The sequence below is a fragment of the Siniperca chuatsi genome, linkage group LG7, assembly GCF_020085105.1.
Source record: "Siniperca chuatsi isolate FFG_IHB_CAS linkage group LG7, ASM2008510v1, whole genome shotgun sequence".
In the NCBI taxonomy this organism is placed as follows: Eukaryota; Metazoa; Chordata; class Actinopteri; order Centrarchiformes; family Sinipercidae; genus Siniperca; species Siniperca chuatsi.
Genome location: NC_058048.1, coordinates 25,922,316 through 26,064,241, shown reverse-complemented (window position 1 = coordinate 26,064,241; position 141,926 = coordinate 25,922,316). Strand labels below are relative to the sequence as shown.

General features: G+C 38.1%; 1 protein-coding gene across 9 annotated transcripts; it reads left to right on the top strand.

The window, feature by feature from the left end:
• The first annotated feature begins 44,869 nt into the window (after positions 1-44,869).
• On the top strand, positions 44,870-140,314 carry cntn5 (contactin 5). Of its 9 annotated transcripts, none has more exons than XM_044203142.1 (25): positions 44,870-44,993; positions 45,698-45,828; positions 72,353-72,471; positions 86,587-86,796; positions 92,192-92,315; positions 92,426-92,601; positions 101,257-101,352; positions 105,187-105,390; positions 109,388-109,490; positions 113,955-114,136; positions 115,885-116,021; positions 116,182-116,311; positions 118,963-119,107; positions 123,491-123,618; positions 124,014-124,213; positions 126,130-126,250; positions 127,975-128,133; positions 130,042-130,191; positions 131,142-131,212; positions 136,857-137,091; positions 137,188-137,297; positions 137,438-137,624; positions 137,774-137,886; positions 138,639-138,807; positions 139,400-140,314. In XM_044203142.1, exons 2-25 carry the CDS (start codon positions 45,713-45,715, stop codon positions 139,501-139,503), a joined length of 3,489 nt encoding a protein of 1,162 aa, XP_044059077.1. In that variant the 5' UTR covers positions 44,870-44,993; positions 45,698-45,712; the 3' UTR covers positions 139,504-140,314. The 9 variants fall into 9 exon arrangements, with proteins under 9 accessions (XP_044059077.1, XP_044059080.1, XP_044059079.1 ...); XM_044203145.1 differs by lacking the exon at positions 44,870-44,993 and adding an exon at positions 45,030-45,150 and having other exon boundaries at positions 124,014-124,189; XM_044203144.1 differs by lacking the exon at positions 44,870-44,993 and adding an exon at positions 45,030-45,150 and having other exon boundaries at positions 124,014-124,201.
• The last annotated feature ends 1,612 nt before the right edge of the window (positions 140,315-141,926 follow it).

Sequence of the window (141,926 nt, the reverse complement as noted above, 5' to 3'; positions counted from 1 at the left end):
AATCCTTTATGTTCCATTACCAGTAATTGTATGTGTTTACATTTCCTTCCAAAATTATAGCAACCCTTGAAAAAAGAAAAAGTAAAAAGTAATTGCATTAAAAAAGCATTAAACTGATTTTACAGATGGGTTTCTCTGATTACCAAATGTGTTTTTAGAGGTATGAAATGATTAATTATAGGGGATTATTTCTTTAATCAAAAATGTGTGCAGTATAGTAGAATACGGTACGCTTATTTGTCTTGATCCATGTCCTCCACTAGATGTCAGTCACACACTTTCAAAAACTCAAGTAACAATTCTCCAGCAGCTGTTTCCTGCTGTGAGATAAAATTCATAACATGGATTAGTTAAATTCTTTGCAATAAAGGTATTTTTCATGATTTTTTTTTTTTTTAAATGTTGGTTTTAATACAGGTTCATTGAAATTCATCTCAAGTCTTTGCACATGATTATGTCCAAGTTTGAAGTGAAAATTGAGGCAGTTTTAGGACCCATGTGTAATTTTTTAAGGGAATTAGCTGAAGGGAAACTTATCTTCATCAAGTGATGTTTTGGTTCAATATAGAAACTGATGCATTCTCAACACCTTGTATCATTCATGGAATATGCCCAAATAACTGCCTCTTTTAATTCAATCACCATTTAGTGGTGTCATATCATAAACCTGTGCTGCTCTACAACAGCAGTAGTTTGACTGTCCACATACAGTAGCTCATTGTTTGTCGACTCCTACAATGTATGACACTGATTTCAAACTACAAATAAAAAGGTGCACACTTGTCATTCTCTGTTGTTTGTCATTCATGCCATCTCTTTCATTCACTTGCAGAAACACTGTGTTGCCACATTATGTTGTGCAACATAATGTGGCATTGATCCAGAATAACTAGCTTTAACTAATTACACTCATTTATATTAAGGCTGGCTGAACTATCATCCTGTTCACTCCCCCACATCACCCTGCAAACATCTCCTGACACCCTGTGTAAAATGTGTTGGATCCATAATCTGCATCTGGAAGTCTTCATGCAACTTTTTTTTTTTCACCTGGCACAGATTACAATGAGCAGCTTATCAGAGGCAGCTGCTTTGCTGTATATAGGCTCTGCAATCAGCATACATTTCATCAAGATAGAGACAGAGAAAGAGAGAGAGAGAGACTTTAGTGTAGAAAAAGTATGCGCTATTTTAGTGTCTTGTTGCTATACAACAGCCGCACAATGGAAAGACTGCAAAGTTCTGTTTTTGAGGTAAGATTAGTCAAGTTTTATAAGTGCTTTAAAGTAGGTGTAAGAAGTAATGGATTAGTTCTGTATAATTGCTGCTAAATGTACTAATACCATTTTCAATAAACTGGTTTGATTCAAAGTAGAAACTGTTTTAATGCGCGTTGTTGTTCTTGAATGCTTTTTGCATTGATTCACTTGATTGTTGTTGGTGATTAGCCTTTATCAGACTACAATGTCATAGATTGATCAGGTACTGGTCAGGTACTTTGAAGGTTAAAATTCTATTTACATAATTGGTATTGTCAGCCAGGACTGGTAAAACCTGAAATCCGGATCAACATTGCTGAGTAGCAGAATGTAGTGTTTAAGCCACACAAATGTGCTAGTTTTAAAGGAATAGTTCGACAATTTGGGAAATATGCTACTTTACTTTCTGGCAGAGAGTTAGATGAGAAGCTCAATACAAATCTCATATCTAAAAATAAGAATACAACCTGCAGCTGGTTAGCTTAGCTTAGCATAACAACTAGAGATAGGGGGGAAAAGTTAGCCTGGCTCTGTCCAAAGGTAACACAATCCACCTACCAGCACCTTTAAAGCTTACCAATTAAAGCGTTATCTCGTTCTGGTTTGTTTAATGCGTACAAAGACCAAAGTGTAAAAACAATAATTTGCAGTGTTGAGGGTGTTATGTGCTGCACTATATTTTGGTCTGGACTGGATCAGTTGCCAGGCAACCAGCAGAGACTCCAGGAAGTTACTGCTGCCAGCTACAAAATAGACTGCACATAACCCCCCTGTGGAACAGCAAATTGTAATTTTTACGCTTTGGTATTTGTGCAGATTAAACAAACAAGATAAAACATGTTAGTGACCTTTGTGCTGGTAGGTCAATCTTGTTACTTCTGGACAGGCTAGTTTCCCCCTGTTTCTACTCTTATGTTAAGCTAAGCTAACCAAATTCTTGTGGTAGCTTCATATTTAATGGACAGAGGTATCAATCTTCTCATATACCTCTCCTCCAGAAAGGGAATAAGCATAATTCCCAAAATGTCGAACTTTTCCTCCAATTTTTTATCACACTCCACCACGCACATAAAAGAAGAACAATACACATTTCACATTTTGAAAAACATTATAGACTGCAGCTTTAATTGGCAGGTAGTGTTTTTTGGTTTATTCCAAATTTACATATATTTTGTCCTGTGCAACAGAACAAAACAGAACAAACTACAAATTGTTTACTTCTAAATTAATTTGGAATATTGATAATGACATTCACCAATATGCAGACTTTGTGATAAATAATTGTTTCATGAATAAAAATCGAAATTCTGACTATTTCCTACACTGAAAAAGACTCCATTTCAAGTTTTACTAACAGATTGCAAAGTAACAAGATGTTTAACAGAACATAAAAGTCTCATTTAATAAATTTCTTTTGAACGCTCAGCTTGAGCTCTTATGCAACCTGGCAGCTCAAAAAGGGGATAATTACAGCTTGTCCATTTTCTGTAGTGCAGATTTGAGCAATTCTGAGGCTACGGGTTAATGATTCATGCAAGCTCCATGTCATTTAACTCTAATTTAATGTTCTGAAATGTTACTGGACAGCTTTAGATGGCAGAGGAAAAAAAGTCTAACTTTATTAATATTCAAGGGATTCAAAAGCTGTCAGCACACAGCAGGACTAAATGAAAGCATCACTGGTTTCAAGTTTTATATCGAGGGTTTGCCTACTTCTACCAACACACCAAGTACAGTGCATCCTTTTATGGTGTGCAGAACTTCCTATAAATCTCACCCAATTCTCTGAGATTTTCCTTCTTACTGTCATTCCTCTTAAAGATTGTCCCCATTTGGAGATTTCCATCTAGTTTATTATACCTGGCAAAACATATTAATAAGGCCAAACCATTGGGACAACATAGAGAAAAATGTGCTACTGCTGAATTTTCAAAGACCCAGGAAGCTGTGTTGGTACCGTGTTTATTACTGAGCTTGGCCCAGCAGAGGCCTATAAATAAGCTGTAGACTGCTATAGAAATGTGTATTGAACATGTACCAACTCAAAGCTGAGCTCAAATGCTGTATGAGTTTAAACATTTAGGCTGAGAAACCACAGACTGCTTAGAACTGATTGCATGTTTTGGGCAGCATGAAACACACGTGAATTTAAATCAACAAATAAACAAACACATTTGAAAAAAAAGCAAATGTGAAATTCACATTTTCACATATGATGTATTAAATTTCACATGTGAACTGTTTGAAAACCACATGTACTCATACAATGAGATTTTATCACATGTGAAAAACAATTTTTGTAAGAGGTGTTCTCCTTCTTGGAACATGGCCGGGAATGTATGGCCGGGAATGTATTACATTAGTCAATGCTTTTTTTTTTTACTAAGTGAAAAAGGGTCTATTCAACTCATTAAAACTATATATATATATATATATATATATATATACTATCTCCATCATCTAAAGCACTAAAGTTTCTTAAACCTGACACTGCAAATTACCGCACAGCTGTAGGATACATTTAATAGTATATGCCTTTGGGCGAGTATTATCTTACGAGCCCCTTCTGGACAACATATTGTAGCATATGGTCAGCCAAAAATAGGAGAGCAAATGAAGATACCCAACATCACACCTAGTTTTCACTTTCTCATTATACAGCCCTCCTCCCTTCCCATTTAGTTAAGAGGGTGTCATACATGTTTTCCTTTAAATCCCTCTGCAGTTCAACTCTCCAGCCTCTTGTCAGACCTGACTGAGTAATAACGAGACCGTTTGCTAACCCTGACCAATGAACATGGAAATGTTTATGGGCATATCAATTTAGCTTCCAGCCTTTCTGCACCCAATATTCTGCTTTTAATTACAAAGACTAATTAAAAGTACCTTGTAATGAAGTCTGTGTAGGTTCCCCCCAGGGCAGCGTACTTTGTGTCATTGTGCATCATTAATGGAGAATACGCTGAAGAATGACAAAATCTCAAAAATTATAAACGAGACATTTCACTCCACTTGTTTTTGTAATGTCAGGTGCTAATAACTGCTAAGAGAAGGAGGACACAGTGTGGGGGACGTTTTCAGCACCAAGTCATTTCATGCCCAATATACAGCCACAATAAATGATAGATCATATAAAATTCATGAAAGTAGTAAAAAAGCTTGTTGTTGACAAGTTAAATAATAAAGTGCACTGAAGCCATTTATCAGCTCTGTCCTGTCCCTGCCGGAAGAACTTTTATATGTATAATGTGCCCATTCATAGTCCTTTTCCTTTATCCCTTACTAACACCAAAACAATGAGATAAAAGAGGCTAAAAATCTCCATAGAACTGCAGAATTTGGTGATAATTCTCTCTAGGGTTGTCACTATGAGCAACCCTTACATGTTGTCATTTGATTCACTGTTAATATAAAAATGTTTATTAATGAAGCTTTAAATTTAAATGCCCAAAAAGTTTTTTTTTACCATATAAATTCCTGTACCACAGTTGTTGTCAGTAGTCAGCATTCACATTTTTATTATTTAACCATAACCAGGATTTTTGGTCAACTTGAACCAAATAGCGGGCAATGTTTAATCATGTTAGTAAGATGACATGACATGTGCAGTTGTTGTAGGAATAACCAACTGAAAATATGGCAGGGAATGTTCAAAAACTTTTTCATTAGACTTAAATCTGAGGTTTGCAGAAATGTCCAATTTCAAAGTTCTGTTTGGTGAGTGCATTGGGTTTGGCACTATTTGTGCCACACATCCCATTATGACCACAGGGGCATCATTACTGAGCAGAAGATCAGTAATGCAGCACAAAAATAATGTCTAACTACTGTATATGACAGCCAGACAGAAGAGGAGAGATGCAAAAATATGCTGAGGGTGACTGAGGTTACTCAGTCAACGATCTCCTGTACTTTGGTGCTGTATGTAAAAGTATCTGTACAAAAATCATTTTTCACTTATTTTCTCTCAGTTAGTTTCTGCTGCTTCTCTGCAATGCATAATTTCATCTGGGATCCACACAAAAAAACACAGCAGAATGTCATGCAACAGACATTGATAAAGAACATTTATTCTCATGTAGTGCAGCTAAAATAGTCTCTGTGTGTTTCTGCTGTTATGGGGCTGAGTGATAAGGAGCAGACACTGATAAGAGACCTCGCAGAACCACAGGATGTCATTCCCACAGCTAACCTTGTACTTTCCCAACAAGTTTAGAAATGCACCTTATAGGTGTGTGTGTGTGTGTGTATTCACGTATACATGTTTTGATGTTATCATACTGGAAGCACAAATGATATGTATGTTGCGTTTGCAGCATTTTTGTGCCGGTCCCTACCATGACTGCTGCATGCATAGGCATTATATTGTAAGGTTTTTGTGTTATTTTTTCACCCACCCTCAACACAGCATAATACATTACCAAAAAAGATGATAACAGCACAACCTATGCCTTGGAAATTACCATAAAGTAGGCACATCTCTGTGAGTCTCAACAAAAAATTAACATTATGAGCTTATCAAAGGTAGTATTCAGGGATATCTTATGGAATTGTCTTATATTTTAAAGTGGTGCATATTATCTAATTTTTACACAGCTACCTATGCTGCCTTTACAACCCAAACACAAAGAACTAATGCAAAAAGAAGAAAGAAAGGACAGATGAATGGATTGAAAAGGACTTCCTTAAACACCTGTAATGGAAGACTACTGATATTGATTCAATCTAATTACAAATACAGGACTAATAGCTCCACTGGAGCTCCACTAAATCAGAAAAAGTGATGGACAGCAACGGCTCGATGTGTTAGCAGAAAACAAGCTCTTTATCCATGTCTGTATTCACATGTACAACCCCTACATTAAATCTTACTCAGCATCTCAAGCCGAAGAAATTCTTCTGAGCCGGCAAGTTTTGTGCTTATTTAATCAATGAAATCTTGACCTATAAAATATATGCGGACTAGCCTATGTATCATGGGAGTTCAGCAAATCCTGTACAGGACCTTTGTCATACAGACAATCGCTCCTCTTCAACTTAAAAAGTCCACAGTCAGGATATTCTCGACTGAGCCACATGGATCAGAAATGTATGAAATTCCCTGCTGTGTTGTTCTCCAATTATAGCCACCGATGTTTACCCCTGAATTGGCCCAGACTCGCACAGCATGCCCTCTTGGTCTCGGTCTCACACAACTGCTGCCTGCAGCTCCTCTCCAAACGGGGGCGTGACTCAGCTACACAACTCCAGGGGAACTGCCACTCTCATGCTCCATTAGCCCCTGCGTCCCCAGTGGATGAAGAAAAATGTATTCACTACTGGGATGCGGCTGCTACAGACATCTAAATAGCAACCATTCGTCCTTTCTGCTGCGTCCTCTGCGCTTCGTATGACCTCATGACTGGAAATGCGCTCGTGGTTAAATCAGTGGAGGGGAAAGTAAGTTTATAATCACAGCATGTGGAAATCAGGAGGTTGACGGTGATTGTTTTACCCTGAAATTGTGCTGAAAGATGAAGTGCGGGTTATTTCATGCAAATATAAGCGGCTAAAAAGGTGCACCAATTCTACAGCATATCAAGCTGATTTTTACAACAAAGCAGCGCAGTGACTTTGAGACAAGGTTTTCGAGGAAGTACTGCAGGAGGCGGGATGATGGCATTAGGAATCAGTGACTATGTAGATGTAGAAATGGCCACGTAAAGCGGGTGGATTTGCCATGGGTAAATCCAGAGGGAAATCATGGAGTTGTCTCTGTCAGACTGCCAACCTTGTAGCTCTAAATGGGATGAATCACAGAGCAAACGCTCAGGTCACTGCTGCAGTATTGATTACCAATGGAAGATGTCTGATTCTCTTTCTCAGGTCTCATTCTTTCACCCCACCACACACACTCAGACACACACAGGCACACAACAAAATTATACTCTGCTCATAGTATGAACTCATTTGCAGTCGGACAAGCAGCCGTGTTGGAAATGTTTATGCACAAGCTGTAAAACTTATCCAGTCAACAGCACGTACTGTACATGGCGATTGCTTCAAAACCCATTTCCAATTTACAGTGGAAGTGTTTTGCAATGGGCGTTTGTTGAACATACAGTATCATTCATTGGGCAGACATTAAATTTGAAAGCTTGGTGGGGTGTTTATTGAAGTCCTGACCCCGTCCTCCGCTCATTAAATTGATTCATGGATTCAATAAGTGGGGCACAGGCGGCAGGTGTGCATGTCTGCGTGCGCACGAAGCTCACAGGCATCCATCACACTGATCAGGTATCTTCAGCTACTTCTCCATGCAGCACTCTCACAAGACCCCTGCAGATGTTGCTGGCATACAGCCCAGCCTGACCCAAGGCTAGACTGCATGCAACACATATACATGCACACACACAATTACAGATGCTTACAGATAACACAAAGATGCAAAAAAAAAAAAAAAAACAGGCACAAACATCCTCACACGCCCAAAGCTTCAGTTTCATTATACTAACTGTGTGTCATTCAGGCCAAATGCCAAATGAGGTTAAACTGTCTTCTGGAAAGAGATCATTCATGTTCCACTGAACATTAAGAGCCTGATCCAAAGCCTCACAACTAAAAATAGAAATTGCGATTGGAGACATTTTCAGTCTTCAGTTTACTGATGCCTGCGAGTTTTTGATGTTTGGTGAAGCTCTCAAAGGTTAGCTCTCATCTTGTATACAATATGTGTGACCAACAAACAGCCTGAAGTTAAATGCCATCCAGTGTAATCACATTATCTATGGCCAGTTTGTCAGTATTTTTCAAAAATGAAAAGTTGATACTTAGTTTCTTAATTTTAATGTTACTACAAAAGATATGATACTAGAAAACAATTGTTTAGAAAATATCATGATTTTCAAAGAGAAAATTAATAATAATAATGTGGATGCCCTACCTATTTACAGAGCCATGCTGCGGGAAAACACATACAACATAAACTTGCATTACACTGCTACACACAGTGATTGTGATCTTAAAAATCTTTATATAATATAATGCCTGGTCCAGTGTTCATTAGAGAGGACATGTCCTGAGATTTCACACTGAAAACATTCAGTGGTGAGGAATTAAATGACCTGCGGCACTTCTACCTGAGCGTCTAACATTTTCTTGTACTGACATTTCATGCTTGATTTTGGCTCATTAGCTCTTCTTTTTGCTTGTGCATTCTGTTTACTTGACTTTCTGACTCATTCCTATGAAAATCAATCAAATCCCAAAGTTGATATAAGAGTTATGTTATGCAATGGTAACATGACTTAGTGCTGGTAAATATGACGAGCCTTATTATCAGTCTGTCATCCAAGTAATTTTCCAGCCCCCACAGAAAATGATTATTTGAATAGACACTAAGACACTATTTTCAATGCCACTAAGACATTTTAATGTCACAGAATCTGTGAGATCTGACAGTGGCAACTAAGTCTCCTAAAACAAAGCCATTATCATCTCACTTAGCATCATCACCCCATTCCAACAGACTGAGGAAAAGGTGGTGCTAATAAATGCAGATTGAAAAAAGGAGAACTTAGAGATATTAGATACATCAACTTCAGTAAAAATGGCTGCTACTTTCCATTATTGTTATTAATGTTTAGCAACTATTTAGTACTTAGCGCTTTTTTATTAAATTGAAGCTAGATAGACAAAAATGCTGCTGAAGATTAGTTCAAGTTAATCTTTCATCTCATCTTTAAAAAAAGCCAAGGACACCAGCCAGAGCCACTAATCACAATGGCAGTTTTTTATTACCAAACAGCTAATTCATTTCACCATTGCAGATCTCCCTGATGGCTGCAGATTATCTTTGGTTGCACTGTTTTTGATGTTTCTCTCATTCAACATACTTGCTAGGTAGCCAGCAAGCTTTACTTGCTGTAGTTCTGTTGTGTTTACAGTTCAGCTCGTCCTGATGGCTTGTGGGATTGTCCCAAGAACACATATTGTGTGATCTAAGCTTCAGACCTCAAACATAAGGAATAAAAGATTCTCTGGATGTTTTTCATCTCTGGTGACCCAAGTACAAAGACACATTGAGTCAGTTTAAGGTCTCAAAAGTAAAGTTTATTTATAGCAGCAGGAACAATCACATCAAAAGAGAAAAGAGGACGTAATCTCTCTCCTTAACCTCTGAAGGATGATTGAAATCCAGATTAGTCTTCTGTTTGTTGGACCACCGCTGTCACTGCAGGTCACAGTCAATTCTTTGCCATAGGCTCGCCACACTGCTTAGGAAAGGCTGCAGATAGGAAAACCCACTGGTGTCCTCATCAGCATCCCAAACACCTACTGGAACCAAAGCTTTAGGCATGAAACCACAATTAAAGGGAAGTGCACTCTCACTGGTGTCCTTTGAGCATTACATCTCTCTCTTCGCCTCTCTGCTTGTCCTAGCTGGTGCTCAATGGCCAACTGTTGGCATAGAGTTCTGCTTAGAGCTGTGTGCACTCAGCATGACTGGCTCTTTTTACTCCTAGTTAGAGGTAAGGAGCCATGTCGTGCTCCTCACTGTCCCCACATGCACCTTCAATACTGACTCTATGCATGTACGAACAACAACAAAGATGATGGAACATCTGTCAAGTTTTTGTTATTATGTAGTATAAATGTCATTGACCGACTAGGTAAAGTGAAGGCAAATATATTATTTATACTGAAGTGATGAAGTTAGATAGCATTCAAATTATCAGTTGGAACAGTGTGACTCTATGGAGGAGAGCATCTTCAGCCACAGTAATTACGCCATTTTTGTGTGTTTCAGCAAACTCATTTTAGCTTGAAGCAGAATACACCAATTTTCCAACTCATTTTCCATGTCCGTATAGTAAATGCTACTGTATATTTGTTATATTAACTGTGTTTTTAATCCGTTGTGCATTCAGGTTGGAAATGCCAAGATGGATACTAAATTCACTTTATTTCTAAGAAAAGTAAAAATATCTGATGGTGGAACAATGGCTCAGAAAATGAAAACTAATCAACTAATAATTCCTTGGAAATACATATTTTTCTCACATTGTGTGAAATATTCTAATAAAATTTTGAGATAGTTTTCTGACATCAGCACATCAGCACACCAGCACGAGACATCAGCACATGACAATAATGGAGAAGATTCTCAATTTAGAGCACGCATGCGATTTTTGTGTGCAATTTTTCTTTTTCTTCGAGTCTTTGAGTCCCTGGGAGAATGTCTGTGAAGGACTACCATGAGTCCAGGAAGGACACATGGAGATGTGAAAACTACTTGAACCTGATGGTATCCAACTCATGGTACATGACTAATGTCTCTATAAACATATCAAAGTCCTTGAAAACACATATCCTCAGATTATGTATTGTCCATAGTTGTACCATGCTCACATTCATGGTGGCACTCTGAAACAGACTGAGGTACATCAAGAGAAAGCAGCAGAAAATTAAGAAGCAGATTTGCTGAGCTACAGAACTGGCAGTTGTAATTAGGCTTCCAGCCTTGTAGCTAACAGGAGCTCATATCTGTCATAGTTTGGGGTTTTGTCCTGTTTCCTGTCTTATTTTGTAGTGTTCTCCTCTCCTCGTGTGTCTTGTGGTTTTACTTCCTGTCTTTGTTTGCTTTCGCTCCAGTTTAGATCGTTTCCCCCGCCTTGATTAATTGCGCCTGTGTCTCATTGTCTCCCCTACCTAAGTGTATGTAGTCTGTGTTTTTTCCTTTGTTTAGTGTCAGTTTGTTGTCATGATCATTTGCATCAGCAGTGGTATGTGGTCTACAAGTCAGGTGTCTCAGCCTTGTTTCCCGTGCTTCTCCTATGTCTCTTGGATTTATTTCTGAGTTTGCTTGGACCTCATCTGTACTTTTGGATTTTGTTTATTGCCTGCTCCTTATTTGATTTGTTTGTTTGTCTTGGGCTGCCTTCCTGATTTGGACTTCTGCCTGCCTGACTACCCATGTAAGCCTTTCCTGCAAAAAACTGATGAACTGCATCTGCTCTGCCTCTAGTCTGCATTTGGGTCCTATTACTTGTGTTCCTTTCTCTCTCTTGCATGACATTCACTGTGACACATATCCATTCATGCAGGGCTGGTGTGATCATCGTTCCCTAAAGAGGTGATGGCATTACTCCACTTACACACTTGTGGTATTTCAGACACTTCCTATCTCAGCTAATATATGAACTATGCTCCCAGCTTAGAGACAGCCCACAACAAAAGATAAGAGAAATGCATACAAGCTCTACATGTGTTTACACCATTTGCCCAGTATGAGGTTCCCAGCTCCCACTACTGAGGCACTGTGGTCAAAATCTGACAGCTCTGTACCTGCTGAATTATCTGTGGTGGATGCAAAAATGACAGCCCTCATTGTTGGAAGCTCTACTGTTAAAAATGTGGTAATCTCTGTGGAAATCACTGGAAAGCATCCCTTTAAAAATGTAGTTCTTTCTGTTCAGAGCCTCAGAAATCATGAATTCTGTCACAGCCTATGTACATGACCTTTATCATTAAGTATCACTTAATGCTGATAGTCAACTGACTTTCAGAAAACAAGTAGATGCTAAACAAAGTGTCTCTTTGCTGTTTTCTGCATCTCAGTGGAGCAGTTGCTCTAAATTCTGGTCATCTAATCAGAGACAAACTTTGGCAGCAGGTGAAAACATTTAACTGGCAAATAGGACTGTCTGACCACGTGTAACCCTAATACCTGGTGATGAATGCTGAAACATTGTTCAGACCAACAGAAGTTTCTTTTAAATTGCAATGCGCACAAAAATGACTTCACGGTGAATTACAGGGAAACGGCTGTTGAATATGGTAGGCTACTTAAACTGGTATTCTGAAAACCTTTTAACAGGCTCAGTCGCACACAAAATGACTATTCTTAATGTAAGGGGAAGGAAACTTGGAAAAAGGCTACAAGCAACAGTAGTTAGATTATATGGGATTCATCATTTCACCTGTTTTTAGTCATTGTCGTATTGTCAAGAAAAGGTATAGATGAGACATTAAGAAGTTAATTATCATGTAACCCTTTTAAGCCAATCACTTGCCAACTCCTGTAAATAAATGAGATGACTTCCATTTTTCGCCATGCTCTGACGAAGGCCACTAGGCTGAAATGTTGGCATGTTTGTCGACATGGCCAGAATAAATAGGTGAAATTAAGTTTAGTCAACTCTGACCTGAAAATCTATGTGCATGCTACCTTTTTACCATTGGGTATTCATTGTTGGGTGTTCATTGTAACAAGCAACAGGTTTTAAAATAAACGAATGAGAAACAGCACATAGGTGATGTTTACAACTTTATCACACTGTGCATCTTGACAAACAGAAAATAATGTTTCTACCCCTGAATAAGCAGCAACTATTTTTAGTATTTGATTAAAGCTTGTTTGGTGGCTGACTCAAGTCATCTGATTATCTGAACTGTACGTTTTCATTAATTGCAGCATGTTTAGCAGTTGAAATAGGTCTTCATACATTGACGTTTTGAGTTGTTTCCTAATGATCAAAAAAGTATGATGGATTGTAGAAAGATAAAACAGCCAACACACATTAACACTAATGAATCTGCTAAAACTGAAACAGTTTGATGTTAAAAATGACTTGCAGTTTGTGATTAACAAACCTTTTTCATCCACATATATCACATTTTTAACACCATGTTTTATTCAGCACGGTTCTTGAGGAGTAATCAATGACAATGTACATTTTGGTTTCTTAAGTTTATCAATATTCATATGCCACTGTATACTGTTATTCACATTAATTATCTCACAGCCAGAAGAGAGAGACATGCATCTTTGTTGTAAGAACGTTACATTGGCTTGGTAAAATCAATGAACTCTTAGTGACAATTAATAACTGGCTGAACAAATTAGATACAAATTCATTTCCAAATGAGTGCGATGAATATAGAATCTATAATGAGTTGTTTGAAAATTTAAAGTTATAGTATGAATATAACATTAAAAAAAGTTGGGGGGAATGAAAATTTATATCCAAAGCAGCAAGTGATTATTCAAAAGTCCATATCTTAAAACCTGAAAATGCAAAACTCTGCTCTATTTATGTGCATACATATATGATCAAAGATAGAAGATTTATTTTCCTGAGAGGCAGCTGAAATTGAAAGTCAAGCCCAGATACAGTTAGACTGTTTTAGTGTTAAATTCAGAATAATTGCATGATTAAAAATAAGCTTTTTTTGGTTTTCTCTACTAAAGACTGGCAGAAATCTTTCCAATCAGGTTAGTTTGGAGCATTTGAGCCGGAAAGCCTCAAGTCAGAAGGTTTGAAATCAGAGGGGCTGCTGTTGCTAACTACATTAGTACAAATCCAATATTGTGACTGTCAGCCTTTGAGGAATTTGTTTTCAAATGTACTCATTAAATGTCATTTTCACAAAATTGCTGTTATTTGCAAAAGAGCATTACTGTTGTCTTTGGCCATCATTTGGTATTTGATAACAAAATCATGAAAACTACCAGGACCTTTTTAAAATCAGTGTGTACAAAGGTTGCCCTCTGACTTAAATGGCTCATTCCTCATCCCAATAACTGTAACATAAATGTCTGTGTGACCATTATGGTTATTGATGGCTTTGGTGGAGGTCATTATACATGCTGTGGGCTTCAAATGCTCTTCTAGTGCTCTTGAAAATCCTGCAGGGTTTAAAGAACTCCTCGAAGGACGCGTGTCTAGACCTCAGTGTTTACACCAAACCAATTATGTGCCTCAATATAAATGGTGCCTTGCTCATTATGATAGTGTGAAATTCACTCAACTGTGTATGAAGAGGCAAAATATCAATAGAATTACGAAATAAAAGTGAATCAAAAAATGTGTATCATAGACAGTATACAGTCTAATTAAACCATATTATATTGATACTGTCACTGTTAAAGGTTTCTTATTGACTCAATATTAGATATCTACTGAATGTCATTTCTCTCACACAGCAGCAGTAATAAAAGTTCAAAAGTACTCATAGTGCATATTTCCGAGGGTTTCACAATTCCATTAAATATTTGATTTTAAAAACATTCACTAGCGCCACCATGAGGTTGACATTTGGGTATTTTTGGGAAATGTCTCTCCAACTATTGGATAGATTGCCATAAAATGTTCTACAGACATTCATGTTCCCCACAGGATGAATCCTATGACCTGCATGATTGCGCAATGTTTCCTCATCATCAGGTCGAAATTTTATTTTGTTCAATTCTTTCATAAGTAGCTCGACCACGGGGCATGCATGAGTTCTAGACCCACCGTTTTAGACGTATGCATGCGCGGAGAACCAGGGCAACCCACACATGGGAGAAGTTAGCCTTCTGCCAGAAAGGCTTTAGGACGTCAGGTGACTTAGTATAAAGAATGACAAAGCCTGCGTGGAGAGCAGGTTGGGGTAAATGGATGGGTCAAACACAGGACTTTGACCCAGGAGACCGATGTTTGTGTCCCGTGTGAAACCAAAAGTCAATGTTGACTCATTATTTTAATCCAAACCATGATCTTTTCCTAAACCTAACCAAGTACTTTTGGTGCCTAAGTTTGGTTATGTTAGGTTTAGGCACCAAAACTATTTGGCAGAAAGCCTTCAAGGCAAACTTCTCCCATGTGTGGAGAACTCCCACGCCTCTAGACGCAACACTAATCCACCAGCATTTGGAGATTGCTAAACTCCATCAAGTCTGCCAACATTATTAAAATAACAGTCCACTTTTCTAGTATTCTATTAAATAACATTTCTGTGTATTGTATTCAATGAAGGATTTTTCCTTAATATAAACATGTAATAATTTAAAACAGCGGTTTATTTATATATGTATTATCTAATTTTCATCTAAGTTGATTCAGTTCTGTAGTTCATTGAAATGTTTAAAATGCTTTTTAACATGTTAAATAATTATTTTGAAAAATGCTAGATCTGCACCAAAAATTGATGACATCAAAACATAATTTGTCCCTTGACCCATGGCCTGCTGTCCACCAAATTTAATTTAAATCTGTAATTGTTTTGATATATTACACAATCAAAAAACAAAGGTTGCTGAAAACTCCTTGGCACAGGTAAAATCATCATCACTAGACATCAAAACAGAGAATAGAGAGTATTTTACTGGGGAAGAAATCTGTATCGGTCATAAAAAATGCCATTTATGCTATATTGTTTTGAAAGGTGGAAGCAACAATATGTCATGAGTCTGTCAGTCATCACTGGATAATATGTCTGTGTTTACTTTCACGGTTGCTGATTTTCAAACACTTGTTCCATGGGGGGGGGGGAGACATTGCAATTTCAAGCTACATTTATCGCCAGGGACTTAAAAAAGCTGTGATGTTGTCATGAGCGATCACTTTTTAAGCAGGGATTTGCTGACATGCCATGAGCATCTGTTTCACTCTTCTCTCTGAGAAATATCTTCACTTTTAATTGAGACGTCAGAGGTAAGAAATCCACAGCAGACAAATGGATACAGCTGGAGTGAAGATTTGGAGGGGTATTTAAATCTGAAGTCCAATAGGGAAAAGGAAAAGGCAAGCGTGGTCCAAATGTTTTGGGGGTAATGTGCACATAATTACAGTGCAAGCCACACGCACTTGTTGTTTTAGTATACATTTATTCATAGGCCCCCTCACAGAAACATAGGCTTTATGAAAAAAACATTTTGGGGGATTTAATTTACTTTTTTCTTCAACTTTAGAACAGCAACTTGACTTTCTTTGTTTTCCCTTTCAATTTCAATTGTAACATACAATGCTGATCTTTCTCAGAAGTACATAAACTAAATGGAAAATACATTTTTAATTCATCGCAAGAACTTGTCTTAAGGACACTCACTACATCTATACATATGATACAAGGACATTAGGAATTGCATTAAAAATATTGCAGTTAGCATACAATTTTTAGACATTCATTTTAGCATTATTGCAGCTTCTCAGACATGGACATTTGAGGTTGATTCATTCATCCATACATTACAGCGCTCATATCCCCCTTGTCCTTTAAAAAAACAAGATAAAAAAAACACACAATATATGTCGAAGGAGAGAAAATGCAGACAGACACTCAACCAGCCCCAGAACTTGGACAGCTGATCACAGTCTAGCATAGTGGGACACTTTTAACAGTTGAGAACAACTGTCACCGTCAAATTGTCAATGTCAAATGTATTTATATAGCACATTTAAAACAACCACTGTTGACCAAAGTGCTGAACAGGATAAAATACCAAATAAACAAACATAAAAGTTAATAACAAATACATAAAAAGAAAAGCAGCATAATAGAAAATTAAATCAAGGTGTCAAACTCAACTAGAATTAAATGCCAACAAGAAGAGGTTGGTCTTTAGCAGTGAGTTTATAGGGTCTGGGCAGCTCTTATATGAAGAAGTTCCAGAGATTAGGGGCAGTCACCACAAAGGCTCGGCACAGTCACCTCTACTTTTGTGCCTGGATCTCGGAACATCCAAGAGCATCTAGGTGGTCGACCTCAGTGCTCTAACTGGAGCATGATAATGTAACAGTTCTGCCAGGTAAGGTGACGCCAGCCCATTTAGAACCTTAAAAGCAAGCAATAAAATCTTAAAATCAATCCTGAAGTGGACAGGAAGCCAGTGGAGGGAGGCCAAAACTGGTGTTGTGTGATCGCGCTTTCTCTTACCAGTTAAAAGACGAGCAGCTGTATTTTGTACTAACTGCAGACGACGAAGAGATGACTATTTTAAACCCATGTACAAAGAATTGCAGTAATCCAACCAAGAAGTAATAAAAGCATGGTTAATGCTCTCAAAGTCGTTGGGAGAGAGATAGGACTTTACCTTGGCTAAAACTCTTAACTGAAAGAAGCTGGTTTTGACAACTGAACTAATCTGCTTATCGAGTTTAAAGGAGCTGTCAAAAATAACTCCAAGATTCTTAGCAAAAGATCGACTGTAAGATGCTAGAGGCCCAAGAGTACCATGAGGTCATTCAGTAAGTCAGGTCGTCCAAACATAACGATTTCTGTATTATTTTGACTAAGATTGAGACAGTTTAAATTCATCTAAATTTTGATTTCGTTTAAGCAGTCCAACAAAGGCTACATTGAGTCTTTACTTTTAGTTTTCATTGGCAAATAGATTTGTACATCATCAGCAAAACAATGAAAAGGAATATTATGTTTCTTAAAAATTGATCCCAATGCCGGCATATACAATGAAAAGAGGATGTGTGGCACCAGAATAGCAGTTCCCTGAATCAACAGTTAAGAGAAGATCATTAAAAACTCTTAAAAGAGCTGTTTCAGTGCTATGGCGTGGTTTAAACCCAGACTGAAACTTTTCATGAATGCCATGATTATCTAAAAATGTTTTCAGTTAATTAAAAACAACTCTCTCCAAAACTTTAGATAGAAAAGGTAGCTTAGAAATAGGCCTGAAGTTTGAGAGAACAGAAGCATCCAGATTTGTCTTTTTATTAAGAAGTTGCACTACAGCATGTTTAAAAGCAGCTGGAACACACCATGAAATAAGACATTTTTTATCAGAACAATGATAGACTCAACCGTACTAAAAACGTCTTTTAGTAGACAAGAGGAAATACTGTCTAAGTGACTATTTGTAGGCTGCATATTATGAAGTACCTCTGATAGTAAGGAAAGTGATACAGGCTCAAACTGATCAAAGACAGCTGGGCACAGAGCAGGAACAGAAGGGTATTGAAAAGAACCTGAGGCTTATGACTGTTACTAGAGACAAGGTTAAATGTAAATTGTGTTTTTGCAGTTTTAACGGGTTTCTCGTAATTTGCTATGCAGTCCCTTAAGATTCCTAAAGAGACCTGGAGCTTATCCTTCTTCCACTTCCTCTCACATCTACATCTGCATCTGAGAGAGTGGGTAGTATCATTCAGCCACGGCTCTAAAAGTGACTTTAAGCGTTTTGTCCTAAACGGAGCAACAGAGTCCAAGATATCAATGCACGTGTGGGTCAAAGAGGGTAGTAAGCTCCTCAGCACTGAGATCACAGCAGCCATCCAGGGTAAAAAGCAGTAGAAAACTGTGACGTAGTTAGAGGGTTAATCACACGCAGGAGGCATGCAGGAACGCAAGTTGTAACCCTAGAGCAAGGAACTGTAGCTGTAAATAAAACAGGCAGATGATCTAATATACGTGTGTCACAAATTTCACTGATACATGCACATAAACCATAGGACAGCACAAGGTCCAGAGGTCTGGTTTCACAGCATACATGTAAATTAAAATCTCCGACAATTAAAAGACGATCATATTTTAACATAATTGCCGCCAAGATGTCAGCAAAATCCTGTATAAAATCTTTGTTGAACTTTGGTGGACAGTACACCACGGCACACAGCACAGGAAAAGGATAGTTTAACTTGAATAGCTGCAGCTCAAAGCTGGAGTAAATGTCAGATGGAGTTTGCCAGCATTGGAAGGTGGATTTGAATACAATCATCTGCAAACTTGAGCAGTTTGATGGTCTATGATCATTAGTGTCCAGTAAATGGAAATGAGGATACAGTAGACATTTCTGCAATCCACTCGGGATAGTAAAGTTGAACAAATCCTCGAGCAGATTAACGGAACAGTGTTGAGTTGCAGAATAGTCACTACTATGGATAAAAGCGGTATATAAATGCAGTCATTTAACATTTAGTAACTGCTCACGCGACTGACCACTAGTGTCAAGTTTGGAACAATGTTTTTTTTTAGTGGGTTCCTGTTTTGTTTGTTTTCATGCATGCACACAAGGATATATATATATATATATATATATATATATATATATATACACATACATACACACACACAGGAAAGACAATACACATTCCTGCCAATGGTTTCACCCAATTTCCACTTACCTAGAGGTGGTGGTAATGCACCAAGAAATGCAGCAATGCACCAAAGGTAGGGAAGAAAAGACTGCTAGTAAGTGAACAATTTTTTTTTAAATTTTTTTAAATTTTTTTTTAATATTGTCTTTGCAAATGTTTTAGGAAATGCATTCAACACATTTGTTAGGCCTCAAGGATACACACAGTTGTTACGATTTACTTGGAGGCTGGACTCAAATAGGGAGTAGTGAAGGTAAAAGGTTTATTGATGAAGAGGGGAATGAACACCAGAATTGGGAATCCAGAGCAGGCAGAGCAAGTGAGGCGCTAATGGCGGTGGAGATGGCATGGCAGAGGGAAGCGTGGCTGGCAGGCTGGCAAAAGCGAATGTGAGGCAGCCAGACAAGCAGTGGTCCTAAGACACAAAACACAAGTTAGCAGAGGCAGAAAACAGATACAGACAAAAGGTTAAGAATAACAGAACTTAGCCAATAAGTAACTACCACAGAGGTTGAAACAACAATCTGGTGATGAGTGGATGATAAGCCAGAGTAGATATACTGCAAGAGATGAGCTGATAGGAGGCAGGTGTGTAGACTGGGCAGGAGTGATTGGTAGATGGAAGCCAGGTGAGTAGAAGCAGCGGAGCTGAGAGCCAGGAGAGAGAAAGAGGGGAAGGGCAGCCATGCTGACAGACAGACACACATAAAGAGACAGAAAGGGGGAAACAAGAGACACAGGGAAGGGGAAAAACAACTGGAAACACAGACACAGTCACAAACATAACAACAGTATGTTTTGGTGAGTAACACTGAATGTAAACAAAAACTTTGTCTTAATATGAATTCACATCTAATATACAGGCATCAAATGAGGCGTCATCCTGATCAGTCTGTGATGAGGTGACGAACAGTTTCACACAAAGAGACTCACGTGCACTAACATGCACGCGTGGCCGGTGCAGCTGGATAAACAAAGCACCGAGAAGCTCCGATAACAACACAGTCAGAGGGAGTGTGACGCCATCCGCTATCTTTACATAAATATGGTACATACAGTATATACATACACATCCGCCACACACAGTATGTTTTTATATGCTTATTCCAACACTTCATTGATGCTGTATGTTGCTTACACAAAGTGAAATATTTGTCTTTACGAACAATATACTGTATGTTTGCACAATATGTGTTTGCAATAATAGACCCACCAGTTTAATAAGCTAAAAGAACTTATAAGTTGGTTTGGAATTAATTTAACGTTAATGTCAATTTCTTTCTCCAGCAAATGTAACATGCGGGGATGCAGTTGGTAACTCCCGATCTGTCAGTTTAGAAAAAACAAATCTAAGAGAAAACAGCACAAGAACTGAGGTGTGATGGATGTGATTGCTTGTGTTATTGAATTTGATGCTACTTATGTTGGCCATTATTGGTTTACACACATGCATTTGTTTCCTTAATTGCAATATTGAAATAGTGGGAGTCCAGCGTGATTAATTATTTTCTAAAAAAGGACCTACATCACTAGGGAGTCTGTATAGTTTAAATACACTTTGAACCAGAGAGCCACTTTGATGCAGCACCATTGAACATAAGCTGTGAGAGGTCAAAATATTAAGAAGTCCATTAAACTGTACATATTAGCAATCATAACGGTATGTTTTAACAGTTTGCATAATTTCAGAACAGCAATCAGTGAATTCAGAATAAGTGGAAAACATATTTAATTGCAGAACACTTCATCAGCTTTGACCCAATAACACTGCTTAAAACATAATATTTCTGAATTCTTCAAGATGTTTCATAACGGTATGAGAAGGGTTTTTGTTTTTATTATATTTACAGAAGGCATGATTCATCCATTTGTTCACAGTGTAGCAACACTCTTCTCTGTTTTCCAAATCTGCCACTGCTGCTTCAGAGTTCATGCAAAGCAATGATTCTGAAATGAAATATATTTCCAGAAAACAGGTTATCAGGCAATCTTAACAGGTTTACTAAGAAAAATTACAAGTTACAGGCTTGTAAGATCAAAAAACTGTGTTGTTACATCAATTGATAATTTAACATCAAGAAACCGAGCCTCTAAATAACAGAAGATGTATCTTGAATGTTACAAGCATTTATTTAAAGCTACTAATAGCACAGCCACACATAATACTTAATTTCACATAATAGTAAATAATGCCAAAACATTATATATATATATATATATATATATATAAAATGTTCACTTATTATTTGGTCAGCTTGTCCAACGCAAAATTATGTCACAAAGTATAGGCAAAACAAAACAGAACATTCATACATCCAGATGACACCTGAATACTGTAATAATTGAAAAAACTTTGTCAATTGTAAAATTCAAATGTTGTGCTATATTTGTAACATGCTTTTGATGCAGTTAATTTGAGCTTTATAAGCTTTTTTACTATTTTCTTTCTTTTCTAGGTTTACTCTTCCCAACTGTGGTGGTTAATTATATGGTGTCACTGATATTGATTAGCAACAGTAACAAAAAATTCACTTATCAGTCCAGGACATATGAAATACAGCAGCTAAAGACAAAAAATAAAGACAACGAGGATGAAGTTAAAGAGGAGGTTCTTCATGACAAAGCACATACAAAATGACATTCCAGTTTATTCAGGTAGCAACAGTAATTCAGCTGGTAATATTTAGGATGTCCCATTTTATGTGATCTATTGTCCCTGTTGACCAAATCCTGAGTGACATTTTATTGTGGGCACACTGTCGGTACATAAATGTCATGCCTCCTGCGAAGATGATTACAAAATGGTTCATTTGCATGCTCCATGTTTGTGGCATTTTGGACAGAAGTCAGAAGGCAAAACATGTCTACTTATGTTGAATTCAGGAACAATTCTCTTGGCTTTGTTTGGTATGTAAAGTCACTCTGTTCTCGCGCCACTTCATTTTTCTTTAGTGTTTGAAAGCTCTCAGTCTAATAACACACTGTATAATTGGCAGAAGCACCATCTTATTTTTCCGTTCTTTTGACTCCCTTTCCCCTCAGGTAGAGGTTTTGTTATCATTTTATTATAAAATAAATTATTACTGGCTATTACTTATTATTGGCTCGGTCTGGAGTTTTATAAGTTGCTGACCTCCTGTTTGAGCCATGCTTTATTGAGGTTGTAACATATCCCATATAGCCTAGATGTTTTGCACAGGCTTGAAGTATTATTCTTGTTTTGACAACTCAATTTTGGATGTTGGCCCATAGGAGAGGCTCACCTTCCTCAACTGTAGCATGAGCAAAAATGTGTGTCCGTGAACATAAGGTGATATTATGATATTCTTCTTATATATTGTTCTTCCAGCTAACACCCCTTTTTAAAGTAGTTATTAATCATAAAATACTCTTTTGATAAGTGCATGTGTGGTAACATTTGCAGTCCAATAGAGGTATGATGGTTCCCAAGGAGTGGCAGATTCATCCTGCCCTGCCAACATAACTGAGGCCCTATTTTCTTGTTCAGTGAAGTGGAAGTGGGTGGTACAGCACTGTTTGCCAATGTAATACCAAACAGATCTCATACAAATGCAATTAGAGCAGTGTTTGGTTCTGTTGTGCATAAAATTGATTGACAGTCGGAAAGTAGCCTTAGTGAGATGCATTCTGCAATTCTCTGAGCTATTGCTTTCTTTAGAGGAGAAAGGAGAGGTATGCCTACTGCGAAGGTGAAGACTTATCCTCAGAGCTGTGGGTTATTATGCTGAAAAATAATCTGCAAGCCCCCAGGGGTATTAGATTTACAGAGCCCGTCAGGCCAAACCAAATATCCAACTTTTGCTCAACTCCCACCGAATCATTTCACCCAAAAAAAAGCACCAACAGGGAGGAAAATCTTAGAATATGGTGAATTCTGGGTGTCAAAAATATGCACTGTATGTAAAAAAATACACATTCTTACTGACACATACAAACACATGGACATAATGTAGAGCAGTTTTAGAACAATGCTGTCTGTTATTTGCACATCTCCGCTTCATTTCCAGCACTCTTCACTGCACAATTTGCATTGCGTGAGGCTAGAAGCCCCCTACAGTCAGTCTCTTTGATGTCAGTCAGCGATGGAAGTAGCCCACTGATACGTATATTGATTGCTGTGAACCACAAGTATACCTCCTGCTGTTCTGTGTTTCTGTTCCTTTCTTTCTTTTCTGAGCACAATCTCAATATTGATATATTAGATAAAGACAGTCTGGGCTACAAATAGCAGAACAGAAGACATACTTTTAGCAGCTGAATAAAAAGCCGTTTCTGGTGGTGAATTTTTGTTTTCTTTAAGATTTTGAAAGCGCTTTGTTCCCCAAATATAAATGGATGGGAGAGCGAATGTGGTTTTCGGTTTGTTTATAATTTGATATCAATTTACTGTTGACACTTGTTTGATATTTTAGGGCTGTGCTTATTCCACTGAGGGCAGCTTTTTTTTGTCAGGTTATTTTTCATGTCAAATTCATATTAATAAGTTATTAAGCCTTGTCAGAACTTAAACTTCTCTTCCCTGAACAACCTTGGACTTCATTAACATTTTGAACCTTGGGTATGTTTTCTTCTCGCTTCATTGACTCTCTCCTTCGGTGCCGGCTCAAAGTTTTATTTTGTCCCTTTTCAGTGAGATGATCTACTGAGAGTTGGACTGAAGTTTGCAGTGTGCAAATAATATTAAATAATTCTGCCTGAATGATTATTTATGCAGCGTAATAACCTACACTGCAAGAATAAAACTTGTTACATGTTATTAACACAGTCATACACATGGTGTTGAAGTATGTTGCTGTCATTTTTATTCAATTAACTATCATAAGAGACACATTGTAATGAGTTTAATTCACATGCTAACATGGTGATAATGATAATTTTAAAATCAAAAACTGAATCCATCAATCGACTACATTATGTCTTTATTCTTGAAAAAAAATTTCACCACCCAATGTGATGGAAGAGTACATACAAAGACTACAAAAATGAAAACTGATCAGTCAAGTCCCATATCAGCGCATAGCGATCACTTGGCCAATGATGCTTGGATGTTTCAGCTCAATTTCGGCTCCCAAATGAAGAAGGTGGCCGTGCCATTTCCTTCAACAAATTTTGATCCCCTGGTAATGTGAAACTTATCTCAACTCAAATATTTGCCCGTAGATGCTGTCAAGGAGAGTAAAGAGCCAGGGGATGATGAGAGACAGCTCTCTGCAGGCCACTCTGTTTGCGCGATACTCATGGGAAGTCCTGATACACACAAGTCAATAATGGAGGAAGCACTAAAGTAGATGTCTGCTCTGTGGACGAGGCTGGCCTGACCAAATGTCTTTTGAGAAGCAGTAAAAAAGTGAAGTAAAATATATATTTGTGCTTTTATTTGAGAAAACTGTATTTGAGATTCTACTCTGTGTAAAACATTGCAGGACTGAAATGACTTGCACTGATTTCTAGGATCAGTGTAAACACTATGGGTGTGTGGGTCATGCACAATGAGCACAAGAAGGTGATTCATTCATTCATTTGAAATGGTTTGAACAACTCCAACAACTATGATTATGATTAACTGTTTTCTACAGACAAACACCTAATGTATCACCAAAGAAGCTCAGTGTGCTGGTGAGAAGAAAATATGCATGCCTTTACCTTCTTTTATAAGCTGCTAATCAATCAGGCTCACATCCCTGCTGCACATGTATGTTAACTCTCTGTGCCACTCTCCACAACAACCTGATACAATGGAGGTAAATGTAGTTGTGTTTATGATGATCACTGCATTGAAAATGTAAACCTTATGCATAAATCGGTCAAATTTGATACAGCTAGTCTGTTTTCTGCAATGTATTTTTGGCAAAAATATATGTATTTCATTTTCAAGGTATTCTTCACATCAAAATGTTGTTCTTGATCCCCCCCATCAAAAATGTGTTTACCTCTTAAAATTAAAGGATAGATAATTTTGTACTAAAAAGACTTTTGGAACTTTAGAACATATCTACTTGATTTGACGTCACATGAACTTTTCAATACATTTTATACAAAAAGAGGACTGGATTTTGTTCCTCCTCACTTACATTGGAAGTACATTAAGAATAGATCTCTTAATGGCCAGTATGAGCAGGAAGAATGATTACAGCAAACAAAACCGGTTTCAGTATTCATGTGGGCACGTGACTATTTTTAAGACAAAATCTGTGAAGCAGATTTAGCAATGTTTCCTCCTTATCAGTTACTTTGAACCATTTTCAAGTCACCACTCACCTACATGATTTCACACAGACAATTTTACATTTGATGAGAAAAAAATCTTAATATAATCATAATGCTTTATAGCTAGCATTGGCTTGCCAACTAACATTACTGTAAAACTGTTGCCAGTAGCTTAGCTAGCTTAAATTAAAGATGGACAGTAACATTTACACAGACTACTTTAAATAATTCTGTGGAATTCAAATTATGAAGATTGTTTTTGCTAAAATATGCTATTGATTAAAATACAGGTCATATTTGACCCTTTCTTGATTTCTTTTAAGTGTCTTTTTTTTTTTAATCTAGACTGCAAACAAAATTCCATTTACTTCCACTGTATTCAGGTGGAGGATACAGAGGTAAGTGAGAACATGTTTGTTAACTTGTGTGAAGCAGACCTTTAGTAAAACAACTCAATCTTTATTATAGCTACCCAATATAAAGATTTTTATCCTGAAGTAGCCCCTCCAAATAAATGTATATTTGTTGTGGTGTGACGCACAGGAAAGCAGGAGTACAATGGAATAGGACCTAAACGTAGACTAGCAGGTAAAGCTGGCGCAGACCAATAATTTATTAACAAAAAAAGGATTAGACTGATTTGGCAGGCAAAAGCATCTCTCGGCAGGTAAGCAGTCCAAAATAGAAAAACAAGTCCAACGGTGAGCAGGCAAAACCCAAAATCCACAGACAGGCAAGGTGCAAAATACAAGGGAAATAGAGACTCCAGAACTTACAAATACAAGAAAACAGGGTGCTTGGCAGAGCTACAACAATAAACAAGAGGACACAGACTTAAATACACTTAGCTTAGGGAGACAATGAGACACTGGTGAAACTGATCAAGACACAGGTGAAAACAATCAAAGCATCAAAGACAGGAAGGCAAACTAAAAGACACATGAGGGAAGGAGACTATTTCAAAATAAAACAGGAAATAACAGAACACAAACCCAAAACCATGACATATATTATGTTGTATGAATAATGGCAGTCACAAAAGGTGTTTGAGATAGTGTATTTATTCAGCAATATGCTATTGTAAAGAAGAACACTGCATGAGGATAGGATTAATGCTCTCAAGTCTTGGCCCAGGAGACACAACAGTTCTAAAATGAGCTACAAACCATTTGATGAATCATTCATGGAGTCCGACCAATGCATTTAGTGGTAGAGCACTCAGTCCTATAAGACCCCCAGAGGGTGACTTCATTTGTTTAGTTTGCATTTGCTGAAAAGCTATGATATTCTATAGGAAGAGCTATTTAAGGAGTGGAATGGCTAACAGCTGCCTAGAGGTTAAGATCAGGGATATCACTGTGTTAGTTCAGGGTGTTCCTCCATCATCCTTAAAATAAGACTGGACAAGAAGATGTGTATGGGAGTATCCACCTAAAAGAGAGGAGGAAAGGGAGATATTGATTTATGGCCTCCTGCAACTTTCCTCTCTCATTCATCATGCTGTCTCTGTGCGCGCCGCCTTCACTCAGCGGTAGGGAGCTTCACTTCCTCTCTGTGCAGCCGGCCACTCATCCTCATGTCTGAGTAACAAGCTGTGTGCTCCGCTCAGACCCGCAGAATTCCCCTCCAACCCCCTTCCTCCCTGCTTTACTGTCACACTCCTACACCCAGAGACGCACCATGACAGGATTACTCACAACACGCGAGGCTCTGAAATATGGCAGAGCCAGATATGTGCGGACGAATACCTCCTGTCATAGCCCATCAAACAGCTTTTTAATTCCCAATTCATTAACAGAATGCTCTATTTGTCAGCTAATTTGTTTTACTTAATGTTTGTCTTTGATAGGCATAATTAAATGACTGGTTTCAAAAGGGGTCTTGTTATTCCACCTGAAAATTTAGCTCAGAGAAGATTACACATACAACTAATACTTCGACGTAGATCAGGTCTGATTTTCCTGCACATTTCTCGGTACAAGAAGTAACAAGCCCTTGAAACAAGTGTCAGCCCCTTCATTATTCAACACAACAAAGTGACAATTGCACCTGTGTGATACTGGCTCATCTCATCATGCTGAAGTAGTCTGATGCTAATTAGCACCATTTCTCGCTGTGGGAGGTCTAAATAATTTAATTGCTCAACGTCATCGCTACATTCAGAGTGCTATTTCTCTAAAAGGATTTATTAATCCCTCAAATTTTAATGACCTCCTTCAGAAAGTCATGCACTTTAATTGCATTTTTACTGCTGCATTCATTTAAAAAAACATTTTGTGTTTCATTAATGCATTCAAACACAGAGGTCTACAGAATGAGCTGTTTATGAATATTCAAATCAGGCTTTGCCCTTTAATAAGAAAAAAAAGATAGCACAGCCTTTAGTGATATGCTGTCATGGGGAAAAAAAGAAAGACATTTCTCCAGGAATGTTATAACACTGGGCTACTTGCTCTTCTTTGACTTCTTTTCATTGTCAAGCTTCTGTTGTGCTTCTAGAAAAGACAACATGATGACATGAAGCGAGGTCCCGCAAAGTTGTTTTTTCTCTCGGGTTACTGATGAAAATAGGAATGTCGTCTCAGTTTGACGTTGCCATTTGAATAAGATCTTCTTCTTTCACAGCGATGCCAGTGGCTGGGGTCATCTGCCCTTCACCCTTACAAAGGTTTCATGAAGCTTTGCCGCTTCCCTCACCTAACATTACCATTGCGTCTCGTCTTCCATGAATATTATCCTGCAGCATAGCAACAGCACATTCTCATTCCATTCCATTTCCCTTCCTTCAAGGCCCTCACAAAGTCAACCCCAATTTATTCGCGAGGGATGGACTCATCATCGGTCTGGCCTGCCTCTCTCCAAGCCGCACTCTGCATAGGGATAACAGAGCCCTGCTGCTTATTCACATGCAGCTATTCGTACCGTATTTCATATATCTTGACTCTGAGTCACAATGATCCCTGGTCAGTCAGAGTAAATTAAAAACAGCAGCTGCATTCAGATGAATGGGCAATTAATAATTTAAATGATATCAAAGTGCTAAATGCCTCCAATTCAGTGGAATATCACATCCCTTCTGTATCATTCTGTATATTCCTTCCCCAAATAATTCTGCTCTGGGGATGACGTTTTAAGTGTTGCTTCTATCAAACAATCTCAGTTTCCTCTATCTAGCAATGCAGATAGTTTTGGTTCTATTTGCCCTGGCTGAATTTTTTTTTATTATTATCTGCATGGCTACATGAGTAAGTGAGAAAATGTGTTGTTGTTGTTTTGTTTTGTTTTTTTTGTAATTTGCGTGAACTGACCCCTTAAATTGTTTGTTTTGTAGGAAAATCAAAATGTGTTTTCTGTCTACTTTCAGTTTGCAATTTGCAGCTGCAGTGGACTTGACATACAAAGTATAACAACGTGTTTGTGAATATAGTCATGCGGTATATTTCTAACAATAGTCGTACCACAGAAAATACTGTAAATGGCTTTACTCTTCTTGGCTTCTCATCTTTAATTTACTTTTACAACAAGGTGGAGTCGTTTTCATGTGTTATGTGAATAGACGGTTCATAGGGATGGAGAAGAAATGCAATTTTTCTCCAGGATCAACCCCCATGGTTAGCATAAAAAGTTTGTATTTTTTATTTTATTTTGCTATCACTTCGTGTTGAAACAAATCTTACTATCTCCAAAATCTCCTCACGAACATCATCAGAGAACAGAAATAAACATGTCATGTGAACTGTAACAAAGAGTTTCCCTTCGGGGATCAATAAAGTATTTCTGATTCTGATGTCAAACTAATCTTTTCAAAGGAGAAAAATTTACATTGTATTTGAAGACTGAATCCTACCATTTTGTGCCTGCATGGCTCACACACTGTGAACATTGTCAGTTTTTGATATTTCAGTCTGAAGAGTATCAACCTGTGCAGCAGCTGCTGCTTTTGGATTTGCTATGTTGGCTGACTGATTGCAATGCAACATCCAGATCTTCCCCTGGATTTTACTGTAGCCACATCACGCCCGCCTACCGATTCAGTTGGTTTTATGTCCTTCAAGAACAATTCTAGTCTGACTAATGAAGCCAAGCTGATTCAGAGGCACCCAGGCTGCACAAATTAAGCACAGCATCCTTTTTATTCCTGCTCCTTCCAGGAACAATGTTCTTGTTACTTTGAGATTTTCTTTGTGCACCAATGTGTGACTGGATGCTCTTCTTTGACAGGGTCCTGATGCCAAAATGAATATGTTTGCATTTTTAAAATGAAAATCTTCATTACTTTGCCTCTAAAACATGATCAGATGGTTTTGAGCATGTAAAATCCAAGTAGTCTCTTGCAGCTAAATGGATCTTGTTGTGAGCGGATCCATTTCAAAGGTGTGGTTCATCCTTTCCATGCCGCGGTTGTCTCCGGGTGATGGAGAGCATGTGTCTGTGGCCACATGTGCTGTCGAGTGCTCCAGATCAGCCGCTGCAGGCGTGACCTTCCCTCTCTTGCTGCTTAACCTAATCAATTATGGTTCAGAACAGAAGCCAAGACAGAGGGGAGACAGAAAGCCCACGACCTTGTCAGAGCCCTGAGGAGACTGTGAATAATTCCCTTTGAGCCCCATAAAAAAGGTTTCCATGGCAGGAGGAGAAGAGTAAAGGTAGCTTGTTGAGGAGAAGAGAAGGAAGCTGAACAATAACATGTAAGGTACGAAGGTAAGATCAGGAGCCGCTCGATAATCTAAGGAAACCACAAACCTGAATCAAGTCAGCTATTTGCGTCTTGTAGTGTCAGGCGGTTGCAAACATTTAAATTACCTGAAGTATTCTGCTTTGACTGCAACTGACCTCAACCTGCTTCAAAAAGGTGAAAAAGAAATGAGACTATAACACTAATTGTTTCAGCAACATTCTGACCTGATTCACACATAAAATGTTCACAGGTACACATACAGGCTGCTGTGAATTAAAAATGTTAACAAAAAAAATGTTCTTCATGAAATAAGATAATATAGTGCATATTAGTATAGTGCATATTTTATATCTATTGTACAAATTTGAATAACATATTATCAATGTGTTTTTTGTGTGTGTGTTTATTTTTAACTTACGCGACATGACGTGACGTGTATAATTTAGCCTGGCCCAGGCGTGTTCAAATCTGTTGGACCTGAATCTGAAGATGTGTTGGATCTCTGCTCTAATTACTCTCCTTTATTCAGAAAGTGTGATTACCTTATTTGTGACAATTAAAAGCCACCATATGCTGTGCCAAAGATCTGTAGATATTTACTGAGGAGACACGTCCACTCACTGACTCACTGACTTTTTTTAATGTATGTCCCCTCAGGCCAGTGGCTGAGGGTCTCCTCTCATCTCTCCACAGAGGCCTGAAAGTCACCCTTGGCACTTGGCTGCAGATCCATGACTTTGCCTCTCAGACAAGTACAGTAATTAAACAGTCCAAAGGGAGTTGAGTATGTAGTATTGTGGAAGCTTCAGGTTAAAAATCTGAAAATTATCAGTCAATTTTTGTAAGGCAGAGGTGTTTCAACGGAAGAAGGGAAGAACTATTCTACATTATAAGCTCTAGCTACTGATACTATTTTACCTATTAATAAAATCTGTGGGCTTTGCTTCACATTTTTATTATTTTGCTCATTATGTAATCGCAAGTAGGGCTCAGCTGTCAATCATGAAGTGAAATCTCATTTTGGTTGCATCAAATAACTAAATAAAACCAAACTTATCAGAAAAACGAACACTTGAACAGACATCTGTGTTGTAAGAACTACCTAAAATGACAGAAACCTTCTTTGGGAAAAATGTATTTGACGTGTGCTTTGAGTTTTTAGTTTGGCCCATGACTCATCCACCAACATGTAGTTAACGATCTACACTGCAGTCAGCCACCAGGGGGCGATTGAGATGCTTTGGCTTCACTTTTGGGGAGCTGTCCTGTAGTCCATCTTCATATACAGTCCATGGTCTGAAGAGGATCAAGGTCTGTCTATGGTCTGAAGAGGATCTTTAATGTTTTTTTCTTCATGGAAAAGTCCAAATTGTTCCAAATAGGTGTGTAGCGGGAGGGTGTACATTTGAAATTTGTAACATGAAGTGCTTTCCACTAAGAAATTCAAGATTCAAGTTCAAGATAAAGATCTGAAAAATGAATTTCAATATCTCCTTCCTGATTCTTCAGATGTCAAAACAATATTAATATTAGAGAGTTATATGAACATATGCTATATGTGTGTCCTCTTGCCTGTCTTGAAGATCAGTCAGTCATAAATCTATCTATATTTTCTAAATTTTGTTTTAAATAAACCTCAGAAAAGGCTTACTGAACAATTGAACACTTTTTCTATAATACTGATTTCACACTCAACCAGCTCCACAAACAGTTACACCTGGGAGCTGCCCCGTACAACCACAGTCTGTGCTGAGATTAGCATTCAGAGCTCAAGGGAACCATTTTAAAGGACACATCAGAGGTTTGTGTTAAAGGATTTTGTTTGGGTATTTCAACCTTTAAATTCCTTATATTTAGCTTACACCACCCATGTTTAACATAATCATCTGTAATGACTGCAGTGCTCTCCTTCACAAGATTTCTGCATTCTTTTTATAAGGCACTTTAATAGCATGGGTAAATTTATATGAGTTTATGTTTTACACAGCAGTTATTCATTTGAAATTGTTTTGCTGAAGGGTCGGGTGGTAATGCAACTTAGAGCTATTTCAACAGCTTGTCTCTGCATGAATGCTTGTCTTTAGAGCAGCTTATTACCTTCCGCTGCTGTATTACAGCCTGGGGAGGGCAGAATGTTGAGTTTGCATTACTATAAGACATGTTTCTAGAAGGTTTTCAGACCCCCTGCAGTCTAGTGGGTATTTTAAATCACCAAAGAAGCATTTGAGTGGCAATAGCAAATTATGCAGTGACACTGAATACAAAACATATTTTCATACATGCAATATACTGACACAAGAATTGCATCCTGTTTAGCTTCTGTCTTGTGCATTTTTACTTTGTTTGATAATATTCAGTTCAGTGAGGCACAGGAAAAATGACACCTGATCCTCAGTCAGATCTAAACGTTTGAAGTGATGAAGTATGGATGTTCCCCTCACCACCCTGACCTGAAGAGCTGCAAACCCAGCTGAAAGAATTTCATTAGTAAATGTTTCAGGGGAAGGTTGAAGGCTCCCATTGTCAAGTGCTTTTTCTGAGGCTTTTACATGCTGACAAAAATAAAGATACAGAAGGAAACCCTGCTTGTATGCCCTTTAACCAACTGAGCCAGCAGGACAACCTGCTGTGTTTTATATGTTAATTGCTGATAGCAGTAAGGCCTGACTATAAGTAACAAAACACTTTTTCTTTCCATCCGAGCGCTAATCATAACTTCTCAAGTCCAAGTATTTGAGATTCTGGAAATCAAAATATCAACTCTCTGTGAAGGGACACTGAGCTTCACTGCCTCATCCAATGAGAGCTCCCATGAAGGTGTACAAAAGAAAAGCGAGTTTCAAGAGCAAACCACATATGAATAGACTGTCATCAGGAAGACAATGCAGACAATGCACATGGTGGAATGAATGTGCTGTCTGCTTGATTCTGCAGTCGGTTCAACTGCAGTTTGTCTGGCATCCACACTGATTCCAGCAGCAGCCGATGGTAGCTTATTTGTTTCTAACACATCAATCATAGTCACCTACTAATGACTTATTCATTAACTTCTCCAAAACACACATCTTGATGATGAGACTGGAAGGAGCATGTTTCAAGACACACAGTTGCCGAGTTTGCAGTCAGCATTCTGTGGAATTAAAGCCACTATTAATCAATTTTAGCCAAGCTGGAACAGATCCCAGACGCATGATCCTAAGAGCAAAAGACTGAGAAATGTGCTGTGTGTGCGTGTGCATGTGTGTGTGAGGGAGTAGAGGGAAGGCAAATTCAAATACTAATGATGCCTTGTAGACCACAAATAAACCATGATAACAGCAGATAGATCAATAAATACTGTAGAACAATCAGATAGAAGTTTGGCTCGATGTTTGCCTGAAAGATTCCCTGATGCTTGCACTCCTCCATATCTGAAATAATTATTTTCATATTGGTGATCAGGAGCATATTCCACTGTTACATCCACTGGAAATCCCACAAGATGAATACCATCAGTTACACGCCTAAAATGTGAGCTAAATGTGAAGTGATTGGCATCATAAGAAGCATCATGCCTTGCAATTTATATTTTTCCGGCTCTGGAACAGAAATATTGCTGTGATCAAGCATGGATTCAAAGTGTGGCTCTAGGATACAGAAAGCCTTTCCTGAGCTTCCTGCAGGGAAAGGATGACAACATGTGTCCAGCTGTCAGGCGCAGCTGCTGGCCTCTGAAGTGATACACTGGGTGGGTGCAGCCTGCAGTGGGAGGTTGCATCACAACTCCTGAGGTGGCCCCATCAGTTGGGTTATGACGGTGCTGCAACCCTTTTAAACATCAGTGTGTCCTTGGGTTTGTGCTACTATGCTACTATTATTGATCTTACATAATAGAAATATTATGGCTTCAGTATTTTCCTTTTTTGAAGGAATCCATGTCATTTGGTGTAAAATGACATGCAGCTCCAGCAAAACTGAACAAATATATTTGGAGGAGGCAAAAACAGCTCTTTTTGGATAAGGACAAGGGATTTCAAAACAGCAATTATTGTACTTGTTTGTGTGTTTTCCTTCACCCCCGGGATAAATTGGTCAGTTTTCTCAGTGGTAGCCAAGTGGAATATGTCTTTTTGTCTGTTGGGACACAATTTCCATTGTTCAAGCTCTCGACACAGAACCAATTTTGCATTGCCTTCAGCTCTCAAAAACAGAGCTAAGACAACTTGACTGATATACTTGTCTCTGTGAAACACTGCCTATCACACAACTTCAACATTGGCTGTCACATATTCTTTGGAATATGCTTGGTTTATCATCTGTGATTTGGAATGTAGTCACAGGTGGAATGAGCGGTGCTTCTCTCATTAAAGAGGATCTTTGCTGTGCTGTGACACATGGATAATCCAACAAGGAATCAATCATTACATAGTTACTGAGGTAATAGGTGAGCAAATATGTTTCCTGGTGGCTGTCCTTAATATTCTGGGGCTAGCAGGCCCCCAGGAGACAGTAGAGCCAGATGGAATTGAGGTGTTGTCACTACTGAGTGAACAGGTAATGAATTACTCCAGGACAAATGGGCCGCCACATGGGAGATGAAGAATCCTCCCACAAAGAGTAGAGACAGGGTGAATTGCAGCATCCACTAACACTCTTTTGCCTCAGCTTCATTCCTGTATATATGTTATTTTTCCCTAAATTGACTAAGAATCAGTGAAAGGTAGTGGGGTGTGAATGGCTAGGCGAATGAATGAATAAGGTAAGAAACCTGTGAGAAGCAGACAAAGACAACAAAACAAATATCTTCCAACCTATTTTGGCATTATAAACCTAATTTCACATCCAACCAAAGGGATTCTGACACAGCTTTTTCAGAATTGCATGAAATTACATGATACATGATACTGAACCTTTCCAATTAGAGAGTCCAACCTCCCCTCCCACTTCTTCTTCTGGCTCCCGTTCTTGAAACCAGCTGATTTGTTATGACATTAGAGTAATGGTATTTTTCTGGTGACAGTCATTGCTGAGGGATATGATTACGCTGTGGTAATTATGATTGTTATTTCCAATCACAGCTGAACGGAGTCGGAGTGTGTTATTTCAGCAGCATAGACAGCACCAGAGTGACTATCTGCACTAGATGATTCTGATGGGGGCGATTTGAGATACAAGCGTTCTGCTGGCACAAGCACTGACAAATGCATTCTGTATTTCTGCAGGGAGGCAGCAGACAATCTTACATTCTCTGCAGGTGGATTTACTGGTCGCTGAGGCAGCTGGATGACTTCGACAACACTTCAGTGAGGAGAGAGAGGCATGGAGGACAGAGTGGAGTGTGAGCTTATATTCATCATGTACATGAAACTTTGTCTGATTCGTTGATTCTGTGACTAAAATGCATTTGCACTATCAAGAGATGTTACCACTTATTAAACATGTGAAAAATATTTAAAGTTCCTCTCCAGAAATGTTTTAAAGTATGTAAAAATACTCTGCTATGATTAATATTTTGTTTAACATGGTTATCCCAAAAAAAAAGTAAAACAAAACTCTCCCTCATTGAGAAATTCTGTATCTATGAATGCCCCGCCCACCACCACCGCCTGTTAGGTTGACCGGTGCCAGTGAAAGCATAGATGTGGGTCGTATCTAGATGCTAACTCTGGATTTGTGAAACTCTTGCGAGATTTGTATGCATTGTTTCTTCATTGTGCACATTCCTAAACCTAACCAAGTAGATTTGTTGCCTAAACCTAAATCTGCAAAGTTTCTGCGGTTCCTGGGTTACCATCTAGACAAGACCAAGGATGTGGGTTAGAGACATTCATCCATGCGTCAAGATGGCTAGAGTTTGAGGAAACATCGGCAAGATTCAGTCATACATGTTTGAGCCTCAGTCAGACCCAGATGAGGAGTCTAATGTGCACCAAAATCAGCGACTAGCAGACGTATCAGAATGTTAAGTGTAGCTGGCCTCTTTTATTTGTTTATGTTGTTTGTTAGCTTGTTAGTTTGTAACTGGCAGTGGCTGACAGAGCATTAGTAGTTGTGAAACATACAATAATATCTGCTATGATGTTACAATGTTCACATTGTTATTACATAACATTAGTAGATAGTGGAAGGAAGCTCCAGGGTCCGGTTTACATCCAAAAACTGCACAGTCTACAGTGTTTGCTGTCAAAGCATTCACTACGCTAAATTAGTGCAAACTCTGGAGGTTTCAGGTTTCTTTGCTGGTGGCATTGCGATTGGCTTTCAAATTTGTGACATACCAAATCTAGTTTGCCTGGAGTCTGTTTGAATCTCAGATTTGAAGAAAGTACAGACATCTCCCCCTCCAGCAGAAGAATGTGAAAACACCTCTCTAGTGTCAAACTTTACACAGATACAAGTCAGTAAAGTCAATGTCTGACATTTTAGGGGACTTAAACATAAGAAAAACACATTTTTGAGTGGAGGGGTACTTTAAAAATATTTCTTTCACCAAACTATCTGTCTGTTGAATTATTGGGCTGATATTAAACTTTAGTTAAACCTGCAAAAACGGATTTTTTTGTCCACTTGGGGGCACATAAACAAGTTGTGAACACAACATTGACATATTACCTTTGATATGGCCAAAACATTAGCACCTATTCACACATTCAGCAGACACAGAGCAACGTTAGGGTTATGTGGAAATATATGGAAAACCAAGAATTATGTGATGTATAGAAGAGAAGTTAGATTAAGTTGATTTATATAGTTGAGTTAATTTACTGAGTTAGTATACTAAGTATTAACATTTATGTTTACGCAGTTAAAGGTTCTAAATGTAACTTTCAGAAAACCTGTGTTAATAAAGACACCTTTGGCCATTGGAATGAAGGTCTTCTTCATTACTAGCATTCGTAGCACAAGTGGTATACAGCACTGGTAAAAGAAATAAGACACAAACTTGAAGGGTTGAATATTTTTAGTGGAATTGTTACATGTACAGGTATTAATGATGTGTGTTTGTGGATGTTGTACCTGCCACCCAGCTGGAATTGATTGAAGGACGGCCCTGTAAAGACGACATATACACTCAGTTAGGCTAGTTTGGTTACCTTAACACATGTGCTCATTATGGTACAACCTTCGCTAAAATAATGATGGATTGAATGTAGTGCTAACTGTTACTTGAGTGTGCAATAATATAATGTGTAATGTTCAGGTCACTCACCTCCATTGTCTCCTCTCCGGAGTGTTTAGGCTAAGAGAGTCCCCATGCTAGCTGAGCACCAAGTTAAAGGTTCCGTGAGATACCATATGGTAAATAGTGTAGGGGTATTAGCTTGCTTTAATGTGCTGTTCAGGTTTATGATTATATTGTAATGTGTAACATTAATTAAGATCATGCTAATGTCCAATATTGGACAATACAGGTGAGGGGCAGAGGTCGTTGCCAGTGGCAGGCTATATAAGGCTACTAGTTTCCATCAAGCGTTGCTGCTGTCAGGACTACATGTTGCCAGTGGTCCATGGTATTTTATGTGGAGAAGTATGACTGTTTGTTGTGACTGTTCATTGTGGGTGAAATAAACGCCTGGTTGGTCTGCACTTAACCTCTGCCTCAAGCATCCTGCTTTTAAAGTCTAGCTGCTACACGGTCATCCTAACAGCCGTTAAGTGAACTGCAGTCAGGATCTTGTTGCTCGCACTCCGTATGCGCAAGTGAGCAGCATCCTAGGCATCTGCCAAAATTAACTGACGCTATTCACACAAGACAGTATTTTGCTACGTTAGCTAGCTAGCAATTCGTCCGCATTAGCAAGCAAGCTAACGTTTTCCAGCTAAAACCACAATATCATAATATATTTCACATGCTTTGCAGTCATGTTAGCTTTGACTCATTGTTGTAACGTTAGTGGGTGCCAGTCATTTGTTGATGTTAGCAGACTCCATTTCTAAGCTATCGTTAGCTTTTGTCACAGTCACACACTGTTGACACTGTGTGGAAGTGAGAGAGAAGGCACTTGGGAGCGCTCATAAACGTCACATCTTTTGCATTGTTTAGGAAAAAACGACCCGAGTCCTTCACATAGAAATCGGTCCACAGGCTGTTATAGGCAACCGAAAAAGTTGGGGAATGGCTAATTTTTTAAGTTACATTACAACTCATTGACAAATTGGCAATAACAAGTGATTAATACATAAAATTAATACATAAAAGGCTTCAGAATCTTACATATGGCACCTTTAATTGTTTTTGTATTTATAAGTTTAAATATTATAACAGCAACTTAACAGCTTAACAGCTTAACAGCAAATGGAGGCAATACTGTAACAAAACAGTTCCAGGAATCTACCTTTTTGGTTTTCCTCACATTTACCATTGCAGTTTATGATTGGTTAGATCAGTCACATGTGAGATAGGAAAAAGGAAGCATTGTTGTTGTGAAGCTGATGAAGTGTGGAGAACAGTAAAAGTTGCATCTCTGTCCTACAGTATCTTCTCATCAAGAGTGATCCAGCCACCCACAGTTAACATTAGTAATATTGTTTTCCATCCTACGAGACGACAATATAGTTCTTGTTACCTTTTCATGAAAAGAAATATACTGTATTATATGACAAAATAATTTTAAACTCAAGATCCACTTACCAGCTTTCAGAATTCTTTTGGTCAGATGGAGCCGGCTCAGTTGTCATTGTGTGACATAAATATATGTCAGCCAGATAAAGGAGTCCCATTTGACCATGAAGACTGTGAGAAGCAGTTAAATGCTCAGAAAAAGCAAGCAAGTAGAGATGAGATTATTTTGATCACAAGGTCAAGAATGGACTTCCATGCTCAAATATTGTATTATTTATTGTTTTAATATGCTGTTAAAGAGTTTCCCCTCAGGGATCAATAAAGTATATCTGATATACTGTGTTCTAAATATTGGTACAAAATATATCCATGCTATGTGGCGTTGGTGCAAAACCGGCTTTCAACACATACTGGTTGTACCCAACAAAGTTCAATGTTTTCAAGCTTTAGGTGCTAATGAGTTTCTTTTAGTTTTTAAGCTACTGTTAATGTGTTTTCAACTCCCTGACAGGTTTGATATCTTTAATTACTCCAGACTATGCTCTGATTTCTGTCGTTCTGGTTTTTTTTTACTTGCTTTAAATAGACTTTAAATCTTTCATCCCTCAGTGTGACTTTATGCAGCCACTTGCATGCATAAGCACTCTACCCAGCAGATGTTGGTGCTACCAGTAATGAAAAGAATCAGTCTACCAACCAAATTATAATTTACCACCTCTATCTAGTCAGCATCTGCTGAGCAATAAATATAAATTGCTTAAATTTGCTAAGCATGTTAATGTAACTCACCATCTGTACTAGTATACCTTTATACTTTCCTGACGTTTATATGGCAGGAGACTATGTAAGCCAGACATATGCAAGACTTACACTCTGCAAATTAATCACACATGCATTTGTGCAGACATACATGTATAAACATGAAAATAATTAACCCTCCTTACTCCAGCTTTTTTTCAAACATAGAAATATCATCGCCATATTTGTCCAGCAGAAATATCATATATGTATAAATACATTTCATTAGATTGTACCAGAAATATATGCCATCTTCTACGTCTGAATCAGAAGCTGGTGCAGCAGTCTGAGCAGTAGTGAAGTGGAAAGCAGTGTAGCACAACACAGGGTGTGTAATGAAGATAAATTAAGACGTTTTGTTTGTGGATAGTGCTGTGTTAGCTCAAATGCTGAGGATTGCCATCTCCTTAGCCTTTTCTTGGGAAATTAGGATTCAGTCAGCTACAACATCACACACCACCTTGCAAACCGCAGATACTGTCAGATACTTGCGTCGTTAGAAGTGTGAAAGTGTTCATTCCCACACTGACAGAAAAAGAGACAGACTTGAGTGAAGGAAGATTATGTAAAGAACAGGTTCTGCCAAGCAATATGACTGATCAGACAGGTGTTCCAGCCAGGGGTGCAGCACAAAAATCTGGGCCCTAGACATAAGTAGTCTCTGTGGGCCCCCTTCCTCTCTTGATCCATCCACGCATCTTTTGAAATTTTTTCCAAATTATCAAGCCAACTAAAAACATGAATCTGTAGTGGTTATTAGAGTAGTCACTAATTAACTGTTCATACCACATTTAAACAAGTTGAGAGGGACCCAGGTGGAATGGTGAGGTTACAGGGAGCAGAGGTGAAGAAGGTGCAGGACTTTAAGTACTTAGGGTCAACGGTTCAGAGCAATGGAGACTGTGGAAAAGAGGTGAAGAGGCGAGTGCAAGCAGGTTGGAACGGGTGGAGAAAAGTGTCAGGTGTGTTGTGTGATAAAAGAGTATCAGCAAGAATGAAAGGAAAGGTGTTCAAGACGGTGGTGAGACCAGCGATGTTGTACAGCTTAGAGACAGTGGCATTGTAGAAAAGACAAGAGGCAGAGCTGGAGGTAGCAGAGCTTAAGATGTTGAGGTTCTCTTTGGGAGTGACGAGGATGGACAGGATCAGGAATGAGGACATCAGAGGGACAGCTCATGTTAGACGTTTCGGAGATAAAGTCAGAGAGGCCAGATTGAGGTGGTTTGGACATGTTCAGAGGAGAGACTGTGAATATATTGGTGGAAGGATGCTGAGGTTGGAGCTGCCAGGCAGGAGGGCTAGAGGAAGACCAAAGAGGAGATTTATGGATGCAGAGGACAGGGTTAGATGGAGGCACATGATTCGCTGTGGCGACCCCTGAAAGGGAACAGCCAAAAGGAAAAGAAGACCACATTTAAACAAGTAATAACAATCTGTGATATGTGCATACATGTGCACAGTGTGAAATCTCACCACTTTTGAACCCTCTTTTCTCTACATATGGTATAATTACTGTTTGATATTTTTCTATGGTTAAATTCACTAGAGTCATGTTTTATTTGCAGAAACAAGAAGACAAAAAGAATCATCTTTCCAATAAGTGCTAGCCTATATATACATTGCAGTATGTACAATTTCAGTACATTTAATTTATCTTAGTATCCAAGCCCAGAGTGTAGTGGTTCAAAAGCATGTAGGCCTAAAAGCAAAACAGTTAAAACTTTGGAAAGCTGAAAAAAATTAACATGATCAATCTTGCTGTGATTGAAAAAATGTTAAGTTAGTCTCACTTCAAATGCACTTTGATGCATTTTAGGGTACTGAATGCTGACACACATGGCATAAACATTACTGTCTTTTGAAGGTCGTGGCAGTAGCTTTTTAATCCAGTGCAAAGCCAGTGGTATCATATGAATTTTGAGATGGCAATGAATCCATTGATACCAAACATGTCATGCTATAATGCTGGGAAAGGGGCTAAATATCGCTCAAAGGTTAGATTCCTGGCTGACTGCCTTCAAGCTAAACAACTGCTGATATTACAGAGTATACAGAGTTCAGTCTCTCAACCGATTTATTCAGGCAATTTTAATTTTGTTATGACACTAATTCCAAACAAAAACAGACTTTTCATTCCAGGATTTTCGAGGGCCCTCCCCCCAATGGGGTCCTGGGTAGCAGTGTTAATTTTGGCAGCTATTTTAGATTTAGTCTTAGTCTTTAGACGACAATGGTTATTAGAGGCTCATTGAGCCGACTCATCACTAATGCTTAGTTAATATTAGGACGTACAGTTAGCGACTTCAAGTGTCTCTTCAGGTTGGTTGTAGCCACAAGGCGTCGCTCTGTCTCCCGTTACTATAATCCATTGTGTTTTCCTTTCTGCCGAATTATAAATAAAGTATGTCCATAGATCTTTTATTCCGGGACAGCATCTGCACACGTCACGTCGATCTGCACCACACGCCAATCAATGACAGGGATGCACTGTTTATATTTTGACTAGACACACAATTAAAAGAAAACATCATGCATTTTGTGAATGTCGGGTAGCCTACCACTAACAGTTTAGTCCCGTCTCGTCTTGCCAGCCAAAACAAAACATACAGTACATTTCATCATGTTTGTTGAAATTGTTTTGTTTTTGTTTGTTAACAAAATTAACACTGCTGCCCCCCCCCCCCAGACGCCCCTGACACAGGGAGGAAATTGCTGATCGTTTCCTACATTCTGCCAGTATCATATGAAGTTTGGCTCAACAGCTCAGAAACTCCTGCATCCTGCCATACAACTAATGTCACCGTTTACCATTTGTTGTCAGGCCCTAATTTCTAATCCTTTTCTTGCTGCAAAGCACCACCTCTCTTATATGTGACTGCTGTTTCTTACCACCACCAACATGTTGGCATTTTCTACATCTCAGAGCATCAAGGGTAGACTTCACTAAACTATAACAGGAAAGTTGAAGCTTTCCTGTTTATCATCATCCTTAGCTGTAATTATGCTTCATATGAAAATTATGTGTTTGTAGTTGGTTGTAAGTCTGAGTGTCGGAGAAATGTTCAAGAGAAGAAAGAAAAGCTATATCAGACAAAGGTTAACAAGGGAGAAAATTGTTAAATCAGCATGGGAGCTTCATAAAGGTTGGCTAAATGTGTACTTTACTCCAGTTTGTACTACTATTGTGTATCTGCCATATAGCCATGTTTAAGGTGGTGTGTTGGGCACAGTGGTACAGCAACTAACTGCAAATGAGTTGCAGCGACATCTACAGACAATTCAGATTTTGTTCCTTGTGCTAACCGTATCACTTTTGTTCCCAATATTTCATGCTCTCAGATATTAGTGTCAAAATGACTGTCTAAAGCCCACAGTATACTCCAAACAAAACCAAAGTTGGCGTGTTCTCACAGACAATATCACAGGTTTGCATCTAAAAAGAGTTGCTGCATTGGGCTTTGAAGTGTGCACATGCCTGCCATTTTGTTCCTCTTCCTCTTAACAAAGCCATATAATTAGTGGTGCTTTTATCATGTGGCTTCGGGGGACATGTTTCTGGTTTATCTTTAGTTTAATTACAACTTCCTTATCTTATTTGCACCATAGGTAGATCGACCACAAAGATGAATCAAGTGCAGGAATCTCAGAAAGAAATTCATCCACTGAATCTGGTCCCTGGATGTGCAAAGACTGCACCAAGTTGTTTTTTCCACATTGTAAAGCTTCACATTAATGTACACCACCCCAAAAATATTACCGTAGATTCAAAACATAGTGTTTGAGACAGAACAGGCTGTGTTCATGATTGAGGTTGACTATTAGTATTTTGACTTCATGATCTTATTTGTCATTTTTGCACATGTAAGGCAACTTCTCTGCTAAGTGGATGCCACTGCATTAGAGATAATATTACAGTATATATTCACTGTGTTGAAACAATAATACTGAACAGTTCACTGCCATGTAGTTTTAAAGTACAAGACAAATCATATCCTTTGACTCTAAAACATTATTCAGCACTGGGAATACACTACTACACTACTAAGCTGAGGGTAACAGACATAAGAAATAATATACCTGTCCTGAAATATATTTCACAGTGTATACTATAAGCAAAACTCTCCAAACAATGTCAATGCCAACAAGCAAATCTGTAAAAAGGACCCTTAAAATGCTGCTTTTGATGATGGCAAGAGCTGATAAGAGCTACAAGCTTTGGAATGGATCAATTGTGCAATAGGAAGAGCACTCAGTCATGGGTACTGTTTAATTAATGATGGGGGATAGAGATAGGCTGTTAGCTCCATATTGTCAGTCAAACACTCACAGTAGACAGTGGCAATATGAGCTATGTAACTGATACATGAAACAGAAGGAACTAATCTATACTCTCCAGTCTACTACCATTAATGTTCGGTTAAGAGGCAGGGGTGCTGCTACATTACACACATACACTTTTTAATTTCTTCTGAATGCAGAAGACCAAACACAATTAATAAATACATAATAATAAAATAGAGAGCGACAGGTTAATATTTTCTTAAAAATTAGGAGGTTTAATAATGCTATTGGTTGTGAAAAAAACATTAAAGAAACAATCACACTGGACTGAACATGTGCCATTTTATCTTGTCCACCCTTGTTTAATTCCATTTACAGAAAACATCCCACGTCTTACGCTTGACATAAATCTTTACAGTGTAAATTTACAGTACAAACAAGTAATCCAACAGATAGAAATAAAAAAAAAAATTTTATTTTATGTAATTTATTCATACATTATCCATTTGTACATGTTCACATTTATCAGGATCTGGTGCTTCACCTTTATAATCACCTTTTCATTTCTATAGCATTACTCATTGTTTTTCTGTTACTAGTTTCTAGATGAACAATAAGAATAAGAGCATAGGCCCTTGATGCTAGGAATCAAAGGACATTAGTGTAAGCATCTCCACTGCCACAGATTTAATATTAGCCTAGTTAGCATGGATGAATTAAGCTAGTTAGTATACCAAAAAGTAGCGTAGGGAGCCCCCCTTATGTTGACAGTTCATCTGATTGCATTTAGAATCATTTACTGCCCTCCTGCTCACAGTGATTAACCACAATATTAGATTAATCAGGCCAGTGTCAACACAGACATGATAACACAGTAAAACTTCCGGTGAATCCTTTCAAGTAACCAAACGTTTATAAACGCCAGCTGGCGACATAAAAACAATATTAACATACTTTAAAACATAAACTGCAGAGCAAAGGTGACGAATAATGACCTCATCGGCTTTCCATAGGGGGGAGGTGGGAATAATACAGATATGCTGATTATTAATATTCTGTAGAGGTAATCATAGTGCTAATGTAAAGTCTAACAGTGTTAATAATCTACACTGTTTGTTATCAATAAACCGCCCTTATCAACCAGCATGCAAACACAAGGGGTCATGTGACAGACGGGGGTAGCCAAGCTAGCACCGGTGTTAGCAACGTGGTTAGCAAGCGGCACTGATTAAAAGTTTGGATCGGTTTTATGCTCCCGAGGTTTGTCATTGGGAATCACTGCCCTCTTGTGGTCACAGTGAGTAAATACAACTGGACTCCACAAAGCGTCAAGGCAGACACAATAATGCATAGTAAGTTAGTACTTTCGGTTATAACCTTCAATATAAATATTTTACAACACACATTTAGTTACGCACTGTGATCAGCGGAGGACTGTTAACTGTTATACTCAAGATTAATGCTCTAATCTCAACCATCAACTCAGACTGTCTTGCATCTGTGAAAACGGTACAATGTTTATCTCACTTTTACTCCTTGTGTACCGTTATTGAACCCAACTGGGGAAAACTTTTTTCATTATAGCTATGTTAGCTTAACAGGTGGTCCGTGCTAGCTAAACAGCGTGCATTTTAAACAACTAACGAGGTTAGCTAAACAACGTTGTTCAATAAATAATAAAAAATAAACTTGCTAAAATCAGCAGAATACGCTCTGCATGAAAGGTAATACAATCATTTTAGCTGCGTGTCTAACCTGGGTTAGGTTAGCAATGTGTTAAAATTGGTTTCATTGTCAAAATAGGTTAAATCAGGCTTAATGTGTGCACCTTTTAGTGGAAATGGGGGAAAACACATTCATGCCACACTTTGCACACAAGCACATGTATCTGCTGTTTTACTCCTTTCATTGAGACAACTTTTCTATTTTTAGTTGGGGAACGCACAGCAAATAAACAAACGAACACGTTTTAACCAGGATAATCCTAAACAGTGGCAGACACTGACGCGGTGCCATTCCTCATAACTGACGGAGGGCCACCTTTTTCCCCCCTCAGCACCAGTGAGATGGGATGCTGCGCTGCAGAGAGAGCCTCAGCCGGCTGCAGCGGTGGAGGCTGACAGAGAAGACACCAGACCAAACATCCGTCCACACGACGCACGGCAGTGGAAGAAAGTGGAAGAAAAGGTTTGGCGCTCGAGGGGGAAAGAGCCGGACACCGAAATAAATAATATCTATGTATTGCTAATTTTTAATTTAAGGATGTATTGTTTACGCTGGCTAACCAGATAGAGCGGCAGAGACGAGGACCCGGACTTGATATTCTTAATACCGCTGCCATTCCGCCGTGTGGGTCGGGAGGGAGAGACACTACGGCGGTCACCACAAACGGGTTCATCTGGGAGAGAAAAGAAAAAGTGAGACGAGGGAAGACTTTTTTTTGTATTACTGTGAGTAAACTATTTAACTTAAGCGTTTTCATTTGTTTTTGCTCGGGTTGTTCTGTAGCTACAGCTGTCTGAGTGAACGCAGGTTGTTCAAAGAGAGACAAGTTCAGCTGTCAATGCTGGTGATAATAATCTCGATAAAACCACCTAAAAGGAGCTGAATAGTTTTGGATGCTGTCATTTAGATCTTAGCCTAAATTGCTCACATCCTGCTTTTCAGTCTGGGTTATTCCTCCCCATGCTGTCACAGTAACTTGTGCCTTTTCCTAAAGAGTGAATGGAGTCACAATTAAGCATGGATCTGTTGAGTGTCAGGATGCAAAAAACGCTACACAAAGTGTATAAATTATACATTTCTGCTATTTCGTATGCCTTGGAGAAGTTGAAATAATCTTTCCAGATTTGAGCTCAAATTAAAGGTTTCCAACATTGAACCCTCAACAGCCCTGGAAAGAGAGACACTTTGACATGTATTTACACTAAAGTGGGTTTGAGGTCTAGCTGCTTTTAATAGGAGCTCAAAGGGACCCATGAAATCTTTTCTGTGAAAGAAAAGAGCTCTCCTGCAAGGGCAGAGGCAGGTCCTTTTTGTTTTTGGGAGTGCACCTTTAGGTTAGCAGAGCAGGAGGCTTCTAACACACCACTTACCACACAAGTAGACCCACAGGAATGATCTAATCAGTGAAATGCAGATTTCCCGAACTCTAATTCTGCAGCTTCGATGTGGTTGAATGTTTAGTATAAAACTATTATCTGACTGTGCTGGTGACAGTTGGGTTGTGCATTGTGGCTTGGGGGCTCACAGACTCTGTTTGATCTTATTGATTTGGCTTTTTCAGAGCAGCGTTTGGAGAATGCACAGAGAGCAAAGGGTATTATTTAGCCATTATTCAATTAGGAATATTATTTCCAATTTTTTCTTGATGTTTGTGTGACTTTCTTTTCAGTGACAGCAATTAACCAAGTGGTGGCAGATAGAATAGAGTCTGCCAAAGGAAAATACAACCATTTGAAGTGTGTGTGCTTTCAGCAAATCCCCCTGCTGCTTTGCCTTTTCTTAATTTTTAATGCAGGTTCTTTCAGAGACACTAAGAAACATCATACTATTTTAATGCTAGTTTCGAATTTAAAGTCACTAAGTATGTCACTACAATATTCAAGACTCCTGAAGAACCGTGAACCTTTGGACCAGTTTCCCTTTCTAAAAATACAGAAACTAGTTTTTGCATGCTACAGTCACTCCAGAATATGACACAACTTATGTTCAGATATAGAGGTACTTTGCACTTTACACTGCTGATAGAAACATTACTGAGGTTAACAGTATTCAATTCCAACTTGTGGTTTAGACGCTGAAATTTCACAAGAAAAAGTAGAAAGCCAACAAGAATGGGAAAACAAAGTGATAATAATTTTATCTGTAGAAGAAATCTGTTTTTTACTATTCCCTGAATCGTGATGTTCAAACTTCTCTTGTGACGCATGCGACGGGTCCTGAACCCCTGGCTGAGTTACATACTACATGGTGTATGTATGTGTGCGTATGTGTACAAGTGAGAGCGGGATATGCAGAGAGAATAGTAGCCTACTCCAGTCTTTTTTTGCTTTAAGCACAATTCCATTCACATTCTTTGAAGAATTGTGAGTTGAGCACATCTATCTTCGACTGTTATGTCACATATACTGTACTGTACTCGTGCTGTATCGTTTGCAACATGGATGCAATTAATATTTCACATTTTTCTACGATGTAAAGAAATTCTAGCTGATTCAGCAAAATCCTTTTGCTTTTCGTTGTCTTCCACAAACTGCTCTCTTGACTTTTTTCAGTTTTTTTTTTTTTTACTGACACCAACTAGTAAATAATTTTGCTGTAAAGGCAGGCACAGTATTTATCTTTAATTAATGAAGTGGAGCCTGTTTGACTCAAAGGTGCTTTGCATGTGTTACCAAAAAATACTGAATGAATACTTGTACGACTGTAAATCAGTGCTAAAATCATGTAACCTATGTCACAGTCTAATGCTGCCATGGGTTCCTGTTAGTGTTGTACAGCATCCATTAAGACTTAATGATGAAAGCCTAACTTGAAGGCATGCTTGTGATTTCAAATGGGCTATAATTTGCCATAATGTTAATCTAGATATATATTTCATGAGACCTAATGTGCTTAAATGATTGTCATATCAGCCCACTCCACAGCTTAGTTGAATTTGCTGAGATCGTCTGAAAATGGATCATCTCACCAAGAGCTGCATAGTTAAAGTTGCCAGACACAGTCCTAATCAAAAGGAGCTTCATCTGCACATCAGGGGAATAGATGGGGGGAATGAACAGCTGTGCCTGTTTCACTTGGCATGAATTAGAGGTTACCCCTATCCTTATCGGATGTAAATCAGTTATTTGCTTGCAATACATGTTTTAAAATGTTTGTAAATCCACTTGGGGGCAGGTGTGAGATGGAATGCAAATTAGTAGATTGGCTAACCTTGATGGAAATGAAATATGTCTTGAAGTTACAGCTGTCCCATCCTCTTAAATGAAATGGTTATTGACATGGGCCAACAGACATGCATTTAGGGTATAGCTAATTGAAAATGACAACTCTAGTGAAGGCTAACCCTTGGGACACTGGGGAAAAAAATGCATACCAGTATTTACAAGGGAGAGGCTAGGGATAGAAACTGTCTTATTAAGACAATGGCACCCAAGGTAGTCCAAATTTCACTGACAAATCTGAAACTAATAAAGTAAACGTGGACAAAAATGTCTTGCAGATCACAGTTCATACTCAGCATGTCCCTGTTGTCTGTTTTTTCTATGATGTGAGCAAAGATATCAAAGACAGTGATATGGTATCACACTGCACAGACTGTATAAAGAGTATAGAGTCAGTATATAGAGCACTATGTGTTTATTCCTATACGGTGACAAAAGCTGAAGCATGAAGCTAGGAAGTGTTGGGAAATTGTTGGGCATCCTGAAATCTGTAAATAACATGTTTTTCACTGTACAAAGAATGCAAGGGTGTAATTTTGTTCTCAAAACACAACAGTGACTAAGAATGTAGGTCCTGGGCAACTTTCCCTGGTAAGATTTGAGATGACATGCATTTGTTGGATTAAATAAATTATTTTTAAGAAATGTTGGTTCTGGATCTTGACAGTGGCAAACCCTTCCTCGGCTGCCTTCCATTCTAGCACTTTGTTTGTAAGGGAGGCCCACTGGTCTTGCAGAGCCTGGAAGACAAAGGTCCCTCAGGACCCATCTGACAACTTAATTTATATAATTGTTTAGAAGCATCTGCGTAAGAAAGACTGACTTTCAGCACCCTCCTCCACTTGTCACTGTTATGAATGACTTGAATTTGATGTCCAATGAGTCGAACAGACAATCTTAAGTCACACTGATGTTGTCATACTAAAGCATGTGTGAGCTACAAAATATGCACTGTTAATTTGATTACAGTGTTCAGAGGCATCCTTCTTACGGAAAACTGTTTCCGTCTCATATCTTCATCTTGCATTTTTGTAGTGCTCTGATCTGGCTCTTGTGATGCAGCCAGCAGATTGTACAATAAATCCTTGCACCATTACATATGTGTACATATGTTAACCAGTAATGTAATTAACATGAATGGCACGACAGCATCGATGTGTGGCCTTACCCTCTTGATTTTTGCAGCCTACTATTCCTTTGGTAGTTAGCAGCTGATCTAAATGGCTGAAATAACTTGTTTTGGTTAGCTAATATGTCCTACAGCCTCAGGTTGGTTAATTATGCAGTCCCTTTATCTGTTTGTCTTTGTGCTGTCCTCATTGTGTTAACTCTGAGCAAGTCATCTGCAGATACCTGCAGGCGTCCTCTGTGCCACCGCTTAAATGGGTGGTTGTGAAAATGTTAAAGGTTATTAATTGCATGTGTGGAACAAGGCAGTGTGCTTTTGAGTAGTATTTGAAACAAGAAACGCAAAAAACACATCCCTGATTGCAAATGTATGGCCCTTAAGATATTAAGATTCAGCAGTTATTGGGGCAACAAAGCAAACCTTTTGCCTGTAATATTAAAATCTGTACAGTAGCATGCTTTACACAAGGATTTCTGTTTTAGTCACATTACTCATGAGTTGAAATAGGTGGTAGTAGGTTTGATTTGTCTTTGGAAATAGTTTGTCAGTGAAGTGAACATCAAATATTTGTGGAGATGGTATGGAGAGAGTAGTGATGATGGTGTGGAATAGCCTGAGGATGGAGTGTTTTTCAGTAGGCAGCTCCTGATTTTATGTGACAGTAAAGGGCCTTATCTTCCAGGGCCATGATGAAGCACAACACTCTTTGATTTTTTATCTTCCAAACGTCTAACAATCTCATGCTCTAGACAGATTAGTGAGATGAAGGTGTAAAATGGGCTATGCAGTTTCAGGGGAGTCAAATACAACCAAATACAGGGTATAAGGCTATATTTGCATCATGCTGATAGTAAAAAATAAAAGATTAGCTGAAATTACTGACATACTTTTGACCTCCAGGTTCAAGAAAGTCAAAAAATATTATGGCATGATTTGATTATTTTTGCGTAAGTAAACAATACTATGTGTGGCAGACAGTAAATGGGAGAAAAGGGGGATGGCATGCAAGGTTCATGCATAATCTTAAATTGAATTTGTGGTAGCAGTATGTTCTTGTCCCCTAATCTATGACCAGTCAGTCTACTCAAAAATCTTTTTTTTTTTTTTTTTTTTTTTTTTTGTCAGTGCAGTAGCATAAGACAGCATTTCACTCGCAGTCTCTTCTGTACGCTACAATTTTTTCTGTTTCTCATTACCTCAGACAGGGCATTGATCCCCTAAAGAATTACTTAGGGCTGGTATTTTTTACCCCGCATAAAATTCATTGGAGCCCAAATGTTTCTTTACAAGTCTTTGTCTATTGTTTTGATATCTTAATAAGTCAAGCTTCCAAAGACATAGAGAGTAACTCTGGGCAAGCATCAACAGTGTCGACATGAATCAATGGCACCTCGAGAGATAAACAAATTTTCATGTAACATTTGTTATTATACCTAATTATGTAGAATTAACTTTTTACATTTTGATCTTTAACCCTAATGAAAATGTCTTCAGGCCCTGTTGGTTAACAATCTTGTTTGTTAGCTCATTAATGTGAAATTGTTTCTCAGCTTCTTGTAAAAGCATGTCCTAAAACAAATACCACGCAACATCCTTTGCAGATTATGTTTTCAATAATTTATTGGATCTTTTTTTTTTTTTTTGATATTTCACCGTTATTGACAGTGACAGTAGAGAGAGACAGGAAAGGCAGGGGAAAGAGAGAGGGGATGACATGCAGCAAAGGGCCCGGGCCAGACTTGAACCCGGGCCGCTGGGTTAAGGACTCAGCCTTGATACGTGGTACGCGCTTGGTGAGCTACCTCGGCGCCCATTAATTGGATCTTAAATCTTGTGTTGTTGCATCATTCAGACTTTTTATTGGGATTTTCATTTTCGTCATAACACAGATCTTTTTTGTGTTATGTTCCTTCCTTGTATAAGTTAGATTTGTTTGTTTGCCTCATGTGACAGACTGTTAAGAAAGCTTTTGAAAGCTTTTTTATTTATACACCATACGTGCCATGTAGAGTTTAATGTCAGGTCTTTGAGAAAGAAAACTGTTTTCGTCCATCCATAAAGATAACCCCTGAGGTCAAAATGCTGTTCAATTCTTCTCAGATATTTTTTAGTTAGGTCTTCTTAGTGTTCACTAACTCACGGTGAAGATGCACAGTGACGCCTCTTGAAACCCATTGGGCATTTCTGAAAAGAAGGCAGCAATGCTGTACATTAAAAGAGGATGAGGAGTGTCTTAGGGTCACCTTTCTTACAGTACTAAGTCACGCATCCTGCAGGCTCATGATGAGTTGCTACGTTCCACTCTCATTTCTCCTTTCTCCCGAGAGATGAAATGTGTATGGAGGGATCTGTCAGAATACAACTAACAGGGCTGCTAAGCTTAGCTGTACTTGTGCAGTACCTCCCTGTTCATTGTCTTGTGACAAACACTGGATTTATTCTACCCAAGTGAGGTAGCTGTAGAATAATTTCCTCAATATTGTTCTGTTATGCTATGACATAACAGTTCTCATATGAATGGATAATGACTGATGTTGAGTGATTTCATGTTTTCTACAAGTGACTTTCTGATGAAAACATTGATCTGATACATTAACTATACACAAAGTAAATGCCCAACTTGAACGTGAACTAGCAATATGAACTTGAAAACTGCATCATATTCTACAGGAATGCATCCTTTAACAAATCTAGGACTTAATACCGGTAAAATGTCCTCCAGATATAAGGATGATGTGAAGCTTCATTAGGCATCGGGATAAGACAGAAGCACTGATGCATTTTACAGGAAATAAATGAAAGAAAGCTGCTCTATGAAGCTTTTATTCAAAGCTACTATTGTGTGGTGAATGCTGATGTTTGGTTTTACACAATTTTGTGATATCAGCTGCCAGCTTGGTGTGGGTAGCATCATGACTGCAGTGATTTAGCACATGTTCCTGAAAAAAAAAACATGAATAATGTTATAATACAAATGAGATTGTTTTGTGCAGTGATGGCATTTCTCTGATTTAAATTCTTTTTGTTCTGCATTTCATGGTAGCTCTGCCATTATTTCAATATGTCTAGTAATTTATTCACATGGTTGACATTTTAATTCACAAGTCAAAGTTCAACCTTCCTTGTAATGTCTCTCAAAATGATTAGCTCTTAATAAAATGATAAGATAAGCAACCTGTGAACAATGGGTGAGAGGCTACTGAATTGTCTCATTTTCCAGCTGTCCGTTAGATCAATAAATGTAATAGTTCATATAATGAGAGATTAATGAGAGATGTGACAGCAAGGGATGACAGAACAATATTGTTAGCAGATATGTAAATTGAAATAGCAAAATGCAGCCTTACACTATCAAAATAACAGAAACCATTTAGGCCATAGCATGTTTTTAAAAAGGTTTCAAAACCTTCATTTAACAATACAGCTGTAAAATAATTCAGCTGACTTGCTGAATTCTCATCTGAGCCGTTGATAAGCAGCTTCCAATTGATCAACCACTGATCTTATCTTATTTACTTTGCATAACTTGTTGTCAAACATTTCCCATAGCATATCTATGTGGTTTAAATATTTGACTGAGTTTTACTTACCATCCAGTTAGCCATTAGTTTCAGTTTATATTAGTATCATATAAAATAAAAAGGGGGTTTGAATAAGCCTGAGCAGTCAAGACATAAGAGTGCATTACTCATGTACACGCGTGAATGTGCGTCCTCGTGCATGTGATTAACAAAACGGGGAACCTCTAATAGAAAACCATCTCCATAGTGCTACTAGAGGTCTAAAACTCCACAGGGAACCTTAAAGTGCATGGTTTTATTTTAACCAGTGGACATTCCACTGATTTAACTTTGGCTTAAGTGAATCAATACAATGACCAGTGATTGGTCCAAAATTGTAAACAACATGATTGTTTTTCTTATCATAACATATGGATGATGATAAGACAATAAAAATATGCAGAAAATCATATAATTGGCTTCTTCAACATTCAAACAGCTTTGAGTGGTTATTATCAAATGCTTAACTGTGGTGAAATGTCTTTCATGTATTAATTCACACACACAAACTATATCCTTTGGCTACATACTGCGTTGTGTTAATAGGTGATTTAAAGTAACACTACTTTAAATCTACCAAATCTTTGTTGTTGTGCCAGAAGAAGAGTTCAGTTCTTCAAGCCATGTTGATAATGTTGCCTTTTCATCTAATCTTATCAGCCTAATGTTTTGGTCTAATGTATTTTGAATGAGTGAAAACCCATTTTTAAATGTTAGAGTTTAGGATAAAGATATCTATTTGCATTACTCACATTTTTATTGGTGCACCATAATTTAATTTACCTTGACAATTATCTATAATTTGTTCAATACAATTAATTATCATGGATTAAAGACATGATGTAAAATGGAAATCCCCAATTCAGTTGCTAATGTTAACCAGCAAGTAGCATCACTGTATTCTCCATAAAAGAGATGAAGGCACTTGATCACCAAGGGAGCCAGACAGTGGAGATCACATTCAAATAAATTGAGAATTAATTAGATCTATATATCATAGCCACAAATGTGCCATGGGACTGTACAGAATTGCAGTGGGAGTGAGCATGTGACATAGAAACTCATAGCTACATTTCAGTGGCTGTTGTACTCTACTTTTCAGCTGTGACTCTTAAAAAGTGACCACGCGTTGAAAATACGGGTCGTCTGACACAACACTATCACATTTCTGGGAAAGCAATTTTTAGAGGAGGAAAGGAGATTGCAGGGTTTTCCAAAAGCTCATTTACTACCATCTTTAATTCTATGGACCATACTATAGTTACCATAGCAACTTGCGTCCCTTGATTTGAGCAGGGGAAATCAGGTCACATTATTGCTATGTTAGATGCGACCTTTACTTCACCACAAATCTAATAGTTGGTTTCCTCTTTCCAACCTGCCACTCAGTGTGTATCCCTGCTTCTTACCTTAATTGTCTGCATTCAGTCACATATCAACATTATTCAAAACATGAATTTTAGTCAGGAGTAAAAGCATCTTGGCTAATTCACGTCCATAGCTGACAGTGTGCTATGTGATACGTTTTGATTTAATTTGTTATTCTGTTACTTGCTGTTACCAGAAAAGCAACCTTGGGCACTTTTGGGCAGATTTTTATTATTTTCTTTATTTGTAGTCTGAGACATTACCATTGAGTTTTGCATATCAGCTAGTCTTCCATTACATTGTTCTTTCTAATAACATCTTGTTTCCTTTGTTATATCCATCCTGATACATCCAGTTAGTGCTGCACCATCAGTGCCATTAGGTATAGGCTACTACTTAACAGAATAAAACATCATTGGCACCTTACCTCAGATGTCTGGATTCAGATTAATTCACCTTAAGTAGCCAGTCATTTTTTGTTAACAGTGTAACATTAATGCACAAGTGGGTGTGTTAACTGTGCTGACTTGAGCTGTAGTGATCCAACAATGAGCCTTGAGATAGTCCCTTCATGTTGCCAGATCACATACTCATTAAATCTCAATTTTCAGCAGAGCTCATTTAAAGCACAATTGTGTGACACACAGAACCTATGTTCTGCTGTTTCCTGTGAATAGCAACAAATTCAAGTGCTAAGCCTTAGGTGCTCGAAACTGGTATGTGTGTGTCTGTACCAGCCTAGGATGGCCAACCTTATGATTCTGCAAAACTGTGTACAGTGTGTGCACAGATGGAAGGTCGATGCTTGAAATAGTCTGTATGCAAATGTGATCTACATGATGCTTTACATACCATATATTAATATAGTTAAGCAGAGCTTAGTCAACACAGAGGGATATTACAGGGGGATATTACAGAGGGATATTTCTGGGTTGATGGGATATTTAGTGTGTTCCAGCCACTGCTTGTAGCAAAGCAATGTTTTGTCATTATTATAAAGTCAGAACGAATTGATTAATTCATATATATTCTCCAAGGAAAGAAATTGTCTGAGAGCTTAAAATAACTGGATGCTTTTAAGGGTTGTACCCTTTGGCAGGCTTAGGTGTCATACAGTGAATGTGTTTCATTTGTGGTGAGAGAAAGAATTTTAATTACAACAATTAAGCGACTGTAATATGCAATTCATATCAGGCTACATGGCATAATCTACAAATAAGGCTTAGCATTTTATTGAGCATGGGCAGATGTAGCTCCACAAGCCATTTTAGATCTAGTAAATTCACCACATTGCATGGCATGTGTGCCCCCCTCATCTGATTGGAGACTTGGAATAAAACAGAACCTTTACACAAGGTTCAGTCTGCTTTTTGAAGGATTAGGACTCCAACCACTGTCCGATTTGTGTTTTTGAGACGACACCATTACCAACTGAAGTGCTTATTATGAATGAATATATAAATAATTGAACTTTAATCTGACATGGTTTTGTTCTAGACAGGTTTATTCTTTTTGAGCCTTTTGCTGTGTGAGCTGTTTCACTCCAGACAAGTGTGCTGTCCTTTGATTGTCTAAACATAACAGCTCTAAACAGCTGAGTTGGTTAATTTAAGTATTCAGGGCTACATGTATTCTCTGCTGTTTTGAGCAGTTTCTTAAGTGATTTATTTATTTTTTTCTCATGAGAAGGATCAGCTGCGCCCTTACCTTATTGTCATCTAGATGGACGGTATAGGTGGTAATCTTGGGTGACATGGTGTGTGTTGAACATTAGCAAGAGTTGGTGCATTGTTAGTTCATTACTTCTTTTAGAGCAGAAGATTTTCTCTGATTTTCTGAAAAAACACCGACCCAGAATGAGATATAGCACCTGATGTTGAGAACAACAAATAACATGGCCATGCATTCATGTGGAGCTAGGAATGAGTCTGGCTTTTACTGTGAAGCAGGTGCAGGAATGTTAATGTTGTAGTTTCCATTAACAGCATACTAACATCACAGTGGGTCAGCCATTAACTCCAACAGCCTTCACTTGCTAGTTTCTGCACACACCTGCTTTCTTACAACAGTTTTCTGCTACTTCTGTTATTTAGTGGCACTTTGCCCACAGGATGCGTTGTATGTGTGTGTTTTTATTTTTCAAAGGGGTCAAAAAAATCTCATTGGCTGTCAAACTTACAGTACTAAAGTTAAATACAGTAAAGTTAAATATAGTAAGGTAAGAAATAATAATGTAATAAAAATGGTGAAATGACGCTCACCCTAGTTGTATAGTGGAAAGTTTAGTTAGCAACTACTATGAGTGACAATCTGTATTTCTTGGGGAACTTCAGCGAGGACCTGCTGACAGGTACTGTTTGTTTTGCTGTGTTAAATTTGTGATGTGGTATGGATGTAAGTGAACTTGTGCAAATGCTGTTTAAAACACTGGGGATTGGAATGATCTTTAGAGCCTTTTGCTCATATTTATTTCACTGCCCGAGACAGACACAACTTGCATCAGTGGCTGTATTCAGATCGACAGTACCCACAAAAATATTTACATGTACTAAATAGAATGATTTTTTGTTTACATGCTTCATAGTAAGCCACATAAGGAATGGCACAACACTATGTAATAAGCAAACTTGAATCTGTTTTAGATATTTTGATATACTGTGTTTTTGCGAGAAAAACAGAAGTCGAGCCTGCTGTTTATCTTCCTGAAACTAGTAAACACACATGTTCAAAGATCCCTTAGGAAAGATGCACCACTCAGAGAAGTGGGAGACAGCACTCGTAAATGACAAACAACGGAAGAGCGAGTGGCGCATCCTCCCAAGGGAACATCTTTGACTTAACTCAAGTAGTGAGCATGCACAGAGAGTATAGATTTTTATAAAACAGAGTGTAAATGGAGAATGTTTACAAAGAAAACTTCACATCTCTCATTAATTTCATTCAAATTTTTCAGTTAGACTAAGAAAGATTCAACCTGCTCCTAATATATCCTAATATATTATTCCTATAATGGAATAAAAGGTTGATTTAAACACAGTGATTGATAAGGTTGATATGATACGGGTAAGGAAGATGAAATGCAGGTCTGATCTCGAAAAGGGATGGCAAACTAAATTAATCAAATTAAGGGCCAGTTAATAACAGAAATAAATGTTGTTGACTAATTACAAAAAATAAAGAATCATGAAAAATATTTTAAAATCATAAAAAAAATCATATAGCAACCTAATATTACTGAGAATTACTAAAATTACTAAAATTTGAACATAAAAGTAAAACACATCCAAACAGATCACCAGTTGCTCATTTGATCCAATGAACCGGACTAGAGTTGGCTCCTTGATTTAGGTAATCAGGCTGTTGCTGGAGGTAAACACGTGCCATTCACAGCACTGAAGGTATTCCAGTGCAGTTGCTGCTCTACAATCTGTTTTTGCAGTGTCACAGATGGGAATCTAGTAAAATAATCTGCCATCCACAAAAATGACGTCTCAAAAGAAATACGGCCACTTGTGATGGACTCATGCTTATCGCTTGCTCACTCTTAAGATTGTCTGTCCAATCCGTTTACCAGTTTAAACATCTGTGACACATTTTTCTGTTGGCTGCATTTGTACACCTGGCTCACAAGTGTCAGCTTTTCTTCATCTTCCTTGACAACTTGGTTGAATACTTGGTAGTGCAAAGATTGATTAGTTATCAGAATAAATGAAAGATCAGTTAGACTCCTATATATGGCAACACATTTTTTATGACCTCCTTTTGAGTAGTACTACCTTAAAAGACAGGGCAGGTGTTTCTGTCCAGGTTTACAGCTGCTGTTATCCTCTCATGTCCACCTTCTTCTTCTGTCAAGGGCCTTGGAGAAAATGATTTTGGTAACAACATAACCTTTCCACTAGTGCCACTCTCACTGGGCTTATAGGCTGGCTATAGACCTTATCGATATTGTAAGCACTATTGTGGTTAATTATTTAGAAAGTTCACAAGTTTTCAGTTTGTTTAATGCCATTCGATATCTGCATTCAGTGAAATACTGATCCAGGCAACTTATTTTTTATCAAGTGTTGCTAATTAGCTTTAATTATGTAAGTTGGCTAAAGGACAAAATGAAAATCATGGCTGATGTCTGGTGTGCTCTCTGCAAACTGGTGTCTATACTATTTAGGCTTGACTCATAGTGAAAGAAACACACTCTGCCGGTCAATTTTGCAACAAAATGTTATGGCAGAGATGTTAGTAACTCATTTGTGTCCACGATTTATTGTACATCATACACAAAATAAGTTGTTTTTCTTCAGGTGTTTCCGTGAGTGCTGACCAGTTGATCGAATTTTAAACTATAGCAGCAAAGATTTCATTTCTTTAAATGGCAAATCTCTACAAACACAGAGAAAGCCCTGATATTTGGTGGGGATGTTGTTATCTAGTGCTTGCTTTTAAAGAGAAGATAACTGAGGAAAATGCACAATACTGCCCTGCCACAACAAAATGGAGTGGGTTGGGTGTACCAGCATGACTCAGCCACACTCAGTTCCAAAGAAACTTTTCATCTAAGGCTTATTGATCAGTTTCAGGATATTTTTTGTAAATGCACTTTGAGTAGAGATAAAGACTAGATCAATTTACTTGCTTATTTCTATCACATTTCAAATCAAGAGCATTATAATGTAAAAATGTGCTGAAAAGATATAAATTGACAAAGAATGTTAAACTGACTGTGTTGTAAGCAAAACTGTCTGAGCTTTTTATTGTATTTTGAAATAAGCTTTATACTTGTTACAGTGGCATGACGTGGTTACAGTATTACTAATTTCTCTAAAAAGTTAGCATACTGCTGCCTGCTTTGGTGATTAGTATTATTACTAATGCTCCTATTACTACTATTAGTCTTGACCTCACATGCACTATTAGGGGCAGACTTTCACTGTGTATGCACTCTGTACACCCAAACTTGTGGTTACTTGTTTACAGACGCCAGTAAGTTGTAGTGTGAATAGCCCAGTAGGACAGTTTGGGATCATGGATTTTCTGGGATCATGGATTTCCTAGGATCATGGATTTAGCACTGTAGGCTCAAATGCTCATAAAAATGTGCATGTATATATGCATTTACAGTATAAAAAAAAGAAAAATATGTTCACCTGCTTGCTTTCCTTAAATTTTGAAGACAACGCTTGAATTTATGAGCCATGGTGAAATAGCTAGATACATCATTTTTATGCCACTTTTCAACCTTTAACAGGCTTCACGATGGTGTGTGCCCCCCTGGCAGCCATCTCTACCGCCGGTCAGTGTAATTCCCTAGGTGGCCTCTGCAGTGAATTCAACATTAAAATAATTTGACATCCTAGTTATTTCAAGAAAATAATGTTGTACATTTTTTTGGAAGAGAGGGGTGAGTGGAAAAGCTCTCATAAGGTGCATCGTTAAGAATAAATCACTTGTTTATTTTTAAGGATATCATGTGTTTGGTCAGTTACATATAATTTTAGTGGTCTCAAAAGACTAGATGGCAGAGAGGACTGTATGAATGTACTGGTATAATGACAAGACAGGTGACATTTAAAAGTGACATTTTAAAAATCAGCAGGGATGCAGTTTTTGCTTGCTTGTTTTAGGACAACAAGATATGCCATTGTATTAAGTTCAACTTTGCATAGTCTCAAATATATTATCCAGCATTTACAAAAATAATTCTTTGTGATATCTGTATTCTTGCATTCAGTCTTAACCTATTTTCCAACTCATCTCAGCTTGCCCTGAATTCCTCCACATAACTTCATGCATCTGTGTCACTTTAAACCGTAGCACCTTGCTCACCGGGCTTTGAAATGTCAGTGTCTTCTCATATTCAGTCTTCTTTAATGACACATAAGCATTTCAGGCACATACTTCATGCTCACTTCTTCATCACTACAGCCATCACCGGCTGCACATGTAATTTTACCACTGTGCAAGGTGCTAGCTCCATTCAGGTGTGCTCTATCTCGTAGCGAAGACAATAATTGCCTGTGCTGCTCTTCCCTTTGGTAATTGTCTTTTGATTGAGGTCATCAGGACAATTAAAACCATTGAGGGGTGAAAAGTGGCAGCAAGAGACTCGAGACAGCTATACTAGGTGGTAGAAAGGATGAACAAAACGCACAGAAGCGATAATTGCACGTTGGGAGACCCACTGAAGTTAGACTAGGACACTGTAGAGAATGGCTTTGTCTACACTGCTTCATCACAATGTATTAATCATATGCCTTTTTTTATCTGTTGAAGGTAGCAGGAGGGTGTCATCAGTGATCATGCGAGCTCAGTTTCCAGTTTTTAAGAAGTTAAATATGTTATGTCATGAATTCACTCTGGTGTCAAAGATCGAGTCTAAATCATCATGACTTGAATCTGTAATGTCCTCTAACATACAACATGGAGCTACTTTGTTGACAAAAAAAATCAATAAAATGCTATCGCCCAGCAATGGCAACATCCACTTTGTTTCTAAAATCAGGAAAATACAATTGGTTGGTTGTGTCAGTATGGGGACATTTCTCATGATGATTTGCATCTCTGTTGTGTCAAACAGGACTGACTGTGAGGCCCCTTCGGCAAATCATTGTAATTCTGTGAAATGCTGGTTCTTCCGAATAAGACGCAACACACAGCCAAGTTTTGTCAAAATCGGGTCAGTAGTTTCTGGGATGTCGCTTGTGACGAAGGAGACAGAGACGGATAAATTGTTCAAATAGGAAACTGTTTCTGAGCATTCGCACATCGTTTGCTTCAACTGTAACAGTTAGTTGAATGTCAGGTATGAGGCCAGCGTTATAAAATATGCACCAATCCCCAGGAATTCCTCATGTATTGTGTGACAATCACATTTTATTTTTTTTTAATCCACACGAGCCATTCTCTGTGAATGTGTTTCAGTGAAGCGTGGGCAGAACAAAGTTGTCTCTTCTTTTTCTGCGTGGGAGATTCTGTGGTGGATTTGTACTAATACACACTAAATTGTCAGAGGGTGTATGAGTAACATTTTTCAGGGCTAAAGTTTGGGGGTTTTCTTGTTGTGATGACTTATTGCAAGACAACCAAAAAATAACCTTAAAGGTTTGTATGTGTATACTAGATTTTGACAGTTCATGTAGCAGCAAACAGCTATTTGCTTTGTAAAGATATAGTGGAGTAATGGCGTCCTGGGCAGAGAATGACGTCACACTCCACACACCAGTACATCATTTAGGTGCACCCAATAATACATTTTAAGTGTTACCTTTTTTGGGTGGGATAATATATACAAGGTACAAGGTAGATTTATTTATCATTTTACAACAGAGGGTTGTATAACTAGATTTGAGTTGTATTTCCCTTTATGCTACTCACAAAAACAAACATTATATAGGCTAATATTTGAAAGAATGCATTAATACATTAAGTTTTCTTATTTCACCATTTTAATTCAACTTCATTTTCCACCTTATTTTAGTGTTTACTCACAAATTACTTTAATCTGCCTACTTGCTTTTCCCTTCTCTTTTTCTTTTCTCTACACACGCACACACACTTACACCTCTGGCTTCCTGCACACACACACCACCTCTTTCTGTTTGTGCTCCGTTAACTTTCTTCGACAGCAGTATGTTTTATAAAGTCGGCCAAAAAAATACAACTCGCGTTTTGGATTTTTTTCACATGCGATTCCGTTTTCATAACAGCAGGTGAACCGCGTCTGGAGGAGGAAACGATCGAAACCAACGTGGTACTGAATGACATCGGCACAAACAGGTGCACTTACAAGCTTTAACAAAACAATGACATAAGTAGACCTACATTAAACATGAGACTCTCTCTCTCTCTGTGTGTTTCTCTGCAGAGCATGTGCGAATGTCAATAGACCGCACAGGAGGGGTAGAGCGAGGGGAGATTGTCCACTCGTTAATCGATTGCGGATGGCATTGTTTTTATTCTTTATTTTTATCAGACCTGCTAAATTTCAGGCACACTAGTGCAACCAATGAAAATGTTTACGTTGTCATGTTGAAGCCACTAACCAGCAATAGGGCTGGGTATCGTTAGGATTGTATCTTTATCTTATCCATACTCGTATCGGCCTGGTTGTTTTTCATTACTAAAGAATTGGATTTTTTAAAATTATTATTTAAAAAAAGAATACATTCAGAACAGGATTAGAATTGATTTATATTTGAAATATAACTAATTATTGTTTCTAGAGCAGTAAAGTTTACAACATCAAAGTCACTTTATACACTCAATAATATCTCACTGGAAACAAATCTAAAATGTCAGTAAAATAAATAATATTCCTGACATCAGAATATGAAGAACACCGATAGTAAATATCAGTCCTTCCTCCTGTCCTCTGTCCTCCCTCTGCTGCTGTGATCACGCTTGTAGAGAGGGGAGGGGCTGGTTTGTCATACATACAGACAGCTTTTGTTTTAGCTTGTTCGTAACAATTCACTATTAGCTTAACAAGTGCGCTGTGGTTGTAAAAACAGCAACAACAGCTGTGGACAAAGCAGGTGGAAATACCGCTTTTCTACTTTTTCCTTGAGTTGTCGTCAACTCGAGTAAAACGTTACCTTCACTTCACCTGGTGTCTCCACTGCGGCCTCTCTGCTCTGACGTCCGCTGTGTGTTTTTGTGTGTGTTTGAGTGTGTTTGTGTGTGTGTGTATGTGGGGGGGAGTGAGAGCTGCTTTGCTGAAGCAACGGCGCAAAACACAACATCAGAGATCTTTTATGGTATTATGAGAAGTGTAAAATATTTTTAGTTCATTATGAAACTGCGGCGAGACAAATTAGACTGTGGCGGGCTTCAAATGGGAAGATGTCATCTCTCTTGGGAATGCTGATAGCCACTATTCCATTCATACAGTAGACTGCATGCCTGTAAACCTCATCCAAGACAATAACTTACTGATCAGGGACATTCATGTTGCTCTTGTTAGACTTCGAAGATGTCGTTATAGCTTTCTCATCAATGTCAGACTGTAACAGAAACTGAATAGGGTGTAAATGATTATTGAAAAGCGCTATCTGCTACCACTTCTAAAGAATACTTGTAAATGTTTATAGATGTTACTAAAAACATTCTTGAATAGAAATTTCACTCTAAACAGAACTTATATTTTGCTATTCACATTATTTTGAACAGCAAATTCAGTATCTACAAACACAGTGCCTCCCGAATCTGTAAATCTGAGCATTGAGACATGAATCATGATGTCATCAGGTGACCTTTTCGGAGTTGATCCAAGGAGACTGAATTAATGAATGATGCTGTGGGTACAGAGGATTTTAGTTTTAAATATTGTATCCAAATGAGTTTTATTTGAATGTAGGGCTTTCAGCTGTGATTCAGAAAATGTCCCCTTGTCCCAGTAAAATCACCATGGGTGCTGTCATAGTGTCCCAGGAGTTGTGTCATTATTCACTGTCTGTGAAGCAGCTCCAGGATTTGTCTGTAGATGACATCATCACTACAGTCTGACTTTCTGCTTTTCAAGGAGACACTTTTCACATTCAGATTATTAAACTGTGGAGTGCAATATTACACAGATAACGTGTTTGAAAGGTGTATGCCCCTGTCACTGGTCAGTAAATGAAATCTGAATACTTCAAATATTTTTGTAAAAAAGTCATTTTGGGGTACACATTTAATCGTCCATGTTTAAATGTCTCTTTTGGTTTGTGAATGTCGTCTGCCAACATAGCTTGCTGCATAGCTATATTTTTAGCTAGCAGTCCATGGCTCCCATGGATCCCCTAAAAAGTAAAATGTGTGTGTATTATTTTTTTAAGCGAAGAGGGGACTTTAATCTGACAATGCAGGTTTTTACCTGGTTTCTGATTGACTGTGATTCAAACACACACAAACACAAGAGGATGTGCTAAAGCTGCCCAAGCAATAGCCCATTTGCCCTCTTTGGCTGAGCTGCCCCTCTGGAGGAAAAAAATATATAATAATTGTTTTATTTTTGCTGTTGTGGCTGCATAAATACAAGTAGCCCATAATTGCTAATGTTAGACCAAATTAAATCGCAATATCATCCAAACTTTTATAACTTTTTGATAGGCATGCCTCTGTGGGACACAGATATCGGGCCAGAGCCATAAAAAATAAATAAATAAAGTAACGATGATTGGTATAACCGAGGGGATGGCATGTTAATAAAAATCTCCACATATGCTTCCAAACAATGCGCAGCTTGACACGTTTGCCTCACGTCACACAATATTGCCTTATATTATGCCATCACATGAACCAATCCTAGCTAGCTAGCTAGCTGGCTAACATATAAGCAGCAGGCTATATGTAAGATAACTCCTCAGTTGCAACCCTTACATTAAGTGTGCGTTCTGTAGAGATACGGGGATCTGATGGTTTTGACTGTCGAATCATGCTAGCTTAGATATTAGATTAGATATTCACAGTCACCCTTTTTTCAGGTTAGAGCAGCCCCTCAAAATGTCTGTTCACATCCCTGCACACACACTACACCCACATGGATGTTCAGTTAGTCCTGCTGTGTTTTTCTTCAACAATAAGACCAGCCAGGGCTGAGCAATATAGCAAGCATTCGCAATATATTTGCAATAGTTTTGTTGAAGATAGAAAAGATTACTTAATTGTCATTCTTTATGCACAGACAGTACAGTGCAGTACTGCATATCTCCAAGATTTTTAGTGTGGTAATGAAATAAACTGGTTACCTATAGAACTGTTTCATCTTAGTTTTCTGTTTTACAAACAAGTGCATATTGTGTCTAACAAAATAGAGATTTTCTGGTTGTGAATGTGTGCATGTGTGGGGTAGATGCATTTCATTTCATTCATCTACAGACATGTCATTATGCATATCAGAGCCATATTTGAGGAAGCAGGAAATAAGTGAATATGTGCTTTATAGTACACTTGTTGACAACTTGCTTTGATGATTTCAAGTTTTCGCCATTTGAATCTTTGCAGTAACGTTGTTAAACAGCTCTTTTGCCAAACCCTGATCTTACATAGTTCTTCCTTGTGCTCAGTTTCCTCAGTGGAAAATAGACCACTAACCACTTGACTATAATTTTTTCTTTTTCAATTGTGTCTAAAATATTATTAAAATCAGTAGAGCAAGTGATGCTTTACTAATGAACCATTGTGTGTCCCTGGATGGGTTTTGTGCTTCTAACTTTTTGGCAGTATTAAAGTTCTTTAAAGATGTTTGGTTTATTCAGCCTTTATTGTTATTAGTCCACATGCTTTAAAGACTTCTTCCGGAAGGCAGGGGTTCGAACAGTCTGATACTTGATTATGTAAGAATGCACTATTTAAATTTGTACATTTTATTTTTTACTATACACACAGTACAACTGTACCACAATCTGCTTTCCACTTCTTCTCTCTTCACTAAAAGAAGTGTGCCTTGTACTGCCTAGTGTACAGTACAAGGCAGTTGCAGGACATTTTCTAAAGATTTTGCTTTCAGTATTTAGTGTATCCGCTATAGTAGAGGTTTGCATTCATGCAGAACTCCCACAGCTCTATCTGGTCCCAATGCAGTTTTGAGTGGCATAGGTATGCTTTAAAAGCAGCGAGCGGTGACGTTGGAATGCTGTCGGTGTAATGAAAAAATCATTAAAGTAGTTGACATGGAGATTGTGGGATATTTAAGTGATAAGCTGGACCCCAGTCAGACATAAGCAGAATGTTGAGATGGAAAAAACAAAAATCTGTGAAAATCTTTTGAATATGTAAAGTGGTACCAGAAAGTTACAAAATGTAACCTTTTTCAACAAATAAATTATGCAACAAATTAATGTGATGTCCCACTGCTGCCTGAAATTTTCAATGATTTTGGTTGCATTTCATTTTCTGGGGGGCGTGTTTCTGATATTGGCACAGTCAAGGAGTCTCTTGAATCTCACAGCTTAGGGAAAATCTAAAAGACACAACAGAGCAGAATGTGTATATGTGCAGCAGACAGGACTCGTTATAAAACAAGGTGAACATTGACATTGCTCGCAGAATCGCTGCATTCGCCACCTGCTTCTACAACACCTTTGATGGCTTTATAGATGCTGTTTACCTCACCCTCAGGCCGTTTCTAAGAAGCTCATCAAGATGAGTGACAAGTGAAGGAGTGGGAACTTGACCAACTGAGGGGGTTGATTGGGACAAATGCCTGCCTCAAAGCAAAAAGTTCCATTCTGTAGCTTTAATTCTGTTTTTAACCCTTTTTAAATCTAGTACATATGTTCTTTTTGACAACAAATGGAGGTAAAGTGCTCAAGGGCCATGGTATTTGGGAGGGGAGAGCTCAGTGGAAGTTGCTCATCAACAGTATTTACTTCACCTGTAAGTTCCCTGCCAGTTCATGGACTGAAAATGGTGAAATTCTAATCAAAAGCCCACTTCTCAAATATTCACCATTATCCCCTCCTGCACCTGGTCCCTCTTAGCTGTTTTTAAGAGTTTGCTATGGCTTTAACATGACTTAGCTAAAGGCTAATCTAGAAAAGATGTCCTATTAACAAAGGGCTTGTTTTGGTCAAAAGAGTAAAACTGCGGTGAGAGTAATCCTCGTATTATCGTGTTTTAACTTCATCCCCTTTCACTCGGATTAAAACCTCCAGTGTGCGTAACGAGACTCATTCTAAAGAGCTTAGTAGCTCGTATAGGCTGAAATACCAAAATATCTCCAAGCAATGTTTGCTTTCTTTTTTTTTTAACTATAGATTCAAAGTTACCATAATTGTATTTTATTATAATGCAAATTCAGTTTTTTTCTGAGAAATACTTTGTATATAGGACATGTAAAACTTATCTAGACATATAATTTTCTTAAAACATTGTGCTTGTTGTTTAATGTAGCCCACTTTTATTCAAGGCCAAACAAATTCCAAGGCTTTTAGAACATGATAAGTAACAACAATAAACCCCCACCCACCCACGCAATATTATTAATATTCCTAATATTGTATGAAGTACTTCTAATTATACAGAAACTAATTATTTACCTGCAGTAATAACTTAGTAAAGTAATTGTGACTTAAATTTTTTTGTATATGTTTGTCACATCAACCTCCCTATCAGGAAGCTGTTGCTATATAAAAAAAATACTGCCATAACCGTGTGTGCTTTACCCTGAAATGTTGCTGCTTTTGTTCACACTATAGCCATTGGGGAAGAGTTAGCGTCTGGAGTTGGCAGAGTGACTGAAAGGGAAAATCTACTCCAGCTCTTGTTTGAACATGATGGCATGTACAATTGCCTTAACATTTACAGATTAAAGTGTATGTGTGTCACTGTAAAATGAAGCTTTTGAAGTAGGTCAAGGTATGCTTGCGGGTGGTTCTTTAAATGAACTCTTTTGCACTGGCATGTGGTGCTTCTGTGGCTGGTTTGTTCAAGGTCTATATCCACTTAAAGTATAGGCTAATTTATCTTACTGTACAATATTGTAGGCCTAATTAGCTATACAATTTCAATTATTTACTGCATTACAATGTATTAGATTCATATAGAGCAAATGCTAATAGGTATTTGTCTTATACAAAATAACTGTAATATACACCCATGTCCAACACCCAAGTGTTCATGTCACAATTATCACAAATTAATGAGCAAGCGCAGCAGAGATAAGTATCCTAGAGAACAGTAAAGTGTCATTCACTCACTGCCTCTTATACATACTTTTAGGATGGTTGTATTCAAATGAGTACTGAGGAGAAGGCAGATGTTTGCTTCTTCTACTGCTAGTTATTTGTGCTGCTGCTATTGTTACAATTACAGATGATACTAGAACTATGCTATGACTATTATAACCCCTACTAGGTCTACCACTTATTATTGTCATTAGCAAAAATGACACAGTGGGTGTAAGTGCTTGCATTTAGTAACCGAAAGAAGAACCAAAAGCAAGATTGCCTTCAACACTCAACCTTTGTTGCTCTAATACCGTTAAAAATAATAAGGTTTGATCCATGACATATTTGTGTTTAAGCATGAATAGAGAAACAGGCTAGTTGTTGAATAATCCATAACAAGTTGGTGAATTTCCACAATAATACACAAAATGCCAGTGCTGACAAACATGGTACATATACTACAACAGTAAAAATACATAGTAGAGGCTCACACTGCAGTGTAAATGAACAGATCATTCATACAATTTTTACAAGACTGTCAGATGCACATTACTATGTCACTGTCTCGTATTGTCTTGAAATTACACAATAATACTGCTACACGTGGCTGATGAGAATACAGCTACGGTGGTAATGTCATTAGGCGATGTTTGTGACTTGGTTTGTTGAACCTCAGTCTGACAAATCGTGTCTGCATTTGTTTCATGTGTAACAAGCCCTGTGGAAACACAGCCATGAGACCAAGTAGAGGCATTGCATTCAGAACCGTCAGTGCACCGTGTTTCACCCTGCACACTACCTCATTAATAACCATCTGGCTGGTCTGTGATCGCCTGGACAGAAGTGTGGCAGAATCCAGCCCCACAGCCCCCTAATGTACAGTGGTGTGAAAAAGTGTTTGCTCCCTTCCTGATTTCTTATTTTTTTGCATGTTTGTCACACTTAAATGTTTCAGATCATAAAACAAATTTAAATATTTGTCAAAGATGAAACAAGTGCAAGTGTTTAAATGAAGGTTGTTATTATTAAGGGAAAACAGAATCCAAACCTACATGGCCCTGTGTAAAATAGTGATTGCCCCCTAAACCTAATAACTGGTTGGGCCACCCTTAGCAGCAACAACTGCAATCAAGCGTTTGCGATAACTTGCAATGAGTCTTTTACAGCGCTGTGGAGGAATTTTGGCCCACTCATCTTTGCAGAATTGTTGTAATTCATCCACATTGGAGGGTTTTTGAGCATGAACTGCCTTTTTAAGGTCATGCCACAGCATCTCAATAGGATTCAGGTCAGGACTTTGACTAGGCGACTCCAAAGTCTTCATTTTGTTCTTCTTCAGACACGTGAGGTGTGAGTTTTATGACAATTTTCCAAACAGGTTTGGTGCAAACATGGTCTTAGAAGAACTTTGTCTTCTATTCTGCAAAAATACACTGCAGGCCAGAGATGATAAAACAAAGGAGCCGCTGGTGGATTTCTGTAGGAAGAGATGTGCTTCCGACTCCAGTTCCAACTGGGGGCTGATGTGGAAGTTGTTCAATCCAACACATACCCAGGGGTTTGTATGACAACAAGCTGACCTATGCAGCCAAGAATAAAGTGAAGTGCTGAAAAGAATGGACAGAGAAGGCTTTCTCTCCTGAGGTGATTTGTGTGTTTTAATGTATTCCATAGGCTTCTGCTCATGTTCTATCACACTGCTATGGAATGTTCTATTTTTATGCTGCTGTATGCAAGTGAGATGCAAGGAAGGTCATAGTGAGGCAAAGGAGGGTGGGAACCTTTTTCCAAAAAGTACAGCAGTTTTCACCAGCCTGTGCAGACAGCTGTCTAGACAGCAGACCTTCAGGTATTTAATTCTTTGCATCGGTGAGCAAAGACAGTGAAATGTAAGAAATAGCAATATAAAGTGTCACCCCCCATTTGTAGTTTGTTAATTTATGTATGCTGTAGAGAAAAGGCTTAAATTTACAAAGAAGAGTAGCAGATTACATATAACGAACAGCCTGCAAAAAGACAGCAAAAACAGCTTATATTACAAGGAAGGAAATGGATAATTGTTTATCTCTCTTTCTTTCTGTTTTTCTTATTTTCTGTTTCTAAATAACATAGCGTAATTGCTAAGTCAGTTTAACCCACTAGTACTACTTCTGGTGCATTCTGGGAGGATAGGGAGCAAATGAGATGAGGCAAAGACAAGGAGGCATAAATGATGAATGTGAGACGACTCCGGCTGGATCTGGACATGCTTCCCTCAACCCTCAGAGCTGTCTGTGCTACTGCATTAATGATCTAAATGACAGACAACTTAAATGAAGATGAGAGAACCACAGAAAGGGAGCATACATTGACAAAGAGACTGAAAATATTATATCAATGGAAAAGTAGTGCTTTTTGTGTGGAGATTAATGGCACTGAGGGAGAATAACAAGGTCAGCAGATCTTACTCTCTTTATACTGTAGGCCAACACATCAGAAATGTATTCCATTAGCATTGTTTGCAAATAGAATTGGATCCATATGTACAGAGTGCAGTACTTTTCACCTGAATATCAGTGTTTGTTATTGTGGTCAGGTTTTGATGCTGAAAGGTACTATTGAAGATTATAGCATTAAAATACGCAAAAGCCTCAACTTAAGGACTTGTTTTCATTTTGCTTGGAATGGATTGCAGTGTGGCGTTTATGCTTACATTTCTTTCAGTATTATTGGAACGTGTCCAAGACAACAGAAACATAATGTAATGGTGTGTGCGTGCGTGTGCGTGTGTGTGTGTGTGTGCCCCCACACCAAGGCTGTTTGCAAAATATTTACAATGAAGCATCACCAAGGTCTTAAGTCCATTTCTGACGACATTTGAAGTGGATGTACTCAACCTGTTGGCTGGAGTAAATGAATGCGTAAAACATGCCATTTCCTGTTGCCATTAGGTGGCGCTATGACAATTAACTGAATATTGTCATATAGATGTGTTCAGGGCAGGACCCTGATCATACATATGAAGTTTGGTTGAGATTGGACCATGTACAGTTGCGTTACAAAACACTTCTGTTTAATTGCGAAACATCGAAATTCACTGCCCCTAACGGCCACACCGTTCGACGAAAGCTCAAGCTTTGAACAACTTTTCATCATGAAGGTCTTTTATATATGTTCTCAAAGTTTGAAGTTGATTAACGTCTAGTGGAGATTAACGGTCTAGGACGAGTTGGTTAAAGTATGACCCCTATAAATCGCAAAAAATATGAAAATGAATTCAAAATGGCCGACTTCCTGTTGGGTTTGGGTCATGGTACTGAGAGACTTTTTTGTTCGTCAAGAACAGCAACCTGACCTGCAACCGTTTTGTAGTATGAGGGGAGCTGTGATAGGCAGGGCGTGGAGAAAGGAAGGGATATGAACTGACAACATACAGTAAAAACACCATGGCCTGTTAAATATTTAGAAATTATGTTTTGAATGGTATTAATGCTTTTGTACCACATACAGTATGTTCTATAAAAAGAAATACGCAGGCTATGTTGACTTCACAAGCTTCTCTCTACTCTACTCTCTATTACTACAGAGGTAACAAAAACTGCTGTTCCATGTGAAGCTACTGTATGTTTTGCACAGTGAGCTCTCAAGAAAAAGTCTAACCTATTATATTTTATATGAAATGGTGGAGTGGGGGTATCCATTCTCTATTGATCCAAATTGCAAATATGTCATTTAGTGAGAGAAGCACAGTTTTTTGGATTGACACTTGTAGAGTTCTGCAGTGTGCTTCTTTCTTTCTTTTTTTTAAAAATTCAGTTTATTTGTCAGGGACAGTGCATATTAATAAACATTACTGTAAATATGCCAGAGTTAGCCAGAAGGCACATTTTCATCCATAGCCCCTGGTTAGGTGTGAAGTTGGCAGCCTATCTATAGTCAATCTAAAATCAAGAAACAAGTTCAAAACAATAATCACAATGTAAGGCATGTCAATAACAGTAAAAACAGAGCACAGATGGATGTATGTGATAACCAGAGATATATCCTCCCACCAATTGATGTTTTCTCTCTCTCTGTTTGTAGGCACAGCTTTAATGAAGAAGCAGACCTGCTAACATTCTTGCAGAAGGGACCCTCTTCAACAAGTATGGGGTCACCATGGAAACCATTTCTTTTCCTGTCTGTCATCAGTGGCCTTTCAGGTAAGAAATTCAAAAGGTAGTGTTCAGAGGTAATAGTAAGAAATAGTTGTATAGAATAGTCTTCTTAAGCACTGATATTAGAAGAAATGGTACAGTATGCAATGAAATCTACTGTAATTGCATGGCAGTTGTAAATGTGACTGGGAGCTGGGAGAATCATCATTTATGGATGTGAGAGGAGGCTTGTCTTTTCTCACTTGGAGAGGATGAATTCACATGCTTGAAATGATGACTTTTGCATTTAAATCTGAGAAGAAGTGAAGATGACAATGAACATTTCTATTCTGTTAGAAAGGTCTATGATGACTGTAAACAGCAGGAACTCTCAGAAAAAAGCATCAGCCAGTGATACGAACACATTACTACTGTAGTTTCACAATCCTATCTGCATGAAGTTGAATAGCAAGGGTTGATTGGCCTGTTAAATATTACTTGATAAATGCTTTCCTACTTAAAGGTTATATTTATAAAATTTTTATGTTGACAAATATTTAAAAACAAACAAACAAACAAACAAACATTTTCACAACAGCTTTTAGAAAGGTGTGGAATAAGTATCACTTTTCCTAAAAAAAATTATTATGATTGTGAATGAATCATTTAAAAAATTTTGATGGGTGCCAAAATGAATGTTTTGTTTATCTCTGTGTGAGATGTCTGACGTTTGGTTCCTGCTTCTAACAAGGCTTGTGAGCCAATAGTATAACGACGTTGGTATCACATGGTATAGTTGCCAGTTAGTGTGGAAAACAGGGACACTGACGTTAGGACATATTAGCTAACTTAGCTTAATTGTCCAAACACCAATAACCCATAAAATGACAGTTCTGCATGCATATTTAAACAAAATTAACAACTACCAATAGCCATATTCCTTAAAACCTTAACTAATGTGTAACAGCGTAAATCCCTGAGGAGCTACGTTAGCATTAGTGATGGCTGTGCCCAGTTACCTAACGTTATAGTTCCCTCAAACAGTGTATTGTTATAACGAAGATGCATATCAGAGGGGATTTAGAAGTGGGCCAGGGTCTGACATAACCGATGGCCTGGGGCCACACTGAGGTACTTGTGGCTAGCTAGCCATGTAGCAGCTACTGTAGCTGTCTGTCTAATGTGGAGCACAGTGGGTTTTAATAGCATCCCTACAACGTACTGTACTGTACTCTTTGATTGGATTAAAATGTAAATATGTACCAAATGTCTTATAGTGTAGGATGATTGAAATGTTATTTTATGTTAAGTGTTGCAATATAGGGCCACTATAATTATTAAATGATTGGGTTGCCTAAAGCTAGCTAGCCATATCCTAAGATTACCATAGATAACATTACATGAAATACCACCTCACAAAGTAACCTAAATCTATAGATGTAAATGGACTGTACTTATATAGCGCCTTTCTAGTCTTTCTGACTACTCAAAGCGCTTCAACTAATAGCTATAGCTAATGTATAGTTATATGTTGCAAAATTAATTCATTACTCTATCACGAAAGATTCATCACTTGATATGACTGAGTCTGAGTCTCACTCCACTCGACCATGAAATATGCAGGTTGTGCAACGAATTAGCAACTACTGGAATGGAATGGAAGGGGGGAAAGGGAGTGTGTCATCTAGTGATTGGATGTTATCAATGTTATCAATACCACCTTTAATAAAAAAGGAAAAAACAAAACTCCATTTAGTAGACATTCATGCTTACCCAAAGCACCTTTTAAGTATATGTTTCTTTAATGCTTTAGTGGCCCAGTAAGAATCAAAACATAAAAATGGTAGGACTCCATCCACTGAGCTGAGTTTTTTGGTAGCATATCTTAGACTAGTGCGATTAGATGTAAGTGAACAATTTTAAGTTACAGATCAAGTGTCTCCCTTGGTCAGTCTAGAGCATGTGTTTGTCAGTCAAATAGATTCTGCCCTTTAAATTCTTATTTCAATCCACCAGAGCAAGGTACATGCACTCTGTGGCTCTCAGAGCTTTGTTTCTGGGAGTCAGACAGACAGCACTGACCTCACTCATCTGCTCGTTAAACCATATTATTAAATGGGACCAACTGTTTCTTAACTTTTGAGCCATGTCTCTAGGGACTATTAGATTCTGAATAAATTATGGACTTCTCTTTAGAAGAGAAATCCTGGATTTTTTATATGTGTTGGGTATAAGACTTTGGATAAGCAGACTGCCATTATAAGTACTACATATACCAGAAGGTTAACAAGGTCCCACCTTTCTACCTAACGTGAAAGAGTTTTGAATGGTGACATTTTGCATGTCACAGGTTTATGGCCAGCTGTGTTGTGTTGATGTCATGGCAAGTGTCAGGCGTGGCTCCACTATGGCTTGTAAAGTCTGTTAAAGGGCAAAACCAGTATGAAGTAGAATTAAGGTTATTAAGGTTAAGGTGTATATAGGTGTTTTTATTCACACACCTAATTTGTTGTACACTGTTCATCTTGCACCATTGGATAGTAATCATATGTGCTTGCATAGACAGGATAATAATGCACTGTACAAAAAGCAACAATGCAGTATATACACAAGAAGCTGTTTCAGGATGACACATCTTTGTTCCAAGGTAAGGAGCAGTGTAAGGCTTCTACAGTGAGAGATAGAGTTAGCCATTGTATGACGGCTGTCAGCGTGAAAGCCAATTCAACATTATAGTATATTTAGTTTGTGAAAGTGATTCAAGAGAGGATGTGTAGGAGAAATGATGAGGCTATATCAAGTCACTACTTATTTGAACCATTATCTACTGAATCTGAAATTGCTTTATCAACCCTGCTCCCACTGTTGTACTCCATCTTGACCTTGTCTACCAGTCTGTGGTGTCATATCTGACTTATGAGTCTACTTGCCTACTTGCGAGACTCACCTGGCTCAATCAGTGGGTCAACAGTGAACCTCAAATTTATACCCATTTAACAGGTCTTGAGATACAGCAGAGCATAAGACAGTGTGGTGGATATTGGCACACTTAAGTAATTGCAGTACTGACAATTCAACTTCTGGACCCTGTGCGGTTCTTGAAGCAGATCAAGGCATGATAGAGTAAAATTAAATTCCTCAAGGGAAAAAGGAAAGACACTTTCATTATCTGGTTGTCACATACTGTGCTGCCACCCTCTCAGGGTTCCAAGTATAAAGAAATGTAAGAAAAACTTTCATTTTTTCATCATCACGTTAGATTTCAAAAAAGATAAAATGATTTAGACCACATTATGTGCAAAAATATTCAGTCCAAGACAATCAGATTGAAGAATGACTCAGAAACACAGTCAAAGACAATAAAAAGAAAAATTTCAATTGCAGTGTAATGGCAAAGTGCAATGACTATTGAAAGCTTTTCAGATCAACACAAGCACTTAAGAGATCTCTCAGAAATGTCTCATCCGTCGTGGGTGTCTATCTGCTTTATGTGAGATAATAGCAAAGGCCGTGGCTGCTACAATAGGTGCTGTTGTTGTTGCAAGGTCTAATGTGGGACTGGACAATGACTAAACCCAAGTACTGTAAAGTATTTATGCTATTATCAGTATTTCATAATGTGTTATTGATGTTTGTATAGTTGATAACATGATGCAAATAGTTCAGTGTTGGTTCTAAACTCTCAGTTAACAGAAAGTATGGGTTAATTTAATGTTATAAGCAATGGACACCAAAATCATATTGTTAACCTCACCACAACTCTATCCTGGCCCTATTGCTAACCTTAACACACATAATAACCATCTGCTATTCACATTATTGTGAGTATCATCCAAAACTAAATGTACTTTATAGAGATACTTAACTGCAACTTTAACCGCAGCATTTATATTGTAAGTAACTTTAAAAACAGTATAGAAACACACAGAATACATGAGAACATGTAGTGTAGCTTGAGCTACAGATTTTTTTGATTGAACAAATCATGACATTAGAAAAGAAGCCATTGTAGAAAAGCTGGAGGGTTTCTGTTTATCAAGACTTCAACTAGTTTATCAAGTTAATAAACAGGGACTTAGTGGCTTGAGAAGTTAATTTGTTTCATTTGAGTCAATTCTGTCCATTGATTTTTGGTCTAAGGATTTGGGTTCCATGGTACCTTGGGTGTATATAGTTGACAGAATTTGCTCTGCTTGTTCATTATAGGTATCTCAACCCTCTGTTACTACATTGACTAATGTTGTCTTACTGCTTTGCAAAATAATTGCCTCTCAGAAAAATGCTCTTTCTCATAGGCCTTATAGAGCTTTACTATGGGATTGATTTTTCATATTCATGTGGAGAGAAGTATGTGACCATGTCTACTTTTGTATCAGAGGGGAAAATATCTAGATTTTCTAGAACACAAACAATTGAAATATTCCAAGAAACCTACAAACTCATAAAATCAGCCTCCTCCACTGTGTATCTGAATGGCATTACAGGAAAAGACTTTGGTTTGGGTAGTGCTGTTCAGATTTTTACATTCAATCAAATATGAATGAATATTTACATTTTAAACTGCAAGTCATTAACCTTTCAGCAATAGTGATGTCTCAAAACAATTTCTTTTGGATGAACATTAAATTATACCCACACTTTTTTCACATTAGCACCCTGTATATGCATGACCAAGATTACCCAGTTTTATATGGTGGCCAAGTTTGTCTGCTGTTTCCAAGTACAGTAGACAAAATACATTTACAGCCTAGGTTTTTAAGCACTCGGACTTGGAGAATAAAATCACAAGCACGTAATTCAAGAGGAATTGTTTTCTCTCTACACACATACAGGTGAAAATGTGTGATTGAGATTGTCTAGCCACTGTATGCATAAGGGCTGTGAGTTTTTGTTGATCTAATCAATTTAAGGTCCTGAACATTTGGATTTAAACAATTCCAGTGCAATATTTTAATTTTTATTTAATGGAAAATTTTAAATATACACGTATAGGGAAATGCATTATAATGTCGCCCACAGTGATGATCACAATATTCCCTGTACATACTGCAATATCCTATTTATGCAGTTCTGATCTGCATTTCCTCCCCTATAAAGTCTTGTATTTTTGTTAAATGAGAGAGTCAGGAGATATAACACAGTGTAAACAAATGGAATTTTATGGGCATCACATAAAAACCCCAAACGAAAATACACACCATACATCAGTATTGTCCTCCGGCATATTGTTGTCTTTTAACAAGCAATGACAGGTCTTCACTTTTGTTTGCTTTCTTTGTTCTTTGGTCTCTGGAAAAAAAATCTGAGCTCTTCCCTGTTTGGTTATTTTAACTTGTATTTCCTGTCATCACCAATCCACACATTAACAGCTGAGCATTGCTTTATCAATAACTGAAATCAAATCAGTCAAATTAGTGTTGCACATTTTATCTGCAGTGCTGATATTTTTGAGGGAGAGTTGTTAATTTTACCCAACAATTACTTCTCTAATGATGGACCATAGGTATGAAAGAAAATCTATAAAAGTAGTGGTTTTCCACTTTAGTCAAAACAGCGCTGAGAGCTGAGTATGCTTTTAGTGCTCACAACTGTCAGAACAACATTTTAGAAAGACTGCCGCACTCCAAACTGGTTTTCAATATTATCAGCAGCAGGGGCCATGAACAGCCACTCCCAGGGGTGTGATTCGGTCTTTGTCTGTTATGATACTTTTGACATGATGGTTGGTGTAATGGATTATTGACCTACTGTTCTCTCTGAATATTTTGAAAATGCTCACTTTGAAGACAATAGTTTTCATGTTCTATTTTATTTTCCTCTGTACCTGTCTCCACTGCCCTATCCTTTTTCATTCCATAGATATTTGAATCATGCAAAAGCAGAGAGGGCAGCACAATTAGATTTCTCTCATGTTTAAAAGTGGACTGTGCAGGCATGATGTCTGGGGCCATTTTTTCTTCCCCTCTGATTAAAATCCAATGTTGCTTGGAGTGTTAAGTGTGGAATGGTAATTCAGCTGTTCCTCAGCTAACTCTCGGGTATCTCAATATTAAAAGTGGATTGCAGGGAATATAGATGTGTAGTGCTGTATAAGTGATGCATGAAGTCATTTTCACCAAGGGCAAAAGAGTCATGCACCAGAAATATAGGTGCGTATCTGGAAATTGATGCGTTTTTGCATGCACAACACAGAGCTGGACCATGCAATGAATATATTGCTGTGATTGTATACATTGGAAAATAAACATTAAAATACAGAGCTTTGTCAAAAGTCATGTCAAGCTATACTGGTTAACTGCAATTCCCAATGTCCACTAACCCAAATAACATAGTGAATGCCTAAAACAATAATGGTTGCAATTCTGCAGGTTATTAACTTTGTACATACTAATACACAAACTTTAGGATCTATTTTTGGTCCCACCATCAGGGACTGATGGACTTTCTCCAACTGGCAGGAGAACCTGAGTTGTGACAGCCTCTCTTACACTCACAACTTGAGCCTAGGAAATGAAATATAAAACATTTAAAAAGTCATTGTTGATTTCTGTAAGCATGAGAGGCTGGGCACAGCATTCAAGTCTTGGCAGTCAAGCTTCTTTGGTGTGTACAGTGATCAACACTATAATCAGTACCCAGGGATTTTGAATTTGGCATTTTACAGTACACAAGTACATACAATGAGCCTGTGTGCTGATGCCAAAGTTTGCCACATAGCCTGAAGACAATTAGAAAAGTTTGTTGTCATTTGCTTAATATTTTAGATAAAGAAAACAGGTATGACATCTGATTTAGTTGTATCTCCATTATGGTCATTTAAAAAAAATAAAAAAATAAAAATATATATACAGTGGTGTGAAAAAGTGTTTGCCCCCTTCCTGATTTCTTATTTTTTTGCATGTTTGTCACACTTAAATGTTTCAGATCATCAAACAAATTTAAATATTAGTCAAAGATAACACAAGTAAACACAAAATGCAGTTTTTAAATGAAAGTTAGTATTATTAAGGGAAAACAAAATCCAAACCTACATGGCCCTGTGTGAAATAGCGATTGCCCCCTAAAACTAATAACTGGTTGGGCCACCCTTCGCAGCAACAACTGCAATCAAGCGTTTGCGATAACTTACAATGAGTCTTTTACAGGGCTGTGGAGGAATTCATCTTTGCAGAATTGTTGTAATTCAGCCACATTGGAGGGTTTTCGAGCATGAACTGCCTTTTTAAGGTCATGCCACAGCATCTCAATAAGATTCAGGTCAGGACTTTGACTAGGCCATTCCAAAGTCTTCATTTTGTTCTTCTTCAGCCATTCAGAGATGGACTTGTTGGTGTGTTTTGAATCATTGTCCTGCTGCAGAACCCAAGTTCGCTTCAGCTTGAGGTCACAAACAGATGGCTGGACATTCTCCTTCAGGAGTTTTTGGTAGACAGTAGAATTCATGGTGTGACAAATGTGCAAAAAAATAAGAAATAAGCAAAAATAGGAAAGGGGGCAAACACGGTTACACACCACTGTATATAAGTAACCGAGCATATTGGATAGAGACTTCCATACTTCCCATTAAGAGGTACTGTATAACAACATAATACCATACATCATACAACACCTTTGTGAGTTCATCATTACTCTGGCAAGGTTGAAGCAACTCATACAATCTCCATAGTACACCAAGGATCAGGAAAAAAGTAAGTAGTCCGCTGTGATAGGAGGTGAGGTGAGGTTGCATATGATGTATGGATTGTTCTATCTGTAATGATATTCCGCTGAATAAATGTTCTCAAGCATAATCAGCTTCAGTCAATATAATCTCCCTGTGAAGGTCATCATTAATCTTACAGGCTATGGCTAATCATGTCAGTCTACTTGAGCCCCCATGAGCGTCTCACCTACTTACTGTATGTTATTCTAATTAATTTTTCACACCACAGTCCAGAGGCTGCAGACAAGCCCAAGACTCACACATTTTGTCTCCCGTGCTGTGCCAACACAATGACCTAATACAAGCAGATGAGTTTCTAACTGTTTCCCCGAGTCTCCCCTCTGTTCGCTTAAAATATGTCATCTTCCCTTAGCCTCACCTTCACCTCTGTTGTTGGTTTGTTTACATGTCAAGTCCCTTGTCTTAAAGCCATATAAGTCTCCTTTGTTGATCACACAGCATGATAACTTTATTTAATGCTGAATTTTTATAGTATACCAAAAGGTGATCTCCATTAAAATATAACAACAGTCTGACAGTCTAACATATGTATGACAATAGGGACAAGGTAACAGGAACATTTGGCTTTTTGTTCTTTAAGTATAAAATGACCATTGTCTCCTTTGGTGATGTTATCATGAAGGTGGTGTTAAGACCTGAAATGATCACCGATGGCATTGCTCTTGAGCTCCCTGAAATGCAGCAGGTGTAGCCCTTTCAACAACAATGAGTGTTTCTGATTTTGCACCCTCTGAAAGATAGAGATCAGTGGGATCTGCAAGGGTCATTGCTTTTATCAGATGAAGGTAACAGCTGACAAGAGCAAGTGCCTGTCGGCTTCAGTAGTCAAACAAAAGAGACTTGTTTTAGTATGTTGCATTTGTCAGGCTTTATCCCCAGTCTGGAATTATATTTTCTTGGGAAAAGGAATTGGACCTTTATTACTTGCACTTGACAGAGTAGTATGCAAAATGTATAGGCTCTTATTCACAGACTATCCCTGTAAGTCTTATATGACATGCCATTTAAACTTATTTTTCTTCATGAATTAAATTGACATCCTTTGGGTGTACACTGAAATGCTTTTAATTTTGAGTGTTCTCATTGACAAAACCATACACATGCAGGTTATTCATAGAATTTATTTTCTCTGCTAATTTATGAGTAAACAACTGAATGAGAAATGTCAAAAAAATCTATCCAAATATGGCCAATTAGCAGTTGTTGTTTTTTTGCAATCAGGATTTGTTACTGGCTTGCCAGTTCATTACTGTAGGTACACCTAGCTACATCAAGTACAACACCTTCCACCCCCACAGACATTAATGGGGGGATAGAAAAAGTATCAATACCTTTCAATATTATGCAGTACAATCCTGCAGCACTGCAAAACTACAGCCTTCACAATGATCACTGTGGCAAATCAACACCTCTCTTACACAGTGTCAACATAACTGAATATGTCAGAATTGTGACAACCTAACCACAAAGCTAATTAATTATAGCTTGGCTCAAGCCCTTTGATTACTATACTAAAATCATGTGCTCTCTACAAATAGGTATATCACATATGTACAGTGATACACACCCCTGTGGAATTCTTTATGACTTTGGCCCTTTCTGAATTTGCAGTGAGAGGTTGCTTTAACGCTGTAGGGAAAAGTACTACTCTTTTTGTCCAATTCATTTCACTTTGTCCAGTGTTGCTTAGGGCTAGGAATGTCCAGCTATCTGACAATGTGTTTCGGCTGATTCAAGGTGCTGTGACTCAATTACAAACGATTTCTGATGTGTATTAATTCATGTCAATGTTTGGTTTCCATTTGTTACCACATTCACAATAACATAATCATTATTATCAATTGCAAATAAAGTCTGATGAATTTACTAACATTATCATTTATTACCACAACAGAAGTATGCCAACTGGCATTGAGATGATGTGGCATGTTTACATCTCCCATTTAGTAAGAGAAATGAGCCTTTTGTCCTGACAGTATTCTGAACCTTGAATAAATTAAGCCAGTGCAGCTGTCTTTTGACAGGATCAACTTATTTTATTCATTCATTCATTCCTTGTTGTCACTCGTTGCTTTTCTCAACCACACTGCAACTGTCACAGCACAGCTATCAGTCAGAGAGAAGCTAGATTAGCTAAGTCATATATTGTTGTAAGGGGGTGCAGTATGTGGACCCAAATGCAGACAACCAGAAAGCGGTATGAGGATGAAGTAGCTGGATGGCTACAGGGTTTATTGGGGTGAAGTAGCTTACAAGCAGGTACAGGCAGACAGACCGGTAGGCAGACAGGCAACAAACAGGTAACAGGCAGGTAGGCAGATACAGGTCCAGGAATAGGAAATGGGTTACCGGCTGGCAGTGGAAGAAACCAAGCAAAGAGTCCAACAAGGCTAAACAAATCTGACAGGGAGCATGCAAAGTGTAAAGTCCAAAATCAATCAATTCAAGGCTAAGTGGTAGACTTCGGGCGGACGGCCCGAGGGCTGGGTATGTGTGGAGCTGGAAACCTTGGGCGGACGGCCCGGGGGCTGGACAGGTGAGGAGCTCATCTCATGAGATCAAAGACAAGCAGGATAGGAAGCCGGCGATGGGGAGACTGGTAGAGGAGCTGGCAGAACCAGTGATGTCCGTGAACCTGGAGCCTGCCACTCGAGCAGAGAAGGAGTGTACTGCTGCTGCGACCCAGCAGAGAGTTCAGCGGCGTGCTGCAGTCCAACTGGGGCAGGAGGCGGCTGCCGTCCAGTGGCACCTAGAGATGGCTGCTGCTGCGATCCAGCAGGGAGTGATGGCCGCTGCGAACCAGCAGGGAGTGATGGTCACTGCGATCCAGCAGGATCCAGCAGGGAGTGATGGACGCTGTGATCCAGCAGGGAGGGATGGCCGCCGCTTCACGTGAACTGGAGGCCGCCGTGGCGCAGGTGAGCAGCTGGGCATCGGAGCAGGCGAGCAGCTGAGCGCAACGCTTTCTCCTGGGGGATTACAGGCAGGCTGAGATGCTGACTGGAGACCGGTGTGCAGGCTGATGGCTGGCAGGCCGGGTTGCAGGCTGATGGCTGCGAGGACCACCGAGAGCCAGGCGGGTGCCCAGGTATGGTTTCGGAACTTGGACCGGTTCAGGACAGGCAGATTGCAGGCTCACGTAACCAAGCCTGACTGATAAAGGGCTAGTAGGCAGGGAGTCAGGCTGGTTTCTAGCAGGCATGGAGTCAGGCTGGTTGCTAGCAGGCAGGGAGTCTGGCTGGTTGCTAGCAGGCCGGGAGTCTAGCTGAGAACCGGGAACAGTCAAAAAGTCCTTGGCCCGCTCAGGAATGGAGTCCCACAGCCAGGGCTTGGAGGACACAGCAACACAACAAGGCTAAACAAATCTGACAGGGAGCATGCAAAGTCTAAAGTCCGAAATCCAGACACAGTCCAAGGAAGACAAAGAATCCATACAAACAAACTCATGGGAAGAAATGCCGGGAACTGGGCATGGGAACAAGGTACAACGAAAAATGCACCTAACGGCGACACACACACAACCCTAGGGGAGGTGAGACAACAAGACACAGCTACAAATATCAAGGAGGGGCCAACAATCAAAACTGGAGGGAAACACTACAAAATAAAACAAGGCAAAACATCAAACTATAACATACTGTATATACAGTACAAAGTTCAGTCTGCTGCTGACAGTTTGGTCTCATTCAGATAAAACAGCTGTAGATTCAGTTCTAAACTCTGCTTTAATTAAGTGTGTGAGAAACAGGGTGAGTAGTGGGACTTGTGTGAGATGTGCATGGCAGCCCTGGAAGGGTTTGTTTTAAATATGAAGGACAATAAACAGTTAACAATTAAGCTTTAATTTACCATAATTTATCATTCCTTCCTTGAGGATACATATATTCAAACTTTTGTCACTAGGGAGTCCCATGCTCACTTCTCAGCATTGGTTAAATGAAAATAATTAAACTAAACAAGATATAGCTTGCATCACATTTATTATGTTCAGTCATAAACCTTGTTACCTCCCCCATTTCCTGCAAAATGTTTTGTTCAAAAGAGAATTGTGATGTTTCTAAGAATCACACATTTTCCTAACCCTAGTGTTACTATAATTTACTATTAATTTTAAAATATTTCAATATATAATATGAATAGATGATATGGGAGGGACAAAACAGAACTACAGCTAAACAGAATCGCTTAAGAGATGTGAAAATTTGAAAGACCAGACAGTGGATCAGCCTTATAATGCTCAGGAAGTTTTTACATAGCCAAAAAATATGTACATGTGATTATTTTGTCTTTGTTTTATATTTTTAATACATTTGCAAAGATTTCAAACAAACTTCTTTCATATTGTCATTATGGGGTATTGTTTGTAGAATTTGGGGGAAAATAATGAATTATTCCATTTTGGAATAAGGCTGTAACATAACAAAATGTGGAAAAAGAGAAGCGCTGTGAATACTTTTCGGATGCACTGTATAGGTGCGTTAGTCTGTTACATTTTGTCATACTACCTGAAGTCAATATCATTTTTAACTTTTCCAGCTGACAAAGGACATAATGAAAGGCGCTGCATTGTTTAGCTAACCATGGGCATCAGCAGTGGGAATGTGGTTTACACCTTAATTGAGTTGATTCTCAGCAAGATAAATGATTTAGCTGACTACCAAACAACTACTCATTGCTTTTCTTATCAATTTTCAAGCTCACAATACCCTTAATTTCAAATGGAGTTCCACATCCTGCTTCTCCCCATAATATGTAATACAGTAATTGCCCGCTCTCCATTTGTAGATAGCAGTATTTTTGCAGCTGACAAGTCCCCAAGGGCTCATAATTATTTCTCAGTTTTGTTCAGTTCTTTCATAGCACTTTATCATGTAGTGCAAAACACTCCAACCCCCCTGATTAGACTCTTGCTGAGCTTTAAGCTTCTAGTCTTTTGCATTTTTTCTATAAGCATTATATCTGAACAGAAATGATTCCATATCATCAATGTAATGTAAGCTATTTGTTTTAGTTGTATTGTACAGTTGCTTTGGAAAATATGTATTGATGATCAGCTGTCATGGGGGAACTAGTTGTGTGTGTAATCTTGAGTTGTTACATTTATAGTATCATAAAAGACCACACGTTGGCACATTACCCTACATAAAGTGGATTGAATTCCTCAAAAGTAAGTAGTAGAAGAATATGGTGACAGCAATGACTTGTGACAGCCTCAACTGTAGTTTACATTTCAGAGAGGATGTTATTCTGAACCTCCATGGACTCTTTTACTTAAAAGGAAGCTGTTTTCTCTCCTCACCCTTTTATTCAAGTTGAGACTTTGATAACAGTGATTTCCAGAATATACACAGTATCTGTGGTACCTTGTAAGAAGTGCATGTTTTCACCTAATTCATCTTAAGTGCCTTTACATGGTACCTCTAATGGCCACTATACTGTGTGCTAGATGCTCCAGAACAAGACCGACTGTATGGAAGCAAAAGGGGAAAAACTCCTAGCATTGCTGTAGAAATAGAGAATAAAAACAATTTTTTCATAAGAATTTAGGTTTAATTTCACTACTTTTTAACAGGTGTCTTGGTGGTGATTTGGAAAATTATTGTTCTGTTAAGTGGATATTAAAGCTTAAAGAGGAATAGATAAAGACTCACTGAGGCTTCAAAGCTCCAAATCTCTACATCTTGTTGCCTAAATGTGTATTTTTCTTCAGAAATCTATTACATCACATATACTATGCCCATGTTTTTCAACAGTACATTTATTTTCTGCAGACTGTAGGAAATGCATTCTAAGTTTTTCCACCTATTTCACTCAGATCTGTCTCTGAATTGTGACACCTCCTTATTCTGCTGTCTCTCTGCCTTGTAGAACACTGGTTTGTTGAAAATCTTTCCTCATATAGTAGCATGGGAAACAGACTCGAGCTCATCAGTTTTATAGAGAAGGAGGATAGTACAGAGAATAGTACTATAGATTACAGAGGTTATAACATAGCACTGTAATGGCTCGGTATTACCAGGTTTGGACTCAAAAGCATGACTCAGAGACCAGGCAGGTAAAGTCAAAAGTTTAGTTTCACTCTTTTACTTGAAGGCACATAAGACAATCTGGCAGAGAATGAATGGAAATGGGGCTATTTATACTGCAAGGCTAATGGGGAAATGGGAACAGGGGGGAGGTCAGGTGATTGGAAATGATGGGAACGCAGGTGTTACTGCAGAAGGGAGTGGCAGGATCTGAAATGACAGGAGAGGTAGTATGTGGCAAACCATAAAGTTAGCATTTGCATTATTCTTTCTCTCCATTTGGATTTTGATTTAAGATACTTTTCCAAATATTTATCTAAAATACCATTCTTCAGGCCAACTCCTTGTCACCTTTTAGTAGTAGACCAATTTTACTGAAAGTCATGACTATATATGATGTAACTCTACACTGTGTTTCACCTTTTTTTCCAGACTTTGCAAGAGCTGTTGCAGCGCGGCCTATATCATATGCAGCAGTATTACGAATGAAGCCAGACAGCTCGTCAGTGCTCAACTCGCGCAGCAGCAGACCTCGACAACACCACAGTGGTGGGCTGGTGACTCCAGACTGGCCTGCTTTCTCCAGTCACCCCCTGTCAGCCCTGAGTCTGCTCAGCTCTCAGGAGGACTACAGGAGTGAAGGTAAAATTAATGGTGCAGTCAAACCTACAGTTTGTTTGCTCTTGTCTGAACCAAAATGGAAAAGTTTTGCTTTTGGTAAGTTCACGTTCACACTGTTCACAACTGTATATAAAAGTCAAATAACCTCACAAATTGCTCATTAATAGTACAATTTCGAAACTTGTCTTCCTATATAGATTTCATTCGCAGCTTTAGCCAAGGATAATGAACACTTGTGTATAGTTCGGCATAATTTATCCGCTGTGGTATTCATTAGTTAAGAAAACAGGAAGAGAAAGCTGAATATGATTATCTGTAAAGAGTGGTTTGCCTTCAGTTTATTTTGTTAGGAATTATTGCTAGCTATGAAATGTCAGCATCTGCCTCTTTCTGCCAAGTGAGCTTTGTATTTTTGTGTCATTTCCAGTTATTAGTCCTGGATTACATTCTCTGTTCTGACCAACTGCCTTGTAGTCACATCATGCAGGACTGAGACCTGAATTTTCAGGTAGTCTTAGTGAGAATGGGAGGTGCCACATGAGATCAGATGTCATTGTTCTCACCTGCTGAAATAAAACCAAACTAAAAGGGTGGACACTCCAGAGTTTGAACAAACATCTCTAAACGTGATTGGTGTGAATGCACTCTGCCAACAGTCTGCTATCTCTGGTGTCACTTTATGCGTGTAGGCTTCCTGCCTGTTTAGATTTTGTCTGGAAATGAACCTCACCTATCCATCATCACTGTGCATGTTCTGCAGTGACCAGGGTCATGCCCTTTGTGAAATTGAAGTGGGATCATGGCAATATACAGCTCTCTCTGTGTTCCTGGTAGTATAGAAGCTATAGATATGATAGATATCTCTGTCAAAAGGGAAGATTTAATACCCCAAACATAGCATGGAAACACACTGTCATAAATCTATATGGGTCACTTGCTTACATCCTGACTTACAGTATGAATAATTTTAGAGGATAAAATGACACATTGATGCTTTAATATATGATTAATCACATTGTGCTTATTGCATCTGGAGTGCTTAATTAATAGAAATCTGAAGTAGCTGCTGCATTGGTCTTTGCAAACATTGCGAATAATGAGTTAGTCATTAAAAGAAAACTTTTTTTTTCTTTTTCTTTGTTTTTTTTTCTTTTTGCTTTGCTTCTGTTTCAGCCTTTCCCTATTTCTTTGTGTATCTGCCTATCTTTCTGTCTATTTTACTTTCTGACAGCATTATCACTATGTAGCCATAAAATGACTTACATCTCTATAACCAAGGTGAGAGTAATGCCTCTCCATTGTCAGTGGTGACAAGAGCATTATACCATTGCACTGGATTGATGTTCAGTGGATGAAATGGATGCCAAAAAGTAATGCACCTTTGGTGGCTTAAAGGGGATATTGCTTTTTTGGCTCTGTGACTGACAGATGGCCATGGCACTTGAAGTTGAGTGATTTAAACAACTTCTATACTTGTGTTTGTATTTTATACACACACACAGAGACCATATGTCCTTAAGCAGTGAAACCTGATTTTTTCATCCAACTCTTTATTGTTTTCAAATTGTCACAGAAATGTATTGTAGGTGGACACAGCTCCAGTAATTAAGCAATAATTAACTAAATGGTATCCTAAAAATTTTTTTTTGCTTTGTCGACTCCATTTATTTACATGTTGGGACACCTCTGAATGCATTGTCATGAATATACCCCAGTAACTTAACAATGGAAATAAGATGTTTGTGCTTCAATTGTCCATATTTAACTAGTTTGATATCAATCCATGGTTAGTTTCACCTGGCATCTGAAGCAGAAAACTAGCCTTTTTCTATGGCTGTATCCAGTATACTATATATTATTTATGGATTTAGATCATGTTCATCTGTAAACCAGAACTACAGTGCAGTTGGGATGGATGATTTTTGTTGCTTTGGCTTTGTGCTCCAGCACACTGGATTTAAAATGAAACGATAACTTTGACTAGTTGTATGTACAATAACTTTGACACTTTGTTAAAGTGCCAACTTTCAGCTTTAATTTGAGGGTGTTTACATCCACATCAGATGAACATTGTGTGATTTGTAGCTTCATCCCCCGATTTTAGTGGACAGAAATTAATTGGAAAATGTAACATAAACTGGAAGTCATTATATTTAATGATATATAATTCTTTGCAGTTAAAGTTAAAGTCTATGACCCACAGACATCAGCAGATATCTTGATCACTTGGGAGTGGTGCTCTGCTGGGCCTTGATAGTGTCCTCACTTGTTTCTCATTTAAACTGAAACTCAGCACCATAATCCTTATTGTTCCATTTGAAATAAAAATTATTTTATCATACATCATGGTCCACTCCACAAGCTAAACGGGGGAAAGTTTAAGTATGGATCGTAGAAAAGGTTTCAGTCGTACGACTGAAACCTTTTCTACGATAGAACACTCCTGGACGAATGAGGGACTACACCGTCTTTAAGTATGGATGGATAGACAGAGAGCTGTGTAAAGAAATATAGAGATCTAGTGCTATTTTTTAGCACTAGTAACACTACAAGCACTAAATTGCTTTGCTTTATATGCACAGCAAAGTTGGCAACTTAATATTGATTAATTTTCCTGCACTGATTAGGGTAGTATTTCAAAGGCTTTTTATTTCCCTGTAGAGCAGTAAATTGCTGACAAAGGGTTGGCGAGATTATACATACCCAGAGAAAAAAAAAACATGATTCTTTTTGTGTCATCAGATCATTCATAAATAGTGAGAAGTACTCAAGACTGGTGACATTGTTGTATTATTTATGTACCAGGTCAAATGTATTGCCACCCAAACCGAAATGCTCAAGACAATGACATCTGTTTAAACAAACAGCATGAATATCATAAGAAATTCAGCTGTGGTATTGTGCCGTCACATGTAAACTCAAAGAGTACATCACTAACTATTTGTTAACTGGGTTTACATTCTTCATAAATTCATTATCTCATAGAGAAACAATTCTTCTGAAGAACACAAGATTCAGCTTCTGATTCAGTCTTTTGCAGTCTGAAATTCTGAGATGCAATATACAGTACCTAGGAAACCTTCTACAATAAGTGCATCACTAGATCAAAGAGTAGAGCACTCTGAAGGAACAGAGAGAATTGTAACAGGGACTGTCAAGTAGAAAATACAAGACCAACAAACATATTGTTATCTGGGTGCATTTGTGCCGAGGAAAGTTTTATAGAATTTTACATGAGAACCACTTTAAATCACTAACAGAAGCACCTTAGATCAAGAAACAGCATCGCTTAGGTCATGCATTTTACATTATATTAGCATTTGTAATTCAAGCTTTCAATGAACATCTTACCGCAAAAACATAAATAATATCCCAATATTACATTTTACATTAATTTCATTGCAACTTTCTGTAACACACCCTCTAGCTGCGTGCCATTGGCAACTTAAAGAATTTGTTGCTAGACAGTAAGGAAATCTCATTATTTTAATTATTAATTTTTAAAGTTATTTATTTGGTTATTTAATTAGAATTGCCTTGGAACAATTGTCTAATCTCAAGTGTAGTACAGTGCGGTCTACATAGTTTGTTTGGATTTTATTTGTGAAACATATTTCAATACACTTCTGACAATGATGTTTTAATACATATTGATGTAACAAACTGATTGATGTCAGTGATTTATATAGATCTCTCTCTGTTCATATGGGTATATGTATGATTCATCTTTGTCAAAACATTGCCATTAAAGCCTATTTTCTAATCTCCACTTTTCATGGCCATGGTTATTACCAACTACTGATAATGTATCACCCCCTATTTCCATGTGTGCCTCATGTGCACCACACCCTTCCAGTCACAAAAATGACAAAAATGTGGCAGTACTCCCTTTGCACACTACATATGGCTCACTTGATGGCGGATTGCACCCTGTGCCTTAAATGACAGATCATCTGTGCTCCAAATGTCAAATTTCTATACTTTTGGGATACCGTCACTATGCTATGACATAAGCAGCCTATGATGTGACTACAGCATGAGTGGTAATTAGTAATTAGTACGTAGTTGTACGCTTAGATTAATGCTTCATTTGCCTATTGGTTAATTGGCTAACAGAGCCTAAAACCAGCCAATAGGTTTAACTCAAGATAGCAACAGGTGAGTTGTGAATACAACCAAAAGGGCCAAGGCTATGTGGTATGAACCTTAGAATTTTAATGTTGATACAGTATGTGCAGTATTGAATTAGATTTGAAGAGCATGATAGTGCTAACCATAACATGAAGGGTAAGAAGGAGAAAAAAAAAGTTTCTGTTGTGACATATACATTCGAAAGATGGTCTTGTTGTCATGTAGATACAATATTTTGTCTGTTTTATTACATTCATTTGATAATTTGTATGTCTGATTCCCAGATTGGACCATTTTTGTGGATGTAATTTTACCATAGGCTTGTTTTATTTGTAATTTTGTTTGTAGAGCTTGTTATAAAAAAGAAAATAGAGGCCTGCCACAGACTATTAGCAGGATAATAAACAATGTTGGAGGACTGACAGAAAAAGGAAAGATTGTGTTGTTGTAACATTTCCTCCCTGACAAATTGCCTATTTTCAGTGGTAGGATGGTCAAACTATTCTGTAAAAGGACAGAAATAGATCAGTGAGAAGAGATGATAAATAGTATGTTGGCACAAATGTACTAACAGTCTCTTACTAATGTTATCTCTCATCTAACATGGTTGTATACCACAGGATACCATTGTTTGAACATATGTGCTTTATTGTGAAGTGTGAATTCAGGTTATAGTGGGAAACAAGCCACAGAGACTGCAATGTGTGCATTCCCAAAGGAAATTTTACTGCTCATCACTTAGCCCTCAGGCAAACAACAGTGAGTCCAAGAGACGTAAAAGTTATTGGATGATAGCTTTAAGGTTGAGCTTAAAGGTGTAACATTTCTAAACGTTTGTTTTATGAATAATAGCCAACCAGGTTAACTGTATGATCACAAAGGATCACTTCTATCATCAGTTGTTAATTCTCCTTTAGAAGTACAACAGCCTCCAGGCTTTCTCAGTGAAAACAAATTTAGACTCTGGCTTTGAGGATTACTAGAATGCCTTCCTAATGTTGAACATCCAGATCAGTTATATAATATATTACAAAAATCACGTGTCTGCTGTAGAATGTAATGCTAGTTATCGTTAGTCTATTTTGTTTTTTATAATTACATCACACTCTGGGGCTGTACATTTTCCTTTTCTCTTGTTTCCTATTATAGAGGTTGGTAGGAAATATGCACTTGCACTAACCAAACTAGGGAATAATAGCAAAAAGTAATTGGATGTTAAAACTGAGTGGCGCTCATGTTGTGATAATTGCAATCATCCTTGTCTTTATCTCTTTTTTTCTCATAGAAAGTGAAGAGTTTGGGCCTGTTTTTATCCAGGAGCCAGACGATGTTATTTTTCCTTTGGACTCGGATGAAAAGAAAGTGGTGATGCACTGTGAAGCACGGGGGAATCCACCACCCACATACAGGTGTGATATATATTTGTCTGTCTCATAATTGCAGTCCTATTTTCACGGCTCATTAGCTTGTCATTCATCACAAATATATTAAAATCTCCTATTCTTCTTTTGTTTTTCAGTTGGTACATCAATGGGACAGAAGTAGATGCAGAGGCAGATTATCACTACAGCTTCATTGATGGAAACTTAATTATTACCAATGCAAGTGAGATCACTGACTATGGGAAGTACCAGTGTAAAGCAGTCAACAGCTTTGGGACCGTCCTAAGTCGAGACGCTCTTTTACAGTTTGCATGTGAGTAGACTTTTTATTTATTCAGTTAAACATCTTTACACATACACACACATATACAGTAGAATGAAGCTCTATATGTCTGTGTTGAAAAATTTACATTTTAGTCTGTCAGACTTAAAGGGGTGAAGTACATGGCTCTCATATGACGCAAATAATTAGCTTCAAGATCTTTGTCTCTCTGAGTCAAAATAAACCTGTTTGGTTCCAGGGGTAAATAAACACCACACTGTCTACAGTAAGGTTTTGTTGCTGAGTTTAGTTCCCACCGGCTCCATCTAGTACTGTTGAGTTGCACTGCTAACAGGGTATGTGCCCTCAAATGCCATGTCTCAATGGTAAATGAGAGCAAAAAGCACATTTCTTCCCCAAGTAATTCCCTGGCCTAACTCCAAAACATCATCACAGGCTAAGGCAGCACACAAGGAGAGACCAGGGGCACTATGCTCAGAGGAAAATGCATTGTTGGTTTTCTCTACAGTTTCCCCTGGAGCAATGACCATAATAGCCTTATTGGCATATCTACCGGGAGCTTACCATTCTCATTCACTGAGCTGTTGCTAGAAAGTATAGTACATGATCTCATGTGTTGTTATGGGGACGTACAGTTGTTACAGGAATTACTTAGGGAACAAATGGCTAGATTAGCCTGAAACTATGAAAACAGAAAAAAAGAATGGAGTTCTGTTTTATAAAAGCACTATTTTCTTCAGGCCAACAGAAGCACAAAGTTTCATATATATCACCATGATCAAAAAAGTGAGCAAAAATCAGAAGAAGACCTAAATTAAATATAAGCCAGACTGGATTGGCAGGCAGAAATGCCCAGATGGTAAAGCACAGACACACGCTTCAAAAAAGTGCTGCTAGTTTCTAAGGGACAGAAGCTGCACCTCAACATGTACGTCATCTGTCCTTTCAACTGTCCAGATCTTTTCCTCCCCCTCTCTCCACTTGAGTGTCAAATGAGTATGTAAAACTCGCCTGAAAATGAGCAATATAACATGAAGGCACTCATTTATTAGTCTAAGCTTCAAGCTGAGACATGGGCAGCTATTTTTAGTTTTGCATCAATTCTGTGCATTTGCTTGACACTATATTATCCATCAGATTCATAGTGGCGACATGCAAAATTCTAGTATAGTATTTTGCCAAAATGTTTATTCTGTGGAATCGGTGTGGTTTTTTGCAATGCACCTTCTTTGTCATGCATTTTTTATTTGTTGAAGTTTGAGTTTCTGTAGGTACCTTTCACTTCGTTATCTGTTAGACTAAGATGACCATAGTTGCTCATTCTGTCCCACTTAAAACAAAGGTAAGTGAACCACAGATGTCTCATATAGTGCAAATGGCTGCTTGTACTGTACCATTTTTTTTTACTGTATTTAAATGATTAAAGCTCAAACCTAATGCTTATAAAGAATGACATCACATTGGAAAGTTTTACCTTCCTTTTCAACAACTGTCATCCTAGCAGTAATCAACATTACTAGTGAAGTATCTTAGTCTAACGCCTTAAGATGCACCACCTGTAAAGGCTGCACGATCCTGGCTCTAAAGAAATCGGAATATATTGAAGTAAATGGGAACACCACCAAAGCTATCTCTTTAAATCCAAATCAGTTCTTTTTCCACAATTTAGTCCATATAGATGTTTGTATCCAATTTAGTCCATATAGATGTTTGCATCTAGTTAATTATAGCTAATTGCAATTCTTCTAATATGTGCCTTCGCAGAGATTTTAAAAATGAATTAAGTCTTAAAGCATATTAAGGCTTAAACAGAGGGTATGTTTCGGGTCACGTTTGGTTGATTGGCAGGTGTATCAGCTGAGTCGATGGACCCTGTTTGTCACACATCAGCTTCACCCAAGCCACCTTTGCACAAAATTGGATTTTCTCGAACCAATAACAGACAGATCAGTCAGTATCCTGTTGTTGGGGGCGTGACAGATTGTAATGTGGAAAGATACAGCACAGACAGACTGCACCAAGTTCAAGGTATCACAAAAAAAATTGCCCATAATCAGCTATAAAATTATATCATTATTATTCAACTCTTTTTGCCAGATCACATCCTTGCAGTACAGTAGCAAATTTTCTGTGGCCTGGGGGTTTGAAGCCACAGCCCTAAAATATCACTCACTGAATAAACATGTGTGGCTATCTCAGTTGTACTATTGAGTCAGCAACAAATCCCACATCTCACCAACTGTTGTGGTGAGATCTGAAGAACCAGTCAGAAATGTCCATGTGGGAAAATTAATGATTCTTTGTGTAATGGTGACACATCATACAGTTAAAGAAACACTGAAACAGTTATTTGTTCTATCTGTAGATATAGTTTAAATACTAATTTTTTTTTTTAAAATAATAATTTCCCTAAACAGATATCAGGTCAAATCTGACAGTAGGTTATATCACAGGTACCAAAATGCTAATTCTAATGTTTTGTATTCATGTAATACGAAATAAGTTGTAATAAGAAACGTATTACAAATGTTCTTCTTTTTTTTTTTTTTTTTTTTTTTTTAACCAAGCTGCCTTATTGGGGTTGTTTCCTAAATAAGCTTAACTTGACTTGTTGTTGCCACCCATGTTGGTCATTTCATCCCATGACCAAATTTGTTTTTCCTTTAATTTTATCCATGGCTGTTTAGCGTATGAAGTGACACATTTGTGTGACTGTATCTTCAGCTTAATGCACTACAAATATTCAATAGCATCAATGTGTAATAGTCTCATACTCAGTCTACATTTCTTTAAAATGCGACCCTTCAAAATGCTAGCCACAGAAACAACGAGAGGTGCCCTGCAGCACACATTTGGATGCAGAACCTTCCCCCTCTCTTTCAGCATAACAAATGGTGGGTATTTATCACTCAGCGTGGAGCTCAACTTTTTCTTCCCTTTTCATTTTGGCACTGCACATTTTCATGCATTGACACAGTTGTCGACTGCTTTAACTAGTTCAGATACACATGAGCAGTTCTTTTCCACATAAACTGAGTGTTTTAATAAAGTAATTACATACGTTATTTGACTTGTGTTACACAATCAGTGTATATTAACATACAGTCAGCAGGCCCATTGTAACTCCATTTTTACATTGAGAAAATTATTCTCCCAATTACAAACTGTACCTGCTATAATCTTATACGGAGCACGCTAAATCCTAGAGGTCTGCACTCAGCCAATTTTCATATACATTCTGCAGATTAAGGTCTAAAATATACAGCTGAAGCTTAATAGGTCTCATACTATAGTTTTAGCCAACTGACCTGATGGTATTGCAAGGGGCACATGAAAACAGCTGTGGTTTGTTAAGCAGTTGTTGGCTGGTTAGGTTTTATGATTGTTTAAGAGTGTGTTACCAGTTTATTAGAGAGGGGGGGGGGAGAAATCTTGGTGGGCACTAATATTAATGACACTAATGGTTTGTGTGTGTGCATAGAAAGAGAATTTTGAGTTTTGATGTTGAAATTTTAGCTTTGCACCAAAATCTGGTAAAAGATTTAGGCCGGGCTGGGCTAAATTAATTTGGGCCTGAATGAATTTAGCGAGGTTGGGTCAAAGGTTAAAGTTACGTGCCTTTGCAGCTCTCCACTATACCCTCTAGTCCAGAGGGTTGTTAAGTCAAACTGGCGCACACAGGTCTGTTTCATGCAGGGAATCAGGGGAGAGGTAGAGTGGACCAGCCAAAGTGCATAAGGAAAGGTTCAGTCAAGGCTCTCTATATTCTATCCACTGGTCGTATACTCCGCACCAAAGATGTTTCAGTAGGATGCTTTTTTCTCTCTTTGTTTTGAAATTCTGAGCTGCTGAGCTAACACTTGGACTGTTTTTCAGCCGTGACTTTGAAGGCAGCAGGCAGAAAGGAGGCCTCTGATCTTTCTCCCCAAAGAGTTCTTCTCTCTCTGCAGACGTGAGTCTGGCTGAGGCTCAGGTATCGAGCCACTCTGAGCAGTACAGTAGTAATGAAATTAACGGGACGGTTTGACTTGAGCATAGGGAGACCCACACCCACCCCACTCTGAAATGTTCTACAAATCTGAAGTGATCAGTAGTTAATGCCCATTGATTTAATTCATACTGATCGTAAAATAACTCATTTGTATTGAGCACCTGCTCCTGGGCTTGCTGCAAATTTCATCACTGCATTTCTGGATTTTAAACATTTATACGAACATATGTTGACTTGTAATTTTTGAGGATGCTTTAATGACCATACTCTTTTTACATTATTAAAAAGTCATTAATATTGATTCACTCACATAACTGCAGTTTGCAAAGGGAAATTATATATCAGTAAGAGTTTCATTTGAACATCATCTCCTGGTTACTTAACATATGAATGCTTCTAACATTGATGTCTTATTTTTGAATGACTGAAACACCTGCTTGGTCTTTATTTGTTTATTTTATATTTACATGTTAAGTGATCATTGCTGTGGTTCTTCTACATTGCACTTCTCACTTGACAATCAAACAGTACTGTAGGTTAATGAAGGTGGCTCTCTGATTTTTGTTCTTTCTCACTTATTACTGCTCATGCTAATCATGACTTATTTATTTCAAACAACCAGTGTTGCTGCTGCCTGAAATGTAAAATGTATAATTTCTTGTGTGCCTGGAGATGTTTCCCAGGAAAGGAGTCCCCCATTACTGGGTGTTTTCAACAACAAGTGTAATGGGTCTCTTAAACTGGATACACTGTACTGTAGGCTGAATTGTTGTCATGCTATAGTAGTCAGTTATATAGAGTAGCAAAATGGAAATACAAAAAGGTGAAAATTACATTCAATATTTATTAAATCAGGCAATTCTTCTAAGAAGACTTGTGTCTCCACAATATGTACCCTGGCTGAATAATTGAAGGGAAGGAATATCTACAGAAACACACATACTCATATCCTGCCAAGTATGACAGCTGTGTTGTAGGTCAGTAATTACTGTTGTTGTACTTAAGCAGTTGAATGTAAAAACCCTTGGTCAATATTGCTGTGCTATTTGTTCATTTATTTGCTCACTCATTCATTTCAGTTCTTACCGACCTATTGTCCGTTTGCTCATGATTTATGTTTGAAATAAAAAAGAAAAAGAGGTATAAGGTAGCACACTGACAAAAAAGACAGGGTGGTGACTGCTGCTGGTGAATCAATAGTAACATGGTGACAATCAGTGGCTTTCCATTCCTATACTCTGGTGGCAGGTTGTTAGCACAAATATATCAACACTAGTCACATATAGCAAATGGGCCAAGATGATGGGATGTATCACTATGGGACGTATGGGAAGTATCACTAGGACAACAACACATCAGCAGCCCCCAGTTTGAATGTGGGCACCTACATTGAATTGACAGTCCAATCTGTGGGAAATCAATTTAAGCTAAAAGGTTCAGTCAATCATAGTTAATTTTAAATAACATTGGGAGCCAAGAGAAGGTATCTACAGTCATCTGCATTTCAGAGATGCAAGATTTATGTATTGTTGTTCTAACAATGTACATTGTGGAGAGCTGATAAATTGTCTATTCAGTGTTGTATCTGCCTTGTTTTAAGAACAGGAAGTGGTCGGCATGGCAGATTGATTTGTGGTGTTGAATGAAGGCTTGCAAATCCAGGTTGTATGATAGGGTACGCTGCTGGTTGATTCTACTAAATATTTAGTCTTCCTCTATTCTTTTTGGACATAGCCTTACCAATTTTTTAAATGGTTAAAATTAGCCTTTTGTTTTGTACATTTTTTATATCTTCTTTTTTCTTTTGAACTCAGTGTTTTTTAAAGTTATCAGTACATAAAATTGAATGCAACTCAGTGCTTTTTAATGAGGAGAAAGCAGACAAGAGACCACATTGATGTTTTAAATAAATAAAGAAATACACTTTGACAGGATATTGACTTTGTGCTACATTTTAAGAAAAGGGCAATGAACTATGATCATTATTAAATGTGCCAGAAATTTGGAAGAAATGCAGGTTTCACAAGTCACTCGGAGGCATAATTATCCAACAGTTCCAGGGTAATGGTAAACACTGCCCCTCAAAGTGATGAAATGGAAGAGGTAGAGACACAGAGGCCCGCCCTGGGTCAGCAGCCTGTCGCTTGATTTCCACACTTTGGCATTGCCTCAACTAGAAATTAAGCAGGCAGTATTAGGTTCTAGAGGGCTGCAGTTCTGGGATTTCAGATTAAACCTGCTTTGTTCTACTTCCACAGAAAAAACAACTAGGTGAAAACGAAAACTGCCACATTAATACATTCAAAATAATGTCAGTAAAGGAGTTAAGAAAAAGCAATATAAGGGATGATTTAATCTAACAATTAATCTACAGTGGTGTGAAAACGTGTTTTCCCCCTTCCTGATTTATTTTTTTGCATGTTTGTCACACTTAAAAGTTTCAGATCATCAAACAAATGTAAATATTAGTCAAAGATAACACAAGTAAACACAAAATGTAGTTTTTAAAATGAAGGTTGTTATAAAGGGAAAACAAAATCCAAACCTACATGGCCCTGTGTGAAATAGTGATTGCCCCCTAAACCTAATAACTGGTTGGGCCACCCTGAGCAGCAACAACTGCATTCAAGCGTTTGCGATAACTTGCAATGAGTCTTTTACAGCGCTGTGGAGGAATTTTGGCCCACTCATCTTTGCAGAATTGTTGTAATTCAGCCACATTGGAGGGTTTTCGAGCATGAACTGCCTTTTTAAGGTCATGCCACAGCATCTCAATAGGATTCAGGTCAGGACTTTGACTAGGCCACTCCAAAGTCTTCATTTTGTTCTTCTTCAGCCATTCAGAGGTGGACTTGCTGGTGCATGTTCTCCTTCAGGAGTTTTTGGTAGACAGCAGAATTCATGGTTCCATTTATCATAGCAAGTCTTTCAGGTCCTGAAGCAGCAAAACAGCCCCAGACCATCACACTACCACCTCCATATTTTACTGTTGGTATGATGTTCTTTTTCTGAAATGCGGTGTTACTTTTACACCAGATGTAATGGGACACACATCTTCCAAAAAGTTCAACTTTTGTTTTGTCAGTCCACAGAGTATTTTCCCAAAAGTCTTGGGGATCATCAAGATGTTTTCTGGCAAAAATGAGACAAGCCTTAATGTTCTTTTTGCTCAGCAGTGGTTTTCATCTTGGAACTCATTTTTGCCCAGTCTCTTTCTTATGGTGGAGTCATGAACACTGGCCTTAACTGAGGCAAGTGAGGCCTGCAGTTCTTTGGATGTTGTTGTGGGGTCTTTTGTGACCTCTTGGATGAGTCGTCGCTGCGCTCTTGGGGTAATTTTGGTCAGCCGGCCACTCCTGGGAAGGTTCTCACTGTGGTTCGCTGGAGTCCCAAAGCTTCAGAAATGCCTTTATAACCTTTTCCAGACTGATAGATCTCAATGACTTTCTTTCTCATTTGTTCCTGAATTTCTTTGGATCTCGGCATGATGTCTAGCTTTTGAAGATCTTTTGGTCTACTTCACTTTGTCAGGCAGGTCCTATTTAAGTGATTTCTTGATTGAGAACAGGTGTGGCAGTAATCAGGCCTGGGTGTGGCTAGAGAAATTGAACTCAGGTGTGATAAACCACAGTTATGTTTTAACAGGGGGGGCAATCACTATTTCACACAGGGCCATGTAGGTTTGGATTTTGTTTTCCCTTAATAATAACAACCTTCATTTAATAACTGCATTTTGTGTTTACTTGTGTTATCTTTGACTAATATTTAAATTTTCTTTGATGATCTGAAACATTTAAGTGTGACAAACATGCAAAAAAATAAGAAATCAGGAAGGGGGCAAACACTTTTTCACACTGTATATACACTGTATTTCAATTCTAGAGCGTAGATTCAATGATCAAAACAGATTCTTCCAAACAGCATGACAGCTCTACAAATGTTAATTGAGAAAACATTTCAACTTAATTCAGCCAGCAATAGTTCCCTTCTCGACCTGACACTGAGACACCACTTCAAAGAATGTTATTTTGAAGTCCAGCGACAGCAGCTTAGTGTGTCTACATGATCATTTTTAACAACTTCGAGGGTTTCTTTGTCTTGTTCTGGGCCAGGCTTCCTTAGGTACATTCATATTGAACAATTTTGCATTACAAGATATATAGTACATCCAATGCATTTTGTGCAAATGCAGAAGCTAGTGTGCGACTTAAAGATGTGGAGCTTGGGGTGATGGAAGGGCATATAAACCGTTTAATGCCTGAGACCCACAATTTATGTTGGCTTTTTTAACATGATTATGATCTTTGCCAAACCTTAATGAAGTACCTAATTTTGCCTAATCTTAACCATTGTTAAAGTTAATCACTTTGCACGCAACCAGAAGGAGTTGCTAGTGCAGCGACAAGGACAAGAAGCTGTGAACACAACCAATTGTGTGTGAACACATGACCAAAACCAAGGTACCACCATCCGGAATCAAATGATAGATGAGAGCTTTATCCTTGTGCCACCAGCTCAAAATTCAACTTTGTTGATGCATTAGTGTTTTTTTTACATCCCTAAATCATATAAAGACGTTGAAGGCTGGCTGCGGGGATAAAATAAACTTTCTTGTCCCATCAAAATGATTCCACATAACTATGTTTATATTTTACTGTATTGCTGAGAAAGATTGTCTTTGCATGCTATTCCAGATCTTGGTGCTTTCAGTGGGAAGACCAGACGTGGGGTTTCTGTCCGTGAAGGCCAAGGTGTGGTACTCATGTGTACCCCTCCTCCTCATTCACCAGGTAAGAAGACTGAAGTCCTCAGTCACAGCCAGAAGAAAAAATATTTTCGTCTCTTCACCTTTCTCTTTGCCTTTGGAATTGTCAATAAACTCTATTACTATTCATCATGACTCCTATGACAACAAGTAATGTTGTTATTGCTGTGCCAAGGTGAATGATTGTTGATATTATTTATTTATTTATTTATTGGATTGTATTTTGATGGTTAGTTTTTGTACCTGTCCGTTCTCCTCCTATCCATCCATCCATACTGTTCAAATGATGAGTGTGATAAGTTATGGCAATAACAGAGCCAGAGCACAGATTCTCTGAGATCAAATTTGCTGGATCATTAGAAATGAAAAGAAATGTTACACAGCCAATTATTTCACATAGGCAGAGCATAGACACCACTCTTTTATGGCATATCTTGAATATCCCTCTCTGCAGTTGTCCTCTAATGTAAGCTCTTATGTGAGCCATGAATCATCCAAGCTTTCTGTTTGCATCAGCTCTGTCGTACCGCTGCACTGCACCCGTGGGAATGTTTGCCAAGTGCTCTTCAGCACCCGCTCCCATTTCTGGATGCCATTTTGAATGACATGATAGCAACTAGAGAGTTAGTAACAGAATAGCTGATTTAAAAAAAGATACAATTCATTATTAATGATGCTTAATGATTGACAGATTAAAATGTAGTGCAGATGATTCTCATCCTTAAAGTTCTCCATCAATCACAATACAGGGGTTGCCTTTGTTCCAGGTGTATTTAATTTTTCACACTGCATTTACAGGTCAAACCACCACACATACATGCTTTTATTTTTCCACTTTAACCAAGGTTTTCTCTTGAAAGATTAAAAGTGTTATTGACATAACACTGGAGATGATGTTATGGAATGAAATCAATATAATGGAAATAGTGATTTTCTGTCATTTAGGGTTTGTTACAGTCTTGCTGCTATAAGCTATAAAATTGACGCAGGTTTCAGTCATGATGACATACTGTAAGACCCTCATGCTACATTGCTTGTATTAGATTTACCCACTGGATCAATACAGAATATGTTTTAAACATAACATAGAACAATGAGATTTTACATCAGATATCATCAAATAACCTCATATCAACAGTCTTGTTTGGTGAAACACTGTAGTGAGTCATTTTCATACTTACATCTTTGCAGTCTTGTTTTTATTGTCTGAATGACGTAGCTAAATTAATTATGACAGAGGTTGTCAAATCAGCATTTACGAACCAAAGACGGTAAACAAATAAAAAAAGACATAAAAGATCAGATCTACGAAGTGACAGTTATGCCACTTAAAACCCAGAATATCTGGTAAGTTGAATAGTACTGCCATGTAATAACACTGCAACTTTTAAGAAATTGCTATCAAAGGTTTTGGAAGGTTTCTTGTTTCCTTTTACCGTATTTCTGTAGTAAAAATGTACTTAAAGTGTTACCACAGTGAGATACAAACTACTTGATAAGGCAACGTTGGTTAATATAGTTTTAATAAAAACTTTACAGTCCCTCAACTAAAACTATAAAAAATGCCCCTCTTAGCCTTTACAGCGTTAAAATTTTGGCTATATTTATCTACATAAACAGTGGTCTTATAATAATCATACATACTCAGAAATTTAGCGTTGCTTAAGCCAGTTTTGTCACATATAGTTTATTACATTGTTAGAATATTTACTTCTCAGATATTGGTAAATGGCCGGCCAGTCTCAACAGGCTGCTGAGCCTTTTTATGCTCATTACAGGTAAGATTATAATTTATTTCTTCAACATTGCTGGCATGAAATGAAGAACTAAAATATTTTTTTTTAAATGCCACAGCCATAGCATTTGCTGGTGTGATGAATGCCTTGAAAATCATATTGCATAGGGAGTGTTATGTATGTGTATGTTTGGGTTAAACTGGTTGTGGGAGGTTTCAAAGACATTAAAATGCCACTTGAATTAGATAGGTCTCACGAGTGAAAATAATTTGGAATCACTGAGATGTGAAAAGTTTATTATTATCCATTTCATGGCTTTGCTTGTATTAAGTTATGTGTGTCTTTTGTAAATAGTGTTTTATTTTTATGAAGTTAAAGTATGATGACCTTTGAATGAAACCTATTGGAACTCTGGTGTCTTTGCCATTCCTGCTTCCCTCTCGTTATCAAGTAGTACCCTCAGTAGATTAAGCAAGTGATGCTGACTTCGCAAATGAATCTGTTGACATGCAATATTTGAAAAGTGACCTGTATTTGATTCAGTTTTCTACCTTATTGCAGCCATTAACTTTGAGCTCATATCGAGTGTTGAACTGAATTAAAATTTTTCAGATCTGAGCATCTTTCAAACAGCAGTTATTCATTATTTACTAAGAGGACATTGATAGTCTAAAGAAAATATAACCGTCCTTTTCCCTCCAGAACAGACAGATTATGGATGCAGAATCGAAGAGTTATGAAATATTGTCAGGCAACATTGAATAGATTAATTTGTCCCTGAGTCATCTTTTTTAATATAATGATGGATGTGGCTATGTAGAACTATACACAATAGACACAAAGAAAACAGCATGCTGTGAAAGTTGGCTCTATGTTCATCATAGTTATATTGCATCCATTCATCCATCCATCCATTTTATTACCTACTTATTCCTATTTAGGGTCACTTTGCCTACTATTTCTGGCTCTTTTTGGCTTTTTTCTGCAAACCCACATATTTTGTTCTAAGCAATTGTATAATCTTTCTATTTTTAACAGTTTTATTTCAGCAGGCGTTGTAAAGAATACTAAACACGTAAGCACATCTGTGCTGCCAAGTCTGCCAGGAATCATGCATTTATATCCTACACTATCACACACTGTTTTCCATGAATAAAATATAAAAGATTCAACCTAGATGCAAATAGCATAATACTCTTTCAAAGCCCTGTCTTTTTTGGTCAGATTATACACTAGTTAAGAGAAGACTGCTCCTATCGTTTAATGAGCGTTGACACACATGCACACACAACCAAGCTCACTGGAATCAGTCCACCCTGGAAAAAGTTATCGTACGCCAGTTTTACCTTTCTGATGGTATCATCAATTAATTAAAATAACCTCGCTGTAAATAACAGACTCATTAAAGCCCTGTTTAATTGTTATTTTTTCATCTTTAGGGGCCTCAGCATTATTTTTTCTCTAGACTTTGTATAGACTAGCAGTCATTTTACGCTGATGAGCAAGCTGATCCTTTGTTGCTGTACAAATCCCATACTCATTACTTCTTTAAATTATTTTTGTTTCTTAGGTATTGAGCAGTGATTAAAAGTGGTGGCATTATCAACGTGCTAAATTATCAGTGGTTAATCATTTTCTCTGTGTTTGTTGGGTTGAAACAGTATATACTGTACAGTATTCTACAGGTAGCATGTGACAAACCCTAACTATATTTCAGAGCATAGCAATAGTTAACATGTCCAATCAGATTTTTGCCCTTTCATGCAGTGAGGCCATAAGAACATTTTGGGTGCTTCAGCCATTACATATTTGCAGTACTTTGCCACAAACTCAATCAACAACTCAGTCAAAATTGAATACTTAATATACTATTCTGCATGAAGTGAACCTATGACTATTGAGACTATTGTTGATAGCCTAAGAGGAGAGACTGAGGTTTTTGTTTATTTTTAATGTAAAAATAAGGGTAACAGAGTTTTCCTGGGATCACTAGAGATACATGCTGAACTTTTTAATGCACAGGATTTTGACACGGTGCATAGAGGACTATTACAAACATAAAGACCAAGTCAAAATAGGTGCAAAGATTTTCTAATCTGTATGTTCTCCACTTGCTTTTATAGAGATCATCTACAGCTGGGTGTTTAATGAGTTCCCCTCATTTGTTGCTGAGGACAGTCGGCGCTTTATCTCCCAGGACACAGGAAACCTGTACATTTCGAAGGTGCAACCCTCTGACGTGGGAAGTTACATCTGTCTAGTGAAGAACACGGTGACGAACGCAAGGGTTCTGAGCCCTCCAACACCTCTAACACTGAAAACTGACGGTAAGGCTCTCAGATTTATAGCACCTCTCACACATGATAGGCCCTGATTTGTATGAAAGCCCTGGGCAGACAAATCTAATGGATTTCATTGGATAAACCACACAGAAAGTATTGCAGAGTCCTCTCTCTGTTCATTTGAAATTGTAAAAATGTTTTGATTTTTTTCTTCTTTTTTATTTAGAATTTTTAGATCCATTACAGTGCTTCTTCCCTCTGAACTTGTTTAGCCCAGATGAAAATCTGAAAGCATATTTTATATTCTGCTGGTGCATATTATTGTATTATAATGCATTTGGATAAAAAAAAATTCAGATCCTAGAGGTTAATAAAAGTGGGGCGGTCTTCTGCTTTCTCCCTTATGTTAGTGGAGGGCGTTATGAATTCCATACACACCATAAATAGATAGTGAGCAATGCTTTAACATTAGTGTGGGGAGCCTTCTTCACTCACAATGTGCTTTGGTGAAACTGGCCATCAGGGAAATCATTTTCCAGCATAAAATTAACTGAATCAATGGCCCTTGCTGTGGATGGGATTTCGCTCTTTTATACTAGCCTCTCAGGAGCCATGCTGTGGAGCTGTTTGTTGGATTCAGGTGTGGATTTCACCTACAGGCTTTTTACATCTGACTACACGGAAAAACGTCCATCACTATACACAGGTGCATGTCATTGTCAAGGTTTCAAAACGCCACTGAGATTACATCCCCAGGGAAACTGAAAGGGCCTCTATGCCTCAGAACCAGGTTTGTTCCAAATGTTGCAATACAAATTTACCTCTTACGAATTACATCCCTTCCAGCAAGATTCTTACTCTGTGTTTGTATAACATTGTATGAAATGGCCCTCAGAGACATGCATAATACGTAGCACATAACCATGCTAAATTGGTTTGCCTCTCATGAACCTAGATGCAAAATAGGGGCATGTGGTCAGTCTGCTGTTTAATATGGTTCGTGGTTGTATGAAGAAACAGAAAGATTTTTTGTTTTATCAACGATGAGTGATGGAAGAGGAATCAACTTTCCATATTGTGATATGCAGCTATGATACGCAGGCTGAAGGACAGCACTCTCTGCAACACAACATGGTAAAATCAAATCTCTAGAGCTGTAGGTCCATTATGCCAAAGAATTTCTTGGCATCTCTTGCTCTGTAAATCTCATGATGTTCAGCAGCCTTCTATATTGTGAATTTGAGTCTAAAATGCCGAAAATTGCATTGGCACACCTCACAGCAGACACCCCTCAGTCACTGGAATCTGACCAATCATACACCGCAATCGGTGCCTCAGTAAAAGTGAGTGATTATTACACAGTAGACAGTTCAAGCTGGATCTGTGTGTGGCTCACCACTGTCAGCTCCAACACTGACTCTCTTAATCAAAACAAGCATCTGGGCTCCATTATACCCTGCTGGAAGCCATTGATCGTCAATTCGCAATCCACCTTGAGCAGAGCTGGGCTAAGCACTGAACCCTGGACTAATGCACTGTTTTTAAACAGACATACAGTTCATCTCAGAAACACACTCCCTTTGATTTATCTGTTTGGTGTAAATAGAAGCGAGTGCATAATGTTACTGTGGATAGCGGTAACTTTGAAATGGCTCTGGATCAGAACACATGTAGAGCGTTTGTTAATAAAAAGCAATACTACAGCAAAATGATATGCTAATATTTAACACAGTCTATTACATAATGTTGTAGTTTTTGCCATCATCTATCGTCCATCTTTTTCCATTATAATAAAGTTATTTTGATTAAAGGAACACAAACCTCAGAGAGATTTTGCATCCTTCATTTTATGTGCGCACACAGTTTTGTTAATAGTGGTATGTGGCGCACTTTTACATAAGCTATCTTGTAAATGACAGATCATTGTAAAATTTCCACTAATTCTGATTATTTATTTGACTGTTAAGAAGGGACATTGCTCTTATGCCTAATTGTCTGTCCAGGAATTGGCTGAACCAGTGATAATGCATGGAGATGGAGAAAGTAAGAGGGAGTTGTTATTTAACTATTACAATTGTACTATTGTAAGGGGAAATCTGATTTGATTATTTCACAAATAAAAAGAACAAGTCAAATTTGGATTTAAATGTTTACCTTTATGAATATTTAATAAAGTTTTATACATTTTAAAGCAGTTCTAATGAATTTGTAAAAACATACTAAATTTGAAGTTTGAAATTATGTATTATTTGTTCTATTTTCCATTTTCTTCTCAAAGTTTCAAAAGTTTTCCTGCGTTAGTGCCTCTGAGAGGCACCTTAAAACACCTAGCTATTACTGGATCAGAGAGCTAATAAAACGCTTACTTTTTCAATGCTATAAGCTTGGAGTCCCAGTAAATTTTAGACAGGCGTCATACTCTGAAATTGGTTCGCAGAAGAACAAAGCACAACAGAAAAAATTTCATTTTCATGTGATTAATAAATGAAACTGGAACATAAAATATAAAGCTACATTACAAATGAGGGTTGGTAATGTTTTAGCACACCAAGCCTAGACATTATTTCTTTCAATTCTCTCAAGTCCAGCCACCGAGACTGAAAATGATATTGAATATACTATGGCAAGAGCCAATGAAATATTGCAAATTCATTATATGTGAAAGGCTGCTTTGGAGCCATAAATGTTGAGAATGAGATTGAAATTGAAAAGTTCTTTGGAACAAATATCATAAAACTCCTTTTCCATACATAGTGGGACACAATTCAATAACCCCCACTCCTTCTTTGCAGCATTCATTTTATCACATAAAAAGTGTCAGGTACACGTAGGAGGTGTAATTATGGTTTCTAAAATGTCACGTCGGTCATATGTCTTGCTGATCATGTACGTTGCAGTGCACGTGAAGGAGCACTTCATATGGCCCGATATGTTGTGAATTCAGGAAGGTGCTGGGGTTAGCAGTGTGTGCCTCAGTGGTGCTCACATGGAATGATTGTGTGTGAATTTAACATTCTTCTGTAAAGAGTGAAATGCTCATGTAATATTCATATCGCAAACTTTCATTTAATAAGACATTGAGAGATAATAGTAATTAGACCCCAGATGAAGGTGTTTTCCTTTGTTTCTCCAAAGTTGCTCAATGCCATCTGACATATCGTTCTGGCAAATGGATATATATGGCCGCCTTAACATACAGATGAAAAAACAAAGAAAACATGTCCTCTGGCTATGACTTAGAGTGGAGGTGTTAGTCATAGTGGCACTTAGCAAGACTGATAACATGTTATCACTTGTGTCCTTCACAGTGTGTTTGGGAAATGTAGAGAGGATTACTAATTCTTGAGGACAATACACTATGTCTCCCTGTTGACACTGGAGAATATTTGTTAGTGCATCATCTCAATTGTTTGTTTTTGTGATACCATTGCTTGTGAGCTTTTCTACCATTTCATATGCAGTAGACTTCACGGTCATGCATAGATGGCAATATGCCACCTATGCAAAATTTGGCTCACATGACTGCATTTTCCAACTGACTTTGACTACATAAAAATAATAAATATATATTAAAATGTTATATACTATCTGTTAGACCTCCTGTATATGCTTTATTCCAATATGCTTTTCTGTTTTTTGTAGGGATCCAAAAATGTAATTATCCAGTTGCTCTGTTTTACCTAAACCAGTATCACTAACCCTATTAATAAACAGTGTTTAAAGTTACGCTGGATAGTTGAAAGATATGAGATTCGATGAGATTCGATGTACCATGTGTATTTTCAGAGGCCTATACATCAGGAATCCTCAGGAAATATATATTTGCTGCTTCATTTTTTTCTTCAGTTGTTGCTTACACACTCATAAAACAGGTACTGGGGCAATAGGAAGTGAGCATCCCTATTATCTTTAAATCACTATGCCCAGTCCCTGTGTAGCACACTGCAAGAAAAGATGAGGATGATGTGAAATGGGGGGTAAGTAGCTGTTTCAGTCTGCTTGGTTCTAATGTCTGCAATTCCTCTTTCTTAACCTTTTCCAGGTGTCATGGGTGAATATGAGCCCAAAATTGAAGTGCATTTCCCTGCATCTGTTCTGGCTGCCAAAGGAGTCACTGTCAGGCTGGAGTGCTTTGCTCTGGGGAAGTAAGTAAACAATGACATATTGCACAAATATAGGTAGTTGTTTATTACAGCAGTATCATATTAATCACCAGGAACAGTAAACTACAGCCTATCACTGCTCTGTTGCTGAGAGATCCTTTATATAATACTTCTCGTGTTGTTCTCTCTTCTTTAAATTACATTATTCCATTACCTGAAAGGGAACCAGGCATATCTTGTCTTCAGGCAGGATGTTAAGTGAGTGTAGAGAAGTGCAGCATCGTAGCTCGGCTGTTAGATGGCATGTTAGTGCATGGGGGGGAAGACTGAATAGGGAATTCAGCCCTAGGGACCCATGTGTTCTCATAATTGAGAGCCCTAATGTATCTTTGTTTCCTGGGTGCTTTCAGGGTCTGTTGTGAATGTGGAAAGCCAAGGTTATGTCTATGAAAAAAATGAAACTGGTAATAGTCTGTCTGCCAGGAGGGAAAACACACTTTTGTCCACAGAGACTAACATCCAAACCACTTACCACAGTTACTAAAGTTAGCACTGCTGGCTTCACAATTTACAAAACTATTACCTTTTTAATCGAAATATTTTTGATATTGAGTTTTTTATCAAAATAATTGTGATGGCTAGACCAAAAAGGAAGTCACCTTTATTTTTAAAATTTGAACAATCAAATCAAAAATGACTGCAAAACATTTTCAATCTGTTCTTCTCCAAAGCAAGGTTTAAATCGTGTTTTACATTACAAAAATCTTTTTATTGTACAACATAATATTTTATCATCCCTACTCTGTTTTGTTTATAATTATTCAGCATGAATTATTCATTGCTGAGTCCTATCTTATGTGCAAACAGTCTCTAATCTACAGATGACTAAGGACCTCATAATTGTTTACCTTGACTTCAATTAATTATCCATATTATGGTAAGTAATTTCCTAAATATATAGACACTGCATTATAATCTCACACCCCTTAGTTTTTCCTATCAAGCTAAGCAGGAATTTTTGGATGCTTGTAGAACAGCCAAACAGCTTGAGACCTTTCTCTGTTGTTCCCTCAATGAAGTAATTTGTGCATGATGGCTTTCAGTCAGACAGTGATTCCAGTGACTTACCCTTTTACGTAGAGATGAATGATTTATCAATGCACCCTATTAAGAAATGCCAGTCTTTATATAGCACTGAAAATGAAGTTAAAATGGGTTTTGTCCTCCTGTTGATCAGTGTTTAGCATGGCACCACTTGCTAAGACGGGGCAGAAAAGCTCTTTGTGTGTGAATGCCAAAGCTCCTTGATGTGATTGTGACTTACAGTCAGTGTTTTCTGGATGGAAATCTGTAGCAAAAAAGATTTCATGTTTGCTTCTGTTACACAAACAGTTAGCCTTTATTGGCTGTTTAACAGTGTACAATATACTGAAAATATAATTTGTTAATTGAAGTAATATGTATCATACACATTTTGGTTGTACTTCTTTATTGCAAGTTAATGCAAAACAGTTATCATTCAGCCAGTGTTTTCTTTTAAATATAGGATTATCAGGATAGTTACCACGAAGGATTATACCCATCAAAAGATGATGATACACTACCTATATATTTTTAAACAACACAAATTCAATTTAAAAACCTGGCTTCACAGTCTGATTTACAAGAAACTCTGGGAAGTGTGGTGCTGTTAGCTGCATTCATTTCATATTGGAGTATGAAGTTCATTTTAGTTCAAAAAGCCTTGTACATTTGATGGGTTGCACATTCTCCCACTCATTTCCACTTAAAATATAATGTGGCATGTGGCAGATGCTTTCATCTAAATTGCCTTAGAGTAGAGGATATACTTTTAGTTTCAGTGACCCCAGAGGGAATCAAACTCTTGAAACCCTTGCAGTTTTTTCCTCATTGAGCTATACAGTACCACAAGGACCACATTGTCAGCAGCAACAGAAAGTGCCTTGTAATGACGACACATTTTATACATGTGGTGCTATGGTTAATGTTTTTGAAAGACAGTTGTTTTCAAACAAGTAAAATGTGGCTTTGTGTTTCAGGTAGATTCTCCCTAAAAATAGTGTAGAATTTCCTATAGGACCAAAAAATGGAGAGCTTAGCAAATTACCTAAATGGTGGGATAATATCTAGATCTTAATTATCTGAAGCAAACTAATTCTCCACTATATTTTGGTATTAGATTTAATTTTCAACTTTTATTATGGAACAAGTCCAGATGAGGGCACAGCAATTGTGTGGAATGCTAATTAAGATGTAATCTACAGAGCTTGCCTATGGGCACATTCTTCAGTTGAAAACTGTAACACCTTACATAAACTTCAGTGTGTAGCACATTCACGATGTTAGGGTACGAAATACTCACACTTTAATAAAAATGGATATGACCAGAGCTTCAGAGTTCAGGCGTTATTTCATAAAGAAGACACTGACAGGCAGAGTTTCTCTCTTCTAAACTGAGTGAGCCTGTTCCTTCCTGCCACCCCCAGTCCTGTGAACACGTACAGGCCTGGTGCTCATTATTCAGCCTCCAAAGAGAAATCCTGCCACAGACTCAGGAAGATTCACCCTCATGTTCCAGCCCCTCAAGGTCTCTATAGATTTGTTCTGTTCTCTGGCTAGTCGAGAGTTTAGTTGGCGCAAAGGTCTCTAGCAAAAATCTCCATCAATAACATACAGTATAAGGAATGGCTTCATAACAACTGGATTAATGTTATTAATGTTAGCTAATTAAAATAGGTAAATTATACTTTGTCAGGGATTAACTGGAATGTTACATAAATATAAATTATAGTGACAATATAGTGACTATCAATGAATGTGCCATCATAAATCATAAATGTATATATTGCAACTGTTAGCTTTTCCACATTGTACATGGAGATTAAAGAGACTGCAAAATCAATATTTTCCAGACTTTGGATCAAGACAATCATTTCTAGTCACAGAACTTCGTCCCCAAATTCATGTGCAGAAATTTGGGGCTCCGGTTACTGAAGTCCATTTGTAACTACTGACTATTATTCAATATGTTGCTTCACACTCTCAGTGATGTGAGGAAACCTAAATGAATGAAAGGTAATGAGTTAACTATTCAAGAATAAGTAAATGAAAATGTTTAAACCAATAGTTTACAAAACATATGTGACACAAAACTCCTGTCCAAAATGAAAAAAAAACACTTTGTGAAAAAATGCATTGTTTAATACAAAACATGCTCTGAATCCTTATTTGAGTCCATTGCAGCCAAGAGCACTTCAATGTCCTTGTGAATTTAGAACAGATAAAAAAGCTCAGGGATGTAACATTTCCATCTTGGCTAAATGATTGATGGGTTCACTGGAGGTTTGTATGGTGTCACATTTCCATCTTTCAGACACCTGTCAAATCTAGTTGTCATACAAGAGTACTACTGATACTTAACGCATAGTAAGACATTCTCTCTCTGCATGTGCAAGTCATCTATCATAAGGATTTACAGGGAAATCCATGAATAAACAGGGATAGATGACATTGCTTGAACACTAATCATAAAAATCTCTTTGGCTGTTGTAATAGCATAATTTGAATATTGTCCCTTTCCCTCTGAAACCCGGTCTAATGCGTTGGTCATTTGGTACAGTAACTATATCACGAGTGGTCAAAAGGTCAGTGATTCACATGTAGAGCGGAACCAACATTAAACATTAAACAGCATTAACATTAAAAGCTCATCATGGTGTGTGTCAAAACAAATGAAGGACTTCTGTGATCTGTAGGTCATTGCAGATGTTTGTTACAATTAAATGTTATTATTTTAAAAAGTCTCATTGTTGGGCAACAAATAACAATTATTTTCATTATAGAATAATCTGATCATTATTACTTCAATCAATCATGTAGTAGTAAAAATGTGAAAATTCCCACAATTAACAAAAGCTCACAGTGGTGTCTTCAAATTACTTTGCTTCAAATGTTCTTTCACAGAGGAAACTAGAGAGAATCTAGAGAGAGAATTTATCAAGGTTATCTTTAATATTTTATCACAGTAAAGGTAGGACGGTGTAGTCCCTCATTCGTCCAGGAGTGTTCTATCGTAGAAAAGGTTTCAGTCGTAGTCATCTGGACACTGTTTTCAGATGAAAAAATTGGACGGGAACAGTTCCCGTCCAATTTTTTCACAATTGAGAATGACTTCCGGATGGGAGCCGAAACGTCTTGATTCTGAAAACAGTGTCCAGATGACTACGACTGAAACCTTTTCTACCACAGTAAAGGTACACAAAAATATGTGTAGTAATTTTAATTACTACAGATATTTGAGTAAATATACATTTAAATTCCTTAATGGTAATGTTCTTATTTTAAAGAAAACAAAAACTGACATTTTTTATTATGAGTAGTGAATTGCATCATGGCAGCTCACACACTATACTGTGTGTAAATACTGCTTGTTCATCTTTTACACTGTACTGTTGAGTATATAATCCCACTCTTCGCTCCTCACAGTCCAGTGCCAACAATCACATGGAGGAAGATAAATGGCAACATCCCCAAAAAAGCAAGACTTCGGAAGTCCCAGGCTGTGCTGGAAATTCCCAACATTCAGCTGGAGGACTCGGGAACTTATGAATGCAAAGCTGAGAATCCAAGAGGTGGCACTGCTTTCAAAGGACATCTACAGGTCTACAGTGAGTCTGAGCATGCTCTTATTCTCTGTTAGTTTGTTCATCTTTTCCTTTTGTTCAGCCATCAAACATTATATAAGAGCACAAGTGTTGATGCATGTATTCCTGGAATATTGGTCTAAAACTTTTCTTCGTAACCTATTTTGGTCATTCTGCACAGTTTTCAAGGATTTTTCATGATATAATATAATGTATATTATATATATAATCCTTGCTAGTTACAGTATTCTCAAATTCAAGGCTAGGGACCAGTCCTGGCCCTGTGGACAGTCCAAGGACTAATTATACATCCATCGCAGATAATCCAAGAACAAGTGTTCGTCGCCTCAACAAATTAGTTTCTTTTAGTTGAGTGAAGTGTAGAGAGAAGAACTGTCAGGTGTGTGTTCTTCCAAGCTGAAATGTTCTTAGCTACTTCTCTGCTTGGTTGTTTTACTACTATAGACTGTTGTGGTTGTTCTTTGTCTTTTTAATAATTATTATTTTTCATCCATGGCTTTGGACACAGCTTGCTATGAATTTGCTGAGCACTCCTGTTTTTAATTATTTTGTCACTACAAAAACATAAGCTTCATTTAACATTTTGGAATAACCTGTTTAAATAAGATAACACGCTGATTATAGAATGATCATTTGTTGGGAATGCCAATAATTAGGACCACATCTTCTTGATTGATCTGTACTAAGATTGTAATGTTCTCATCTTAAATCTAATGCAGGCATACACTACAATCATTTATTTGACCAAATCTAGGCTCGTCACCAAAAATATCAACTAAAAACATTGAGTTTTGTATGTTTAGTGATTTCATATAAGTTTAAAAGACAGACCTCAGTAAAAGAACAGTTTTTAGTTTTCTAACCAATGTGAGGTACTAGTAGGCGTGCTGAATTACTACCTTTGCCCATGATCATAAACTTATCTATGGTTGTGCATGTCCCCCATTCTTCTCTGTCTGTGCCGTGTGCACAGGACCGAGATAATGGACTGCCTCAGCCTTGGTAGGACACATTTCCAAGGCCCTGCACTTCTTGGCAACCTCCATTCTGTTGACATCACAAGGAGAATAGGGAGCCTAATTTGTAGCAGCCTCACGCTAAATGTAATTTACACAGGTCAGCTGGTAGTTTGAACTTTCATTGTCAGGCAGACCTTCCTGACCATAATCATTCAATCACACCGCACAAAAAAGGTATTCTACTCAAGGTGCCATATGCAAAGAATAGCAAAGAACGTGCTTGTCATGTTACTGTGGGAGAAGCAGTTCAATGGCAGGGTTTCCACCTTTCTGCACACACTGTAGAAGAATTACACCACTATTACACAACAATGTACATCGTTTGGGTCTGGCAAAGTGTGTCATACTATACACTAATCTGGATACATTTTTTTTTTATATAGTAAAAAGCAAACAAAGATAAAGCAAAACATGTCAGAAATCTATGTGGAAGCTTTGCCTAAACAAAAATAAATCACATCAATATGGGTGTCAGGGCCAGTTTTCTTTTCAAGTATGTCCTAAACCATATGTTTGCTTCTTTTGGGACTGTAGCATTAAGGGATTACAAAAAAGTGCCTTATTACATCCACTGTCTTAAATACAACCTTTTACATTGTGTGTATTGACAGTGTATTTGTGCATACCTGTTTCTTCTTATATAAGTACAGGTGACCATACTTGTGCCTTGTGTGTATTTCAAGGATATATTATGAATACTTATTCTTAAATCTTTTATTTTCTATCTTCAAGCCCTCCCTCAGTGGGTCAGAATGATTAATGATACTCAGATGGATAGTGGAGAGAAGCTCCAATGGGAGTGCAAGGCCATGGGGAGGCCCCGGCCCACCTATCGCTGGCTTCGTAATGGTTTGCCCTTGACATCCCAGGTACCTACCTTACTGCACAGTACCTTCTCCTTTTGTTGATTGTACCATGAAACATCTGAATTATTCCTATGAAACTACACTTCCACTACATGCAGCGTTTTCATGTATAGTATATCTCTATTCAGATACGATGTTCCTTTATATCTTTTTCTTGTTACAGGGTCGAGTTGAAATAGTGAACGGAGAACTGAGCATTGACAAAGTGCAGCAGACGGACTCAGCAATGTACCAGTGTGTTGCAGAAAATAAATATGGGGCCATCTACTCTAATGCTGAACTCAAGATTTTAGGTAGTTACACCTTTGATTTATAATTTAAATTAGACAAAACACAACATTTAAAAAAAAAAAAAAGGTTTGTGTACATTTTATGAAGCAACTTTTCCTTTCGGCCATGCATATTTCTTGATCTGCATCTGAATAAGGTACCGGATGATAGGTAAGGAGATTGAAATGCAAGTGGGGAACGCTGAACTGTGAGATGTGCTGATTGCCAATCAATGGTCCCTGATTTAACCCAGGCAGTGGACGGCATGAATAAAAGAAGGACCCTTATGGTTATATTCGATGAGGTGTCTGCACGCATCAAGTCGAGGAGAGTCTGGAACAGTTCTACATTATTCTGAGGAGAATGAAAAGCAATGACTTGTAGGTATAGATTTATACTAATGGGAGCAAACACTAGAAGAGAGACATCAATGGTTTCTCTGATGGAGTTTAATGACTCCATTAGGGTCTTATCTCCGCTCTATTATTTGTCATCAAAGCACAGCCTACATCACAATCCCCATTACTTAGAAAAAACAAACCTTCACTTCGGGCTTGACTTTCATCAGGTATTTATTAGTCAGCATTTGCTGTTATCATTTGATAATCAATTATGATATTATATCAATAATTTCCAGCTTGCACATTCTATAGTGTTTTCATTATTTTGAAATGAGTATTTGTATCCTTTTTTTGTACACAGCAAAACATGCTTCACATGTACTTGGAAGTTCAAAAAGACATTAAAAGCCTAAGAAACTGTGCTCTTCAGACTTAAGTCTTCAGGCTAAAAACATAACAGTCATACTGGATGGCTGTCCACTGTTCTGTGTTGATGCACTATTTTCACCTTGTCATCTTCAATACTGGGACACATCTGGTGACACCCATTCCCCTTTCTTGTTTCCCCGAGGAACAGTTTGATTTACTGTCTGTGTGGCATGCCCTTTTTTGAAGGGGAATCTGTGGCATTTTGAAAATCTTATTGCAAATGGACAAAGTTTTTTGTGGAAGATCTATAACATGTTTATCCCTAAACCCTCAGTTTAAAATCTGTGTAAAACAACCACTGTTTATTTGGTTTCAATTCACAGTGTTGTCTGCAAGAATGAGAAGTTCTAGATTTTAATAAGCTTTATCTGAGCTGACGAGGAGGTGCTTTTGAGTCACAATGATGATATTTGGAAGCTGGTGATGAATGTTTTCATAACTATACCCCCCAGGCATCTCTTCCCAGCGACCTGTGCTCTGTGGAGATGTCCACAAGCAAACACTATCAGGACAGATTACGTGGCTAATAACAGCCTGCAGATGAGCGATCACTGGAGGCTACATGGGGGCAGTGGCTGCCCTCATGCCTGTGATCTTGTCCCAGATCCAGCTCTTCTGGGAGGGTGGCGGGTGAAGCAATAAGGGTACTGCTGCCACCAGCTGCAGGCCTGCTCTTATTTTGATTAAAACAAATGCACACAGCAACTGCTCTGTTTTCTGCTGTTTTTCATGTCTAGAGGGACCTCTGCCACTCAGGCAACTACTCAGGCTCAAAGACACAAGTGTTACAGGGAGAGGGGTCAGCCTGTAGCTACAGATGGGATTGAATTGTCATTGCGTATAATGTCACCTATAAAGCATCATTCAGGATTTGAATAATCACAGTTGACAAAGCCTTGTAGCCTGTAGATGACCTTGATGTGTAATACAGCTGTATACCAGTACCACATCAACTTTAGTGCCTGAAGCCTTATTTAGACCATTACTGCTTAATTCTTACTCTTGAGCAAGCCATGATTGTTAAAAAGGCCTGGTTAAATATGGGTTAAAAACAATTTTCATAAAAGCAGTACAAATCATCCAACCTTGTCATTATTAACATGACGACATTATTTAGTAATTAGGCTGCACAACACAATGCATATTTGTATAATTGTAGTGGATACTGAGTTAGACCTGGCACATTATACAGTATATAAAAGCATATTTAAGCCAATGTATGTATAGACGCATGCTTAGTAATACTTCATGTGGAAAATCTAGCTATTACTCTGAAACAAATTAGCATTTTGATCAAGCAGTGTTTTGAGTCATGATGTGTCAGTCTAAACCCTCTAGCATTTTTCAAATAATTACTTTGAAATGCCACAGTTGAAGAGGTGTAACGAGTATTACGTTTATAAATCTGTTAAATTTTAGCAACCACACAATGATTAAAAAGTTTGTTTTACCACGGGGGGGGCAGAGAATCAAACTCACAGAAATAAGCTAGTCAAGGCAAACAGATGTCACTTGCGCATTCAGTAGACACAGAACAGCTTGAGCAGGTAACATACAATTAGCTTGTGGCAGGAAACCGCTACTCACATTTTTATACACGGCAGCATCGTTTTAGTTTTTGTTAGTTTGTGTGACAAAGACGTCATGTGATTCAGTGTTTGATCTAAAGATATGGGTTTAATACTGAACATAATGTATATTGACATATATCATAACTTTCAAAAATGAATTTAACATGAATTTTAACATTTTGACAAGAGCCAAACTTATAGCCAAACTACTAATAATAAATCACATACGGTATGAATATTAGTGTGGTGACCATAATAATGGCATATGACATTATTTTCTTTCTTTCTTTTTTTAAAATACACCTTAAAATGTTGTGTGTCTGTCTTACACAGCCTCGGCACCTATCTTTGTCCACAATCCCATACGGGTCATTGCCACGCTTGGAAAAGATGTATTACTAGAATGCAAACCCAAAGCATCTCCCAAACCACGGATAACATGGAAGAGAGGAGACAGAAGGATGCAGTCAAGTAAAAGGTACAGCAACTCTTTAGAAGTCACCTGTTTCGCTCTCTAATAGAAGTAGCTTTTTACATACTGGATATCTCATTTTGGTTGTGTCAGTTAGAATGTATTGTCATATGAAATGATATGAAATGTTAAAAATGCATTGAGTTCTTGATCTGTTTAAGAAAATTCTCCATTTGCATGCAGCTTGCGAGAGCCCCAGAGCTGAGAGCAGTGTTCTGCTCAAGGACACTTCAGAAGTGCAGGTGTTTGCCCACACAAAGGCTGGCACCTGTGTCCACAGACTAACGTCATCATATCAAACCTTAGCCCAACCTAAAGCAGACTCTGTCTCTTACTTTTCAGCACAACATGATAATGTTAATAATACATACTGAGTTCATAGCAACATACTGCATATCTTTAAAATTGATGTAACATTTATAGATAAAATATCCAGATGGAAATGTCTATTTAGGGCTAAACCAGTGAATTTGATAGCTGACGTACTTTGTCACATTGTTGCCATAAAGCTTTCCTGGTCATTGATTTGCAACATTGTCTGCAATGGCCTAATGTAACCAGAGATAGATAGATACCTCAGAAGAAATGGTATAGCAAATTTCTGCTTTTTGACAAATCTTTGATTTGATTGCACATTATATTGTCATAACATCCAAACCTCTGTACAGGTACAATATGTGGTATTGAAAAGTAAGAGAAATGCATAAAACTCAACAAAATAATTGCCGTGAAATATCACTGAAGTAATGATCTGCCTTGAGCTCTTTACTGTGCATCCGAAATAGCACTATGTTGGAGGGCCTGTTTCAGTGTCTGGAATGAAACACTTTTCAGACTTTTAGAAGGAATTACTTTTTGCTGTTATCATTGGGATAGATCATGTACAGTTTCTTTGCAGAGAGAGGTATATTTACTGGAGCTCTGTTTTATTGATAGTATCAGATTTTGTTCCTGTGCACAGTTTAGAGAATAGAATATTATGAAAGAAAGTTAATTGCCCTGTAAAATACTGTATGTATGAAGTCATGAAATGTTTGTCTCTCTCAATGTCTTTATATTGTTTTTCATCATGGTTTCATGGCATAAATGCAAGTGTTATCATTCTGGCTCAGGCCCTTGAGGAATTATATACATGTCTTGTTGTAACACATCACAGTTTCATTACTGTAACTCAAATTAAGTGTCACTACTAAAATAAAACACCTTAGGTTCTGGCAAAGCTCTGGAGACTCATCCTCAACCCCACCTCCTTCTCAGGGATGCTGACAATTTAGGCCACACAATTGCATTTGGAATTCACATGCAGTTTGATGCATCATCTTTTATGAGAAACATCTCTCTGTTGCACCTAGAGGGGGTTGAGCAGGACGAGGGTCCATCAATCAAGCTGAGCGACACCACTGAAATTATCAGTCACCGCTGAGCATCCCAAGTTTGAGTTAGAGAACAGGACCTTTATTTATCAGCCAAGATTCAGCAGTCTTTCTTCTGTTCAACAGCCTCGCAGCAAGGGCAGCCAGTTGATAATCAGATCCTCAGTGTGTTGCTTCTTCAAACAGGCAGTGACAGATCTGCATGCCTCTTAACAGGTGGATGGAAACAGAGTATTCAGGAATTAGTTTAACTTGGTTATTTCAGAGGTTGGTGCAAATCTGAAAAATATTAAATTTTCCATTGAAAGAAAAATGGTCCTCAGAGGTCATTTCGGATGTCTATTTTCTACAAAAGAGTTGGCTTCAGTAGAAGTGATGGATGGGGATAAGTTAGTGAGTGTGTTGCCCTAAAATGGTGATTAATGACCCTGACTTGTCTGGATCTGATAAAGCCTTTGAGGTATTTGTCAAACCCTTGCAAATCTATTTTTCAGTGGTGTTGGCGTACACCGTAGTGTTGGTGTACAGATTCATACCTGTCCGAACACCTTGATCTTGTTTTTATCTGACTTCCAATAAAGATGTGTCTTAAGAGAGCAGACAATTGTTCCAAAAAAAAATATTGGCAAAGCTAGTTAGTTAGTTAGTTAGTTAGTTAATCTCTCCCCTGAGAGTAATTTATCATTCACTATTAAGTGCTGGCATTATCATAATCTCAAATCAGAATGTCTCCATTCAGTATCATAAGATATATCATATTCAGTAACATAAGATGTTATACATAGTGCTTTTATAAAACACAAATCCAATTAGAGGTTGACACTCTAATAAGATGCTTGTTGCAAATTAACAGTACTGTAACTGAACTGGATAACAAAGTGTGTTTAGGGGGTCACTGCTCAACTGGAGATCAACCTTGTGAAAGGGTGATTTCAATCTGGAAAAAGCTGAAACAAACAAGAGGAGCTGTGCATTTTCAGGTCTTGGCCAGGGTGACTCCTGCAAGGATTTTCTGCCGATACCTATAGTAAAGTAAAGAGTTTAGGGATGGAGAGACGTTCTATTCTTGGAAGAACAGGAGAGGAATCGAAAACAGCTTCACGTTTATCTGGCATTGACAGCTGTGCTGACTTAATGAAGGTTTGTAATTAACATGGATTTCCGCTAATGTTCAGGGTTTTTGTCTCTTAAATAGAAAGTATTAATCCCATTAGTTTGAAAGTACGTGGCAGACTCAATTGAAACCCACAGACTCTTTGTTAAAGAGTCAGCACATAATTTTGCAATTTTTTTGAAAATTGTGAAATGTTTAATAAAGTATTATTGGTTACTGATTTCATATGTTAAATAGTGAGTATTCTGTAGCAGTCTATGTGATTCCCCCTCAGGAACTTTGCTTCAGATTAGAAATATACATTTTCAAATGCTATAGGTTTACTGTGATTTTCTAATATTTCCTTTAAATTTCCTAAGGTTGAATTGATTTGCATATTCTGTATACCCAACAGTCCCTAACCTGTCCTTTCTGCCTCAGTGTCCTTGTCGGATGTGAATTTCCTCCCTAATGTGAAAAAATGTCTCCTGGCTGCAGATTGCTTCTGAATTGTCTGTGTGGCAAGATTTTGTCATGCCTTCATGAGTTTCTCTTTGCCAATTTCAATCACCTTGCCCATGATGAAAGACCTTAGTGTTGTAAATATAAATGCCAAACAATATGAATTAAATTAAGACGAGAATACCTCACACACACACAGACACACACCCCATCATTTCAATTGTTTGATTTGGGATGAAATGATTTGCACTGGACACTGAGGGGAGAGCAGTGGCTCAACATAATTCACAATACTACTTTTACATGGTTCCTGCTCTGAAGCCATCTGCTCACACACCTGCTTCCAGTGTTGCAACATCCTATACTATCTGATGTCAGGCACCTAATTTTCAAGCTGTTATTTACAAGTCAGAGTGAAATGTTAATGCCATATTGCTATATATTATAGTGTCCTTCAGCTGGATACGGGGCTACTTATGAATGCAGGCGTAGTGTTGTTTTTTCTCTCTATTACACTTGTGTTTCCCAGGAGGACAGCTCAGTGATATGCACATCTTGGTTTGAAAGCTTTTGTTTTAGATTCATTGAATGCAGCAATATTTAGGGTTTGTCAGGTGGATTTATGAGCACAGTGCATGATGAATGTACCATTTATTTATTATTTATGTATGGAAATATTGATGCAGAGGAACAAAGAATCATAACATCTATTTTATTTCATGTTGTGTAGTGTTCTTCACAGATTTTGTTCTGAAATTTTCCTTTAATGAATTTTAAATTATACTATAATTACTGCAATTGCTGCCTATTGTATTCTTTCAATGGCACAAGATCAGATATAGTGCATCATCGTGCCCAAATTGAAAGCCAGAAGAATACTGTGTCTTTGTTCTTAACATCAATACTTCGATAATGGTGTCACTTATTTTTTCTTTTACTGAACATTTGCCCCCATTACTTTAATCTGTATCTTTAATAGCATCTGTGATTTACTCCTGGTCAAGATAGGGCTACTTAGTGGTATCTGCAAATCAAATTCATTATCACATTTAAATTGTCGATTGATCTTTACTGAAAAGGGTTTATTTTCATGTTCCCTTGTTGAAGGTTACACAACAAATACAAACACTGTTCTTGAGTTCACATCCCTCAGTCCTCTGAGCTTTTTCCTAACACAAACAACTAACTGTCAGATGCCTTTTGTCCTTCAATTCAGTGATAATAACTTGCTGTAAACACAATTTTATTTTATATTTTCCACTGGAATCTCTAGTGGATGAGTATTTCAAGAATATCTGAGCAGTTTTAACTTTTCTATTCTCATCCCTTGTGAATATTACTATTCTTGTAACCCGACACAACCACAAACATATAACCTCATGCCTGAACATGTAGTGCAACAGTTCGTACGTGAATTTGTCTTTCTCATACCAGTATTGATTTTTGTGTCCTTTCTCACAGGATTATGCTGTTACGGAACAACACTCTGAGAATTGTTAACTCCAGCCGAGCGGATGAGGGGAACTATGTGTGCCGGGCAGAGAATCAGTTGGGCTCTGCAGAGATGACTGCCATGCTGTGGGTAAAAGGTAAGTGATGCCCTGGGGGCCTTTATTTTCTGCCAAATTAGCACAAGTCGGCCACCAGTAAACAGTCCCCAATGTCATTTTTTCCCCCCACCTTTGCTCGGGTGCCAGGAAATTTATTGTGCTTGCTCAACCGTGAACCAAGGGCTCTCTCATTCAAGAATCATATTACAAGGACACACTTTAACAGCGTAAAGGCCTCTGTCTGCAATGTATACTTTACTACAGTCTAGATCAGAGCTAAGCAGGATATTTATCTGACAAAGGTGAGTGTTTTTGTCCAAGTTAGGGTTGGGTTCTCATGATTGCTCTGGCAGTGATGTCACAGTCAAATGCAGCTGCTTGACGCTAGCTTTGAGTTAGCCTGAGGTGACAGTGTAGCAGCTTTGTGCTTCCAGAGGCAATGCGTGTGGAGCTTAGCCCGAGCAGAGTGGAAGTGACTGTGGGGGAGAGCGTGGTGCTGAGCTGCAAGGCGACACATGACACATCGCTGGATGTGGCTTTCCAGTGGTTCTTCAACCAGAAACCAATCAACTTTCAGCAGGATGGTGTCCACTTTGAATACATCCAAACAGTAAGAGCGAGAGTAAGAGCAAAAGTAAGACTAAAAGAGTAAATTTATCATTTTGGTTATGGTCCTATCTATTTATTTATCTATCTACCTGTCTGTCTATCTGTCTCTGTCTTTACGGCTGTCTGTCTATCTGTCCGTCTGTCTCTGTCTGTATAATTGTTCATCTGTTAAGTGTAAACATTTGGCTGTTGTTTGTTTTTCATTTAGTTGACTTCTTGCCCAAATGTGTTGATCTTGTGGATCAACTTATTAAAGTTAAAATGATTTTGTTGTTTCCATTTGCACTTTTTATGAAATGATTGTAAGTGTACTACTCATTGCATCAAACACTTGTTATACCTGCAAAAAGAATCAGTTCCGCTAAAGGTCAGACAACCTCGGGTATCATCAAAGGCCTGCATTGAATCATATAATCATGTATATCAAAGTTCTAGTCCATTGTTTTGAATTGCACCTGTGAAATTGTACCTTTTTGTGAAAATGAAAACACAAATAGAGACTGACTGATACTATCTTTGAAAGGTAATAAGGGCTGAAACAAAGTCAGCAATGATTTTGAATGAGAAATAGGAAGAAAAATAAGGAAGAAGAAAATTATCCTAAAATTTAAACTTTAATATGGTAAAAAAAAGTCTTTTTATTGCTTTTGTAGACATGTCAAATGTACTACTGTCAAATCCATTTACAACAGCTACATAATAGGCAGGCCCCTCCGGAATTGTAAGAACCTAATTGTACCCATTCTTTCTAATGTTTCTGTTTGTTTGACTGTCTGTTTGACTTTATTCATCTAGAATAGGTCAAGGGATACAGGATCAAGGATCTTCTGTGGAAGATCGTATGAATTCTTACAACGAAAACAAAATATGCACAAACAAAGAGGCATTTAACCTTTGCCTCCCTTCAGCATCAAGGTTTCATTGTTAATGGTGCCATTTCACCTTCACCTTTTAACCTTATTTCTTTTTGCTGCACCCTTTCTGACCTCCATGTTTTACTTGTTCCTTATTACCAGTTGTAATTTTTTCCCTGGTTAACCATATTTTGTGTACTATGGGATTATGTTCAGCACAATATATGCAAATGGAACTTTCCATTCTGCATTGTGCATATAGATATAGTACACTAGCTGGTTCATATGAGTCATCTTTGGTAAACAGTTAATGAGAATCAAACACAGAAACCATCGGCAAAGAAAAGGTTACTGCAGGATAAGATTATTATGCTAAATGTCTTATACACATAATCATTATGTATTAAACTGAATTGAAATGGTCAATTTACCCTTTTTGATGTATCCCTATTTAGATGCATCATTTTGAAACACAAGAAGTAAATTCAACTTAAAACAAGATGCAGATATTACTGCTGTTATCTTGGGCACTAAACAGTTTGATACTTGTTTTTTGCTTAAAGTTTCAACAAGCTTAATTTAGTTTTATATTTTTTCAAAGAAACATCTTACATTTCCCCTCTGCATAATACAAAAAAAATCATTAGTGACTAAACCATAAAATGAAGTTAAAAACAAATTTGCTAGTGAGTAGGGAGTCCTGTTTATGTCACTATTCCATCAGCAGTGGATGTTAAAATCACATCTGTCCTGATGTGTCCTCTGCTACTACCCATGCTCTGGAGAGAAAGTATTTGCAGTGACAATCCTTTACAGGCACAACAGATTTCTGGCTGATGCATGGTTTGTAATTTTAATCAGGTTTCGTGCTAAACAGCTGCCTGTAGACCTTGAATTATTCCCAGTCTTGCCTTAGGCATTTCTCATTTCAACAATGTAGCAGTATGCAAGCACCTGAATTAAACAGGAATCTCTCAAGCCACATGAGCCTCTACACGATGTAAAGGAATCACACTTTTTCGTGTCAAGTACATTTAGGCTTGCTTAATACCTAATGTTTTTTTATTCCTTTCTTTCCCAATTGCAGCAGTCTTCAACAGTGGATCTGATGATTAGGAGCATTTTGTTGAAGCATGCTGGGAAGTATGGGTGCCGAGCCCAGACCAGTGCTGACACTGTATTTGCAGAGGCTGAACTTCTTGTGCGAGGTGAGCTCGTTATCGGTCAGTGCACCAGTACACTGTGACGTCTTGTACACTATACCACTACCCTGAAACAGAGTTCATTGTTATTCTCATACTCAGTTATTCTTTGAAAGTTTAATCCAGTGGAAATGGACACTGTGACAATCACCAGTTTTTGGTGGATTTAAAGGTGTTAACAATATTGTAAAATAATGTCAACATTTTCTGCAAATCTAGGAAATCAGCCCCCAATTTGTTACAAGTGCAGCAGCTTTTGGAAGTTGTTTAATTACATTAGACGTTTGCTCCTGTTGGAGACAGTTGAACAATGACTATTTCCACATTATTGTCCCCTTTTGACCATCTTGACTAATTTTTTATGGTCACTGTGACTATGGCTGGACAGACGGTCTGTCTGCATGAACAAGTTTAATATGTGCTGTTAAACAGATTGGCTGAAATGTCTAGCAATCAGATTCTGTGGCTGTTTCGGGTTGTTGCTGATAATGTAACTTAACGATTATTGTCCGCACAGCTCTGAGTCTCTCAGTCTTCTGAAGTAAAATTTATACATGTTTTAAGGCTATGACTTCTCATACCCTTTCTTTTGAGATGACATGACAGGAAATGACCAGTCACCCAACTAAATTGAGTTTTGTTCTGCTGAGTGACTGTATATACTGTAGTAGGGCTTGGCCTTCATTGACTTTCAGAGGAGTGTTGTGAAGGTGATTATAGTGTTATTGTTTTACAAAAATTACATTATTTGAAAGAATGATTCCAAGTAAATTGTGATGAAAAATGAGTTGAAGTTTTTGTTTTACATGTTTTGATTACATGATTTTCCTGATAAAACATCAGCTGAACACACTTAACTTTATACTGTTTTTTTGTTTTTTTTACTTAAATCATTTTAGGTTATTTTGCCAAATCATTTAATGTCTTTACCACAAAAATATTCATATTAATATATTGTGACATTAACCCATCTCTAGAATAGTATTTGATGTATTTAATGGTTGTCGTTTAACATTTATGCCATGGTGTCGGGGACACTATAAAGAGGCCACTGTTCCTATAGTGACACAGAATGCATCTTAATGTTCTGAAATACAAATGCACCTTTCAGTGCAACCTTCTAATGGGCACTTTTTGGGGACACAGTACATTGGTTTTCATTGAGCATACCAGCTGCCAGCTTTTCATTTACAGCTGTTCCCCCTAGAGTCCTTAGACGTTTGCTGCACTTGCAGATTACATTTACTTCTGAAGACTGAGGTAAACATATGTTCAGCTGTATTAAAACACAGGAAGGTCTACCACACAGTCATGCTCAGCAGAATTGGCAAACTGCCTCCGAAACCCCAAAAAAGAAAGCTTCAATGTCCCTTATTCAGCATGAAATCCTTGGCAGCAGATCTGTGCCGGCCCGGATCCTGGTTCAGTTTAGTATGTTGTGTTCTTGTCTGTTGTTTGTTTGTGCAAAGATTACAACAGAGATTTGAAGTTGTTGCCATATGCATATAGCTGTGCATTCTTCTTAATGCATGCATGGTTGCATCCATTAGTGTATCTAATAGCAACAATGCATTACGAAGACATCACAATATGGACCAGCTTAGAATTGATTCAAACAGCAACGGAGATTGTTTTTGTTCTTCCCTTGTGTCTTGACATGTCTGAAGCATTGGTGGTTCAGCCATCAAGCCTGTAATTTAAACTGTGTCTCCTAACCTTCTTTCCACCAGGTCCTCCTGGACCCCCTGGAGTGGTGATTGTGGAGGAGATCACAGATACCACTGCCACTCTGTCCTGGACTCGTGGCCTGGACAACCACAGTCCTATCAGCACCTATAATTTACAGGCCCGCAGCCCATTTTCATTAGGCTGGCAAACTGTCAAAACAGGTAATCAATAAGGAGCAAATTGCACCATCTAGATACGTGAGGTTAATGTGGGGCCATTTACAAAGGTCTTAATCGTGCCCAAAGTCATGTTCGAAGATGGTGAATCAGCCCATCTAGAGCGAGGTTACTGGTTTCGAGACATAATTAAAAATTCTTGTGGCAAGGCACTTTTATATATTAACACAATCAGACTTTTAAATCTCATCCAGAAAGTAATGAATCAAGTGTCTTACACTGTTGCTCTGGACCAAACTCTGACTAAGACGTTTTTTCTCAGATGCCTGTTTAAGAAGTTGAAATGCAGTTCTGTTTGTTGTTTTATGTTAGAACTTGGCTGTTGAACTTGCAAGAAGTAATTTGAGCCTATATCAAATGTCATTGCTTTGAATTTTATTCAGTGTCATATCAGCGGTTAGTGGGAAATTACCCTTTTGGGCTTGAATTATAAGACATATCTATGTTCATTTAGTATAAATGCACTTTCACTGCTTAAAAATGAATTAGCCTTTTTTTTTTCTGTACCTTGACCGAAAAACCATCAATTATTATCACTTAAAGGATGAAGGCTTGCTAAGCATTGTGTGTAATCCATCTTAATATGCCGTGTGATAATAACAGCAGAGTTTAAGGTGTGATAATGATTCATCCCCACAGATATATAAATCATACTTTGTATACACTCCTCTCACATCATGTCTGTTCAACCACATTTAATTCGATAAAGCACAATTAGGAGTCTGTGATGTATTGTCAGTGTTGAACTTGTTAAGATTAGCATAAAGGGGATTGGGCTTTTAGCTCCCACTCCTTGCAAACAGAGTTATCAGCTCCTGTTTGAAGAGCAGCTTGCTTGACAGAGTGGTCTCATTGTGAGCTGCTTTGGATTATGATAACAATGTAAGCTCCACTGCTTCACTGAATGTTGCCTTAGTTAGTACAGAGAGACCTCTGGTTCATTTGTGACACGGATATGCTTTCAGTCAATGTTTGTTTGTTGTTGCAGGATCAATATTGACAAAGCTCGATTATGGCAGCCCTGAAGAAACTAGATTAGTTGTGTTACCTGCTTGTAATTCCGTTCAAAATACGTTCATAAAACTTTCTTATGATGTGATTTGTAATTCTGTAGCTATCTAAGTCTTCCGTAGATACTGTGAAAATTGACTGAAATCAGTTTCCATCTATGAAATTATGAGTTATACTTCCAAATGTGCTCTAAATCTGCTAGTAAGCTGTTCTTCAGACATCAAAACAACATCATATACCAGGTTTCTAGTAAATTCTGTATCGCCACCACATGATGTGCCAAGTCACAGTGAAGATGGAGGGAAGGTGTAATACTTTCCATAAGAACTAAGTTGTTTTTTGGCTCTGTACTCCAGCACACTGGATTTGAAATGAAACAATGGCTGTGAGGTTAAAGTGTCAACTTGCAGCTTTTACACACAGGTGTAAACATAGGAATTATCACCCAATTTTAGGGAACAGAAAGTAATTAGACAAGTTGACACAGTCTTGAAGTCATTGTATAAAGTCATCATATTTAATCGCATATAATCCTTTGCAGTTGATGTACGCTACAGCCCACAGACATCAGCAGACACTTGTTATCTTCCCTGATGATGCTCTGCCAGCCATCTTCACTTCTGCTGTTCACGGTGCTTGTTTCAGTCTGGCCTTAAGCAGTGAAACACCTGCTCAGTTGGTTGATTGAGGTCAGGTGACTGTCTTGGCCAGCACAGAACCTTCAAATGTTCAGCCATAAAAAACGTCCCTGATTGCCTTGTCTGTATGTTAAACATAACTGTCCTGCTGCATTGTTTTCAGGAGACTGAACAAAAGTACAGGAGCTGTTATGTGGTCCTTGTCCTGATTAAATAAATACATAAGCAACACTCTTGTCTGCAGACCCAGACCCAGTGACAGGGGACATGGAGTCAGCCATGGCTGTGGAGCTCAACCCTTGGGTGGAATATGAGTTCAGGGTGGTGGCCAGCAATACGATCGGGACCGGCGATCCCAGTGCACCATCGAGAGGGGTTAGGACTAAAGAAGCAGGTAAATCCTCTAAGCCTTCAATGCTGGATATACACTACATTTAAACCATATTTTGACAGACATAAGCAATCACCCAGAGTCCAGGAACGTATTATATAATATACTGAGTGCAAATTCCAACTGATGATTTATTGTAGCTAGAGAGCTTACAGTAGCTGGTGCCCCCACACACCACTTCATGACCATGTCATATTCCCACTGTTAATATACTCAATTTTAATTGGGCAAGAAGTTGAAAATAAGCTGCTTACACAAATTTCAACAAGTTTTATGTTTCTACTAAAGCAGCCAGTCCTTTAATGCCCTGAGGCAAAGCCACAGCAGAGTACACTATTTATGGTGAGCAAAAATTGACTGAGACAGTCTAGATCAAGCGTGCTGCTTCACTAACTGCTCATTTCTCATCTATAAAATGCAATAATTACCAAGGTCAGTGGTCATTTGGAAGTGGCTTGTTTAATCTGTCCTATCTCTTCAGTATAATTAACAGACTAATTACTGTATCTACACACAGATGTGGTAATCCATCCTTAAAGTTAAATTCTATGATCCAAATGTCAACAAAAGGGTGCAAAATTCAAAACACAGTACTGGATCCTACTATCACTCTAAATTTGATTTTTTAATGCATGCGAAAACATTAAATAATGACTGAGATTTTAATGTTTTCTGATGTTAAAGGTTTGTTTACTTCAGTAATGTTTTTTTAGCACATCATTAAAACAGCGTTTTATTTTCAGTTATGATCAGTGCGATTTTTTTTAATCATAAAATCTAAATTCAGCTCAACTTTATGTACTCATAAATTGAAGTTTGGGCCTTAAAGAATATGGACTACTATCTGAAAATTATTTTTTCTGTATTTTCATCTTCTCTTCAGCTTTCAAAACATGTGCAAGTGAGTTTGTAGTGGGTCGGTGATGCAGTGTTAACCTTTCTGTTTCACACAGTCCCGTCAGTGGCACCAGCGAATGTTAGTGGAGGGAACGGCCGCAGGCATGAACTGGTCATCTCGTGGGAGGTAGGTCCTCTGCCAAACTCCCTCTATAGCACAAGCGTGACAACATATGTACAAAAACACAAATGTCACCGTGGGTCTGGTGTATCAGTTAAGCAAACTGAGGTTTTTGTTGAATAAACAGGAATTAATAGAAGCTTTTGTTTAGTCTACTCTCACTTAAAAATAATCTTTGCAGTTTCCTGTTGTATCTAGGAACGACATGACTCTTCAGCAAGGATATAATAGTGATATATATCTACACGCTGTATGAGAGAAGACGTTAAGGTCCTTGAAATTAAATTCAAGATGCTTATTTTACAGAATATTCTCTTGGGTTCTAAAGAAACTGAGGCAGAAACTGCCAAAGGGCATGCATTTATTATACTGGAATTCAAATTCCAATTGTAATTGTTATTTTAGAGTTTACTAAAGTTTCCAGTATAAGATTTGAGGCATGAGTCACCTAAGTCCGTTAATCATGGGCTCAACAAAATCACTTTGTGCAGTGTAGTTTACATTCCCTGTTATCTGAAACAAAAGCAAATAAAATCACCAACCCTTAAAGGTACAGGGAGAAACTACTGTGGCCGTGAAACTCGCGAAAAACGCGAACAGCCCTATCTAGAGCCAGTGTTTGGTTTGTCCGTTCTGGCCTACTGTAGAAACATGGCGGTGCAACATGGCGATCTCCGTGGAAGGGGTCCCGCTCCCTCTATAGATAAAAACAGCTTATTCTAAGGCAATGAAAACACAACGATTCTTATTTTTCAGGTGATTATACACTAATGAAAACATACTTAAAAATATTATATTCCATTTCTGCCAATAGCTCCTCCTAAATGTTACACACTGGACCTTTAAAGCAGGTTTACAATCATCTGTAATATCACAATGATAATAATAATAGTAGGCATGCTGAAGTCCTGCAGGCCAGATTGAACAAGGAAGTTGAGATAGTGATTGTAATCACAAATGCAAGTCGATCTTTAAACATCTGTACAGAAACTACAGCTTGGCCATTGTTCCCTAAGGAATTTAACTGTCACTAAGTAATAAATCCTGCATGTGAATGTGACTTAATAATCATGTAGAAGTTGCTACTGCATGTGACATTCATTAAAAACCTTCACTTTTGGTTGCCTGGGAATACTTGTCAGACATTAAGGGGGATAAAGTATGGTTGATGGACGACGCTAGTCCTTGTGGTTTCTAAGCTTGAAGGAAACGGTCTAATGATTTAAAGATATACAGATGATTGCATTAGTTTACAGACAGTTGCATTCACTTGAGGTGCGATATCATGAGTAGCTACAGTGTCGCTCAGTTTGTGCTGGGGACCTGCGTTTGCTTGCTGTCATATTCCCAGAACCATCAAAGTGGGATCTAATTAAAACAGAGGAAAGTTTCAGCAGCTCAAGTGAGAAAGTGATGAGAAGAGTCTGGAGAAAGTTCTTAAAATGAAAGAAAGACAGATGTATTGCACGATTTGGAGGAGTTGCGCATAGGAGGTCGACATCACCTGAGCTCAGACAACTTTAACCCTGTTGATAAAAATCTTTTACATTTCCTTTTCTAAACACTCAGTGTGGCTGAGGGAAAATCCTATAGTGCACCCTTATCTTGACTGGGTAGAAGAAGAGTTGAAGCTTAAATTTCAGCAGAAATGTTATTGACAGCATTTATCATAACTTATTTTTTTAGATTATAATGAAAAACAAATTAATAAATCAAAATTGTAGTTTTTGGCTGACAAATTATTTGCATCAAATTTCCAAATAAACATTGACAGATGTTCTGTGATTTTTCTTGTTTATATTTTTGCAGTTTTATCTAATTTATCTCAGCGCTAAAATCTGATTTCTTCTCACCAGCATCCAACCAACAATAAACTAAAATGTTGGTATGGACAGAGACTCCATAAATAATAGTCCATAAACTGTATATTAACTAAGGGTCAAGGAAGTCAAGTTCCAAAGGGAATGTTAAATTAGCAACTTTCTGAAATGTTGCATTTAGCACAGCTTGGTGTTTGAGATACAAGCTTCAGTCTAATTAAAGTAGTTACTGTGTGCTGTGATTGAATTTGACTTCAGTCAGAGTTCCCTTGTGAGTCTTAATGTGTTGCTGAATGATTGTTCTAAAGTTGGAAAAGCATGTATGAACTTCCTTGATCAGGAGGTACTGCATCCAGCTGAAAAAGGGAGCACACATCCAGTTGTTTAATTCTGTAACGTCACTACTGTAGCAGTCCTTTTCAGCAGACAAGTGGGTCAGCACCACAGCTGTAGAGTCAAAGGTAAAATAACCCAGGTGTGGATGCACTGAACTGCCAGAAAGCTGGGACCCTCCTGATAGAAAAGGAGAGAGAGATGCACATTATATCCAGTAGGATAACACAAAGGTGGAAGTTGTAGACTTCTCGGCTACCTTTACGAGGAGAGAGGGTCTTGTGTGTAGTGAAGGGGCTCAGGTGAGCGCCCATCATTAGGGCAAAGTGATCTTTTTTTCCATTTGAGAGGGAGGACATGGGAGACCCATCTGCTGCTGTATTCTACATGATTTTCTCTGACTTGCTTTCACTGAATTTTAATTCCACATTGGAGGGTTTGAGCAGGTTGAGCCTGGAAGAAAGACTTCAACTGTTCCAATGAAGGAACAAACCAGACGGTAAAGTACTTCAGTCCATTAGGTCAGGATGCTTTTCCACAAGATCAGAGGTTGAAGTGGTTATTGTAATAAGGGAGCACCTGTAGGAAATAAAGATTTAACTATATTGGTCCCAAGGGAAATAAAGTCATGGCAGCAGCAAAGAATACAATACAAGCATTAGTACAACAAATAGAGCCTATTCAAATGAATACAACAAAAACAAAATGCTGATCATTTTACCAAGACAAACCTCAAATTGATATGAAATAATGACTATTGACAGATTTATAGATTATATGTGGATGCAGTTTACAGGCATACATTTCTAGCACATGTGCATTGTATTTTCATTGTTTGTCATTGGCTTTCCTGATTGTAAGATTTAAAGACCTTGTGTCCAAGTAGTCCAAGCAGATTGTCATTACAAGCATGGCAAAAACTCCCGCTTTATCGTTAACAATAGCACAACCCCAGGATCACAGCTCATTGCATTTTAAACAGGGTCCCACTTTATTCTGTTGGAAAATTTGTTTAACCATCCAGGGTCTTAGAGTTTGAGGGCACGACTTGGTCAAAATTGCAAAATTTGCTGACGAAGCTCAAAGAAGGCCAGCTGGGCCGTGTATTACACAGAGCTGCATCAGCCGGGCAAGTGATTAAGATGTTGTGAATTTTAAATTTGGTCCCACCAGAGAGGCACAATGATGATTAACCTTGAATCTCAGAGTTGTTCCCAATACATCCAGGGATGTTTATGAATATCTGTTTGTAATCTCAATCTTGACAATGGTTGTACAAAATGTAATAAATCTCACACCAAGTAAAGAGGATATTAGTGTGGACTGTTTCCGAGTGGACAGCTTGGCTCTCAGCCAGGTTCAGGGCACAGCATGTACAGAATCACTATGAGCAAAGGAGAGAATTTGCAATTGAGATCAGTTGAAGGATATATTAACAAGGGAACAGTGAACAGATGTGAAAGCAACTGACAGTTATTCTTGTAGTTATTAAGTATGGGAGCCCAACTGCCACTGGGAAGATAACCTTCACATGAGGAGAAGTACCCCTCAGTGGCACATTATGGGGGATAATGTCCATTCCAGATGGGATGGTGTTTGGTAGTAGACCATTTCCTATTTATAACACAGGACTGTCATTAAAGAGCTAGTATAACACAATGACGACCTCCTTAGAAATAAATACAGGACCCTATGTTGTAAGAACAATCAAGGGATACTTAACGCTACACAAAACCATGATTGGTGCTTGGTTAGACATAAAACCCTAATAGAGAAAGAAAGAGCCCTTTCAAGCCATGCATGAATTTAAGGAATTACAAAAAGTGTTTCTTAGTGAAACAATTTCTCATAACCCAGAATTCTTAAGGATTCTCTTGATGAGACTCAAGAATCAGTGTATCTGCAGCTTTTCAGTTGTAAACCTCCATGATTGGAACAATTTGTTTCTTCTTCAAGTGCCTCAGCATAAAACTGAGTGTGAACATTATTTAGTCTGCTCATTTGTTTTATATTCAGACATTTTTGCAATCAGATCAATTCACTTCTGAAGCACAAGGTGTACAATAGTGAGTACCTCTTAAAGAATGATGTTTGCTCTCTCCCCATAGTGGGGTACAATAATTGGTCACCCATCAATAAGTCTGGCAGTTTTCAACATTATCACAGGACAATGCTGAGATGCTCCACTTAGGTGCAGTGTCCTCCTTTGGTACTTTAAGTCATTTTAGCTCTGCCCTATTTCTTCTTGTTTCTGCTAAATGCTTTTGGAAATAAATCAGGACTTCGTCAGTGATCAATGGAGATGGATATTAAAGGAGACGGAGCAGGAATGTTAGCCCTTTTTGGCAGTCGCGGCATGTGAGCGCATGGCAGTTCTGCCTCTCCAATCATCTGTGGAGAGTTGTCAGAGCCTGGACGGCCATGGTGGGCAGGGTTATTAAGCAGGATGAATGACTAAACAGTCTCTGCAGCTTCATTCAGCCGTCTCATTAGAGTCGACGGTGAGAGACTGCATTTTCTCAGGGAGCCATTGGGAGGACCATTAGTGATGCCCCCACAGTCACCATCACTGAGCCCAGCAGGCCTCACAGTCTCATCCACAAGTCTTACCTCAGTTGTATCAGCCCTCTCACACTGGCTCCACACTTATCTGTAACTATCTCAATTCCCAAACCCACAAGTGGTTCTAGACTTAACTAGCTCATTTGTTCATGCTGTTTTTTAAAGACCCATAATCCTTGGCATCTCTTTTAAAAGCATTGTCAGCTCCAATAATAACTTTGATGGAAGCTAATTCATTTCCACTGATCATCCCTGTAATTAGGCATTGTCATGGTGATTGGTCGTTGTTGAATGAAATGTGAACTACATCTCCATCCACCACCAATCCCTCTGTAGAATAGATAGAGTGGCTAATTTGGGTGATGCCTTCAGGGGACAATATTACTTTGAAGCCTATGCAAATCAACACATTACAGCCTGAGCAGTTGCCAAAAACAGGTGTACAGGTGTTTGTCATTTATTAAATTTAGCCAAAGATTTAATCCCTGCAGCTCATATTTTAATTAAATTCTAGCTCACTTAATAAATTGGCATTTGATTTGATTAAGCACGGAGCAGCTGTGGATGACAGCTCCCAGTTTCACCACTTCAGGAAAACCACAGATACGCATTGAAGCCAGCACACAAAACCTGTGTCCCAAAAATCCTCCTGTCAGACGTGGAAAGATAAATAGCTACATAATGGGCACAACTGAGCCAGATATGATTTGTTTCCATTACTCAAGACTGACTGCATCTTTATTAACACTGACAGACAGTTATAGTAAATGGGTAGGAAATTGAAAGCTGGTTATATGGGACTACCATAGAGGAAAAAGTCTGTTTTGTTCAATGAGAGCCTTGCTTGCACGGACCTAAAGTGCTAGTAAGCCAGGTTTGCACTTAATCTGAGTGAAAGACACTCTTGATCGTTTCTTTCTTTCCGATATTTTCAGCCTGTATCTGAGGAGTTCCAAAATGGTGAGGGCTTTGGGTATATCGTTGCATTTCGTGCCAACGGAACCAGAGGCTGGAAGGAGAAGATGGTGACTTCAGCAGACTCTACGACGTACAAATACAGAGACGAGACTTTCCCTCCCCTTACCCCATTTGAAGTGAAGGTCGGAGTGTACAACAATAAGGGAGATGGGCCGTTCAGCAAAGTTGTCATCATCCGCTCTGCTGAGGGGGGTGAGATAATATTTGTGGTTGCATGGATTTAAAAAGTACAGAGGGAATAGTTTTTGGCATTTTATGATTGTCACCATTTTGACTTTTGTTTTACAGAGCCGAGGGAAGCACCATCTGATGTGAAAGCTTACAGCATTTCTTCATCGGAAATTAGGGTCACATGGAAACGGCCCAATCCTGGTCCCGGAAGACCAAGAGGATATGAGGTGCTTGTAAATTGTTTGCGTGTGTGCACATTTGTACATTTACATACAGTATCTGACATTTGCACAACTATGTGTACCTTTGTGCATGAGTTGAGGTTTGAGAACAGTATTTTTTCAAAGTCATTCATTTCTGTTAACAGGTCAGCTACTGGAAAGACATGGAGCAGGAAGAGTCAGGAAAAAAACAAAGATCTGTGAAAAACGAAACATCCATGGTCTTGACAGGACTAGAGGGCAACAGTCTATATCTCATCTCAGTTAGAGGCTTCAACAGCATCGGCCAGGGTCCTGCCACTGCTGCTGTCACAGCCAAGACCAGAAAAGCCCGTGAGTACAGCACTGACACTAATCATGTAATACTATATATGGAATAGAGGCTACCTGTTAAGTTCGCTCTAAATCCCCTTGTAAAAAGTGTAGTAATTGACCTAGTTGGTTGAAATTCTGTTTAAAAGAGTGTTGCGTTCTCTCCTTAGCTCCTGCTCAGCCTCCAACCAACCTCATGTGGATTCAAGAGGGCAACAACGTGTCTTTAAGCTGGGACCCAGTGAAGGCAAAAGACAATGAATCTGATGTCATTGGGTACATGGTAATGATCAATCTTAATTTCATAACATTAAGACACATAAAAGCATTCATGCAAAGAGTATAGATTTGTTAATTGGGAGGAGCTGCTAGGTCCAGAAATATTTTTTACCACTATAAATAGAAACAGGAGTCTCTAAATACCACAATACCCATGGTTTTCAGCCAGTGAGAGTGGCAAATCAGTCCTGTAGCAAATTCAGAACCTTTCATCATTGCAGTGAAATATATCACACAAAATTTGATGAATGCACCTAACATTGACCCAGAATCCGAAAGTGAATCAATTTACTGAATATATTATAAGGCTTCTCCAAGTGTAAACCTTAGCTTCACCTCACCGTTATTGACATACGTGTCAAAATTAAGCACAGTGATTGGACATTTTTTACTGAAATACCCCTTGGCAATCATAGTTGGTATCTCTCCTAACATTTGCATGCACACAGTCTTGTAACTTAGAAAGTGATATTTACTAACAAAGTTGCTTATCTTTTGCACTGTTGATTAAAATGGGAGCGTTTCATAGCCATATAAGCCTAGGAAATGCTCCAAATGCAACTCACCTAACATTCTCTGTGCAGAAAATACGCAGAACTTTTACTTCTGGAATTCTGGACACCAGAAATAACTGCTTTCATTTTGCTATTCTACTACTGTTTAAGGAAAATGGGAACTTATTGTATAATGTGGTGTTTAAGTATGAACTGTTTATACTGTGTAAACCTAAAGTGGCTATGTGCACATGTCCTGCAGGTGTTACTCAAACAGGAGGGCAGAGGCCACAACCAGGTGACAAGAACCATTAACCCTTCCACCATGCTGTCACTGCCAGAGGGAGGCACCTATATCATTGAGGTGCGTGCCCTCAGCGAAGGGGGAGAGGGAGCAGTCAGCTCCCAAGTTCGAGTGGTCACCTCTTCCGGTAAGCTTGAAGCTAGTTAGTTGCCTCCCCTCTCAGCCACACACTCCAATGCATGACCTCTGAAATCCAATCTCAATGCACAGGCTGTTTTCTCTTTGTAGCAATCTTATGTTCTGCCCTTAATTGAGTCACCACAGCTGTTGTGCGAGCCAAGTTTTCTTTGGCTAATACTGTTTTAATTACCTCGCCCACACAAACTTTCCTACTCTTGCACAGCCAATTAACTTCTAAGCAACAGGACGAACATAAAGTTTGTAGTCCTGTGCAGGGGCGTAGGACTGGGGCGGGAAAGGGGACTAAGCATACAGGGCCCACATGTGAGGAGGGGCCACAAAGATATTAGAATGGATTGCATGGAGGGGCCCATAGAGAATGCCTATGTACAGTGTCAGGAATTTGTGCTACAGCACTGGTCCTGTGTGTGAAATTGCTGTTTTCTTCCTCGTTTTCCATCACTGTCTTTTTTTTCTTCCTTTTGCAAAAAAACTTTCTTTCCAGCTCCAAACTCCTTGAGGCCAATTCATTTATAAGATCAATGGAGTTATTTAGCAGTTCAGGGATTTTGTTTAGCATCTTTGTTTTCTTCTCTTAGGTGTTCGAGCAAAAAGCAACCAGTGCTCAGTGCACTGCATGCCACAGAGCCTAACATGGACAGCACTGCTCCTGGTTCTTCTGGTGCCTTCAGCTTCCTGGTGAGGCCACTGCGCCATCCTCATTTTCATGGAGGGAGCCACCAGTCTTCTGCTCCCTTATTCCCTCTGACTGCCTGCTTGCTTTGGCCTTACCCATCCCAAAGGGCCCCAGGCCTGCCAACGGGGGTTGAGTCTGCCAGTTAACATGCGGCTCTTCAGAGTCCTTCCTTTTATGTTCCCTGTTTCTTTTGAGGCCCTGGACATTCTATTTGCAGAGTTCTTTCCAATATCGCGGTAGTGTTGTACTGTAGTGTACATTGTGTGGAAAGATTTGTTTAATCATTTACATTAACATCATGTGTTCCTCTCATTGACTGGCATCTAACCACTTCCAGACAGCTCCTACAGCTCTGGGGCTCTACAGAGCATGAACAATTCCTCGAAAGCTGCTGTGGTAGTAATACAGGGATCAGCCGGCCTGTTTCTTTTCATTACTTATCTGCATCAATTTACCCCTTGGCTGCCTAACAAGCAATGCAGCAGAAGCTCAGTAGAGATAAGTGCATTGTTTTCTTATTCACACATTGAAGAGAAAAAAGTTTTTTATGGAACCAAGAATCTTACTATTTCCAGACTTGCTTTTTGTACATTGTGTTACCTTTAGAGAAAAAACACAGTGGTGTGTGTCAGCTATGTCAAACTCTGTTTTTTGGTAGTGATTAAGCAATGCTTGGTGATACAGTTTGTTGACTGTTGGATGTATGGAGGTAGGAAACAGGTAAATTACCTGTAGTGCCCAAACACATTGATAGACAAAGACAACTCTGTACGGACTCTGGTGTCAGTACAAATAAATGTGATGTATATTTTTTAAACGTTTGTTGTTTCTAATTTCTAACTTTAAAAAAAGTATTTATGACAATCCACTAAGGCTACAAATAACAATTCTTTTTATTATTGATCAGTCTGTTCATTGTTCTATAATTAACCAATTAATAATTTTGTCTATACAATGTTTCCCAAAGCCCAAGGTGATATCTTCAAATTGCTTGCTTTGTCTGACCAGGATCCAAAGATATTCACTTTACCATCAAGTAAAAGAAAATCATCAAATTCCCACATTTGGAAGGTGGAGATAGAAAATGTTTGTTATTTTTGCTTGATCAATAGCAAACAAATTAATGGATAATAAAAATTCACCATAACACTTTAATTCTATATTGCGTCCATAATTGCTAGAATGTCACTGGTCTATCAGACAGTTCTGCACTTTGAGAAGCCTTTTGTGTTATGTAAGTATGGGTTGATTGAATTCCACACACGTGGCATTAGAGGCCACAAAACTTTCTGTGATAAAAGAACCACTGCAGAGCCAAATAGGGCAGCATCAAGAGTATCTCTCCTTCCTCTCTGGCTCCTCTCTTGCCTTGTCTGCAGTAAAAGCTTATCTCTCACTGGGCAGAAATCCAAATGAATTTGCCTCAAGTGTAATTAATGTTGGAATGAAGATCTGTTGTCCTAAAGCCTGCTTGCTTGAGCAGACCTTTTTGCTTGCTCTGCCGCCAGCTCCCTGGACTCTCCATTACAGAGTCAGACTAACCTAGCTCACCTGCTCAGGTTCAGACAAGGGTAGCTCAACCACAAGAGATAGGACCACACAGCAAAACAGAGGACGAACACTGCTCCAAGCAGTGTCTATCCCATGGATGCTCCTCTACTTTCAGACCTCTCTGTTTTGGTTACATTCAGAGGAGGAGGATGGTGAGGTTGGTCTCCTCTTTCTAACTTGTACATCATTTCCGTCTGTAGTGCAAAGCATTAAGCTTTTTAATGTGGATGGAGGGGTTTTGCGGTGCTTTTAGCCTGTTCAATGACGTCGGCTCAAACACATACCTCCACACAAGTGCTAATGTACCGACCTTTAATTATTCATGCAGCACCTGTCTGTGTTGGTGCATCTGATTTATGATAATGGATTATGTATCCCATTTGGTTCAGAGAGCCAGAAGCTATAGTGTCAGCAATTAAAACATGAACTCCCTCTAGGTTAATGTCAGTGTCTGTGTGTGTGTGTGTGTGCACGTGAGTGTGTGCGCACGTGAGCGTGTGTGGGGATATACTGTACTTTTTAGTTATCTACACTATGTTCCGTTTTACAGCTAATGTATTTTGCTTGAGATCCCTACTTGGCAGTTACATTTTGTACCATTTTTTTTTTCATCAAGCTGTGGTTTATGAAACTTAACTGCTTTTAATCACTACTAGTATTGAAATGTTGGTGGTCCTATTTCCTGTCATTATCTGTTGTATATTAATCTAATGTTTGAATACCTCACTTTTTTCTTGCGTCTTTGTGTTTTTGAAGGGGAAAGTCAGATCAGTATACGTTTTAGGCTTAAGGAGTCATACTACACTGAAATTTCATAAACCTCTTTCCTCGATAGGGTTAGCAATACATATCATCTAACAGCAACCCTGAAGCTGTGG

What these genes read in the sequence shown, in the direction of transcription:
- cntn5 (XM_044203142.1), top strand. Translation starts at nt 45,713, where the DNA reads ATGCTGCGCTGCAGAGAGAGCCTCAGCCGGCTGCAGCGGTGGAGGCTG. An exon ending in AATCCACCACCCACATACAG is followed by an intron (nt 92,316 to 92,425) that starts GTGTGATATATA and finishes TTTGTTTTTCAG; the next exon opens with TTGGTACATCAATGGGACAG. An exon ending in CCCTCCTCCTCATTCACCAG is followed by an intron (nt 101,353 to 105,186) that starts GTAAGAAGACTG and finishes TTGCTTTTATAG; the next exon opens with AGATCATCTACAGCTGGGTG.